Source organism: Sander lucioperca, chromosome 4 (assembly GCF_008315115.2).
Source record: "Sander lucioperca isolate FBNREF2018 chromosome 4, SLUC_FBN_1.2, whole genome shotgun sequence".
NCBI lineage: Eukaryota > Metazoa > Chordata > Actinopteri > Perciformes > Percidae > Sander > Sander lucioperca.
This window is the reverse complement of record NC_050176.1, coordinates 30,974,250-31,115,611: the sequence shown is the minus strand read 5'-3', so window position 1 is coordinate 31,115,611 and position 141,362 is coordinate 30,974,250. Positions and strand designations below refer to the sequence as shown.

The following is a 141,362-nucleotide window of genomic DNA, read 5'->3' as shown; positions in this document are numbered from 1 at the left end:
CAGTAATTTCCCAGAAACAACATGGAACTGTAGCTTGTAGCAAGTATTATTTATAACAGGAGTAAATAGTGCATTTTGGGTAGTATTTTCAGCTGCAGTATAATACACATTTTGGGGCAGTAGCAAGTATAATTGGCAGCAGGATGGTGAATGTGGTATTGACTCAAAATAAACCACAGTGTCTGCGTTTGTGGTAATGAAGGTTAATGTCACCCAGTGCAGCAGTGTGGATCATTGATGTGTTTTTAATAGTTTTTGGTCAACAGTGGAGCTCTGTGGCACAGAGGATAATAAGATAATGATTGACAATAAGACAAATCTAAATATATCCAGCCTTATTAACCTATTTAATATTGTAAGGTTCCTACCAAGTTTACACTAACATGTTTCTCAAACTTCCTCCAACAGAGGACGCAAGCGTTTTGTAAGTGAAGGAGATGGAGGAGCGATCAAGAACTAATCCACAAGAGGAAGAGCAGATTAGGAGGCGGAGGAGGGTTGTCTACAGGTTCTTAACCCCAGGTTTCCGCTCCAGCATGTTTTCCCCTGGATACGGCATGCTGGCAGTCTAAAGTTTCCTCGTTCCTCCCCTGATAATTAATTGTCATTACACAAACCAGCATTGAAGTTCGGTGAAAGTAGACTGAAGAGTTACCCAGGCGTTCAGTTCTAATCATCTTGTTGTTCACTGTTTTAGACATTTTTTTTTGTAAAAAAAAAAAAAATAATTTCTGGGGTTGATGCACCCCTCTTGGCTCAGTCTTTGTACCTGTTTCTCAAGAATAATTTGAGTCAAAGCTGCATAAAGACATGCTGGACAGGCTGGGGTGTGTGGGAGATGAACTTGGATGTTTTGTCTCTTGCTTTGCTTCAGCTGTTGCCATGTCTCCATTTTCTCCATGTAAAGCGCTATAAATGAAAAAAGCTCTTGAAAGACATACAGGATACTGTAAAGTAAGCACTTAGGTTTAGATCCTTGTTGAGCTAAATTACTTTCTATTTTCAGCCACAAATTATTTCAAGGACAACAAGCTTTGTACCTTCTGGTTCAAGTGGTTATATTGATCCTTAATGAACAGAGTTTATTGTTTGTATTTTTTTTTTTTTTTGCATCTTAGGTCTCTGAGGCAAAATGTTCATTTTATAAAGCAAAGCAGTCGAAGCAAGACATTTTTTTGGCACTATTTGGGTGGCTATTTGAAACTTGCATTAGGGCATATATACTTTGGAAGCCCTTTTCTGAAAAAATAAATAAATACAAAAAATAAATTGGGGAAAAAAATGAAATCGCAATATTTTGAGCACTATGCTTGCAATTAATGAATATACAGCTCACATGGTCAGAAATGGATTTTGGACAGGTAACCTTAAAGCAAGACCTTCTGTAGAGAGCAGAAGTAATCTGGAAATTGTCTTTAAACTTGTTTTCCTGTCTAATATGTCTGTGAAATGGCAACCCTGGCTTTTCTTGGAAGACTATATGTTAAGTATATGCATATTCTTTTCTGCCACTGTCTGTAACAGTTTTTCATGTTGACAGAAGTAAAAGATGTGCCTGAGAAATATATTTCATTCATTAAAAAGCAACAAAATGAAGCGTCTGTATTCCTTTTTTTTGTCATGTCAGCAGTATTGATGAAAGAATAACAAGGAGTAAGTGATTGGGCAAGTGTGGTGGTTATGTAGACCAATGACATTTGTTGATCAATCATCAGTTGTGATCATTATTGTATATTTCAACCATGTCTTTCACATGCACCTGTCTCATTTCCCATCTTTCTCTATGACCTATGGTCAACTTAAACTTGTAACCGAAAAAGCGGTTTGAGGCCAAAGCTTGACTTATTTTTTTTTTTCTCCGACTCTTGACCCCATTTATGGTACATTACTGGCTATGTGTCATAGCAGAGCTTTATTATGCTTACTGTGTAAATAAACGGTTTAGGGTAATAATGTTGGTTCATATTTGGAAACTGATATAATTCAAAGGATGTTCTCATTCATGCAAGCAGCTGTACACTGTCAAGAGGTTATTCTTGTATTCCTACAGTTATCTTTGTACTATTGATTTATTTTGGATCAGCAAACTGCTCACTAAACCCTCCCTTACACAAGTAAATCATTTTATACATTTCAATAAAATTACATATTTCCCTCCATGTCATATTTGCATGATTTTTTTTCTTCTTACATATGTCTTTTTTTTTTTTAAACATTAGTTAAATGTGTAATTTAAGGCATTCAGCTGGTCATGCACATTTTTATTCTACAGTAGATTCCACTGTAAATGATATGAAAAAGTAAATTAAATATAAAACATAAGGTATCTAAACATAATAAATGAACAATAGCATCAATAAGTAAATATACCTTACACAGGGGCTAAAGAGTGTGCGTTTACTTTTTGTTTGTCATAATCTTGCGCATGTCAGTTATTTATTTTTATTGACAAAATGCAATATACAAAGATACAGGTAAACAACATTAGCACACAATCAAAAATAATTTATACAAAAATATATGATGATTATAAGCTGAACATAAAAAGGATCAATTACATTACAGCTAGATATTAGGGTAATTTATGACATCACGCGCAGGAGCGGAGTCATGGATGTATGAGCGGACTACACGTCAGTTCGAACGAGTAGTAATCAGGAAGTGGCTAGTAAGCTAGCAACGGATAATGAGCAGCTGAAACTCTAGTATTTTGACAGGTCGGTAACCGTTTGTTCAATGAACATTAAGCTTGCACTGCTAATTGGCCCTGTATTTTATTAGCTGCTGACTAATTAAAGCGACATTATATTGCGACAGTCGGTCGGTTTCGCTAAAAACTAACGTTAACGTTACTAGCGAGTCGCGTGCAGCCTGCAGACAACGTTGCATTGCCGGGGCGTATAGTAGCGAGTCACAGACTGAATGTGCTCTTGGTAAAACAGTTGTCATTGATTGCTAATGTTACTTAAATTGAACACGCTTTAAATGGAAGCTGAATTAAATTATAAAATGGTCGGCGCCGTAACAACACCTTTTCTGCCGTCATACACCAGGTTAACGTTAACCTAACTGTTAGCTAAACCGCCTATTTTAGCCTGAGATGACGTGAACTGTAACGTTACCTACCGTATGCCACAGCAGGCTCCTACAAGACTCACAACAAGAATAATCTGTGATGTATATTATAATTATGGCCATAATTTTCACGGTATAATCTAACGTTTCTTATGATAGTATTTTCCGGTGCTTTGGTTAATGGAAAACTACACTCCTTTGTGAGTTTATTTACACAACGTTAGCTAAAAAACTAATGATGTACAATAAAGCATACCTTCATTTGGTCAAGTTCTGGGAGGCGTTTCTTATATTGCGTCCGCCCCATTATATCAGTGATGGCATACTAAATATTGAAATGTCTATATTGTAGTAATTGAAAAGCACCACACCACAGCTTCCAAAATAAGCATTATGTTGAATCAACACCTCTCTGAAACTGTTTAAAAAAACTGAACATTGACTGTTGTATTAGACTGCATTAGTTTTAGCTTGGTGTACCAAATAAACTGGCAGCTGAGTGTAACTATAGTTCAAACAGAAAAGGTGTAAAACCAGTAATGCCTGTATGCCTGGTGTTTTTGTTAGATCTCTGTAGTCTACACCCTGGCCCTGGTTTGTCCCTGATTAACAACAGGCCAGCTCACAAGACATTCAAGTCAATTTCATGTCAGTTTTATTTATGTATATATTATTTATTTATTTATATAGGTTAAAAGCACAAATGACTTGGTTGTACTGCATAAGAAAGCACTGTTTGAAACAGACCTTCAGTTACCTTTCAGTTTTCATTGACATTGCTACACAGAATTAGACTATTAAATCAAACTCTTTGTTTTCTCCTTTTTCCACTTGTCTCCAGCTTCAGAAGGGCAGGATGGGCAGGCAGAGGAAGAGGGTGGTGACTGGTGAAGCTGCTCCCCTTCCAAGGAAAGATGAGAAGCCCCCTGCATTTCACCGTAAAGAGAAGAAAAAGAAAGTTGATATTGGCAAAGTCTTCATCAACATCTCCATTGGACTTTGCATATTCAGCCTGATATGGTTCTTTTATGCCCTCTACATGCGGTCCAGCCTGGCCAAACGGGTGGCGACCCTACACCCATCACCTCCTGTCCTGGATGCCAATTGCAGCAGTGCCAAGGTCTCCGCAGAGAGGTTCTGGGGCTCATACAGGCCTCAGGTCTACTTTGGCATGAAAACCAGGAGTCCCAGGTCAATTGTGACAGGTAGGCTTACAGAGTCAAGCTGAAGTTGCTCAGTACATTTGTGGCGGAACAGTTAAAGGGAAAATCCAAACCGAAGTAACTATTGTACAGATCAGATTCAATTTGTGAATCTATTTTATATGAACCATGTTTACTTGTTGGCTATGATGACAAAGCAAGTTAAGGAGCATTGTTCACTCAGATTAACAATGAGTTTAAAAGATTAAAACCATGGAAAGAGATTTGTCTAACCTTGTAAACCCTACTGGTTCTGTGCAATACACTGAGCTTTATTTCAAATTCTAGCAGAGATCGTAAAGTTTCTAAAGATACTAAATGCATCATGGTGAATTTTTTGGGAAAATGTATATAAACTGAAGCATAATGAATCTAGAGCATTTTCATTTTATGGAATTGTGCAGCCATAAAATGGTGTCTTGGGTTTGAATATTTTTCTGTGTACACATCATATAGCTTCAATGAATTGGAATAAGGCGATACAAAACATATACAATACTGTCATAGTGTGAAATAAATGATTAATATTTATTAATAATAAATTAAAAAAAAAATTCAATGCAGAAGCTACTAGAGGAGAAATAAAACTGAAGAACTGGATGTTAAGTGTATCACTATATAACCAAAATCCCAAACAATATATAATCTTGTATCACAACACAAGTATTGTGCTGATATAACAATTACAAAAAGTGACATACATAGACAGTTTTAGGGTGGATTTTAGGCTGGATTTCCCTTAAATATTTAATTTGCTTTCACAAAATATTTGCTTTTTTGCATTAATCACATGTTAAATGTTTAATTGCACTAGATCAGGGAAATGGTGGGAAACAAGCCCAGGCACTTGTCAAAATCAAGTAAATTTGGCCACAGTTTCTAGGACTGTTTACCCTGTCGGCCAATTTGGATGAACAATATTGTTTATTAGTTGACAGCACAAAGTGCACTACATTTTCCAATATTGAGTAACAACATTTAATTAAGCACTGCTGTTCTCAAAACCCAGTTGGCCGGTAACATGGTGCATGTAGCCAGTGAGTTTTGGGACTTACCTTTTATGTGAAACTAGTTATTTCCCAAATGACATTGTTGTGCATAATTTGTGCTGTACAATAATACCAAATAACTTAACTTTCATCTACATCCCCAGGTATGATGTGGATGCGGCAGTTTTCCGACACAGATGTAAACCTGAGGCACACTTGTGAGCAAGGGGATGGTTTGCAAGGCTATGGCTGGATGATGCATGACGGGATCACCTTTGGTGTCCAGGAAATCCTAGACAACGATTTCACACTCACTACGGAGTTTGTCAAGAAGATGGGAGGGAGTCACGGAGGAGACTGGACCTGGAGGATCACTGCCAAACAGCAAGTGAGTGCTGACTGTTTATTCAGCCTTATGAACAGATGTTCCCTCATGTGACCCAAATATATGTTCTTTAAAATGTACCAAGCAATTGCAGTTATTTCTTATGTTTAATGATTTCTGTTTTAAGTTTTGATAATTGTAGGCTTTTTTTTCCCTCTTTACCCACCAGAGCTCGGCCCCTCAAGCGCCTGTCATCTCTCTGATGTTTTACGCGGCAGCAGACACCCAGGGCTCACTGGAGGCTCACGTTGAGGATAGAAACCGCCTCGCATCTATCACTGGTTTCTCAGAGGAGCTTGGAAACTTTAAGATCACCTTCCGAAAACCAGTTACTGGGGAATTATCCAGTGCCAAATATGCCAGGTAAATGCATAAATACAGGAGTGAATGGAAAGGTAGGCAGCAGTTTTAAAAGAGAGTGATCAATGACTGCCTGTGCTCAGTTTTATCAGGAGTTTAGATATGCAGCAATTGACAATTAGGAATTGCCTGCAACAATATTAGTTAAATATCTATGCATAAAAAAAGCATGTGGTAATTTAAAGTGTACATAATATAAAGAAGAAAAGCACTATTCCAATGACCCTGACATCTGGAAGTCTGTTGGACCTCTCCTGATTCCCAGCACCAGTCTTTGGATGATACTCAGTAGTAATGTCATGTTTTTGTGTGATTCTACATTACTACTGGGGTAAAAAGGAAATCCAACCGCTAGATGGCAGCAAAAGCAGGATTCTCAGCCTTTGTTTCATCAATTTGTTAATCCAAAAACATTGGAGGAATTAGATTTTCTTAATTCTGAAAGTTTTATGAACATACTGATATACATTATAGCAGGATATATATTACATATAACGTTTGAAAAGCCAAAGAAAAGCAGACCCTTTCCATGAGGGCTTTAGTCTTTTTCTGAAACGGCAATTAATTAGTGAAGGTGTTTATCCACCTTCAGAAAGAACTTTTGTTTCAGTATTTTTGTACTGAGTGGATCAGGACCAATATTTCACAATTTCATGAGGGCCAGAGAAGACCAGCATAGCAAAATAAAAAGGTACAGTATGCACTGATAGAAATTATAAGAATTGTTTGAATTATTAATTAATTGTAGGAAGGTGGGTGAGGAAGTATAAGTGGGAGCTTAAAGTTGATTTTACTCTGACCGGTCACCAGTACAATATAAGACTCTCAGGTTCTAACAGTTTGGGCTTCACAAACATAGCTAGTGCAGTTGAGATCACTTGTATGACTATAAACTACTTAAAAGGTTTGTGTGTCTGCTTTGATTTGACAGATTTTGAAAACACAGGGCAGTTACAGTATTTCCGTTATATATATATTTTGCAGAATTTATTACTACTGGTTCAGAATTTTATGAAATGCCACGAAGTCGCAATTGCACGACTGCCGAGCTGTCCGCTCTCTCTCCACTGTAAGGATGAGCAACTGGAACAGTTAGAGGACGTCAATCACTGGCAAAGTCATGACAACCAAATAAACAACAGCATGAGTACGTCTCCTCAGGCAAAAGGACAATCAGGTACGAAAGCCTCCACTGCTGCATTCCCCTGGGTCACACAGGTCCCTGGGCACTGAATTTGCTGATTTTACTGTTTATCTGACCACAAATGAGACAAGAATTAGCTAGCTCGCTCATCCTGTTGTCCCTCTGCTTCACTCCCCACTACTGGAAGATTACTTCACTGGGAGGAGAGCGGGCGGCAGCTCAAGTCAAGTTTATTTCATCCATAAAAATGGAAATTACAGTGCTCATACCCGCCTTAATGCCCATAAAAAGATAGAGCATAAATACAAATACAATACATAAATACAGTACAGAAATTATAAAATTGTACGTTTAAAGTGCTTGTTGTGCTGTCTGATAGTCTGAGGTATAAAAGAGAGAGCATACCGCTTAGTTCGTGTCACAGGAGGCCTTAGCCTACCACTACGTTCCATACCCCTGCCAGGCAAATTACCATGAAGAGGGTGACCCGGGTTATTTTTGCCAGGCGGTCATCATATACTTTATCCACTGTATTTAACTCTTCCACCATTTTTCCAGCCCTTTTAGTCACTCTATCAATCCTGGCCTTCTCAGTTGCCCCAGCATTCCCACCCCAACTCACCACACAGTAACTCCAAACACTACATATCACTGACATAAAAAACATTCTCACCACATCCGTATTCACCTTAAAGGACTGCAACTTCCTCATACAGTATACACGTGGACTTAATTTTTTCATCAATAAGTCAACATGATCAGACCATGTTAGCCTATCATTAAAAACAATGCCCAAATACTTATACTAGTATGTGTTCACCCTTTCTATCTAATACTGAACCTTTGATTTCCACTGCCTCAGTTGTCATCTTATTTCTCCTGTAATCAATGACTTATTCTTTAGTTTTCTTAACGTTGAGTTCTGGGAAATGAGTGTCGCAATAATCAACAAAAGCTTTTTTTTCATTTTGATAGTGACTATAGTCATCATTTTCAGTTAACCCAATGAGCGCTGTGTCGTCAGCAAATTTAACAACTTGACAGCTTGCCTGCTGTGGACGGTAGTCTGCAGTATAAATGGTAAAAAGAAAGGGTGATAAAACAGTTCCCTGAGGTGAACCTGTGTTTGTCATGATCTTGTCTGACTTAACTTTTGAGTTCAGCTTAACAAATTGAGACCTGTTCTCTAAGAAATTTAGAATGAAATAGATAAATACACCTGGAACCTTCATCATCAAAAGCTTATTTACAATGATGTGTGGTTGTATCGTATTGAACGCTGAGCTAAAATCATAGAATTCTCACACACCGTCCCCCTGCATCCAGGTGAGCATAGACACTGTCCAGTTTACAGACAATAGCATCCTCTACCCCTCTCCCTTTCTGATAAGCAAATTGGCAGGGGTCAAGATTATGCTCCACATGAGGCTCCAGACTATTTAACACGATTTTCTCACATGCATTCATAACTATGGAGGTTAGAGCCACTGGTCTTAGATCATTCATACACGCAACGGTTTTCTTTTTAGGTACTGGTATTATGCAAGATTGTTTCCATAAATCAGGTAACACTCTGACACGGACCTTAAGTTAACAGCTGTAGCAACTCAAATTCAGCCAGCGCAAACCCCAGCGTCAAGGATCACAGCGGGCTGGTAGCCAGCAGCAGGGTCTAACCTGCGTAACGAAAGCAACAGAAAGTTTGCTGATCCGGCAGGGAATCGGGGCAGATCGGGATCAGCAAACTTTCTGATAATCCTAACCCTTTCTCCCCGCTGCTGAAAAAAACGCAGAGTTAACAATAGTTTCTTGTCTTTCCAGCTACAACTATCTTCAGACTGTCTCTCCTGGCTTGGAGAAGCTGACTGACATTGTGAAGCAAAGTCTGAACCGCAGGTTTGTCTACAGGCCTCCTTCTGGTGAGAAGAGGCATTACATAGCTATAGACACCTACAAGCCCCCCTCCCACCAAAACCAACAGAAACCCGCTGACACAAGGAAAGAGATTGACTTTGTCGTTCACCAGGTGACCGTCCAGACGCCATTCCAGATCGAAGTTCTGTTCGAGTCTGGGAGCTTCCATAGCCGTCCCAACCAACTAGTGGGCTCAATCATGACTCAGGAGCTGGAAAAGAGGAAAGCTGAGTTTGACTCTAAGTTTGAGAAGACCTTTGGGCTTGAGAGCAAAGGTTTTAGCCAGGCACACATTAAGTTTGCCAAGGCGGCACTCAGCAACATGTTGGGCGGAATGGGCTACTTTTACGGCCAGTCAGTGGTACAGTCAGTCTACAATGAATACCCGCTCCTGTACCCTGAAGGCGCTTTATTCACTGCTGTACCATCACGGTCTTTCTTTCCTAGAGGATTCCTTTGGGATGAGGGCTTTCACCAGCTGCTGCTGAGCAAATGGGATCCCCAGGTGACAAGGGAGGCTATTGCCCACTGGATAGACCTGATGAATATGGAGGGCTGGATTCCCCGTGAGCAGATCCTGGGAGACGAGGCTCGCAGTAAAGTCCCAGCTGAGTTTGTAGTACAGCGTAACGAGAATGCCAACCCACCTACTCTTTTCTTAGCTCTTCAGGAACTTATCGAACAGCTCTCTTCAAATCCAGAGAAGGCAGCATCTCAACCGACCTTGCCTTTCCTCCGGCGGCTCTTCCCCAGACTGAAAACCTGGTTTGAATGGTACAACACCACCCAGACAGGGCCCCTACCAAATTCTTATCGTTGGCGTGGACGTGACAAGGACACTAATCTTTTCCTCAATCCCAAGACCTTGACTTCTGGGCTGGATGACTACCCTCGGGCCTCACACCCATCAGCTGATGAGCGCCATGTGGATTTACACTGCTGGATGGCCTTGTCCTCAGGCATCATGGCAAGTATAGCCCGCCTTCTAGGGGAGCCGCATCAGGACTATGAACTCTCCCACCAGGTGCTCAGTGACAACAACCTGCTGAATGAGCTCCACTGGTCAGATCAACTTCATGCTTTTAGTGACTACGGCAACCACACCCAGGCAGTGTCCTTGCAGCAGGAGAAGGTCTATGTGCCTCCCGGACAACCTCGTCATCAGTTCCCTGTGGCACGCCTTGTGCGCTCAGTCCGCCGGGCCCCCAAGCTGCAGTATGTTAATGCTTTGGGTTATGTTAGCTTGTTCCCTTTCTTACTGCACATTCTTACAGCTGATTCACCTAAACTAGAACATATCTTCCGTGACATGAGAGACTCAAATAAGCTGTGGACACCCTATGGCCTACGTTCAATCTCTAAGGCTGATCCACTGTATATGAAGCGAAACACAGAACATGATGCCCCCTACTGGAGGGGACCAATATGGATTAACATCAACTACTTGGCAGTCAGAGCCCTCCACCACTACAGCAACACAGAAGGGCCATACCAAGAGAAGGCAGCTGCTCTTTATAAGGAACTCAGGACTAACCTCATCAATAATGTTTATAGACAGTATGTTGAAACAGGGTATATCTGGGAACAGTACAATGACAGCACTGGCAGGGGCCAAGGAAGCCATCCCTTTACCGGCTGGTCTTCCTTGACAGTATTAATGATGGCTGAACAGTACTGATTCTATAGATTTCATCGTTTTCTAAGATATTGGCCTTCATCTATCTGGATGTGATTGAAACAACAATGATCAGGTGTTAAGATATATTAATAGGTCTTGTCTGGTTGATTAAACTCAACAAACTGTAATTACAAGATCCAGCTGAAAAATGGGTATTCATGATCACATTTCCACATTTAACCTTGAATTAAAATACCAGGTTTCACACAAGTATTCTTGGAAGGGCAATTTCAAACAAGTTTAAGTGCAGCTACCCTGTCTTTGCTGTATGTAAAGCCATTAGTCTAGTCCTTCAGTTAATAATTAAGATGCATTTAGGAAACACTTAATGAACTCATATCCTACATGCAACTTCATTGCGTCACACTGCAACGTTTTAATAACGAAAATCAAGATTACTTTATTTTTCGTTAATATGCAGGAAACCCCTTGTTCAGCTCTCTGAGGGATTGTTCATGCTTACACACTATTTGTGTGATGCTGTAAATGAACAACTTTTATCAATCATATCACTTTTAAGTCTCTATCTGGGAAAACATGCGAGGGCCATTATTCTTTATTGTGCCATTTGTCTTTAATCATACAGTATGTCCTAAATTCTCTGTCTTAATGATTGTGGTCATTTTGATATTTAATTGTTTGATTTTAGTCTTATAAAAAGTTCTATACAGTCTTGCTCAACATTTCTAAAATTACTGCTTCTTAAAGCAGCCACCAACCTGTTGGCTGACTGGCAAGAAAATACAACATTGACTGGCATTGGTTTTGTTTTGTTAAAAACAATAAATGGTTTAAATATATATATTTTTTGTCATGCTGTACTTTTTCGGTAATGTTGGTGTAAGCATTTTTTAAATTAAATTTTAGCCTACAATCTCTGCTTGAAATGCAGTAGACCAAAAAATGACCTTCTACCTGACCTGTCCTTACTTTATAATTTGAGCTTGGTTGTTATGACTCAAACCCTAACACACCTTCACACAGGGCGCTTGTAATTGGTGATTATTCTACGGCCACTTGTGATTTGCTGTGGATGAAAGCATCAGCTGACTCAGTAATCTTTCTTTGCAAACACTATTGATAATGTCTTGTCCTTAATTAACATAAAAAAGAAGGCTGTGAACAACATATGCATAAACATTAAAAAAAAAATACAATTCATTAATACAACTGATTGTTCCATGTTACAGTGTTAAAAAATGCTAAAAGATGGATTTGAAACCTTTTCCTAGATGCACACAGGTACAGTGTTTATTTGTGTTGCTGTTCATCTACAGTATCTACCATGAATAGAAAAACTGAGAGACATAATGTAGCTTCTAATAAATGTGGTGAAGCTACCGATCTGTGGCTTCACAGCCTATCTGCTGTTCTGCTAACTGATAGAGGCACTATTTTAGCCATACAATCTTAGTGCACCATGCTAAGCCTTCAACTATACAACTGCACATCTAGTCCATTCAAAGGATTCATAAAAAGTCTAGAGGTTGGAACCCAGTGGTCATGCACACAGACTGAGAGCCTGTATCAGTGCTCCCAGTACCTACGGTTTGTATCTGGTGTCAAAGTATTAATAAGAACATTGCCACTGTATCCCCCGGTGTTACAGTAGATACATGAACAGTAAACGCACATCAGTCAGCATTACAAGGTTTTGAATGTGTGCACATTTTATATCTTGGATTAGTAAAGTTGCTCTTATTGCTGAAAGATAAAATCCCACTTCCAGCTATTGACATAGGTAATGAGATACCCTGTTTTGCATGTAATATAAAGTATTGAAATTACAGGACATTTGTATTCAGTTTACAGTCAGTCAACTCCTCCTATGTTCAGTACAGATGTCAGTCCTTTGTCAGTCAAAACAGACAATAGCTTCAACACACTGTGACCTTAAGTACAGTAGCCCTGTCCTCTTTCCTTTGTTAGATTGCACATTCCAAGGCCTCTAGCTGACGTCAATCTGCTTTTTCACATGGTTTCCATGGAGCGCAGTTGCTGTGAGGGCTTGGTGCTTAATTAGCTAAAATCAAAAGGCATGGAGAGTACATAGATGTCAAATTCTTTTCACTCCTTGATGTGCTGGCATACATTCACACACCGGGGGATAAAGTGGCAATGCTGTTAATACTTGGACACCAGATATAAACCGTAGGTACTGGGAGCACTCATACAGGCTCTCAGTCTGTGTGCATGACCACTGGGTTCCAACCTCTAGACTTTTTATGAATCCTTTGAATGGACTAGATGTGCAGTTGTATAGTTGAAGGCTTAGCATGGTGCACTAAGATTGCATGGCTAAAAATAGTGCCTCTATCAGTTAGCAGAACAGCAGATAGGCTGTGAAGCCACAGATCGGTACCGTCACCACATTTATTAGAAGCTACATTATGTCTCTCAGTTTTTCTATTCATGGTAGATACTGTAGATGAACAGCAACATGAATAAACACTGTACCTGTGTGCATCTAGGAAAAGGTTTCAAATCCATCTTTTAGCATTTTTTAACACTAACATTCATTTGACTGAATCATGAGTTTACATCTAAACAAAACTAGCGTATGATTTATCCATGTGCAATGATTGCCTTCGGGCTCAGTCCTGGGAGACACAAGCTCATCATTTGACCCTTTGACCTATTAACGCAAAACATGCTATCAGGGGATTTGGACACAGATGAGCCATATCCTCTGCTTTTCGCTGTTTCTCTCAGAGGAAATGCATTCCACATCCCCTCCATGCAACTACAGTCGAAATGCATTTATTTCTTTGAAGAGTGCGGACAATCTGTGTGACTAAAGCACTCACTGCGCAATCCATCCCCCTCACCCAAGACCCTTTTTCACAGTGAGATGGGATAATAGCCAAACAGCATCAGAGCTAACTAATGTGACTGCATAATAAACAGATGAGTCAGGGAGTATTCATTTGCATATCATCCCAACCTTATCAGGGCTTCTATATAGTGAATATTTTGTGAATGCCTACTACCAATGAATTTGCTAGTGACTGCAGTGAACATGGAGAGAATGCAGTGTGCAAATGGCTGTTGCTCGGTGTTGAAATAGAATATTTTTATGATGGAAATCATTATACATCTGCAGAGAATTATAAAGTTGTCTAATAGTTGCTGGAAATACCCCCCTTGTAGCACTGACTGCTGTATTGAATGTAATTACTGGGAACTTATGCTAGAGGGAGCTAATTAATAAGGCATTTGTGAGTGTAAAAGAGGCTTTTTGAATACAGCTTAGCTATCATTTTACTTACAATGGAGAGCTACTTAGAATTAAAGCGGTATAAGTGGATAATTATGCTAATGGCTCAATTTGGATTTAAGATATGATGGCAGGCTGTATTTCTAGATGATCACTGCTTCTGCATTACAGTGGCTCTCACACAGGTTTTCTGTGCGTATGTGGGCTTATATGTTCATATCATCTCACTAGAGATGTCAGATGTTTTGTCCTGAGGCCACAGTATTGTGTGTGTGTGTGTGTGTGTGTGTGTGTGTGTGTGTGCTCCTCTGACACAATGCCTCCCATACACATAAACAAGGCCTTTGGGCAAACTGACAATGAACTTCTGCTCCTTGTGACGTATGCATTATCCATTTTCTGTCTTTGTGTATCCCTCAAGCTTCATGGCTATGAACTGTTTAATGTGTCAATTCTTTTCATTAACTCACTGCATGTTAATGTTGTTCGTGGAACTCCGGCTTTGACATCACTGCCCTCCCAGGACAGTGTAACAGTGTTTGTTCTCCCTAACATCAAAACAGCAAGCCATCCTTCCTTTAATTCAGTTGCCATCAGCATCATCATCCACACTCGCCTAATTGCTGTTTATACTTCATGTACATCAAGCTCTCTGTACCCTGCCTTTGCCCCCAGAAGCTTGCTGTTGAGCACCAAACTTGCCTCAGCCAACATAGGTCTATGTATGTTATGTAAGGCCCACTATAAATAGGTTCACCCGGGATCTTTTGTCTTTACCTGATTCGCTCTTAGCCCAACAGTTTTTATTTCTGGAGAGAGCTGTGGAAGCTAGTGCAATGTAGAGCTGGCCGTTTCCATAGTTACTTTTGTTAGCTGCAAGCTCTTAACATTCTTCATCTGTTTTCTTACATGTCTGCTGCTAGCTGTTTGTTTGAATCTTTTTTCATTGCATGTCCCCTTACTGAGTGCATGTTACTCAGTATTAACATTGGGATCCTTCATACATGTTGTGGTGTCAGAAGATAGGGGAAAGGGGCAACAAATAGAAATCAATGTGTGGGTGCAGATGAGTCAGAGACTAGAATATGTAGACGTTAACTTCTGTTGGTCAAAAGTACATGCAATTAGTCCCATGTTGCGTGATAATGATTTTGTGTAGGGGATGTTATTGAGCTTCAGTCTAAAGGGGATTGTTGTTGCATCCGATAAAGCACATAACCTAGATGAATTCATTTTGACACTTTATCTACTGTTATAGCATACCACCAGTTATTAGGGAGTTAAGGCATTCTTTAGTTTGAATCAAACATTTAAAAATAAGGAAATTTACTGTTCTATTTCACGGATTTCTCTTGAACATGTCCAAGCCGTTGTGTAACAGCAGGTACAGTAGCTGGATCAGGCCCAAGAATTTGACTGTCAGAGTGCTGCAAGCATGTATCCAGCAGAGAAGAGGGCAAGGTGGGAGCCATGCGAGTGCAATGTGTGTGGAGGAGTCTGGGGGCATGGTTAAAGAAACACTGGGGCATTCCGCAATCACGATATGAGAGCTGAATATGATTCTCATCCATCCCTGTTGTAGAACCAAAGAGTACAGGCGGCTGGGGACCAAAGTGGGCGAGTGCGAAAGTATTTTTGGATTGCACGGGAAACCTGCCACACAAACAGCAGCAGCATCGGGGCCTGGTACCGGGCTTCCCTAACCCACTCCCACTCTCAGAGGAAGAGCAGGAGAGAGATGTTCCTTCAAAAGAAGAACCACGCTTCCGCTGCTTTTATTTTTCTTATTTGTGCTATTTTTCTTTCAACTGCCCAGTGTTTGAAATATGATGTAGTATATATAACTATGCAGAGCCCAACATGACAGAGAGAGAGAGAGAGAGAGAGAGAGAGATAGATAGAGGGAGAGAAAATAACGAACTTGGCAGCTGAGGCGAGTATCTTGTATTTATAGAAAGTCGTGTTTCCGGCAGAGGTTTCTGTGGTTTTAGCACTCCCAATCCATTTTTGCGGTGTCTTACAGGCCCTATTGTATCCAGGTTTAAATTGAAGATGTTCCCTCATCTAGCGCCTTGGGGGGAGATTTGACTGTGAGACATGTCAGAATGTGATTTGGGGAGACAGATGGATTTCTCCGGCTCTTGTCCAACCCTGGCTTTCTTATGATTGCTCCAAAAAATCTGCTTTAGATCCACAAACTTAAAAAGGCATTCGTCAAAAGTACAACATAGCACTTGAGGCTGAATGTAAATGTGTTTACTGTATGATCTATATGCATTTCATTACTATATGGATGCAGGCAAAGCTGTAGCCTACCTTGTCTTTTTAAAATCTCAGTTTTTCTATTTATTTTTCTTGTAGATCCAGTACAGTATTTCCAGTATAACCTCCTCAGATCACGGTAGGTTTGGAGGGCTTTTTTATTTCAAACAGTAAATGGCAGCCTCTGCATCTCAGTGGATTTCCTGGTATGGATAAGGTTCTTCTATTATTTACTCTCAACAGTGTGGGTTGCATAGTTCGTTGACAAAATGCCAAGGCTTTGAGATTCTAAGGAGCCACTGTACATCAAGTGAGATATATTTCATTTTGAATAAGAATTATTAAGTACTAAATGATTTTTATGCTGTTGAGTAATAATGTGGATGTGACGCCAGAATCAGCACTTGCAACACTTCAATTCTTATGATCTTGAGACAACAGTTAGTCTGGGTTTTAAAGGTCTAAGAAAACCCGAGCTGTACTGTACACTCAATTTAGGATCCCTATTGCAAATCCATAGATGAACAGAAACTGGCTACTGATTTTCAATACTGGGTGAAAGTCCTCCACTTATGATTTGGCTTACACCAGAATTACAATTTGCTTTTCAGAACAAAAGCAATAGTGATAACAATAAAAATAACGAATAATAACTGTGATTTTGCCAGCATTACTGCTGAATGGCCTCTGGTCACCTCTGGTCTCTGGCTGAGACTTGAGGTAATCGTCTCATGAGGATTTGAAAGTCTAAATTCTAACATGGACAGAACCCAAAAAGATGGTATACGATCCATTGCTGTGCCTTTAGCTTATGTCAATAGCTTGACTACTGCACAGTTTTGCAAAATCAACAACAAGCCACAGCTTGTAGATTGCATCCTTACATTTGTATCAGCTTTGTCTGAAGCTGAATTTAGTATATTTTAAAAGGTAATGCTTTTATTTTGTTTATGTATATATATGTTGTTTGTAGTTCTGTTTCAGAAAAGCTCAATACAGCAAGGGACAATTTGTCCTTGAAAGGTTGGAAAGTGTGTCTGTATTACTGGGCTAGATTAGCTTAGCGTTCTTTTTTTCTAATTGTAACTCCAATGGACACTAACGAATAGTATTTAAAGTCAAAATAAGAAAATATAGAATAGACATTACTGTCCACCCTATCCTTCATCTTGCAGGTGGTGCTCTCAGAGGGTAGTCACTCCTCACTGCCTCTTCAACTCTATCAGGCACCCACCTGCAAGCAAAACTCCCACACCCTGTCCAGGAGTGAACCTAAAAAATGACACGGCCAGGGGGTTACATATGCAGTATAAAGAAAAGTATTTACATCTTCCTGGGGCACAAAGCTTTCACGTCAATTATAAAAGCAAAATTAGGCATCACACACACAATCAATACAGCTGGAGTAATGTAATTAACCATTTAATCAACAGAGACTGAAATGTCTTCTGTTTGACAGTTAACATGCAAGTCAGAGTAGGTCTGTAATTGTCAGAATATTTTTTAAGTATGTAGAGACTAAACTACTGTACTTTGAAAAACACAGGATTTATTTGATGTAACATGAACTGTGTTTTTTTGCTGTACAGGAGCATTTCTTTTAGCAATGCTACTGGAATGGCCCTAGGGGTGGCAATGTTGGTCTGTCGCTCCACTACGTTGGTCCAGACTGAGATATTTCAACAACTATTGGATAAATTGCCATTAAATTGTATTCATGGTGCCCAGAAGATGAAAGTGCCACCAGCAGGTCAAAGTTTTCACTTATCCTGTGAAATATCTCAACATCTACTGTATGGATAGCAGGGCTGGGACGATATGCTTTTGTCCCAATTTGATTCTTTTACAATACATGGCTGCCGATTCGATTTGTATTGCGATTTTAATTTATTGTGATTCCAGAAGTATTGTGATTCGATAATATTGAGTATTGCAATTTTCTTTCCCTTCTTTAACAAAAACAAAAGTTGAATAATGTACTTCTAGAGACAATATATAATGAGACATTTCTAAAAACTAATTGTTTTCTAAGAAGAATGCATATCACATGTCAGTCAGTCAGTCTGACATTTATTTAATTTGTAAAGAAGAACATAACATGGCATTTTCTGCTTTCGGTCCGTTTTCCTGGAAACGGATATGATGTAGTCGCCGTCGGCAGTAGCGTATACACAAAAAATATTTAGGTAAATCATTGGTTTAAAAAGAAGAAAAAAATTACGATTCTAGGGAAAAGAATTAATTCTAAAATCGTCACAAAAAAAATCCCGATACATACGATTTTCGATTTTTCCCCCCACCGCTAATGGATAGGCACAGACATTTATGGTTCCTACATGATGGATCCTCTGACTTTTCTTGTAGCGCCATTATGAGGCAGAGATGTGGACTTGAGACTTGGTGACTTGGACTCGAGTCGACTCGAGTCACCGTTTTGATGACGTGCGACTTGACTTGACAAAAAATAAATTACTTGAAACTCGACTTGGACTTGTAAGTTAGTGACTCGAGACTTGACTTGACTTGAGGCATGATGACTCGGATGACTTGTGAGTATTCATAAGTTTGTATCTTATCTGTTAAATATAAAATAATATAATTTGATGCTGTCACGTTTCTGTCTAAGTGTCAAGTATGCTATGCAGCAGCAGCAGTACAAACTGTGAATCATGATTGGACGACTCAAAAAGCTCCCCGGTATGGGATTGTCATGATTGGATGACTGATTGAAACTCCTTGCTATGGCAACACTTAACATCAAAGACCCGTAATGAAGCCTCCTTAGTCGGACCAGACCATCTTTTTTTGCTTTGATTACATTCATTTCACTGAATATCAATAATTTTAATACAGATTATATTCAATGTCATACTTTTTGTTCTAGTGTCTTTTCTCTTTATAAAGACTGGATACTACAGGTAAGAGTGCTTTATCTTGAGTGTAAAAAAAAATTGTCCTTGATTTGGGACTTGACTTGCCTTAATTAAGGACTCGACTTGACTTGATAACCTGTGACTTGACTTGACTTGCCCCAAAAAAATAACTCGAAACTTGCTTGAGACTTGGACTAAATGACTTGAAACTTGAGCAAAGATGACTTGGTCACAACACTGCTAGTTTTTCATTTGTGGTTTAGTGAAATATCTCAACAACAGTAGGATGGATTGCCATGAAATTTGTTACACACATTCTAGTTAAAATTAATAAGACATACTACAAGTTGAGCCAATTTTAGATCAGGACTATATTAAAGCTTTCCACTTGTGCTTTACTCCAACGATCCATTCAGTAGACATGACAAATATCCTTTCATTAAAGCAATGTTTCATCTTCTGTCCTTAGCCAGTAGTACTTTGAACCTCTTTTGAAGTCAATATACTTGTTAGAACATGGAATAATGCTCTACATTCTTTCTCAACCTACCACACTGTTCCCTAAGAAACAGGAGCATTTTGTCTTACAGTGCTCAGATGAGGAAAGGAATAAAATGAAGGCTTTCATTTAACTTTCACAGGTATGGAGTTACCTCTGCGCTATAATGTCAGTAAGTGCTAACATTACATAAATCCATTACTTAGTCCCTGTGCTGTGGCATTTTATGGAGGAGAGAGGTTAGCCACACTGCAGTTATCATAACAGCATCCCGTGATCTGAACTCTGTGTGATCAGATTGGTTTTAATAGACTCTGGATTACTTGGAGGCAGTTCCTCAAAGCTAAACATCTCTGGGCCTAGAATTAGAGTGCACATCTGAGGTGAAAACGATTTGTTCAGTAGAATGTCACTGCTGCCATGAAAGAGCTTATATGCTATTATCACACACTACCTTAAAAAGATGACAGAGATCCTTTGATACATTTCCCACTGCTCCTTAAGTATTAAATGAGATAACATTACATTTTGAGTAGTCTAGTATAAGCAGACTGTGTATTTTGTCTAATAGTCTCTTTGCATTTGTGCTGCAGTAGTCACAATATATTTTATTCCATATAGGCCACAAGCTTTCTTATCTTCAGTTAATCATGTCAATAACAGATCTCTGATACTATTCAAATGGCCAGAGCTCACAGGAGCCTTTTCAGTACAGTTAAAGAAATGATGTGGTTATTAGTTAAATGCTGTCTGTAGTCGTGTGATTTTCTAAAGCTTTGGTCCATTTATCTTATACATTCTTGCTTGTAAACTCTTGACCTCTCATCACATTCAAAATGAGCAAAATGGCTCCTGTCTTTCATACATTAACATCTGAGCAGTACTTTAAGGTTGTAATTGGTCATGGTGGAGCTAATTGTTTCTGGGTTTTTATCCATAAAAATGTAGCATATTTAACATTTACATATTTTGAAGCTGTTATGTAGTGGAGTAAATGGTACAATATTACGCTCAGAAATGTAGTGGAATTTAAGTATAAAGTAGCAAATAGACAATGGAAATACTCAAGTAGAATATTTATTTTTTGGAGCTGTGTGTGTCTTGCATCATTGGTATAACTAAAAACACTAAAATCATTCCATAACAATATAGAATTAATATAAAATCATTGTGTTAGCATTTACTTAGAATTTTTCATAGTCTGATTGGGTTGATTTTATGCTAAAAGAACGCCATTCACATGAATGCAGAACCACAGGAACCATTGAGTATAAAGTGAAAGTAAAGTGTTTGTGTGCTGCTGGTTCATGTGTGGCGGAATGCTGCTGCAGCGTCGCTATCCATGGTCCTGAACTTCCAACCGGTGCCAGAGGTCTGCTACAGACTGCAACGTACTATAAAAGAGTATCGACTTTTTGTAATAGGAAGTGTGACCACGGAGTGCACCCGGCAACAGAAAACAGAAAAAAATGCTTTGGGGGTTGAAATGTCATGTGAACAGTTGGGTTCAACTACTGAACACCTCAGGGGTGTTATCGACTCCCTTCAATGCTTTTAAAGGCCAGGGGTTCGTTTAGACTGGGCTTTGCAGTTATTCGCCCTGATGGTGTAAGCGACCACAATTTCCAGCGACCACAAGAGAGGGAGAGAATTTGTGAAAGTAAATTAAAAAGGTGGACTGCCATGGAAGAGTTCAACTGCTAGAAAACATGTAGGCCATGCAATCTGGCCCAGATATGAGGCGGATAGGGAGGATGTCAGGGGAGAAATGAGTTAAACTGGACTGCAGGGTGGTTTTTGTATTGGTCTTTAAAACGAAGTCATTCATTAATAGTGTTTACTTATAGACATAGACAGCCTGGCAGACTCAGACTTAGGATAATATCTGATTATCTGTTCAGGTTCTCGGAGTTTTAGTCTATTAATCGTCCTTTAGTGTGTTGCTTTACTCTTTTATACACCACATCAACACTATATCCTGAGTATTATATCCCTCAAGTATATCCTGGAATATTATAAGATGATGACATTGTCTTCCACCTTTTTCCCTATTCTTATTCCAGACTCCCTGAGAGTATATATGTCACATTACCCGTTACGTTACCTTCCCGTTACACCCCCTGAACTGGCGGCTGCATGGCTTCTTACCTCCAAAAACTGGAATATCCCTCCTGTGAGTGATCAAGTCAGTCAAACGGCGCTGCTGTCCACTTTTCTACCATGTCTTACCCCTCATACCATGAGAGGACGGTTAAAACTAAATCGGCGGATACCTACGCCGTTTGAGACATTTCACCTCCGTGTTATTCTGAGAGGTAGAGGGTGATACCAAGAGAAACGAGACAGTCTTTACTTTAATATTCGTTTAATTGAAATGATAAGTCTTTACTGTGGAAAGAAATACCATCATTACAACGGTTTACCACTCAACACTGCTGCCACTTGTTGCAACGTCAGACTCCATCTCTCCAGTACAGGAGGAGGGAGGATTAGGGGAGGGAGGACTCCGTCACATCCTCTGTCCATGTATGGGCATGAAGTTTACACGCAGCGGGGAATCCTCTCACTGGAGCTGATGAATGGGGAGGAGGGCCGAGGGAGCTGCCAATGTGTATATAAGGAGAGAGAGGGGAAGTCGCTGATGTGAAATCCACAGCAAGCAAATACCTACCGAGGAGCAGAGACGAAAAGGAATACCTTTAATTGCTTTTTACACCTTTTGACACATACCACTTTGGATCATTTGTTGAAAACCATCAAAAGGGGGAGTTGAAAGAAAACATTCAGCTGCATACTTTGTTTTACATTTTTACCTTTTTTTTACTGGGAGAGACGGACTTCTAAGTGCATCAGTATGTTGAACAATATGGATTTGAATGCGAAAGATTCTTTTTACCCTCAGTTTGAGAATTGCAACAGTTCTTCCCTGGGAATGGAAAACAGCGTGCGGAAAGATAACCAGGAGGTGTATGTCGATGCAGAGCGGGGGGTACCTGCCCAGTTTGGCCACGGTGAGTTCGCATCTTTGCACAGTCGATAAAATGTGCATGCATGGTAATTTAAATGTGTTAAATAGGAGTGGTACCACAGTGATAGATAACTCTCTCAGTGCAGCCGTGTATATCAAGGGATCTTATCAAGGCATTTCTGTGCCAAAATACGCATGAATGTTTATGTAACGCTGATTTTTCTTCCTCGTTTTATTTTGCACTAATTCTGAAATATAAAACACTCGCGATGACAAAGTTTTCTCTCTTGCTAATTCAACAGAAGGAACCCCTGCAACCCTCAAAACCGAAGCCTCCAACTCGGAATTTGCTTTTAACCCTTGCGAGTGTCCAAAAGACACCTACACCCCCTCCTCGCTCGCCTACTCTGGCAGTTTCTATGTTGAGGCATCTCAGGGAGCGCCGTGCAGCACCGAAACACTTCTCAATATGATCACTGAGATTGTGGGTATATCCACACTGCCACTTTCAGAAGTGCAACACAGCGGCAACAGTCGGGGAACTTATCCATCGCCTGCTCCGATGGACAGCAGCAATGGCAATTTTGGAGACCCCGGCGTCAAGAGGCAATCCTACACCTGCTCCGGACCTACCCCCCCTGTATACTCTCCAGATCAGACGTGCCCGAGGTATGCTGATGATCAGGCCGGCGGCCAGGCCCAAGACCCGTCCACTTCCCAGCTGAGCTTCGGCTCCTCCCGAGCTTCAAATCAGAAAAAGGACGAACCAAAGTCAGAGGCCGCTTCTTTCCCTGTCGTGGTCAAGAATGAATTTGAAAGCAGCTGCTACGAGTGGGGAACATTTAACAAATCTGGCTGTTTGGAGACGAGTTTCCAGATAGAAACCTTCCCAATGTCAAGCGATTTCCCCCCTGACCAGCAGATGGACGTTAAGGAACTCTTAGACACATTTCCCCCAATGTGTCCCAACCCAGAGATGGAGTTTAAAGTGGAGGGAGGTATCAAACAGGAACCATGTTTCTCTGATACCTGTTCTCAGAGCTACTCCAGCCCCCTGTACAATAATTACCTCCCACCACCTCCGATGGGCCTCTCCTCTAACTTGAAACCGTTCCCCGAACCTCCACAGCCATCTAACCAGTGTGATTCCTTATACACATCACCAGCTTTACCGAGCACCATAGACTCCATCCTGTACTCTTCCTTGTTGCCAGATTCTTTCGCCCAAAGTTACACCACCCGTGCGACGAAACCCCCCAGGGCCAGGAAGAGCCCAGCCGCCTCTCACGGCCCAGCCAAAGAGAAACCCTTCACCTGCCCCATGGAGAGCTGCGACCGGCGCTTCTCCCGATCGGATGAGCTCAACCGGCACATCCGCATCCACACTGGCCACAAACCTTTCCAGTGCCGCATCTGTTTGCGCAGTTTCAGCCGTAGCGATCACCTTACCACCCACACCAGGACTCACACCGGAGAGAAGCCGTTTTCCTGCGACGTCTGCGGCAAACGGTTCGCCCGGAGCGACGAGAGGAAACGGCACGGACGTGTACACCTGAAACAGAAGGAGAAAATGGAAATAAAGCCACAGGTGACCACCGGTGCCTGGACTTTCACTCTTCCCGAGGGAATTTGAAGACAAAGCTATGTGTCTACACATACAACATTAGGCTCTTTCCGTCTTGGAAGATAAGCCAGCCAACTACAATTATATGTCTGAGTTAGTTTGACTGGCAAGCCAATGCCTGGCACAAGACGTTTTTTTAGGAGCAGAAAGGAAGAGAGAGGTCTGCTTCGGCCTTATTGCCTGCTGCTGATGCTGCTGACTTTATGCAAAGATGCATAAGTTTTAAAAGTCGGTAAACAGATCAACAGTGACTTGTTGCTGTTACTGTCAGTAGAGCCAAACATCTCTGCTGCGGCATTGCATGACTGCTGTTCAGCACCTCTTCATCTGGACAGCTCCAACCTCCATGCCTCTGAGCCTGGATGGATTGCACTTACAGATTATTAATATCTCCATTTAAGATTCTTATTTTCTGCTTTTAGCATTCTTAGAGCAATGGTTTGGACTATGTTTCTTAAAATGCATGTTTATGTCAGTGTTTTCTTTCCTTTAAGCGGAATATCAACCACTGTCAAGGTACTCCTTCACTCCACAGGGAGGATTATTGACATGAATGTAGGCTAACATATTTATGGCTTTGACCATAAAGCTGTCCATCTTTGATCAAAATTAGTGTTTGTTTAACTTCTTATCATTTGGCTGTCAGTGTTTTTTGTCATTGGTCTTTGTGTTGTGTTACAATTGTTTGGATTATTACAATTGTGAAAGATATATCATAAATGGGAAATAAATATATTTGTATTACTGTACTTCTTTGTATTTTTATAGCTAACTGTATATTTTACATTTATCGCATTTGAGCGTCATTTATCGAGGTGAAATGTATTCTAAATCATTAATAACGTCTTGGTTTTCGAGGGCTACTGTTTAGAAACACAATATTTTAAATCTTACAATTTGATATCAGAACATTTTTCGCACTTCATCCCTTTGTTGGTATGATAAGAGTTATTTAATTGAACAGCTGATCTTTTAAAAAGGACCAGTATGTACACTAGTAGGGGTACGGCTTTTCAACAAAAATGATTTTACAGTATGTACAGAAGTATGTTTAATCAAGCTAGAAATGACTAGCAAATCATTTAAACATTGCTTTTGAGTAATCAGGTAGCACACATTGCTGCGAGTTTTTGTGGACTTTACCTTGGACTTTACCATGAAAGGGTTTTGACACCTGGTTTATGTTGCTGGATATACTGTATGCTGAAATGTTCATTTTAGCAAATAATAAAAGTGAAGTGTTGGTGAAATTGTCACCAACGGGGTACTGCAAATAAGTAATTTAACTCGCCTTAAGTTATATTAACTGTTCAAGTAAAGATTTTGTACATACACAGTTTCTACTATACGTTAAATTAATATTGATGTTGTTATTTTTATGAAAAGTTTATGAACAAAATAAACATTTTCTGGAAGCAGCAAGTTTCTTGTGCATGGTTTAGAATAATCAAAATGACTATTTCCCCTTTCTCACTTTGCCCAATCGGTTTCATACGGCATTGAGACCCCTCCAATCAGATCACTCAGATGAGTGTATCCCCTCCCAAAATAGACATTGTAACAGTCCACATGTGGCACTTCACTGTAGCCCTAACATTAGACATCACAGTTCTGCCCTGTGACTCACAAGGCTTTTGACTCAAACACATTAAAGTGAAACCCTATTACTCAATGCTGTGATTCTGAATCCCCTCGACTTCAAAGACCACGTTTCTCATGTTCTAAATGTAGAGATGAACACCATGGGCGCCGTGGTAATCTCTACAGGAAACTTGTTTAACAGGACATTTTCTTGCCATGTCAGTGAGATGATCTGATGCTCTCAATTAATTCATTCCTTTGTTCATTCACTTATCCATTTTTGCAATAAAAGGATATTAATTTCCACTCAATTGCTGAACGTGATTATAGTCTATTATCATGTAGTTTTTTTCTCTCAAAGAATGCTGGTACTGAATTCTCCTCTTGTCAAAACTGACTGTGCATTCTTGTAAATGCAGTTAATGGTGCCTTAATGCCTCTCTACTAGAAGAAAAAGGGTGGTGCAAGCCATTGCTTCTTTTTGTGACAGTTCGGGATTTTTCACGGGCAGTAGTACAATTTTCAACACTTTGAGCATAGCACGAGTAATGTTTAACGTAAGCAAATGTGACTTATAGAGATTTGAGGGAGAAGACGGCACATCTATACTTAAAATGGGATTTCAAAATGTTTTGTGCCCTGTGCATCTTTATAGGATGCCAAGATCTTACAATCTGTCATTGCAAACCATGCAGGCATGTATTGCCAGGGACTCCGCTGTGGTAGGTAGGACATGCATGTGCCCATGACGCTGTCGACTGGCAGAACACTACTTTGCTTGCCCACGGCAGTGCGTAAGTGCCTGCGTTGTCTGTAGCTGACAAACATACTGTACCAGTGTGAAAATGCAAGCTGCCACATGGAGCACTGTGAATAGTATGCACCCATCCTCTCCTGTCCATCACTCATCATCACTTACAATAGCACAGGGCCCAATGGGCATCAACACGCACTCCCTTATCCATGTTGTTTTAGTGGCAAACATTGTACAGTGATGGATAGTTGGGGTTTTGAATTGCAGTGATGTGCAGTCACAGTGACCATTATCTAGACACTTGAAGACTGAAGAGTAATTGAACTCTGGCCAGTGATGGAATTTCTGCATTTGTGCATTTGGAAGCTCAAATTCACATTTGCATACTGTAAATGGTCCTTGATCTATCTACAGCATGTGCGTACGGCTTCAGCTGCATTGTCTTTATCGGATACGTTAACCATGTCATAAACCTTCCTAACTCATGCTCTGCTGCAGACTAAAGACATAAATCGGTTATTTTCCACTGACTGACATTTATGTTTTTTACTCCTGTAGATATGCGTAATTGCTGAAGCCATTAAGTAATTGTGCAGAGAGGGCACATGACCACCACTGAGAACCATGATTTCTCAGAACGCGGACCTCTGCTGTAAATGGTAGCACATCAAGTCCATTAAATCCTTGCCAGGATGTTACTAATGCAAACATGTTAACATTAGGACTGTGGGGGGGGTTTATCCAAGGTTAGTGCCTGTGTGTGACTAACATATTCCATATGAAAACCATAAACAGATGTGATTTCCCTTCTTCATTGTCTCATCAAATTTATCGCTTAATGTAGGATTGCTTCTGGATAAATCAATTGGACTAGTTATCTGCTGTACCAAATGAGTACTTTGGCTCAGGATTAAATAAAAGAAATCCTTAAAAAGGACAGTGAAGGATTAGATGGGCCCATATTCTGAGGATAAGTGTCATTGCAGAATGATATGTACTTACATGTTCATTACTTGTAAGCTTTCTCTTTCCTCTGATTGGCACACAAAGGTTTGTTTTTCTGCATAATCTATTTTTTAATACACAAGTAAATACTGAACCCCAGTATATCTATATTATATAGGCTAATAACTGAAGCATGTCCTCCTCAGTGTCAAGCCCATCCACATCTGTGCTGCCATTAAATATCTGAAGTCTATCTCAAGAACGACAAGTACAGCCCCAGTCGTCTCTGAAGAGTCCAACATCCCTTTTATCCATGCTTGAACTCTAAACAATTCTCCCTCTACAACAATAATCCAATAATGACTTTCAGAATGTATGAAAATGAATTCATTTGCTTATATGAAGGATCAGAGGCAGTTTCAGTGGTTCAAGCTTCAGGTATCAGGTCACTTCAAGTACCTATTAATAATCACAGTCCTACTTGAGACGCTCTATATGGCCACACAGTCTCATTCGCTTGTGGATTGATCTATTGTGGGGTAATCACCACATAATTTTATGCGCACCTTTAAAATGTGCACCAGGGCACGTCATGGTCCTTGGGGTGGGCTCAGTAATCAAGGTGCATAATCGCATGGCGGTAATGGCAATCAGGCTTAGCAGATTAATTCCTCGGATCATACATCAGCCCGTCGGTCCTGTATCTGATCATGAAGAAGGGTGTAGGTGGTCTGGAGAGTGCAGGTGATTAAAAAGAAGAGAACCATTGTGGCGAGAAGGAGCTCGTTATGCAAACATTTTAAAGTGCCTAATTCTGTCCATTGTTTCTGGCTCCCAAATTCTTCATTTGTATTACTGATCAGGCAAAGCACAAGACTGAGAAAAAACCTTTTTCTTTGCTCCTTCATGAACTAAATGTCAACTCTAGGGTCAAGGAGTCCCATCTACCACTTTTGTCCTAGGCACGACATCTCTATGGTAACTACTTCAAGGGACTTGTAGTATATGCTGCATCTAAAGTGAATGGAAAGCGGCAAACATACCCTAGCTAGCTGAATGACTTCATAGCAATTCAATTATTCAGGAAAATATACAGCTGCCCTTGGAACATTCCAGGTTTCAGCCCTTACAATGCTGCAGCAGCCCTGTTGTGTAGCTGTGTGTACATTGTGGCAACCTCTGGTAACCTGGACAGTCAATGGGAATAATGATTTCAGTCCATACAAACAGCTTTCTATGTATGTATTTACTTATTTTCAACCTGTTGGTCTGTATTTTTATATTAACAGATAGACCATAAATCAAATGACTATGTAACGTGAATGTAACGTGAACGGGGGTCTCTTGTAGTGACGAACCCGCAGAGTTATCACCTGATACTGTGGTTCACCTCAGTTCTGTTGAGTTCTTTCAGCTCATTGTTTTGGCGTTACAACTCAGATCTTTAATGTTTTGTTTCACTCTTACCACTCTCAAATCATTCTTTTGGTTTAAGGCAGCTGTTTTAGCAAGAAAAGCTTTAAAAACCCACTGTACACTACCTGCTCAGCACCAAACAGCAGACAGACAAAGTTATCAACTAGCAGCTGAACATAGTGGAGCATTAAGCAGCTAAAGAGACAGATATTTCCATTTGTCATTGGAATATTGAACTTACACATTCAGCAGGTAGCCAGAAACACAATTCCAAATCAATGCTAATGTGGCTGATTATCTGCTGGATGTTTAAATGAACAAGTTTGCCGATATTAACTTAATGAGGTGAAAATATGTGTTGTGTTCACAGTTTGTTTTCGGCACCTACTAAAAAATCAATGTTTTTTTTTTTAGTTTAAAGGAAAAATGCAAATGCCATCAAAACAACCTGTTATTGTCCTTACAACAACACAGATCTGATTAGCTTTTCTCTCCCTCCTTCTATCATGAATAAATGTATATGAATGAATAAATGAATATTTTTTATTCAAGTGTCATACACCTAAAGTTGCCCAGCCCCCATGGTCTTACAAGACACCACTAAGAGAAGTGGTGAGAAAGAGAAAAGAGAAAACAAAGAGAAAGCAAGCCAATACATGGTACTATATACATATGTCAAACACATATCAGATATAAACGTACCAAATTAAACATACAACGCTCTCACACATTGAGTAAGCATTTAACAAAACTGAATTTAAACATGTCTTTTAATCTACATTCATATGTCATATCAAATGGGCTAGGATGTCTGGCATACATTTTCAATAAAAGCTTAACTCAAAGAGCATGATAAAAAGAACAGTAGAATATAAAATGCATTTCACTTTTAACCTCATCCAAATAACAAAGGTGACTCTTTCCGTCCTCCTCTGGGACTGAATGGAAGCATCCAGTTTTCAGAGCCGAAGGCAGAATGCTCAATCTTAACTGAGCACAAATACACCTCTGAGCTCTGACATATTGCTCGGAAATGGTAAGTATGCTTAATAGCACAATAAGCTCTCAGTTTTAGTTTGCTTGGTAGTTCTTCTGACCATTTGCCTTTACAAGTTTTAAATAGCAGAGACATAAAATAACTAATGCTTCAAGGTAACATATATCTGTGGCTCAGTATAGTTTGGATGGCTATGACAGCGGCTAGTAGTGACAATAGGATGAAATGTTAAACATTAACCCTATCAGCTGGTGGCAGAGTACTACAGCTTCCTCTAACAGTGAATGATCATTCAAATCAGTCATGATATATGTCAGAGGTGATGTACACACACACACACACACACACACACACACACACACACACACACACACACACACACACACACACAAAATCCACCAATGCTCTCATCCCTTTTTTGTTTGAACAGTTAACCTGTTAACAATGAAATGGACAGCAGAATAACTTTGATGTTTGTGGAGGAAAATAAGCTTCGGGTGCACAGATATCATCAACTACCATGAGAGAACCATACACAGCTGGTAGCATCCTGGATTGACAGTAATGACTCTGAAGGAAGTTTGTGCTTGTGGGTAAAAAACTATTACTTGTTGCAAATATCTAGAAACCTGCTGTCACATTACCATACAGCCATCATGCAAACTGTCTGGAACAAAAAAAAGTGTAAAATCCACTTATCTATATAACATCACCAAATACACACAACTGTTAACCCCTCTTCCCATAAAATCAATTACCGTATGACCATGTGTCCAGTAGAGCTGTGAGTGATTACTTTAGTGCTTTGACATTTGCAACAGCAGTAATGAGGCATGTCTTTGACAGCTGTGTCACTACCAGCAGCCTATGTCTCGGCTGTTCAGTTCAACGCTGGGAAGGAGGCATACTGTGGCCAAACACTGGCACTCTCTCTAGATAATGATGGCTCACCCATAGAGAAGCAGAGAGAATGTGTCGAAGTCTGAGGAAACTGCGCATGTGTGTGTTTTCACTGAGAGACAGAAGTGAGGCCGATTGAGAGTGTATGTGAAGTGTTTTAGTGTGTGTGTGTGTGTGTGTGTGTGTGTGTGTGTGTGTGTGTGTGTGTGTGTGTGTGTGTGTGTGTGTGTGTGTGTGCGTGTGCGTGTGCGTGTGCGTGTGTGCGCGCGCGTGCATGCATGTCTGTCATTGCCAAGATGGAATCAGAGACTGTGAGAGGAGGCTGGGCTGGGACATAAAGACTAGTAGTATAAAAATGAGTGGGCTGAGCATGCTCAGCTCATACAGTGCACCCTCCCGTCAAGCAGGGCGACAATTTGCATGTGCACACCAGCCTCGACGCCAACTACAGTTATGTATTCTGCATCTAAATGAACCATCAAAATCAAGCATCGCTCTTTGGAGCTCCATGAAATGTATGCAAAATGTAGCTATACTTCAGCATTAGCGGCTTGCTTTCTCTGCCGCAACAGTTGTTTTAATGCCTGCTGAATTCTGGCTGTGAATTGGAGCCATAAGTAAAAAATAACAGAGAACACAGAGCCTCCTTGTGTTCAAGTCAGGTTTATTAGTGACCTGTATCATACACTAGAAGGTTTATTTGTTTATTTGTTTAGGGTATGTTGTTACTTTGGCATCTGGTCCTTTGTCCTAAGTAATGGTGTTTTGTAAGCCCGTGTGGGCTGGGCATATTTTCTTGTATGCATGACACAATAATACAATTATTCATAATTCATTATTCATTCATAAAGATGGAATAAAGGGTTAAGATAATGTGTGCTATTCTGTCTTGTTTTATTCTGTTCTGTGGTATTATATTATATTCTGTTGTGTTCTGTTAGGTGTTCTTTCTGTTCTATTATGTTATGCTCCTTTCTATTATATTCTGTTATATTCAATTCTATGAGTTTGAATCGATTAGGTTTTGCTGTAGATGTATAGATCAAGTTTTTAGTCAAGTCCATCTCAGGGATGACAGGATGACCAGACTCCAGTCTTTTTTTATTTATTCTTTATTTGGCTGATTTATAGCTGTGACAATTTTAAAACAATCATATCATATAGAGTCTGAGCCTTTCTCTTACTGTAAAGTTACAACAGCTGTAATTTTCATCTGTGGGCAGAAGAAGTCAGATCATTTACTAAAGTTAAAGTAGCAATACCAAAATGTATATAATACACCATTACAAGTAAAAGTGGTTTCAATTTCTAATTCTGACTGTTGAAGCCTCATATTAACCTCAGATAAATTCCATTTTCTGTTACTTCATACCTCTACTCCACTAAATTTCAGAGGGACATACTGAACAGAGCTATATGTACTTTTCAGATATCATTAGATTTTATGTTGCATTAATACAGATTAAACTGTCCAGTTGTATATACAGTAGTTAAAATATCCTCCACTTATTCCAGCTACAGCATTAAAATTGAGTATTTTACATTTTTGTATGACTACTTTTACCTAAGTATAAGTTCTGAATACTTTTTTTCTACCACTGCCTGCTTGTTCCTACTTCTTTACCCCCCTCTGGTTAGCAGCATAGCAGAGCTGTGACACAGTTCCCTCCCCTCCTTATTCCTTACTGTTCCCCCCCAGTGGTGCATAATGGCCAGCTCTGCCCCCCCAGTGGCTTTTAGCTGGTGAGAGTGACATCTCTCCCTGTCTGAGTATATAGGAGCCATGCTGGGGTCACACAGGGGCGTATACGATGCAGTATGTTTCCCAAGCCTAAAAGCCCTGGCCATATATCAGACAGAAGCTGTCTCTGATCTCAAACCTGTAGAGTGTTGGAACCCTAAAGAGACACGTTTTGTCCCCCTCCTGTGATTCTTGGCGCTTTAAATGGGGGCTTTCATATGTATGAGTCAGATCAGCAGTACACATTTAAAAATCAAAACACTTTCTGCTCACTGCAGGCCCCAAAGTCTCTTGTCTTGTGTTGTAAGCAATCACCATGTGAATTAACAATGTGATTCAGGTTGTAGTTTTTGTAATTGCTTTTGTAGCTTTGTTATGGCAAGTCATACCTTTGCTCAAAATGGAGAACACAAAGGGACTTAAAATTGTAATTTATAGTGTAGCACACTAGATACGCATATGCAATGCTATAAAATGTGTATGTATTAAGTTACATATGTACAATTTATTTCACAACCCTCCGATTCAGGCATTACGGCATAAATGCATACTTTGTGTCAAAGCTGCAAATCATTTCATTTGGTTGCCCATGAATCATTTTCCTACATCAAGTTTCCTACAAATAATAAATAAATGGATTAATGCAACATTCAGCTTTGAAAAAAAATAGCCGCACAAATGCTTAGTGAGGAAAAAGAAGAGAGAAAAAAAAGAGTCTGCTCTGTTGTTGTTAGTCATCAGTGATCCTGTCACTCAATGTTGTGGCGGCATAGGGTCTGCTTCCTGTTAACAAGATATGTTTACAGCATCAGCATTGGTCTCCCACTGTCTGTGTATTTGTGCATTTATACTCCTTGTCACCCCTCAGGATTGATGACTCCACATGTCCGTTAACTATTAACTAATCAAGAACTGCCATCTTTGGGGAGACTGATAGTGACAGGGCCCCTGGTCCTCCTCAGTACTCTGTGGCTGAGGCAGGCCTTCCTTTGTTATGGAGCCAAAATGGTGCCCAGTGGCAGGATGCTGTGTCTAACCATTAACTAGATTCTTGGCACTCTGGCTTACTACTGAGGTGACAAATCACAATGTCCCCCAGAACCTAGGCTGGAGAAATATTAACCCCATCTCAGCTGGGGCTCTTCCTCTATCCTCCTGCAGATAAATGAAGAGATGCTGATCCTTCCATCACTATCAGTTTCTCCCTCCTCCTACTCATCCACTCTCTGTGTTTGTGTCTCTTCTGGCACCACTGACAGTGGCGTCTTGTGAAGGAGGAAGAGATTGATATGATGAGAGGTAGATGTGCTGCTTCCTGCCTCTGGACGAGCAAAAAGATAATTTATGGACTCATCACTTTGCTGGTTGTGAAAACAGTATTTTTTCGAACAAAGAATAACCCTCAAAGAAATTATCATTATGAACGAATACAGAAGTATGATTGAAGTTGAACAATCACTTAAACAGTCGCAGAGCTCGTACAATCAAGGGCTTTAATTTATGTAGCAGATTCTCTTCATTTGTGATCCCCTAGTGCACCTGTACTGTACACAGCCCTTTTTTAATGTGACCGTGTTTCTGTTCATATGGCCCATTCACTCTGCCCTCGAATGTTGTAGGTCTCCCTGTGTTTAACACCTCTGAAATATATTTCCTCCTTTCTTCCACGAGAAGTTAAAAGGGTGACAAATTTAGCTGTTGCCTCCATCATTAAATTCCGTACTCCTTCATAAAGTCAGCAGACCTCCACAGTGTCTCGGCCCCGCGCTGTAATGGTCGCTCATGGTCCAAATGGACTGAAGAGCTTTCATGCATCCTGAACACTCTACTCCCCTCATTACAGCCCATAGTGGTCTAACATCAAACAGTCTCATTATTTTCATAGAGGAAGGAAGCGCACATGTGTGACGAGTTGTAGCTACAAAGTGACTACTGAGTTCAAATATGCTGCAGAGATTAAAATGTTTCTGTTCTGATGTTGCTTGTAGAATCTGGTGGCATCAATGTGGAATCAGGACCTCTAATATTTTGGCTTCTTCTGCAACAGAACTGCAGAAATCCTGCTTTATGCATGCTGAGCCATAAATCCAAAATGCTGTGATCATGATGAACAAGATTAACATCCAACGTCAGCACCTCTGAATATCCTCTATCATAAATGGCTTTTCACAATCTGATCATTAAAGCGCAGCAAAAATGTTTTGATATCACAGAGACCATCATATCAGCTCTCAGCAGAATTATGCCTATTTATAGTTTAAAGCATTTTACATCATTTGCATAAAAAGCCTCTATTACTAGGCTAATTTAATATTAGCTGACAACAATTTGACAAGGCAAGATCAAAGGTTAAGCTCACACACAATGGCTGTTAACTCTATTAACATGGAAATGAATGCAACAACTCAAAAGCCTGTTGTCATACCTACAGTGAACAGCCTAAATAAGTTGCAGTGAAAAATCACAAGGGCCGTACTTGATAAGACATACTCGTGTTACTATGGCAACATCCATGGCTCAAGCAAAGAATGCAGAGATCTGGATAATCGTTGTCATTCTGATACATGGGGTTTTGCTATAAGGCCTGTGTATTACTATATTGGGACATTAATGCGTTTGCAGTTTCCATTCAGAAATCATTTCAACAATGGCTATACATACACTGAGACGCCTGCACCACAAAAGCCTCTGTCCATCATTATGTCTCAATTTTCAAGATTAATTTACTCCATATTCTCCTTCCTGTAAAGGTTTGAGTTACACATTACAGTAATCTCATCAATGACAATATTGTGGCAGTTTACACAAATAAAGTATCATTTTAGATGTTTTGTGTTACACATTATATATTTGTTAATATAGCCTGCAGAAATTATATCAGTGGGTTGAATGTAAGATGTATAAAATGACGTATAATGCTTTTATTTTTTATATGCATGCACTGTATTAAATGGAGCATTGTTGTAGGTGTGCCAGTATGCATTTTCTGTCTACTGAAGGAAGGACAACTTTGCAAATAAATCACAGAACACATTGTAAACTTTTTGATTTGCTCATGTTTGGTTGTGCATTGCATTTTGACAAATCAATTCAAACCGTCAGCCAATAAAAATCTATTTCTAGTTGTGATATTTTCGTGAAAATGAAAGCTTGCACTGCCTGCAACACTTAGAAAACAATTTAATGGCTGTTGGACCAAACCACACTATTGAAAGACTTTTAAATATACATTTTTATCAGTGGAGAAATTAGATGATTCCTCAAAGGCTGGCGTTGTAGTAATTTCTGCAGAATACATGCCAACTGTAAGTATTAGCAGCGCTGTTTGCTGTTACTTAAATAGTTCTTGAAATGATTTCCAAATTTTTTATATTTGTCCTCTCTCTTCAGAGTGTCGGCACACACTCATTTTCATAGCTGGACTGCTGATGATGATGAACTGTACACTTACAGTTAAGTTGCATTGTTGTGCAATGTGGTAATGATTTGAGGTGATTTATTGATACTGACTGAGCTCCCACAGGCTTGCATCTTGTTCTATTGTGTTACTCTCAGTGTTAACAGACGGCAAAAGCCTATTTGATTTACTGATGTAGCAAGAATTCCTCATCCTTTGAGGAAGCCAGGCTGGCTGTCATTTTGCATTGTGTGAGGTCTCTGATCAGTGTGTGTATAGCTTTGTGAAATTTCTCTCCAATGTTTACAGAAAATTTGATGGCAGTCAGATTCTATATACATATTACACTACAGCTGATCATTTCCGAGCATTATCTGATTTAAGAAATAAGCAGTCACAATCAACAGTCAACAATTACAGCCATTTCTAATATTTGATTTGAATTTGTTTTGATGATTAAAATGTACTGTTGTTATTTCTCTCAGCAAATGTTATAATGTTAATCAGTTCACCATCAGTTACTGGCGCCCCCTGCTGTTCAAAGCTTTAACTGCTTTCGCTCTCTTTTTTTGTTGTTGACATGTTGTTGCTACATTGGCTCATTGATGTGTTTAAGGGTGGTTGATTAAGTCTAACATGACCTACTGAATGATGCTGATCTTAAGGTCAGATTTATTTTTAGAATATAATAACTACCTTGGGGGGTAAGTATTGTCCCTAAACTTTAAAGTTAAGCTGTTCCCTTAAGATGAATTATATCACCACAGTTGCTTCTACATGTTTGTCCCCTCCATTGATTTCACATTTGATGTTGACGTCACTTAAAAGCGTGAGTATTAAATAACTTCAACATAATGTTGAGCAGCATACATAATAATAGTAATAATAAGACTTTTCCTGCAACCTTACAGTCCTTTTCTCCTTTTCACCCCTTTTTTCTTTTAAAACAATCCTCACAGAAAAAATAAAATAAACTCTGGGCAAAACATTTTCATTGTACAAAAATGTCAGACATGTGTTGTGGTTGCTAAGCAAACAGTGACTAATAATATCTACATGGAAGAGGTTTGCATTAGTGCTGCAAGCCAAAGCACAGCATGTCTCAGTCTCTACCAATCTAAAAACAATGAAGGTTCACCACACTGTAATTACCAGACAATGAGTTTGTCAGTCACTTCTCATAAATATGAATAAGGAGGGATGGATAAAGGTGTTCGGTCTAAATTTGCCATGGTTTTTGACGTGAGAACGAGAAAACAGCCTAGCATCGTATTCATCCTATCACAATCTCCTGAGGGAGAGCGTTTTTTAAGCTTTTGTGTGTCAGTCTTTTCCTGTCATGACTGGATGAGAGCGGCATGTAGAGGGCGTAGAGGGGTAGAGATTGATGCATCAGGTTGGGGTTTTTACTTCTGTTTTTCTTAATTATGAAAGGGGTTATATGTTTTAGAAACAGCCTGAAGGTGTCAGCTGTTAACTGTGAAATGCAGGGAAATTTCAACAATATAGCAGACAGTATAGCTACATGAAACAGAAAGATGTACCTGTGATTGTTTTATCATCGAGTAGATATAATTATTATTGGCACACATGAAAAGCACCACTTAATCTGCTGCATATTTGTCACTTAGCATCTATGGAGAGTTCTACATTTACATTTCAAATTACCACTATAAAAGGTTATTTGTCATCAGAGACCATAATCATCAATTCATCTTTATTTATTTAGTCAACTCATCAGGTTGTGGATACATTGCTATACAGTGATTTCAGGACAGTGTTAGGCCCGACATATGGTACAATAAAGCCCCCCCTGGCTGCTCAAAAATGACTAAAAAGCACAGCTGAATGGTTTCATACTGTTATCAGAGTGGTTTGATAACAGCAGGTGTAGTCATAAAAAAACAAAGCACTGTTTAACAAACCTTGCATGCTTAATCATTGTTAATGAAATTATATTAAAATGATTATATTATGTGCAGTATTGACCTTGCATATTAGCTAAATAAAGGTTATTAAGGTAGTCAACACCCCCCCTAACCTGATGAGATTATAAATTGCAAGAATTGGTTTTTACATAAATAAATAAATAAGATTTCTTTCCATTTAATGTGTGTATATACAGTCATGTGAACAAATTAGGACACCCATGCTAAAGTTGACTAAAAAGAGGAATAAAAAAATCATCTTTAGGAAATTGATCTTAATGCCTTAATTAAAAAAATGAGGAAAAATCCAATCTTTAAGGACACCAATTTATTTGTGAATGAATAATGTATCATAAATAAATAAATGTTTTTCCTTAAAATACAGGGGGCATAAGTAAGTACACCCCTATGTTAAATTCCCATAGAGGCAGGCAGATTTTTATTTTTAGGCCAGTTATTTCATGGATCCAGGATACTATGCATCCTGATAAAGTTCCCTTGGCCTTTGGAATTAAAATAGCCCCACACCATCACATACTGTTCACCATACCTAGAGATTGGCATGGTTTTATTTCAGTTAGCCTAATAGCTGGTTTGATTTGCATTGAGAGATGATTTTATGGAAAGTACCCCATTTAACATAGGGGTGTACTTACTTATGCCCCCTGTATTTTAAGGAAGAACATTTATTTATTAACGATACATTATTCATTCACAAAGAAAATTGGTGTCCTTAAAGATTGGATTTTTCCTCATTTTTTTAATTAAGGCATTAAGATCAATTTCCAAAAGATTATTTTTTTTATTCCTCTTTTTAGTCAACTTTAGCATGGGTGTCCTAATTCTTTCACATGACTGTATATATATATATATATATATATATATATATATATATATATATATATATATATATTACTAAGGATTTTCAAAATGCCAAATTTTTTATTCTACAGCAACAATAAAACAACATCAGATTTGTGTATGTGTGTTTCCTGTGCATACACAATGACATTTAAAAAGAATAATTTTAGAGCAAAAACATTTTCTCTCTATAACATCAGCATGCTTCCAACTGCATGACAACAGTACACTATATTTACCGCAGTAAGAAAATCTTTAAAATGAACACTCGTTGGCTATAAAGAACACACTGTATCTTTGATCTCCTGCGGGTTTTACTGAGAGAATTAGTGAGGAAAACTTTGACATTTGGCATGAATAATTTGTCAGGTGCAGGAGTGTGATGAATTATGGACCAGTTGACACCTTAATGTTCTGTGTACTGAAGGAAAAAAGGGTTAGACTTTTTAATTGCAATTTCAAAATTAAGCTAGGCTTTATACATTTTAGACATCACTGAAAAAATAGTAAAAAGTCTTAGTTTAATGAATTTTATCAGATTATTTGGCATCCTGATGTAGAACACCATAACAAAACAGGTTGTTGTCTGTTGTTACAGTTGACAGTTGTATATGTGTCACAAATGTTGAAAACTGTTATTTTGGTAATGATGCAAATCAGGGTTTTTTTATTGCATGTTATTGCATGCCTGGTGATAGCTTTGAGTTTGTTCTGAAACATGATTTTTGTGTCTCTTATAGCAAAATTAATGTCAGTTTACAAAAAAAGGCTTTCTCACAAACAGTTGTATGTTTAAAAGCCAGTACTTAATACATCTGGTGTCCCTCAGTAGAGGGTGTTATGTATTGCACAGTAATATTTATAACATATACCACACTTCATGCCATTTCAATATCACATGTACCAAGAACATTATGGAGACAATGTGGGAAGTGTTAACTAATATTTAAATTCTGATATGTACATGGTGTACTTCTTGTCATTGACCAGTAAGTGGTGCTTGAGTTCATAAATGGGATTTCTAGGGTTCTGCAACTCTCTCTCTCTCTCTCTCTCTCTCTCTCTCTCTCTCTCTCTCTCTCTCTCTCTCTCTCTCTCTCTCTCTCTCTCTCTCTCTCACACACACACACACACACACACACACACACACACACACACATACACTTTCTGGTCATGGCTAAATACATTTCTAAGTTACAGGTAAAATCAAACCTTACACTGTACATTCACTCTGAAGTCTCCAGTTTCATCTTGTTAAAGCTGAAAATGTTACCATATAAAGAAGGTCTAGGGTCTTCCATCTCGAGGTATATTAATTCAGACATTACAGTTTTTCTCAATTGCTAAAACACAATTTCTGAAACCTTGCTCCATTTTCTGAAAACATTAAACACAAAACCTCATCTTCAAGCACTATTTAAAAAACCTCTGACTCCTCTCCCAAAATGAAACTTTTCGCCTCAAAACAGTTTTACCTGTGTTCAAAATCAAACACTGCTCTCAAATCATAAACAAAGTGATCAAAATGATATACACCATCAAGCAGTCAGTAAACAATACACCAAAAAATAGAAAATACATTGTTCAAAACATATAGTTCTCAGGGAGAAGTACATTTTTAATCTCAAAACAAATTTAACATTTTTCCGTCATTGTCTTTAGATGAATGAAAACATGTTCTATCATAGTAGCTCAAAATTGATCAGAAATTACTACTCTGCTTTGCTCTTTGCAATTTGTTTTGTTCTTACTCCTACTTGTACCCCTATTTTTACAGTACTGTACCCTGCATCTCACAAACTTGTCATTTGTCTCTGTGATACTGTAATTCTTGTTCTTTGTTGATATGAACCTGCAACCAGTCAAAATCTATTGAGCAGTCAGTACTGTTACAGTAACAAATGGAAAGCACAATGTTCAGGGCCATACAACTTGTTCATTGTACAGTATACAGCCTACAATGCACTGTACTACAGTATACAATACTAAAAGGGACAAAAACAAAGGAGTAAACATGTGATCAATGTGCTTCTTCTTGTCTTTGGGCTGGGTTGTCCCTCCTGAGGCAACAGGGGAAGAAGCCTCTTGTGTGCTGTATCCAGCCCTGACATGATTCCTCACCTATATCACCACAGGCTATCCATTCTCAGACTTTCTCCTTCCCATCTTCAACATCCTGTTTGTTCTCTGAACTGGCTTATATTGGTTGTGTCACATCATTTGAAACAAGTGAAATCAATTTTGAGTGGTTGTGTTCAATCAATGACATGTGCTCTCTATTTGTATACGACTGTTACCACTTGTGTTTACCAGTATGGTTGACATGTGCATTAGAGTGCAGAATGTGTTTTGAGAATGAGAATGTGTTTAGAGTTTTGCTGAAAAGCTTAAGTGAGATCTGCAAATTGTGTTTTACCATGTGAAATGGTTTAAGGTATTGACAACAGACTGCACAACTAGCTTTAGAACTTTATTCAGCCAATGGGTTTTAGTGTTTTAGCAATTGAGAAAAACTGTAATACATCATAAAAAACTTTAAACACATCCTTTTTGTAAACTATTATCAGAAAGTGTTGCAGAATTCCCCACTCTTGCTCCTGATTTGCTCCTCAAATAAGATATGCTCATCCAAATATTGTATGACACCGTGAGTGGACAACGTCACATGTGTGATGATATGTTTAATAAGAGGAGCCCAATCCGATAAAAGAGACTCAGATTACATGAGATTTAGGATTCACAAACTTAAAATGCATTACTTTCAGTTCAGCATGTTGTTTCATTGTGTAAAAATATTCTTGGATGGTTTACAAAGGCAAATACTAGTTGCTGTAAATACACATATATATTTTTTTCCGCTTGTACAGAAAATATTGGGCTGTGATGCATGGGACCAAAAACATCAGCTGGAGAATGAAGCACTGTGAGCAGATTTGTGGTTGTGTTTCTCTTTTCTTCTCTTTTCCGTCACCAAATAACAACAAGAGTTGTTATGACCCCCACACCAACACCCTGCATACAAAGGCCCAGAGCATTATCAAACTTTGTGATGTCAAGTAACCACAAAGAAATAAAACAGCATGCAAGCTGATCTGACAAGTGTTTTGTAGTTTATGTGACCACATTACATTACATTTTAAGTTGATGTACTCCATGGTAATATCTAGCCCATATTAGCGACACCAATCAATCCAGTCTAATAACACCACTAACCACAGAAACTCCATTTTAGAAATACTAAGGTCAAGAGTCCAAAATTCCCAGTGCAACATCACCTACCCAAAGCCACTTTTTTGCCCTAAAACAGTCAAATGTAATAATCTACTGAAAAAACAAATAACCCAATTATGTTTGATTATAACTGCAATGTGCAAACTCAGGTCATTAAATCCCCAGATTCTCTGACACAATACTGAGGACTTGATCTCAGTACAACACCTCTCTGACAACTGGGGCTGCAACTAATGATTATTTTCATTGTCAACTGTCCTAACCATTATTTTCTTGATCAATCCATTTATTATTTGGTCTACGGTGAGAGCCCTAAAGGATTTTTGACAATCTCTGGTACGTCTGGTTTTATTTTCTATAAAAGCTTGTAAAACATCAACCCTGTTGTCCACATTCAATCTATGAACACCATTTTTTTTCAGGAAAAACTGGGCTATTAGAATATTTGTGCTACAGTGAGGTCACTTGAATGTTAAAAAGGTTGTAGGACCATAAAGACAAATAAATAAATAAAATGGAACATGAATCTCACAGATATGTATTGATATCACACACACAGCAATAAAAGCTAAGCCAATCTCCTGTCCAAATCAGTTTTCATATTAGGAGTCAAACAGTGAAAAAATAAACATTGTAACTTATACAGTGGACAAAATATCTACATTTTTTCAAAATGATGCTTTTGTCCTCATGACATGACATTCACTTATGCCAATACTCTGATATCAATAATAATGTCATATTTATTGATATCACACACACAGCAATGCCACACAAGCATTTGTGTTGTCTAAAACAGTTCCATATATTTGGAGTCATCCCGTGCAAAAATAAACATAATGAACGTTATTTATAACTCATATAAAGGACAAACTATTTACATTTCTTACATACAGTGTATCAATCTTGAATGTAACAGTATGGATTAATTGCACAAAGACCCCGAAAAACCTTCTGTAAGGGCTAGAAAGACACCAAAGACATCAGCAGAACGGGGGGGCGACTGTTAGCTTTTAGCTCCAAAAGACGGTATGTTTCTACTAGTTATTATTATAAAGTTATTAAGTTATGAATCAGAAGTGCCGTTTGGCATTGTATACGACGCGCCTTAAATGGCAGAAAATAGCGATGGACATCACAGTTTCCAGACTTCAAGTGACAATCAGTCCAAAAACCAAAGATACTTACTGTACAAGGATATAAAACCCGGGCCTGGTTTGTTTCAGCTTTACCGACAACAAAAACAGAACATTAGAAGCTTCACAAAGGTACTGTTGATTACGGGGATATTTTGTAATGGACTACATTATATTTATACAGCTGCTAATGTTAAAACAAGACTGTTTAAAATACAAAATAACACATTCCTTTTTTTTTTTTTTTTTTTTTTTTTTTTTTTTACAAATTTAAAGTTTAATCCATAAGTTATAAAACATACCCTGGCTTAATTTACTTCACTTAGGGGTTTTGCGGTTAACATCCCCACTTGGTCTGGTATGACCAGGAGCTTATGGTGGCTAATTTTTGGTAATGTTGGATCGATAGTAAAGGGACATTAATGGTTCAATTTGCTGACTTGAAGACGATTCTTGTGTCCTATTTTTCATCCTTTATAATCGCTCCATGATAATCACTTGTGGCCACAGCGGCTACAGTTTTATAGTCTTGTTTTAAAGTGTTCATTCATTTGTTTAAACTTTACGTGACGACCAGGAACAAAAACAGCTGGGGGTCCATAGATTGCATGACTCCACGTGTTCCCTTTTTGTATCAAGGCGAGAAACATATTGTTTGGATGACTGACAGGATGCTAAACAGGAAAAGCTATGACACATGGAGGGTGTTTCACAATCCCCCAGCCCTTTACTTTTTCTTAATACTTTATTGTGGCAATACATATCGTTAGCCTAGCTCATATTTGAAACATCTCGACAGTTTTTAAACCTTTTATCCTTCACCAAAACAGAAAACACAGTGCATACATAAACACACACACACACACACACACACACACACACACACACACACACACACACACACACACACACACACACACACACACACACACACACATGCACATACCTACATATACACATATACACACAAATACACACATACACATGTACACACAAACACACATCCATATACTGGCACACACAAAATAAAATAAAAGTAGTAAAAGGACGACAAAATCAAAAGTTAGGCTCTGTTGTTTACAGTTTTCTGTTACAGTTTCAGTTTCATATGTAGCCTATTCCTTAAATAATCTTTATTTTGATATTTATAAACGATATGGTTATTCAGATTCAATAATGGGGTTTAACATGTCAAAGATAAGCATAATGTAAGCTATTTGTGTAGAACATATATTGAATACCCCTTTTCCTGCCTTTTAATAAGAGAGATTATGAATGTACTTGATGTCTATTGATTTACAAAGCAAAGCAGCAGCTGACAGGACCAAATAGTTTTAACTGCTTGCAATTCTGAGCTTAAGAAGATGGGAGTGATGTTTTATTTTTTATGATTCGTGTTTTTGCATCTGTTCAAACATTCTCTCTCTCTCTCTCTCTCTCTCTCTCTCTCTCTCTCTCTCTCTCTCTCTCTCTCTCTCTCTCTCTCTCTCTCTCTCTCTCTCCTCCTCCCTTCCTCTCCTCCCTGGTCGTCCTCTGCAGGCCTGCTGCTCTCTGCTGCAGAGAGAGGCTGCGTGACGTCAGCGAAGGCTGGAACGGTTCCTTGGTTGAAGCGGAAAAAATGGGGAGAAGAATGCGAGGTAAGTAAGACGGACATTTCTTTCTTTTTTTAACCCCACTCTTCTAATCACAATTGTGTCGGCGTGTGTTCGTGTGTGTGTATATGTTTTCAATTATCGCTTCATTGACGCCGCTGCTCCTGTGCATGGAGAGTATGCAACGAGTCCAGTCCAGCGATGAGCCAGTGCTGCTGTGAAAACAGGAGGAAATCGGGTACATGCCAGGCTGTCGCCCTTTCCTCCGAGAGGGCACAGCTGCTGCCATCAGCATCGCTGTGCAATAACCAGACTTCAGGCCTGTTAGTGCATTTTAAAGTCATTACGGTGGCGTGCATTGCTTAGGCTACACGATGACACTTGGTGAAGCCGCTCGTCCACACCCACATTATACGCTGCTTGTGATTGATCCATGTGCAGTGCAGATATGAGGATCCATGTGTTTTTTTTTTTAGCGCTAAATGTGACAATGTTTACTGTCACATCGTTAAGCGGTTATCAATCGAGAGCCTGACCGACAGGAGACTTTGACCGGCCTGGATGTGTGGGGGATTGTACTTGCTATTGCTATATTTATTAGAATGAGCTATATTACAAGTCAACGCTAAATGTGTCTGCTTATATAGTGCAAACCTTTTAGCATACACTACATGCATATATTATATTCTTGCAGTCATGTTCACAGACTGGAGGTTTCATGCACATTTCAGGTTTTTAATATTCATCTGAGCACATTTGGATTCAAGAGGAAAGAGTCCAATGAAATCATGACTGTAATATTCACACTCCAATAAAAATATTCCCATGGGACGCCTCAAACTCTCCTGAGCAGCACACACTGCTGAAGTGACAGTTTGGGATTACAGTGCATAAGAAACCTGACTCAGAGTCAGTGGGCCGTGGCCTATTTGCTGCTGTGTTTTGTAGAAATCAGATGTGACAAAAGTTGGAGCAGTCATGCTGAAAAGAGGATGAATAACTATAAGAGTAAAAGCAGGAAATCAACATGTTTGATGGGGTTTTGTGTAAAGTAAGATTAGATTGAACTGTCATGAACTAAACTGTGTTCTATATCTGCACTGCAGCAGTATACATGCACACAGATGCTACGTGCATGTGTGCAGACCCCATGGCTTCTTCATTCACTAGTCCAAGACCGATTTTGTGATAGAAAACCTGTAGTTTTTAGCCGTCATGTAAATGTCACTGCAGGGTTTTTTTCACATGAGGCAGGTTGCAGAATATTTTACTGTATATTGTGCAGTTCTTAGCATTGGATATTCCCATTGGTGTGTGTGTGTGTGTGTGTTCTTGTTTAACTATAGTTGTGGGGTTCAAAAACTGGGAATACAGTATACTTGTGGGGTCCGGACAGCTTTGTGGAACCAAAATGCTGGACCCCACAACTTTAAAGGGCTGTTTGAGGGTTATATTTATTATTTATTATTACTACTATGTGTATACGTGTTTTTTCATTCAGTGTGCATGTGTGCATGACTCTTAGAACGGTGACAGTGAATCCCATATTCAGTAGCCTACCACAGGGGATAGAAATCCTCCGTTGTTGGAAAACGTATGAATGTGTGTTTACAATTTTGTATTTGTGCCATTTTAGGACAGTAAGGAAAGTTTTCTATCTGTCTATGTATCTATCTATCTATCTATCTATCTGGCTGACTGGCTGGCTGACTGACATTTACCTTTCTGGATGTGAGTTTCACAGATCAGACAGGGATGCAGATCTATCTGTCAGGATGTTGTCAGTCAGTTCATGTGTACAAGCTATAGCAACACTCACACTAAAATTCACATATCCCACAGGTATTTCAGTGCAGGTCCTAATGTTAGACACTTACCACCTAGGCTATTTAAAAGAGAATTTCCTACCAATTCCATGAAAACACCAAAACAAACACTGCATGTGTGTCTCTCAAAACTTTCGGACTTCCTTAACCTCTCCAAGCTCATTCGCGCCTGCTGACAAAAGTGTCATAAAAAAGAGCTCAGTATTTTCCGAAAATAGCACAAAGGAATAAACAAAATCAGACTTTGGTTACACAGACAATAACGTTTTCCAAGAGCCAAAGTTGATGTCTTTGAATGTCTTGTTTTGTCTAACCAACAGTCAGAAATACAAAAATATTTAGATATAAATAAACTGAGAAAAGGAGCAAATCCTCACATTATAGAACCAGAGAATGTTTGGGTTTTCCTCCAAAAATTAGTCTTTCTGTCAATATATTTATCGTTTCAGCTCTAAAGAAAAATACAGAATATAACCAGCCTTATCCTTCAAAACAAAAGCACTTTCCCGATAAGTCCGGACTCATTTTCAGTTTTGTGCCTAATTTGAAACTTGTTATTTTATTGTTATCTTGTGTCATGCCGTAAGTGTCCATTCTCTTGTGATCAGACAGTTTCTCCCTTTAGCTAATCATTAATTTATGACTCACTACGTCGCAGTATTCACTTCTATTATAACAAGACTGTGTTTGTGCCCATGCATGCACAGCTGGCTCAGGCATCTTTGGGCTGCTCTGTTATTGTTGTGTAAAATGGTGTTCATCCAACCATCACTTCAAGGAGATCAAGGATCAGGCTCATGATTCTGGCCTTGGGGAATTTAAACTTTTCTGACAGCTTGTGGCGTCCAAAGACAGATTGTGGAAAAATACTGACAGTAATGTGTAAATTGCACTAATGCAATATTTATTGACTCTTCCATTTTTGTTTTGTTTTAAATGTTTTAACACCATATTCCTTATGTGTTTTTTTGTATTTTAGGAAATGCTCTCTCATTTGAATTATTTCCTCAGACAGTGTGCCATATGTAAGTAAAGTTGAAAAAGGAAATATGTAATCAGCACTGATTCTCTCACTCCTCTAGCAGCAACTTGAATATCATGCCAACACAGGCTCAGGATTAATGAGTATAAGAGGACCTAAGAGACAGTTGAAATGCAGCCACAAATCACAGAGGCCATTTTATGCATCATTTCCCACACACGTCCTTTACAGAAGCTATGTCCCCAGTCTTGTTTAGACTAGCACAGGGGGCTTAACATACGTACATAAGAAGCTTGCTTGTGTTTTAAGAAGATAAGAGATACTGAGTATCTTATCCAGCTCTGACTGATTGTAGCACTCCTTGCTGGTGGTGATACATGTCTAAGCATATACGAGAGGGCTATCTGCATAGCCAGCAGTAGCTTAGAGTAAATCCACTAAATGCAAGGTAAACAGTCAGTATGACTTATTAATGGATCTTATTACCTGTCGTGGAAACTGTACGATCAATTAGTTTTTTATATTCCTTCCATTAACAAGCTGGTATTCATCTAATCTCCCTTCCTTGTCTGTGGAAATAAGCAAGCAGAATATTAACAAAGCTACCCCCATGCTTTATACATTTTCAACAATGGACTAGGATGTAACGGTATGAAAATTTAACCTCACGGTTATAGTGACTCAAATTATCATGGTTTTCAGTATTATCGCGATGTTTTTGAAAGTGTGTTCAATATGTTCAGAAAGCACTAATAGGCCTACACAAGCTGAAATAATTTCAAAAAGTGTAACAGTGTTTATTATATTACAAAAATGTAGTCAATAGGCTTGTAAAAACTATTGAAAACTGGCTACTGAAACACCGGCCCGCTGTAGGGTGTCTGGTAAGAACCAGAGATGTCTGACTTTGAGATCCAGGAAGATTTATTTACAACTCCAACATGAAGTTAACTCTGAAGTTGTATTTGACGTTACATGTAAAGTTGGCTGTGGTTCTGAAATATAAACAAATAATAATGGACATTAATAAGCATCTGACTTACTATAAACATTATTTACCAAAACTAAATGTTATAGCCACCAGCATATAACAAGAAACAATACTAAGAATTACATTCATTTCTCTGTAATAATTAACATAAATGTAACATATTGCTCAGTAACACAAACTGAGAATAAGCCACATCTATTACAACACACATATCCATAACGGACTAAACAGTGTAATACACCTTTAATAGCTAAGCACGTGGCTCCACAGCGCTAGTCTGTTTACTGGCGATTGCACCTTGCTAGCAAATTGCCCTAACACAACCTGAATATCCACACATGGCTGCACAAGTAATATTAAACAATCTGCACATCTATCAGCTATGCAATAAGAAACACAGCAACAGCAATATTATCAAGGCGATAATATATCTCTCTCTCTCCAAATAAATGTCACGTCGTAACACGGGCAAAACGTAATCCACATTGTAGCAGTACACTTATTGAAATATGAATAAACACAGCTAAAACGTTTACACAGATAACGAGGCAGTAAAACCCATGACAGTTTAGCAAGCTACAGAATAGTTTTAACTTACGTTCTGGGCTACACACACATCACTTCAACAAGTCCGAAAACGGGTAAGGAATGATAAAGAAAAAAGTCTGTTTACAGCCGCTGTTCTGTCCCCTTCTCCTGTCTGAGCTTGGGTGATTGGCAGGAGATCAAAGCGATGACTCTCGTCAGTGATTGGTCAATAATCTCAGGAGAGAGAGCAAGTGTTACTATGGCCTTTTTTACAAGGCTGATGACCTGAGCGCTGTCATCTCCTCCTTTTGCCATGATTCCAACGGATGAAGCTGGGAACACGCGGTTTCCACACCGTGGTAATCCACCATGATAATAATGATATTTTAAATGAAAACAGTTATTGTCATCTTCAACATTTTTACCGTGGTTTACCGTTATACCGGTAATCGTTACATCCCTACAATGGACCCATACTGTACGTGTTCATGCCTGCCGACATACATAGTGATTTCAGAAGGAACCCGCGCCGATAATGTGTTTAACAACATCCTCCTGGCATGCATTGTTGATGAATGTATACTGGAGGATAATTGTTTCTGTGAACAGCCGTTTGGATCAATAGTAGACAGCGGTGAGCCGGGGAATCAGTCTGTCCATCATCTCACATTTGTGAAAGTCAGTCCATGTCATTCACTATCCCTTCCTCATCCAGACCCGAGCTTCCATTCGGTGTCACTGCAGTGAGACTGCAGTGAGAGCCTTAGCTTTGTGTTTGTCTTCAGTCTCACATGTGGCAACTGAATGTTAATACTGCTGGTCTCTTGCATAAGTGTTGGCCAAATGACAGATAGCTACTATACGTTAGTAATTAATAACTTTCATCAACAGTTACAAAGTTTTCTTTTTTTCTGGAAAAAAGTAGGGGGTGCATTATACTGTGGGGTTAGACAATTATGTTATCATAAGATCCGTTTTACATTTTCAATAGAGGGACAGGCTGTTACTTTAAACCTTCAGTAACTGATTTTATTTGACCACTTTGACGTGACATATCCTCACTTTTTAAGTTGATATGGGGAACTTGTAAAATAATAGTTGCTTATTTACACATCCAGTAGTAACAGAGCAACATTATCATTCATGTGGAGTCCTATTTGTGTCCACCTGATGAATGTAAGTCCACTTTACTCTCTTTTAGCTCTGGTTTTGGTCTCCACTAACTCCTGAGTAAAATATCTGGTTCCTTAGCAGCTAAATGCTGCATCATGGGTTGTTTGTAGGCTTAATGTTGCAAGTTCAGTCGGTTTCAACTCATCCATCTGCGTTGTGTCGGCTAAGATTAGAAAGGCAAAAAGATGTCCAATAAGCATAGGGGTTACCTTTTAGCTCATGTTAAGTCCTAAAGAGTGAAAATGAGGGGAAAGCATCTCCAAATAGTGTAACAGAATCTTATGTTTGAAAATGGGAAGCTTACAGGATAACCTGAGACGAGTCAAAGAACAACTTGAGCTTGACAGCATTGTGTGAGAAACGTTATTTCAATCAGGAGAGACTTCATTTAAAGGACAATTCCGGCACAAAACGGACCTAGGGGTTAATAACAGATGTGTACCCACTCGATCGTTCTCTGGGACATGATTTCATGCTAATCAAATGTGTTTGTAGCTTGAAACAAGCTAGCGCGGACCGCAGATTAGCTTACAACGCTAGTATTCGGGGCACAGGGAAAGTAAAAACAAATCGCTATTTATACCACTAAAAAGGCTCAAAATATCACCACACTTAAACGGTAGCATAATGAGGGTCCCTAAATGTTAACCGAAGCATTGAGAACTTTGTAAGTGTACAGACAGTTTATTAAAAAGATTATAAAGACAAGTCGCGTTCTCGTATACAAGCGGTTGCCGTCTTGGGAGCTACTGTCTTTCTAAACTATCTTTTTACTTTTTACGGTGATGAAGGGATTAAGGGAGCCTGAAGATCTGGATGGATGTGATGTGACGCGGGGCTTCTGTATGATGTATATTGCTGACATGAGATGCGCCGGATGTCCCTCCCCTTCCGCTATCTCCTCTATCTATTTTGCAATAGAAACAAGCCAGAGCGTTTTTTCCAGAATAGATAAGCGGTGTAGTTAGACCTATCTCAAGTCTCGAACAAGGTTAGGTTCTTACCAGAGCTGTTAGTCAGGTCAAAGCTTTGTAAATGACCACAAAGTTGAATCCACTGGTTAATTCCGATTTTTAGATGGTTAAATGGTAGATATGAAATTATTTTTGTTGGTTATTTTGTGTTCATTGATTGTGATTCTGTATAGGTGTTAAGTATGTTATATTTGCCTGTCTTCAAGGTGTTGCAAAAAAAAGGGGGTTGTCATGGTAACACTGTCACGTGAGATTAAATGTTTTGGTCTGGTCTTCTTCAAACGGAAAACCAATGTGTGCCGAGTTCTTTTCCATATAAGTGGTTAGGTTTGCCCTTTGCTGTCAGGTGAGGAGCCACAGGTCGTGAGATTGTCCTGTCATAGGAGTCCCATGGCTTTTCTCAGGACTAACACACTTTGACGTGCACATGTAGGAGCCTAGAAGGCATTAGGGGCTTTCATTAAACCTCTCATTCAGCTTCTAAAGGAGTCTGTATATTGTAATGCAGCCTTTCCGGGGGAACATGTCAAAGGGTTCTCATCCATGTCGGCTGCAGTCACAAAGCTTGCAGTCTTTAGCACGCATTTTACACTGATGCTATCATACTGTATGATAATGCAGAGGGTTCAGCAATGTGAACTATTTTGCTTTATTTACTTGGATATTTAGTATCATCATTGCATTGACTGTGAATATAATAATGTGGGAGTGGGAGGAGCACATTATACACATGACAAACACAGCTCCATTGTTGAGGTGTAGGCTGATGCTCGTGTCACACCTCTCATACAGTCTTGGCACTTCCAGTATGTACAGTAGCTTTCTGCTAACTGCTAGCTTGAGTTCAGTGCCGCAGCATCTCTAGGTGAAGAGGAGTGGCATGACTGCTATGATACACTTTGACTCACTCTGTTCCCCCCACACCTCCAAGCAAAACAAATCTTGATCATGGAGCACAGGCACACAGGAATACATCTCAGCTGACTGTGACATGGAGCTCCTGGCCTCAGAAGCTGAGTGACATTTGCTTTTAACTGGCGACTTGTATTATTTATGAATGAATTTAGACCAAGTTTAATAGTTGGTGTTCATCCTTTCGAGCTGAAAATTTAACAGTCACTTAGTGTAGCTTGAGGGCCAGCTGATGTTTTATGCACATGGTGCAGAGTTTAAGAATTCAGTTGCAATGTCTTCACACATATAATGTAAGGAGTTTGAATTAAAGGGATACTTTATTCAATATATATATTCAACTAACTTTGTATCATCATAATGTTGGTAATATGTGTAAATGAACCATGTTAAACTTACATCCATCTTACCAATGCCCAGATCTCCCTACTTACAGGCAAGCAGAACAACCATCAAGTGATATGCTTGACGCAAAACTTGTCACTTAGGGTTTGATCGAGAGAGAGAGAGAGAGAGAGCTGCCCCTCTCTCTCTTCCTCAAACTCAGACCGAACTCAGATTAAACTGTAAAACTAGGCAGCGCTGATCAAATATAAACCAAGATTATGTTACTGCATTGCCTATTTCAAGCCTAAAATGATTTCATAAACATATTTTAGTGTACTGTTTAACTGTTATACAAAATCGTTTGTTAGCAGCTGGCCGCCATTCTGTGTCAATACAGTAGAGCTTGACGTGCCGCAGTATGTCACCAACAAGCGGGAGCATTTATTTGTCCGATGCAGCGCAGTGGATTCTGGTAGCTGTAGGTTTTCTACCTTTTGAGCGAAAGGGAATATCACAGCTTCTTCTCTCTGGTCATGTAGCACCGATTTAAAAATGTCTTCGCCATTCTACTGCATAGAAAGTCCAGTTTTATGAAAAGATCCTCTTTCCAGCGGTAATATACTTCTTTAAATTATGCATTAATGTAACTGGGGATATTGTGCATCTATGCCTCTGGTAATGCCAGCTTATCATGGTGTTGTTAAAGCTATAGTGCATAGTTTCTGCTGCCCCCATGAGGAATTCTAAGTAATGACAACAAAACTGTAGACGCGTCAACGTGATACAAGCCTTTCGTGACTGTGCACCGCCCTTACGCACTAAAGCTTTAAAGCCTTGTTTTTCAAATGTAAGCACAGTTTAGTCAGACACCCACATCAAGGAATTGATAATTTATAGAAAATGGGTATACAGTTAGATTTAGCACAAAAGGCTCTGCTCTTTGAAGGAGCTCTCAAAGAATCCGAGCAGCTACGAGGATTCTGCTACACTAGTTAAGTCAACAATAGCAAAAATATAGCACGTAAGGAAGTTGGGGACCCTAATTCAGGCGTGACTTTAGTGCTGGGCCTGAACTAACACAATGCTTCCATTTAGTAAGAGTTATGTCATTAGTTCCTCAGGCCTCTTGCATAGGTGACAGTGTTGGTCTAGTTTAAGTAATGCAAAAATAATCTGGAACATTTCCAGTAATCATCTCCTTCTCCTCAATAACCAGTGGTCTGTGAAAACCCCCCAAAAAAATCAGTATTTACAAAGATTTGAGAAACAAACAGACGCACAACACAAGCCAAACAGAAGCATGCAAACTGAAATTTCATGGTTGTTTGACCTACATATTCATTTTTTACTTGTGCTAACAGCTGTGCAGAGCATTGGCACCCAGCTTAATTTGAGTTCGAAAACCTGCTTAGATCTAATAAATCAAGAATTTATAACAAAATGCCAAATTGTTAAATACAGTATTCAAGCCTGTACTTCCACTTTTTTTTTTTTTTTACCATGGGTGGTGTGAGAATAAACTTTAAAGAAAGCTGTAAAAGTAGAAAGAGACTTAAAAAGAGAATATTCCTTGGGTAGGCTGAGTCAGAGAGGGATCACCGCTGAGATGGTTGTGCTTGCAGTGAGTGTTGGGATAAAATATTAACATATCTGTTAGCATGGATGTGCAAAGCTTGTGGGTTGAAACTTGTGTTAGCCACTTCTACTCTTAAGCAGATAAAATGCTGCTGTGCTGGACAGAGCAGCACAGCAGGTACAATCAGGGTGTTTGTATGCAGAGCGTCCCATACCTCCTCATTAAAACGGCTTAAATACTGCTGTGCACACAAACTGTTAGCCAGTGACCACATAGCTGTAGTGCTTAAAATTAAAAGATGCAGTAATATAGGGTGAGGATGAGTATATCTGTAATAATTTCTGATAAAAAAGCATCCTATTCCGCCAGAGAGTTAATACCTGCCTCACTGTTAACGTTTCCAGCTGTGTCACAACACTCTGATACTGAAGGCTGAGGCAGGTCCTAAACACAAAAATCATATTAAGTACACTTACACCATACTATTAAGTATATGGAAGCAACATATTTATGTCTCCAAACTATGACTGAGTGCTTATTCGTTCTTGATTAGGGCTGAGCAATGGCTGTAATCAAATGGAAAATGGACTGCATTTATATAGTGCTTTTTATACTACAGTGCTTTACAATGTGCCTCTCATTCACTCAAGCACACACCATTGGCATTGGAACTGCCATGCAAACTGCTGGCCTAGCCGTCAGCAGCAATTGGTGATCAGTGTCTTTCTCATCTCCAGTTTCAAAATATATATCAAAATATGGAAAACAAAAAGAATCACGTATAAAAAAAACAAAATGATGAAACGGATTGACCTCATTTTGCTACTTTCAAATGACAATTTGCTTGCAAAGTTTGTTTAGTCAACAGGATTTTATAAAATGATAGCATGATATGATCATCCCAATACGATTCCACTGAAAGTTAAGGTACCCTGGAATATTTCATGTTAAAAAGTTTTTACTCACCGAAATGTCTCCTTAAGGCCTAATAAACGTGTGGAATACATTTTCTTCCCTGATATTTGCAGAAATATTTCGAAGAATTTTAAACCTTCATTCTTTACATTCATGTTTGCTTGCTAGAAGTTTTCTTCTTCCTTCCACGCTTCCACAGTTCATAACATGTTACTGTAACCAACTGATGATCAATGGAAAAGCGTGAAACCGTGCAGCACATGTTGGACCGTCCTCACCCAGAAAACGACCGTATAGGTCCATTGTGCAAGCTGCTCTTAACGACCCATCTTTACGTTTGCTATTAGGCGGCGGCCTCTCTTGGCAGTAGTAATTATCACGGGAGCAAACAAGGAAGTATAAGAGTGCCAAATTCAAAGTAAGGAGGGAGGTTGGGCTGGTGGTTGGTTTCAAACAAACACAGGACTTTCACTCCGGAGACCATTGTTCTGTGTCCCGTGTGAAACAAAAAGTCAACGGTCATTTTTTGAAATTAACCGACTTTTACGGACCTTAGTCCGTGACGCAGGTTTTACAACATTAAAAAGATCTTTAAAACGGCGGCCATTACTTTAAATCGAACAGTCACATAATTAAAACAGCTGCTGCGGTCACGTTTTATCGCCACGTCATGTTTAAAACGGCCACCGTGCTGCAGTAAATAGAACGCCATATATGTTGTTTTGGGAGTGATTGGAAATCGACCTTTTCTAATGTTTAGGTATGAGAATGTGTTGCACATGTGCGTCCTCGTGGATATCCACAAGATACTAACAAAATAGGCACCCATTCATAAAAACACTGCTCCACACTGCTTCTAGTTGTGGAAAACTCCACGGGGTGCCTTTAATAAACAATGATTGTATTATTGCCCTACTCTTGAACAGAAAAATACAAACTGTCTCCTGTTGGTAAGCTCACATAATTTCAAACATTTTTACAGGGGCTATGTGCTCTTGGCCATCCATTACTTCTTTACAATTTGTAAAACTCCTGCAGTATTACTATATACTATATAGTAGTACTATAAAGCCTTCCCTATTACTGTGAAACACTTTCACTGTCTCTGTCTCTCTCATTCTTGTAGCTTCACCTCTCTTGCTCTTTATCACCATTTTTCTATACCTTTATTCTCTCTGTCCATTTGAGAATACCCACCTGGGACTCTGTCCCCGACTTTAGTTCAGAAACCTTTATCTGTGCAATAGAAATGGACAGTGTGTGTTGACAATCTGAAGTTCCACCTCCATTTTTAAACATCCCTTGACTTCAGGTTACTGCCCTGATGTAAAACAGCAATATATAAAGAACCCTTTAGTCATCCCCTTGCTGTTAAAAACAAAAACCATAGTCAAATTGACGCCTGTGTTCTGTTTTATGTAGGTCTATCTATGCCTTGACTTAAATGGCTTGTTTGACCGTCTGGAAGCTTGCGTTTGACAGACAATGAAAATGACATTGTTTCTCTTTCTCAGCAGAGAGAGCTTTAGGAGCCTTTAAAAAAAGTAGCTTTCCATTAAAGGTCTGTACATTAGGGTTACTCAAGCCTCAACAGAACTCAACAAAAATAAAACAACCAATTAGGGTGATATTTTTGATGGCCTGTCATGTCTGTCAAGTATGTGGTCTGTAGCAGTAACAGTATCTGGATCTTTAATGACTATATTCCCCATATTCCAATAATGTGTATTCCCATCAGCCAACTAAACACAGTACATATACAAGTGCACTGCCTAACAGTGCATACATGTTCAAAGCAAAGATAAACCTTGTAATTAGCATCAATACTAATACAGTATTTTCTTAATGCTCATATTAATCATCTATATGTTTTTAAACACTGTGCCTCTTAATCCTAAATTCTGGGATATTTTGCCATAGTACCAGGTGGCTGCTCTCAATTATTATGACAGAGCTGTTCTGTGCTGCATGTTTTTTATCCCAAAATAGTGCCCGACACAAAATGTGGCCTTGGGATTGTGGCAGATGTGCTTTTGATCAGTGCACAAGTGACAAAGAAGCACTGAGAGTTTCCTGTTTCCAAGCCCCCTGCCTTTACTTAAAGGACCTTTGTATACGGCATCTGGTCCCACAGCTTCTCAGTTGGCAGTTAGAAGGTAGAGAGCACTGTATACTAGATACAGATGGGACAGCTGGTTTGGTAAGGCTGATGGTTTTTGGTTGTTACTGATTTTTACAGAAAAGAAGTATATTGGTTTGAAATTTAACGTTTGCATTCTATACGTCTTACATGGTATATTGTTTGTCTCATTTTATGGATGATTTGTTTTATTGTTGATTCTGTAATTGCCTCAGATATTTGTGATTTGCCTCCTCTCTTGATTGGTTGTTGAAGCCTGTAAGTAAGCATAACAATGTTGTTGGTTTATAGTAGATATAGTAGAGCTGAAACGATTACCCGATGGACAGAAACAAATCTGCGACTATTTTGATAATCGACTAATCGCTTGAGTTATTTTTCAAGCAAAACGTTAGGTGACACATTCTCGGGTTCCAGCTTTTCGAATGGCAGGATTTTCTGCTTCTCTTTGTCATTTATAAATGTAAACTGAATACCTTTGAAGATGTCACTTTGAACTATTCCCAGGCTATCTCATGTGTTCCCATGCATCAAACAATTGTTGTTTGTTACTACAGAACACCGTTCATTGCAGTTTACAGGGTCCTCTGATGGTGAGGACCACTCAGAATATGGTTCCTATAATATAAACAGACAATATGGGGGGGGGAACACAAAAGAGCTGCTGCTGATGCATCTGTCAGTGTAAAACCACTCTAACCACTGGTTGCATTGCAAATGGTGCTTTTTGTAAAAAAAAATTTAAATATTCAAAATTAATACAGAAAATGTAAACTTCACTCTTTGGTACTGGTATCAGTGAGGAAAGCTGAAGGGCATGGCTAACGGCGTGTCTTATGTTACACACACACATCCACTATTCACTAATCACAATAAATGAATAAAGACAGTCCTCTGGGACGTCTCAGCTGAGCTCTATTGGCAGGATGTGACATGAGGCTACCAAAGCCTCACTTCCCTTCCATTTCCTGCCCGGTTAAATACCTCACTTCGTAATTTCAAGCAGATGAGAAATGCCTGCTGTCTGCAGTGTAGTGACTGGGTCTGTGAAATCCTCCTCTTTTAATAAGTGGGCACAGCTTGCCAGTACACTCCCTGTTCCAGCCTCACCAGACTTCTAATAACAGTCTCAGTGACTTCTGGGGATTTCCAGTGTATAAGCCCTCTGTAAAGACTAGCCTGCATCTGTGATTTGTGATCACACCGCCAATGTCAGTGCCTACTGCTTCTTTCATTAAAAGATGCTGTAGAAAGTTAAGCGAGAGAGAGTCTGTTTTGGCTCAAGTGTCAGTCTCGGATTGGTGTACAACACCGTCTCTACCCAGGTGTAAGAGTCCAAATGGACCATGTTGAAATACAGACTGTGCCCACTCTACTTGATATGCTGACCATTTGGGTGGTTGTACAGCAATCCAAGTTCAAGGCTTTAATATTCTTGGTTCTTAAACCAGCACCCTTTGGGTTGCTGATTTAAAAAAAAACAATCAGCAATACTTGAGGGTCAAGAAATTTGATTCATTGGGCTAAGCAACATTAAACATGGTGTAGGAGTAGTTCAGCAGATCTTTAGGGTTCTATGGACAAACTATTAATGCTATAAATAATCAAGGCAACATGACATGATATGACGCTTTTACATAATAACATATTATATGACAGCAGCCCATTCAAGATGGTTCTTATCCAAATAATAAAAAAGAAACTGCATTTAACAGTAGCATTTTTTTTTAAGTAAAATAGAAAGCCTCTGTCCAATATAACGTGATAAAACATGTTGTAATTGACATTAACCAAAAGCTGTTTATGCTTTCAGTAGTAAAACTTTACCAGAGAAATACCCAGCTGAATTTATACCCGTTAGTTGTTGTTTGAAAGAGTCTTGACTTGAGGATCTCTTAAGCCAGATTCTTATGATTATGCAATGTGAAGACAAGACCTATTTTTTTGTTGTTGTTCCCATTTTCATAGTCAAAAGCAAACCAGGTTTTTACCAGTATCAGACTCCAGTCATGAATGCAAGGTTCATTGTTTTTATTCCGAAATTATTCCTGGAAAGTGGTTGAAGAGCATGCTGCGTTTGTCCTTTTTTATAAGGTGGCATTTAAGGCTTACAAGAAACTGCAGATGCAAAGGCAGGAGAAAGAGAACACAACTCAGATAACAGATGGTGGACAGTTTGTTTTAGTTACCAGATGCCCTTGTAAAGAAATTGGAGTATTGTCCAGCTGACCTCATAGACTTCAGACTAGAAGATGGTGTTGGCGCTAACAAGCACTCTCACTAATGGAGCCATTTCCTTTCCCCCACTCTCCCTCCAGTCTTCCTCTGAGTATTTCAGGGTACAAGTGCAGGAGTTTGCTTTAACCCTTATAGACACTTATAGATCAAGATTTCTACTTAGAGAGTTCAGACACAGCAGGCTACTGGAGTGGTAAATATAAATGATATCTATAATCATATGTATAATCACATTTTACAAAGATGTCTAAGAAAGCTAATATCATGCTATTAACTTCATGAACGATTATTTCATACAAATGTGTGATTTTTTTCCCCTTGTTTACAATTGACTTATGGTTCACTGCCTGCTTTCCACTTTTTCTGCTCAAATGAAAGACGAAAAGCAAAATGCTTAAAGGCATACTATGCAGGTTGTCTCATTGGAACTGCAGCTCGCGCGGCTGTAGTTCCAATGAGACAACCTGTAGGGGGACCGAAGAGGGAAAAGTTACATAGTATGCCTTTAAATCACAAGTTGTAGGAGTCCATAAAAGTTAAAGTAGCAGGATTAACTTGGTCCTATTGCAGGAAAATGCTGGATATATTTATCAAATATGGTTCTGGAGTACACAGTTTTTCCCCAGTTTATTGTTTTGAAGTTGCACTAAAATACAATAGAATAAAATAAGATATAACTTTATTTATCCCAAGGGAAATTGTGGGAATGGCCTTTGTCATCAAGTTTCTGTCATTTATTTAGCTTGATTATGTCCATTTGTTCATTTGATTCTCTTTCTCATCTGATGTTATCCCAAAACTCACTGTATAAAGCACTTTAACTCACTTGTAATTTCTTTGCTCTGTTTCTAGGACCTCAGGCAGGGGAACAATGATAGATGAAGTAAAAAGACCAGTTGAATGTTGTCACTATGTGTGCTCATGTGACTGAGCTGGGCTCTTCCATAGGACATGGGATCTCTCTTCCTCCTACTGACTTGCCGTTGTCACCTTGTTGCCATGTTTTCACCATGAGAGGATCTGTCACATGCTTGACCTCTGTGCCCTCATACTGGCGCTACCGTTGTGCCGCATGAGCGCCCCCTCTCCTCCGGCAGTTACTGCACGGAATGGCCTCTCTGGACCTGCCATACCGCTGTCCTCGCTGCGGGGAGCACAAGCGCTTCCGAAGCCTGTCGTCCTTACGTGCCCACCTGGAGTACAACCACACGTACGAGACCCTTTACGTCCTCTCCAAATCCAACAGTGTATGTGACGCTGCTGCTCTGCTGCCGCTAGTGGCTGAGGGAGCTATCCTCGCACCTGCCAACAACAACGACCCTTTTGAGCCGCTGCGGCCGTCAGCTTTAAAGGAGCGGCGCTTCCCTTGTCGTGAGCTTCCTTGTGCGGATGACCTGAGTTTGACCCCGGCTAACTCCAACACTGCAGCCCGGTATATTCCCAATGTGGAGTTTCCCCTGGGGGAGATTTTTATGAAAAAAGCCATGACATCCGCAGACCCGGGTCCCCATGGAAACCCCAGCACAGCTGTAGCAGTGGCAGCTAATGTAGCGGCGAGTGCAGTAGAGGCGGCCTATGAAGAGGGCCTGGCCAGGCTGAAGGCTAGGGCGTTTGAACGGCTGGAGCTGGATGAAAGGCTGGAGAAGCTGTCTGAAGAGGTCAATATGATAATTATGGTTATCAAAATTAACTTTTTTTGTCAAATGTGTTCACATAAACACATTCAAGTGACTCAATATACTTGCGTAAAACAGAGAACAAATTTACATGATACAGATACAAACATGCCGCTAATATGTAAAGCTAACAAGCTAAGCAAACAAGCAAAATAATAAATATATAGCTATTAGGTATACAGTTAGAGCTGTACACACTCTATGTATATTTAGTGTTAAGATTGTTACTATGTTCAAATAATGATTTTACTGGAGAAATGTTTTTAAATAAATGTTTTGAATTTGAACATTTCTCACTTCAGCACCCCCTAGTGGTTGTATCAAACAATACATTCCAATTCATGACCCAAGGATCCAGCAGGGCACGTTAAGAATAAATAGGATAAATGGATAAGATAAAAAAACATATTTTCACAGGGCTTTTCCACAAACGAAAGATGCTGTAATCACATGAAATATTTTAAACACAAGAAGAATGTAGAAAATATAAACTCAACAGAGGAAACTTTTCCGTGACACAGGAGAAATAGTTTAAGTGCATGCCTAATTCCAGTGAAGTAGGCTACTGGTGATTGAAAATCATCTTTCTTGTACATGAATGATTGGAGTGCTGTTGAGCAACACAGTGCTCAGTCCTGCTACTAATGACTGAAAGCTGTATTTCAACAAATTATAATGCAGAAGGAAAGTCTATTGTAAACTATGGAAATCACCTGCAATCCCTCAGATCTTCACATTTTGAATTTCAGATATTCGTATTTTCAACACTGTTCTACTTCGGAACTTAACCCCTGAAATGGGTGTGTTGCTTAGATAGCACTCCAAGATCATAACACTCTTGGGTAGGTGGGTAATTGCACAGTCCAGAGGCCCTGAAGAAAAATACTCTCTGTCATTAGGTTAGATATTAAATTAGTCTCAGTCTGTTCTCGGTCTGCTTTGAGAACTTTGAGCTCAGCAGCAGAAAGAAAATGAATTAACTTGTTGCATTTCATACAATGTGGGGATTATGGCGGGACATTAGGCAGCTCAAGTGTCTCTTGTCTTGTAGGTGGAGCAGAAAATAGCGGCCCGCGTAGGTCGTCTTCAGTCAGAGCTGGAGAGGAAGAGCTCGGAGCTGGAGCGGGCCAAACTGGAGAGCGAACGGCTGAGCCAGGAGAAGCAAGACCTGGAGGACAAGGCCTCGGAGCTCTCTCGGCAGGTGGACGTCTCTGTGGAAATGCTAGCCAACCTCAAACAGGATCTAGTGAACAAGGAGCAGGAGCTCAATCACAAACAACAGTAAGTGATATATCTATTCTTTGGAATGAGTGTCGACTTAGCGCTACAGCGAGCCTGTTGGTGTGCTTTCCTAATACCTAAAGGAAATCAAGAAATGTATTCTCATTGGAGTTGAAATTTTGATAATGGATTAATATTTCATTTAGTTCACTGGTTGCAGTTTCTAAAATGTAAATATTTGCTGGTTTTCTTTGTCTACTGTGATAGTAAGTACCTTTAGGTTTTGGTCGGACAAAACAAGCAATTTGAAGACATCACCTTAATCATTGATGAAAATAATCCTTAGTTGTAGCCCTAGTTTTCGTTGTGTGTCCAAAACAAGTCATACTCTCACATGCTGCTGTTTAGATGACGGTGACAGTTTGTCGGTCGATTGGTCTATCCATCTCTCATGTTAATACAAAGGTTATAGTCCACATTTATGGTGGAATGAAATGTAGCAGGAAAGAAGTAAAACATGAACACACTCGGATGCCAATTTCTTCACCTTTGACTTCTCTATAGATGGCTCCAAACTATTCTCCTCGTTCTTCCTTTCATAAAATGCATTGTCATGCATACAAACCCTCGTACACTCCTCTCCTTCACCTCTACCCCTCAGTTTATGATGTAATTGTCAGTAGCATCCAGCCACCAGATGTGGTCAGAATCTGTCCCGCTGCTGTCTCCATACACCATGGCCCTCCAGGGTTGGTTAGCTGTTCATGCTGAATGGAGATTTGGACAGGAGCAGCTGGGTCGGCAGCAGAGACTCAGGCCAGTCCTTCCATGAAGCTGCCATGTTGCTTCATGCACTTAAAAGTACGGCTGCTGTAAATAGAACGAGTGCTTGGATATAAATCATCAGTGTGCTAATGCAAGTTATTGCTGGCTCTGAATCTGATGAACATGATTTGGAGCTCTCCCACAGCATGGCACAAAGAGTGAGTAAGACTGGGCTTTATTTTTTTGATTTTCAGAGCTTTTATTGAAATGAATCCTGGAGTAATTTATTGTGTGCTCCAAACATTGATGCTATTTTTAGTTTGACAGGCTAGAGGCAGCGCATAAAATATATTGTGCTTACTCAGTCTATGTTAAAATGGAAGGTAATAAATGAAAAAATGCATCCTCTACGATTATATTTTACAAACTGGTTTGCCTTTTTCCTCTCACTATTTTTTTTTTTTTAAAGATGCATTGAATTTCCATAAAAGTATTTGACCAGTCAAAGAGTCACAGTCACAGTATTCATTATAATGACAAGTGTTTACAAAAGGGACTTATGAGGCACAATAACAATCTAATGGGAAAAGAAGGCTCTGGAAACAGAAGAATGTGACAGGTTATTTATATTATTTATGTTTAGGTTATTTTGTGTTCATTCTTAGTTGGGTGAGCAGGTGTTTGAAACATAGTTTCTGTCTACTTGTATAGATTATGGTGTAGCACTTTCCTAGCTGCTGCATCCACAAACACAAGCCCTTTGCTTGTTTGCACCTATTTGCTTTGTTAAAGTGATCAACAAGTGTTGACAAGTGTTTTTCAAGGCTCATATTAAAGTCATCTGGTATCTGTACTGTGTCTGTCTGACAGGACAGCCAGCCTCGTCTTTCTATCTTCCTCTGGGTTTTTTATCACCTCTTCTGTTTCTTAATCAGGCCTGAATGTCATCAGTAGGTCGGGGACAGAAAGGCGCTTTACAAGGCGTCTAATCTCATCACAAACACACAACTGCACATCTCACTGCACTGTATGGATGTGTGTGATTCCTTGTAAGTGAATGTAATGAATGGCACAAAAGTGATGTACATTTAAAGGCCTTTGGGTATTAATACTGAAGCATTATTATGTGTCATGTGAGTCTGCAATTAACAATCATTTTCATTACCCACCATAATGTGTTGATTATTTTCGATTAATAGTTTCATCTTTAAAATGTCAGAGAATATACCTAATCATGATTTCCCATAGCACAAATGGCAAAGTTTAATAAAATTATCACAAGGTCCACTTACTTGGTTTTTCCCTAACTTTCAGCCACATCTCATATCCTTCATCAGTGGATAAAATTGCAGTTATCATGCAGATGGTTTAGTTGTTTTCATGTAACCTAAGTATGGAGATTTGGTCATGTGAAAACAATTGGTCGTAATGTATATGGGGTAGGATCATAATGTCCTCTTTGATTTTTCTTTGGTTGTCCACCGACTTTAACCCCTTCCCAGTTGATTTTTCTGTTCTGGTCTGGTGTTCACAGAAACTTCATGTTAGTTTCCAGTGTTCATTCAGTCTCTTGTCCAGATTCCTTGCTGCTTCACCGATGTAGTGTTCTTCACAGTCTTCTGTAAAAACTTCTCTACAGTTGTTTTTCCTCTGACGGAGTTGTTGAAGGCTAATGCAAAGTTTTGTGGTCTGATGAGTGTCAGCAAGCCTTTGAGAACATCAAGTCTTTGTTGTGTTTGTCTCCTGTGTTAATAGCGCCGCGGTTTGATAAACCTTTCATGATCCAAGTAGATGCAAGTCAGTTTGGGGCGGGTGCTGTTTTGCTGCAGGAGGATGGTCAGGGACTGGCGAGGCCAGTTAGCTTCTTTTCGAAAAAATTCAACCGTTATCAGCTGAATTATTCAGTGATAGAGAAAGAAGCGCTGGCACTTGTTTGGTCTTTGCAGCATTTCGAGGTGTACGTTGGTGGGAGGCCCCTTGTTGTGTACACGGATCACAATCTGCTGACATTTTTGCAGTCACTTAAATGTCCCAATCAGAGACTCATGAGGTGGTCGTTGTTTTTGCAAGCCTACGCGCTTGAGATTAGACATATTAAAGGAGTGGACAATGTAATATGTGATGCGTTGTCACGTGCCTCTCTGCTCTAAGTTGGTATTGCCATCTTTTGTTGTCTTGTACCCTGTTTGTTTTTTTTTGTGCCTGTTTTCTTACTTTGCTTCCCAGGTACCGAGGTTTGCTAAAGATGGGACAGGGGTGAGCAGTCGTCCTGGCGCAATTTGGAGGTCGACAGTTCCTTTCTGCTTGGTATATGTTTTCTGCCGTGTATTATATTTTGGTGATTTGGTAACAGTTGCCTTTTCTGGATAATGTTTGGTTGTGACAGCTGGATGGGTTAGTTGGTTTTGCCGGTGGCTCCTTTGGGCCACCGGCTTTATGGGGGGGAGTGTGACCGCCCCTGTGTGATCCATTGGGGCCACTCTGTGGGAGTGATACCTCTCTGGTCTTAACCATCTTTGTCTTGAGTTGATGGCAGATCTGGTGCATCTGGGAGCTGTGAGCTAGTGGGGATAAAGCTCCACCTGGTCAGACTACATGTGTCTCTCTTCACTGCAATCCAGACATCAACGATGGCCTGATCACCCCGCCCGCCACATCTTGTTTTAGGTTTATTTAAGTTACAGAGACACACCTTGCACATTACAAAAGATATGTTTAGTTTATTCTTTTGTTAAATAAATCACTTTTGATCATGTACGATGCCTCGTTCCCTCTTTTGTCATGGCCCTTGAGCCATGTTGTGACAAAATGGTCAAGAGCTATCAATCTGTCAATCCTTTCCGTGTCCGGGCTGGGTGAGGTTTCCCGTGTTGAGTCAAATTAACCAGCAGCAAAAATGTTATTATAAATAACCTAAAAGATTAATTGATTATCAAAATTGTTGTTGATGAACTAATCGATTACTTGACTAACTGTTTTAGCACTAGAGTCGTCCACTGTGTTTCAGTGCTCCTGAGATAATATGAATTTAGCTAATGCTGCTGTATAACAATACATATGTACATTTGCAGTTGGCCGACTTGGTCCCTCCAGGTCACAGCTAATTCACAAAAGTGTCTCTTTGTGTCAACATGACAAAACTATTGTATATTTTTCTATCCCACAGTCTTATAACAGAGACAATAGTAATAATTGTAATGGCAGCTGACTTGGCTGATCTCGTGATAGTAAGATACAAAACAGTGTTTTATCGGGTCAAATAAGCAGAAGACAAGTGTGCTTTTCTTCTATTTAGTCCCGCCTCTCTGTTGTAAAGGGTACTGTGGTCATGCATACCAAACGTGGCAGCATCACACTGGGAAGGTCATATTCCTAAAATCCCCACCTGGGCTGTGTGACAACACACACACACAAACACACACACACACACACACACACACACACACACACACACACACACACACACACACACACACACACACACACACACACACACACACACACACACACACACACACACACACACACACACGTTTTCGGTCTCTGTCTCTTTGAGGAGAAGCTGGCAGTCAAACAGTGAGCTCATTCAGACTTTAAAATACAGAGTAAGTCTGAGGTGGAAAAAGAGCATCACGGTCGGTGAATGTTCAGCTGGGTTGATGACTAAGCAGAAGTTGACAGACACAGAGCAGCTTATTGACTTAAACATGGCTGCCCAACAACCTTATACACACAGCTGATTCTTTAAAAAAAAAAAAAAAACTTGAATAGCCGTGAGTGACTTTGGAGAGTCTGTGAAACTCCTTCAAGGAGATATGCATCATGTTGTATGTACATCAGTGGTATCAAATGTTTAACATGCGAGTCACCTCACTGTGAGTTGCCATGCAACCAGAGGAAACTCCCACGAACTGCCTTCTGCTGCTCGCAGCGCTATTCATAAAAATATGAAATGGCCTAATAATTTATTCTGCTCTCAGAAACACTGTAAATAATTATGAAAAGCATACAAAACGTCTCACGTAAACTTGTTCGATTCAGCTTGGTCCTCATTATAATCTCAGCGTGCAGTTTAGTTTACATTCATTCACAAACAACAATACACGCACAAAAACAAACTGCATGCTCATAACGTAACAGTCACTGAAAACATAATGATAAACATCACACTACACTGCAGCAGTCAAAAACTAAATGAATAACAGAGTCCCTCAAGCACGCCTGTTAAGTGGTTTGATAGCAGCTGGAATAAATGGTAGCAGCTGTGATCAGCAGAAACTGGAGCCTGAGGAGAAATGAAAAATGGTGGGACGATTATCTTCATCATTTCAGTGTGCTACAGACTCATTTAAAGTAGAAAAACAGCCTCATTTAGTGTCTGTCACAGACATATGTTGAATACTGTGGTAATCTTTCCAGCTATTAGTGATTGCTTGATGACATACAGCAAGGTTTATTTAATTGTTATGAAATGATTGCAATCGCTAATATGCCATTTGTCTTGTTATTGTTACAGTAGATCAATTTGAAGAGCTATTTCTAATTAAATTTCTTGATCTTCAGTTTGTGATCCGTTTCATACATGGAAGTGATGGCTGGCCTCACTGAGTGCTCCTGCAGGATGACATAATACTGTATGCTCCAGTGGCAGCCAGATTATCAGACAGCCACTCTTCTTTTAATACTTGATTGTTTCTGTTCTTGCTGGAAAAGTTTGTATGTGACGTACAGGCGGGTTGATTTAGTCATTATTTAGACCTGCGCAATGTTTGCAATCCAATAGTCCAGCCCTGAAACAAGTTAGAGCTAAAACATTTATCGATTTATCAATTAGTCAATCCTCAAAGAAATATTCAGCAACTGTTTTTCAAGTAAAAATGGCGAACATTTTTGTGTCCCAGCTTCTCAATTATGATGATTTGCAAGCAATTTGAAGACATCATTAAGGAGGCACAAAACAGCAATGATTGTTTATTTATTTACTGGTTAATTTAACAGCGGCAGTGCACATTCTTACTTTTTAATTACTTTTTAATCACCTTACATTTGCAATACCTCTTTCAATCTGTCTGTCTGTCTGTATGTCTCTGTCTACAATAAATAGTGAACATTGCTGTAAATGCGACACACATGGACAAAAGGCTGTAGTCCCTGGACAGATGTTACAAAGTCACCCTAAAAAAGAATAGAAAGAAGATTACGAGATTAATATTACTAAGTTATTGAGATCATTTATAAGCATGTAGAGCAATAATAGAGTAATAAATATAAGAAAAGAATTAAAGACAGAGGCTGGACCAAACCCAATTAAGTGAGAAAATAATTGGCAAAGTAATAGACCATATAAATAATTGTTGGTTGCAGCCCTATGACCAACGATTCCTTTGTGAAGCTTATAATGTTCCATTGTGTTTGAAAGGTGATTATTATGGTCATTTTTTCTAGCTGTACATTTTGGCATGGTTGTGTCGGATTGTGTTATATCGTGATTGGTCTTATACAACCCTCATGTGCTTTACAAACAGGGGAGTGACTAAATGTTGCTGTATTGCAGTTGTTTGTATTAGATTGTGCAGGTGTTCATAGTCTCTGTATTGAAGGAGGAGGATAGCAGTACAGAGAAAACTCCTGTCAGGTTATTGTATCATATTTAGCACCCACATAGCATGCACAGTTGCAGTAGGCCTCAACCTTGAGGCTTCATTTATTCCTACAGCCATCTATGACAAAGTAAGAGTGCCCCGAAAGAAAGGCTGTAACGGCTCCAAAGAGCATGGAGTCTAGCAATTTGCTGTCACAGTGCCTCCTCTCAAAAAACAAGCTAGAGCAGCAATTTTGAATGCAAAGTGAAGCTGTCAGGGCAGAGAGAGAACTCGCCCTAATTAGTGTCTGAGAGAGAGGAGCATGTTGTATTAGATCGGCAAGACTTCTGAAGGCTCTCTAATGAAAAGAATCCAGACTAAGATTGTAATCGTGAAGAATGTTGACTTGAAAATTAGTAGGACACCTAATCTAGGGTCTTTGTTTTAATATAAATATTAAAGTGCAATTTTTCTCGAGTAATATTTGTCCACACAAACCCCGGAGGAACAGATGTCATGTAAGCCAATAAATTGTTCAGATTATAGGAAAAGATGGCAGCGCTGCCGCCAAACAGAAATGCATGCCCAGAATGCATTGTACATCATTTATAATGTGGAATATGTTTATTAATTGTAAATCTACTTGACATGCACTTTGTACTAGCTGCATTGTTACATACTTAAGATCAGCTGGACAATGAGACCAGCCAAATTACACTCTGTGTCAAACAAATGTACGTACATAGACATTCAGATTTCCAGCGGCGATGTAAAGTGTTGTATAACAAGATAGGGTTCTGCATGATATTAGATAACCCAGATTGTAGTGTATGGATGATCCAGTGGATGTTAGCACTCAGATAGAGCAGGATTTATGATTGGATGGCTGCTCATGTCTACCATTAGATGGAAGAAACTGACGTGTGTCCTTGAGATTGGATGAAAGGTTTTGAACCACGACGGAAAAAGGAAAATAGGAAGGATGCTCCAACCAGTCAATCAGTGACACATCTGTCTTCTTCCCCGTTTTGTTAAAGGAACACGGTGACTTATTGGGACTTTAGCTTATTCAACGTAACCCCCAGAGTTAGATAAGTCCATACATACCCTTCTCATCTCCGTGCACGTTGTAGCTCTTTCCGACGGCTCCACCGGTAGCTTAGCCTAGCACGGATCCTGAAGGTAATTGGTTCCAACTAGCCTACTGCTCCGAATAAGTGACAAAATAACGCCAACATTTTCCTATTTACATGTTGTGATTTGTACACAGTGTGTACAAATAACAAGGTCACATGAGACACAGCCATCTTCTAACCGTATATAAACTGGGAACTATAGTCTCAGAAAAGCGAAGCATTTCTACTCTCTGTCCGGTGCTTCTCGGGTGCAAGCATATCACTCCGCCCAAGTAGCAGAAGTAGCAGTGCTTCGCCTTTCTGAGAATATAGTTCCCAGTTTATATACGGTTAGAAGATGTCTGTGTCTCATGTGACCTTGTTATTTGTACACACTGTGATTATACAAATCACAACATGTAAATAGGAACATGTATGGCGTTACTTCTTCTGTGGAAAGGTCTGGCTCAACGGATGTGCATTGCTGGGATGAAGCCTGAAATCTGGTGCAGCTCCCTCCCCTTCTGCTATCTACTTTGCACATGATTTTGCAAGGGCACCGTCACACCACCTGTGGGTTAGCAGAGATTGGTTTAAAGAAATACAAACAAGCCGGAGCATTTTTCCCCCTATCCTAGAATGTTAACGCGGCATAGCCAGACCATAATCCAGCGCTGATACAGGACTGTGAAGGTCTGGCTATGCAAGACTACTGGAAAGCTGATATTGAGGCAATGCTGTCATGATTTTTTTCTCTCCTTTTTTGAGCTGTCAAGCTGTCATAAAGCTGAATGAGTGTTGCTGGTGTGTATAGATTAAAATGTCTGTATGCCTTACAAAAGTCTACACTAGGGCTGATATGTTAGCCAATTTATCTATTAGTCAATGGTCAAAAAATTATTTTGTTTTGCCCAAATTTCTCTGGGTACAGCTTCTCAAATGTGAAAATTTGTTGCCTTTCTCAGTTTTATATCACTGTAAAATGAATATCCCTGACTTTTGGCTAGTTGGTCGGACAAATAATCAATTTTAAGACGTCACATTGGGCTCTGGGAATTTATGATGGACAAATTACTAATAGATTAATCAAGCAAACCATCAGCAGATTAATTGATAAATGAAAATGATAGTTAGCTGCAGCCCTACTACCCATTTCCTTAAGAAGCCTCATCTTGACCCCACAGTGTTGTCCAATTTTATACCAGTCTCTCACAGGGTTTCCTGCAGCACTTTGCAGCTAAGGGTTAGGGTTAGGGCCGCCGCCTAAGCAACACACGCCTGCCGCCTTAACTACGTCGTCAAAAATAAACACACAGTTGACAACCCGCAGGTGGAGGCGGTGGAGACAGGCTCGGACATAAACGCCACGGGCTGCTGTGGACTTGTCAGTCTCGCAAGCGGTTTCAGGAAAGTGGCTGCATATGTACGACAATGCACAGAACATTAACCGCTACAAGCCTACAGCTGTCCGGGGGCACAGAGTACGGAAAATGTGTCAGATCCTCTCGGATGCAAATTTTTATTTTTTGCAGGATGGTAGGGGAAGACTCATCCCTGATTGGCTCGCCCTGACATCTTTACCCTAACCATAACCAATCCCACCCCTCTTTCCTAAACATAACCCTAGCCTAAACCTAACCAACCCAACCAGAGCGGGCAACGAGTACTAGCCATTCAGGGATGAGTTCCCTAATGAATATTCATGAGTCTTCCCCTATCATCCTGCAAAAAAAAATGTCGCCTCCCTGACAGGTGAACTGAGACTCTGTTTCCTGCTTGTCGGTCAATGGTTAATGATTGGTTAACATTTCATTTCATTATTCTATCTTTTGGAAGGCTGGCTGCCAAAAATCGGCACATACTAGATAATTAATTAGCCTGAGGTAAACGATAGCTATCACTAAACAGAAGTGACGTGGTGGCTGGCGTCTGGTGTGTGCGCTAGTGTGTGTGTGCGTGTGTCGGCCCGCCCCCCGCAAAGCTCCGACATGCAGACAGCAGAGCAACAGAAGAAAGTAGCTGCACCTTCGCCAAAATGAAGACTGAAAAACAGAACTATTTTGGTACAAACATTTACTCGCCATGTGGCTGATAGCTACATAGATATAGATAGATATAATTTATTAATTATTAGGGCTGTCAATCGATTAAAAAAATGAATCTAATTAATTACAGACTCTGTGATTAATTAATCGAAATTAATCGCATACATAATTAACGGTGCCTGAACCGATACTTTTTAAGAAAGTAAAAAAAGAAAAGAAAACAAAGGGTACTAAACAACAGTTGGTGACATTAAAGAACGGCTTGTTTATTGCTAAGGCCATATGGTCAAAATTAAATGATTTAATAATAATGTATAACAATAACAATAACTTATTTCACTAGTAAATTGCTGTTGAACGACAAAAACAACCACCAAGGACATTTACAATAACTTCAAATACACCACAAAGCTGTAGTTTACCAGTTTCATTGAACGCACCGTCTGTGTTGTTTTTCCGACGGCAGCTCGGGAGCTGCAGATTGTTACATCCCGCTGTTGAGTCGAGTCACAGTCCTCTACAGTAAAACACAGTCAAACTTTACACCGTTCAGCGTTAGCTGTCAGCATTGTAACCGTGTTTAATCCAGCTACTAGCTAGCGGTAGGCTAACGTTAGCTGCTGTCGAGTATAGTGTTAACTAGCTAGCGGTAGGCTAACGTTAGCTGCTGTTGAGTATAGTGTTAACTAGCGTCACGTGCAGCGGTGTTTGTGTTGCCGTCTGTTTCAGAGCAGCAGAGAGAAGAGCAGACATATCAGTGGCACCCGATTTCGGAAGCCAGGGTTGGCAGGAAGAAGATTTTTACAAGTAAATGTTCCAGTTAATGATCCAGGCAGCACATTCTCGTCTCCCTCCTTCATTTTACAGTCGAATGGTGGCTAGAACGGCTCTGGGTCAAACTTCAATATGGAATGGGTTAATCTGCGTTATTTTTTTTAACGCGTTATTCTCAGATTAATTAATCGAAATTAACGCGTTATTTTGACAGCCCTATTAATTATATATTATTATTTAAATTTAATATTTAGTGTTTAATAAATATATTATAATATATATTGTTAAATGTAGTACAGAGTCAGTAGTCCATCGCACAAACAAGGTATAAACTGTGGGGTGATCAGGCTTTTGCAGTTGTTGCCCCGAGACTCTGGAACAAGTTACCCCCTGATATTTGCACAATTACAGATGTAGCTCTTTTTAGATCCAAACTCAACACCTATTTGTTTAGAATGGCTTTTAAAGTGCCCATATTATTAAAAAATCACTTTTTCTGGGATTTGGGGTGTTCTTTTGTGTCTCTGGTGCTTCCACACACATACAAACTTTGAAAAAAATCCAACCATGCTATTTAGAGTGAGATACGGTTTCTGAATGTGTCCTGCCTTCAGTCTCTGGGTGAGCTGTTCAAAATCGGCACGGCTTTCTATGTCACAAGCCGAAACGAGCAGGCTAACCGCAACCATTAGCTTGTAGCGTTAGCATGCTAACGCTAGCATGCTAACACTAGCATGCTACCTCGTTCTCAATAGCACTGCTACAACACACACAAGTTCACCATAATCTACAAAAGAACTACTTACATGTGCGCCCTCATTTAGAAGTCTCCCAGCTAATCCTGCCTTGTAACTGACCGAAGTTGTAGAAACAGCCTTTCTTTTACTGTCTATGGAGCTAGCTTGCTGACATGATCTACATCTGAGCTACTGCGCATGTGCAAGTGCAATCAAAGATAGTACAGAAGAAGAAGAAGAAAAGAGGTCTCACTCTGTAGCTAAAACAGAGACCAGGTGAAAAGAGGAGCTGCAGCAGTGAGAGAGAGCACTGCAGTACAACAAAAATATGGTGTTTTTTGAAAATTAAACCATGTAAACCTATTCTGGTACAACCTTAAAAAACAATTATGAACCTGAAAATGAGCATAATATGGCTGCTTTAATACGTAGTGGTGGTGTGACAATTTCCCTCTTCTCCTCCTGTTTCTATGTAACCTTTTCTGATTTTACTGTTTTCTATGTTTCATTCTTTTTATTGTATGATATGTTATTTTATTCTTGATTTGTGATGTAAAGCACTTTGGATACCTGCTGATTGCTGTAAATTGCTATATAAATAAATGTTGATTGATTTCCATACATATGTCTGTTTTTCCCCAATTTAGTTCCAGTTGCACTTCTGTTTATCAGAAAATGATTGCAATTACAAAACCAAAACACATTCATTATTGCAAACAAGCATTCTCTGTCTTATAGCTGAATTTCAGGTGGCCTTTTCTTTCATAATGATATAATAATCCATTTCTGTCAGTGCTCCACATCATCACCTTGCTGTTGTATCTCTGGGGGACTCATCCATGTGTGATTTGTAACGGGAGTTTAGATTTTGAGCGTAATGGTCGAGCCACAATAAAATATTTACTTTCCCCTGATTGACGAGAGCTAAAACATGGATTAGTGGTTTCTTGGGAAACCAGTCATGTTTTTTTTCCGTCTATGAGAGGCTTTATAACAATCCATTTTAGCCTGCGTCTCTTTCATCATCTCTTTTCTCTCACCCTTTCATCCTTGTCCATCTCACATCTCCTTTTCATGTAGCCATACTCTCGACACATCTCCTCATGCTGCCTTTCTCTTTGTGTGTTTGTGTGTAATGCATACAAATGTGTGACATTATGACATAATGATGACACAATAGAGATCTGCCCCACTCACCAAAAAAAAAAAATCACTATTTGATTCAGGTGTCAGAACACAAAACACAAGCAGCTGTCCTTTGTTAGAGCAGAGAAAGCTTGTATTCATGCAACAGCCTCGTCTTCCACATGCAGGCCTTTCAGTCAATCATCTCTGCTGCTCTTTAATATTAATGAGGCATAATTTTGAATTAATGGCCAGAGATGATGACAACTGTGAAAGGAAGCTGACCAGTGGTTGTAATTAACATTTAAACAGAATCTTTCAGAAGACCATGCCTTATTAATCATGCCTGTCATAGCTGGATGTCTTTGCTATACTAGACTATTTGTTATGGCTGTTAAGTGTTAGGGAAATGAAACATTGTCGGCTTAGCTTTCCATTATTCCTCTGAGCATATTCAGTAGCATAGGACATTTATTATGGTCTTCAAAGTCAATTTTAATTTATTTGATAACAAAAACTTATATTTTTGTTAACAAGCTGTCAAGGCCTAAATTTAGCAAGAAAGGAGCTTTTTCTATTTCCAAGAGCGTAAAGGGACAAGAAGGCCTCAGATTTTAAATGGATATCAGGCAACAATCCCCTTATTCTAGTATCATGGGGGGAAGGCAGCAGAGATTAAGAGCAGTCTTTGCTGTTTGGGCACTGACAGGGAATGTGTGGTAAAGCTTAAATGTAGCGCTATGGCCTTATTCTTTGTAATCAGTGGTATTGATTGTATCTTAACTGCTGTGTGTTAGTGTTCGTGTTAGGATTTAGTGAGGCACATTGTTGCATCAGAGCTTAGCTCTTGTATTTAATTCAATAGGGACAGATCAATCCAAAGTGTATAGCAATATGAAGATGAGAGATACAGGATCCCCCAGAGACTTGACGCAGGTGGTGATGGAGTAAAGCCAGCGGGTGGATGATGGATGCATCATGCACATCCGGGAGGTGATAGTGATGATAGGAAGGTGGTGGGTTGTGCAATAGTAGGTCTTTATAAACGATTTAACCAATATTTGATTGCTGTATTTACATACCAGGCACACAGTTCCTAGCCACGTAAATCCTTTCTGTCAATAATCATGAAACTTTGTCTGTAAAGTTCTAAAATAAATCTAATTACAATGAAAGATTTCTTGGTCTTATGAGCTCACTTTACACAATTTAATTCATTTGAGCCCTTCATCATAATACAGTGTGGTAAGATCAGTGGATATTAAATCAAATAAATCATATCTGATAGGAATTAATGGTCAAACGCTGCATCCTCTGTAGTTTATTCTGTGCACTCCCTCGTTTCCAGTCTTTATGCTATGCTAAGCTAAGCTAAGCGGCTGCTTGCTCCAGCTACAAATTTACTTACAGATATGAGAGTGGTATCCATCTTCTCATCTAACTCTCGGCAAGTTAGCAAATAAGCGTTGTTTTGGAAAATATAATTTCTGTGTCGTTGATTCTGGACATCATCACAGCAAAGTGCATGTGTGCATTATAAAGTCAGTATCTGGATGCTCAGTGTAGGTGTGTGTGTGTGAGATGGAAACAAAGATAAAGAAGAGACACAACGCTCTGGCACCGTCAGCAAACTGTAAACAAGGATCACAAAAATGTGGTTTCCTCTCACCCACGAACATGAATCGGTGTTAGGAGCACTGTGTGGATCCAGCATGGAACCACCGGCCGAGTCATTGTCTCTGAATTACGCCCCAGACTTAACAACCTGCATGTTCATCACCCAGAAAAGATGGCGGTCTTCCTTTCCAGGTCCCACAGTGTCTGGGTGAACACGCGGGCATGTTTGCCACCTTGGGGCGTTCTTTCTGAGGTGTTGGAGTGAGTCACGCTGAGAGCGAGGCGCGTGTGTATGTACATCTGAGTGTGTGTTGAAATTAGGATTGACAACAGGAAGCAGCCACATCTCGTTTCTCTCCCCTCCTTTGTCAAACCTCCTGTGCTTTCTGCTTCCACATGACTGCAGATTTCTGATGTCTGTTGCTTTGGCCTCTGCAGTGTTTTTTCCTCACAGTCTTGTTCCCTCCTCTTCATGTTTTTTTTTTAACAGCTTCAATCCTCTGTTTTTTATCTCCTCTTTATTTCTGGACTTACCCCTTTCTCCTTGCATGTCTCTCATGATCCAGCAGAGATATCATTTTCTGCTTCTCTCCCCCTCTGCCCACCTTCCAACATCTTTCTCAGTCTTTCGATCAAATTCCTGATTCCCTTGCTTCTTCTCTATAAAGATTTCCATGCTTAGTGAGGTTCTTTCAGCTGAGTGGTTAAGCTGCCAGGTGGTCTGATGCATCCGTACATTTCTTCCTTACACACACTAGAGAGAGAGGGAAATCTTTCCTGTGTTGCCTCCAACACGTTCCTCCTCATGGGATTGGTGCATCTGTCTCCAGTAACAAAAAAAATCTAATATTGTTAAATAATTAACTAAGACTAATTATAAATGCATTACAATTTGAATGCCATAACACAATGTATGGTACATACACACCTTGCTTATCCATAGCAGTTTTAAGATGGCTGTATATCATTATACTGTACTGCAGGCTGAACTAAAAACAGTGCTCAGTCATTGTTGTTCTCCATTTAATAACTTGAATTATGAGAGCAGAACTTTTGCTATATGCTGCTTAACCATACACCACATTAGGTACAGCTCCAATCATCGAATTAAAATAAATGATACTTTTCAGTGCGTTTTTTTGATGTGCATAACAGTATCACAAGTCTCATCACTACAGTAATTCTCTAAAATGTACCAAAAAGTTGTTGCGTGTCAGTTTTGATTTTGGCTTTAAGTTTTGAGCAAATTCTACATGTAGATCTAATTATTTATGGAAGCTGATCTTGTGTTTATATTGCACACACCAAGGAAATTCAATACATTTACATATTTTATTAGAAGAAAACAGCATATAAACAGTGAAACACAAATTGCAAGGATAGAAACGTATTTCATAGAAATTAAAGAAAAAGAAATGCATGAGAGGTAAAGATGTAACTTTAAAGTGCGGAGTGCTTAAAGCTGCACTCATATATGTTTATATTAACAATGGATTGAATATGACAAATAATGGATTGAATCGCTGATAGTGATTAACCCACAGAGATTTATCACCCAACTCTGCAGCTCCCCTCAGTTCTATGAAGCATTCAAGCATCTTGCAGCTCATTGTTTTGGTTCACCCTTACTGCCCTCAGCAGCAGTTTTCAGCGATAAAGCTCTGTAGACTACCTGCACAGCATGAAACAGCAGGTGAATATAGTGGAGCATAAGGGAGAGTGAATATTGGAGTTAATCCACCATCGTTTCAGAAAAAGGCTTCTATCTGAATGCTATTGTTGCTCTGTGTCTGCTGGATGTGTAAATATGCTACTGTTATATGTATAATGTGTCTCAATCTCTCAAATGAATGCTGCTTTAAAGTTCAGTCACAGTGAATGGAGAACATAACATTTTTAACCAGGATATAAAGGTAAGCCAAAGTTGGGTAAAACATAGGTTTTCTGGAAGTTTGTTCTAGCTTTAGTACCCTTAATTGATGAAGCCCATTATGTCCCTTCATGTGGTTGAAACCAGACCTTGGCTGTCTGTATCTTCAGTTTGTCCCTGAGAGAGAATCAGAATCTGACTCAGAATCAGATCAGATCAGATCAGATCAGAGATCCCTGTTGGCACAATCTTTCTCTTGTGTTGGCTGGATGTTTAAATTCTCCCCTTTCCTTTTCTAGAAGCAGAGAGGAGAGTTTATAGTTTGACAAGGATGAGGTGGTTGAAAGAGCTTGGAGCTGAGACTGTTGTCTCACACACAAACGCACACATTCTTCATGCTTTCTCTGTAAATAGCCACAATGAGAAATGTCATCTCCAGCAGTGGAGGCAGTGTACAGTAAAAGGCCTCTTTCAATCACTTTACACCCAATTGCATAGGGCCCAATGAGCCCAAAGTAGATATAAATCATGTTATCTCCCATTATGAGCAATTACCAAGAGACAAACTCTAAAAAGGATTGATCACAGAGGAAAAGAAGAGAAGTTATGGCCACTTAATTTTGATATTGTTTACAGATTCACTGATTGCTTACTCACAGATTTGATAGTGCTTTCATTTTTCCCCTGAAGTCAAACACCTAGACTTCTTTTGGAGTCATATTGTTTTTTATCATTTTTGCCTGAGGATAAGAAAAGTTAACTGTGCCAGACAGCAAACTATTTTTATTTTTTATTTTTTTATCTCAGCTTGCCCCAATTGTAGAAAATTCACTGTGAGTGTTGTTACTGTTTTTCGATAGATTCTTGATTGTATAATGGTCAGTAGTAATGGATGTTTGCCATCAGTTGGATGTAAAAGTATCCATTTTTTTTTATTCCGATGAGTGGCTTGGCTTATTTTATGAGCATGGACCGATTTAAACTGGAGGGACAGAGGTTTTGTGTCCTCATTTCCTGTCTGCAGTGATGGTCTGAAGCTTTTAATGGTTCCTTTGGCTTTGTCAAGGTCAGATGTCTGAATTGTCTTGTTGAGCTCTTCTGACTGCATTGCTTATAGGCTGAGTCTGTTTATAAGGACACAACAGAGATAAACAAAGAAAAAAACAGCCTGGAGGATGTCTGCCGCTTCTGGGAATTGCATAAGTCCCATATGGAGACAGTTCCACATTTACAGTACAGGCATGAAAAGAGAAAATGAAGTTCTGTAGAAGGGGGATGTGGGATGTTGGGTTGGGTGGTGGCAAGATATTCATATGAAATGGTTTGCAGAAAATAATCAACAACAGCCTGTATTAAGGAAAAATGCAAAACATTTGCTCGTTCCAGCTTCTCAAATGTAACTAGAAAATGCATTTCCTGCAGAAAATGTGTGGGAATGCTGAATAGCTGAATTGCTAAAGCTAAACTGGATGAATAGCTTAAATCAGTAAGAAGAAGTTGAAGTAGTGAGAATAGTTGAAAAAGTGGAAATCGGTAGAATGAGTATGAATTTCATTAAAAAGTTGAATAACACCACTAATGTATAAAATAATTTATATGTTATATAATATTTTATCTGAAATTATGAATCAGTATGGAAAACTTACAAATGCTGTGAGAAACATTGATGAAAATGCAGAAATATGGAACAAATTGTTTGTTCTAAACTGCTGAAAAACTTGGAAGTTGGAAGCTGAACTGCACATAAGTTAAGAGCTAAAATACATTTTAGAAAAGCTGGAAGCTAAACTGTAATACTGTCAAAAGTGGAAGTTTCAATGAATTGACTAAAAAGACTTATTATCAGCCATATCCATTGCATAGAACAAACAAGCAGAAAGAGAGAGAGAGGAAAAAGAGAGGAAAGATACAAGGAGAGGAAAAAGAGAAAAGGAAGCAACTTTCAATATATATCAGTGGTAACACACCTTTGGAGTGAATATGGGTTAAGTGTGTCACGGACATATTGATTGATATACCTCAGTGGGATTTGAACCCTGCTCTCCTACATGACAGGCATGTGTCATATCCACTACACCATCACCAACCATGGTTAGAAGATGGTCCTTCAGCTCTAATGTGGGAGTGTATATATGTGTGGCTGTGTGTGTATGTGTGTGTGTGTGTGTGTGTGTGCGTGTGTGTGTGCGTGTGTGTGTGTGTGTGTGTGTGTGTGTGTGTGTGTGTGTCTGCGTATGTGTGTGTATGTGTTTGTGTGTGTATGTGTGAAAATTGTCAGAGTTGGAAGCTAAACTGCATTACCTAAATAAGTGAAGAGCTAAAATACATTGTTAGAAAAGCTGGAGCTAAACTGTAATACTGCCAAAGATGAAAGTTGAAATGAATTGCCTGAAAAGGCTGAAAGACTGCTGATGCTGTCTGTGAAAGTGTTGTCATGGTGACGAGTGTTTGTAAACATCCTTTGATCAGTTAACGACGTGTCACCTGCTGTTAAACTGCACCACACCTGCTAATGCTAATGAGTGAGAGACAGTGTGAGAGAACCCTTCAAACAAGCCTTAATAAATCCACAACAGTACATGCTATTGAAACAACGACTTCACCGTTAGAGACACACGACCTTTGTGAACGTATTCATGTAAAATTTATGTTGATAAACTTAAAAATGTGGGCATATCAGCGATTTAAAAAAGTGGTTCGCTCTGCGTTTCGCTGGGAAATGTGGAGGACGTTTAATATGGCCGTGAATGGAGGGAGATGTGGAACTCTTGTCATTTGGAAGCTCATCGAGCCAAAAGTTTAAGGCATATCGCAAAAATGATGTTTTGATGTATAAATTGTGTATGACAAGTAGATATTGTGGGCGTGAGAGCAATTTATAGAGAAGGGACAAAGATATTTTTTAAGGCTCAGCACTCTAGTGTATGACATCATCCACTCTGGCAGACGCCACACACACTCATTAGAAACGCAGAAAAATCCTGAAATGCTCACTAAACTTAAACAGCGTTTTCACAAAAACTGTAAAAGATATCAAACTGAAAAGCCATAGCTGAATTGCTGAATATTTTGTGAATGTTTTAAAGTGCCCATATTATGAAAAAATCACTTTTTCTGGGATTTGGGGTGTTATGTTGTGTCTCTGGTGCTTCCACACACATACAAACTTTGAAAAAAATCCACCCATGCTGTTTAGAGTGAGATACGGTTTCTGAATGTGTCCTGCCTTCAGTCTCTGGGTGAGCTGTTCAAAATCGGCACGGCTTGTGACGTCACAAGCCGAAACGAGCAGGCTAACCGCAACCATTAGCTCGTAGCGTTAGCATGCTAACGCTAGCATGCTAACGCTAGCATGCTACCTCGTTCTCAGTAGCAAAGCACTGCTACAACACACACAAGTTCACCATAATCTACAAAAGAACTACTTACATGTGCGCCCTCATTTAGAAGTCTCCCAGCTAATCCTGCCTTGTAACTGACCGAAGTTGTAGAAACAGCCTTTCTTTTACTGTCTATGGAGCTAGCTAGCTGACATGATCTACATCTGAGCTACTGGGCATGTGCAGTGCAATCAAAGATAGTACAGAAGAAGAAGAAGAAAAGAGGTCTCACTCTGTAGCTAAAACAGAGACCAGCTGAAAAGAGGATCTGCAGCAGTGAGAGAGAGCACTGCAGTACAACAAAAATATGGTGTTTTTTGAAAATTAAACCATGTAAACCTATTCTGGTACAACCTTAAAATACAATTATGAACCTGAAAATGAGCATAATATGGCTGCTTTAAAGTTTGTTTGGCGTCTGTAGGTAAAAGTATGAAGGAGCTGAAAATTTTGGGAGCGGAAGAAGATTTTAAGGATTTGAAGCATGCTCTCATTGACTTCAATGTTAAAAAAAAAGTCATAAAAAGCTTAATATTTTAAAAAGTATAAATAGTAGAAAAGAAGTTGAAGAAGTCCCATCATTAGCTGAAAGAGCTGAACATTTTAAAAGTTGAATTTTAATAGCTGAACGTATGCAGAAGTTACGGAGAGCCAAAAAACGTACGGAATAATAATAAGAAGTTTATAAAGAACCGAATAACAATAGTTGGAATGCTGCTGAACAGCATTCCCACTGATAATTGGCTGTTTGTCTTGTAGTATATTGTGCCAATTGAATCTATAGGTTTTAGACTGTTGGTTGGACCAAACAAACACAGCTCTGAGATAATGATGGGCAATTTTCATGAACATTTTAATGATTGTGATTTTACTGATTAGATGATTCATCAATTAATCCAAAAGTGAACAACAGACTCATTCATAATGAAAATTATTATCAGTTCCAGCCCTTATGAAGGCATAGTAACAGTAATGAGTTATAATTTTACTGTATCAAATGTCAAAGTGAAAGTGTGGTTGCTCATAGTGATGAACCTACAGAGAATTATCACCCAAATCTACAGCTCTCCTCGGCTTTACAGAGCTTTATAGCAAGTTTCAACTCATTGTTTAGCTGTCCAGCTTCACTCTGACTGCTCTCATGGCGTTGTTTTCAGCCACAGCAGGCAAAGCTCTGATAAACCCACTGTGCACTACCCGCTCAGCACCAAACGGCAGAGAGACACAGTTAGCAACTAGCTGGTAAACATAGTGGAGCATTTAGCAGCTACTGTAAGGAGACAGATATTTCCCTAAGGATTTGGTAGAAACCAAACACAGAGCTAAAAGCTAAAACTATTGGACTTACATCCACCAGGTGGACACAAACAAAACTCCAAATGAATGATAATGGTCGTTGTAACGGCTGGATGTGTAAATAAGCAACTGTTTGCAAACAAACAACTTGTTTTGGCTGCCTCCAAGTGGCCAAAATAAAATCAGTTATTGCAGGTTGAAAGGATGAACAGAGCTATATGAGTACAGACTTGGCATTACTCATTACTCAGGCAAAGTTTATCTGCATGTCTTTAAATGTATGTTTTTTCATTGTGTCACTAAGGTAAACAATAACATTTTCCATTGACATTTTTTTGTTTAAATTTGTTATTCGTGGCTGATTTGGACATATACCAAGTCAAGGCCAGTTCCTACCGATGCAGACACTGCTCATTGGCACTGGACATAAGGGACCGCTTATGTAATTCATAATCCAAGCTTAAATTTATTGAGTTAATATGATCTGACTAATCCCTTCTGAAGAAAATCAGATTTTTTATCACCAGACCATCAACACACACGGTCATACAGTGATTTTTTCAGATGACACTGAACAAAATCACTGCAGGGAATGCAAGAAATACTGTATACAGTATGCCGATCAGGCTGCAGACTATTACTAATACTGTCTGAATTTTTGTTTGCCTCTGTATCTAAGTAGCACACTGTCCCTTAAAATGACAGGAATTTGGCCCTGCTGTGCCTGCGGCGGTATAAATATCCAGCTGCTCTCTCACCCTCTATTCCTCTTTTTTCTCTGCCTCCCTTTGTGTTTGTATTATCTCTGTCACCAACCCTCGGTGTGTATAGTCTCCATGCAAAAAGGGCAGAACAGCAACTCATGTGAATACGAGGGAGGTTTTTTTAAAAAAAAAAGGGTCCTGCAGCAACCATTTAAGCTGAATATGTACGTTAAGTTTTCACCACAGGCGAGGTTCAGCAGATATGTAATTTGCCACCTGATGAGACAGATTTACAAAATAAGCTTTAAGAGTGCATACCCCCGAATTTAAAGACTGTCCATTGCCAATCCACTCTCTGCCCTCAGGGAAGTCGCCCAGATTGATCAGTTCCTTCAGGAGACAGCGGCACGTGAAGCCAATGCCAAGGTGCGGCTACAGCAGTTCATCGAGGAGCTGCTGGACCGAGCAGACCGCGCCGAAAAACAGCTGCAGATCATCAGCAGCTGTGGCACCACGCCGAACGGCAGCCTGGGGCGCTGCAGCCTGCAGGCCTCAAAGGGCAATGGACGCCAGGTGAGGATATCCTAACTTGTATCTTCTGTTGCATCTATGAGTTGCTGCTCAGAACACACTACACAATGCATTGTGAGATATTGTGTTTCTTGTGTTTTCAGATTAGACTTGACTGTATTGATGATATTTAAGACATTTCCTGTTTTCAGACTGTCTGAGCAACATAAATAATACAATGTACACATATACAATACATAATATATAACATACAAATAGTTTTAAAAATGCTGAATTGATCCTGAAGTGATACAAAAACTGTTTCAGATTTAATTTTGTGATACATTTTAAAGGGATAGTTTGGATATTTTGAAGTGGGGTTGTATGAGGTACATATCCATAGACAGTGTATAGATGGCACACCCCCAGTTTGGAGAAGCAGACAGGAGAACCACTACCAACACGGAAGCTAAGCAATGTACTGCTGCGGACAGGGGCTGCAGAAAAACTTATTTTAGCCACCTAAAAAAAAAGCCCACCTATAAAAAAAAGAAAAAGCAATATCAGTTTAAGTGTATGCTATATTTAGAATATCTTCACTGCTTTAACTTGCCATCAGACAGCCTTTCCAACAGGGAACTGAAGCTATTATATCCATCTATGCTCTCTTCGAAGCCACCAGACTCCTTTGACAAAAACAGTAATTTTGCCTTGCAGAACACAGGAGATGCTGGTCTACCACTGCCTTGATTGGTTAGTTCGTTTGTTAGTTTTGTCAGTTCCTAATCTTTTTAAAATACCAAAGTCACACAATAACACAAACAAACTAACCGATCCAGGCAGCGGTAGACCAGCAACTCCCGTGTTCTCTTTTTGTCAAAGAAGGCTGGTGGCTTTGAGGAGAGCATACTGTAGATAACGGCCTCAGTTCCCCGTCAGAAAGAGCTGTCTGACGGCAAGGTATATAATATATTATAATATATATATTTTAATATAATATAATATAATGTATTATAATATATATATTATAATATATAAAAATAACTCAAAATTAATTTCAGAATCTAGGTTTCTCTCATTTAGTTATTCACATTTCCAACGTTACATTTACAAAGTTTGATAAACTGGCTGAACACATTACCTGGCCAAAAGTATGTGGACACCAAACACCTTTTATATGTGTTTTTGCAGGAATTTTGCTCCCATTCAGTCACAAAAGCTTTAGTGAGATTGGCGTGTTGATGTTGTTTGATGAGATCTGGCTTGCCATTTCCGTTGCATCCCAAAGGTGTCGACGGGGTTGAGATCAGTGCTCTGTGCAGGCCAGTCAAGTACCCCAAAATTGGAAATCCATGTCTCTATGGACCTGGCTTTGTGCACAAGATGTCATGTTAAAACAGTATGAACACGTAAAGAAGCATGTTATTGTCTAAACTATTACTGTATGTTGTAGCTTTACATGTAAGATTTACCTTAATTAGAACTATAGCCCAAACCCTGAAAAACAGCCCCAGACCAAGATTATATAAAAATATGTTGATTGGAGTATCTACATACTTTTGGCCATATAGTGTTTGTATCTACAGCATTTTTGTATTGTAATCAAAGTGATGCTCATACACCATGGATTGGTCTTATGGTTGTAGCAAAGTGAAATTAGAGGCTTGAGAGCACACTCGCATAAAAAGCTTCCTCAGGCTCCGGAAACTGGAGATCAGCCCATGTGCCCCCCCCCCCCTTATTTTGCCTTTTTACACAATGATAAAAAATGCAAAAGCAGACACATTCTGTTCTTTAAAAAAATATTCAAACAATCATCCAACACCTCTTACAAAAGGGGTGACCTGTTTCAGTGCACAAATCTGTGTGCTGCCATGGAAACCAGTTCTCGTTCTTACTTGACGTTCCAACATGATTTTGAATCACATGTAATGTGGTACAGACCTGCCTGGGAAAACATTAGCTATTTCTTTTTTGGCTCATTATTGGAGAGATTCTAAGTAAAAAATCTTCTCTTCAGATCACTAGCCATTAGTGCAAAAATATTGTCCACATCACTTGATATAGCCATACAGTACAAGGAATAATGTGATACCTCTTTATAATGCTGTTAAGTAACCTGCTGCAAAGACATCTGAAATCGTTAAATGACATTTTTCTAGCAAACAAGAATTAGTTGGTCATATTGAATATGATGAAATGAAATATACTGTTTTTTCTAAGCCATTTCACCTGTGATTGAACCGAAACACTGCTACCCAAATTTAGATATCCTCTCTTTGGATTTAAACATCAGTCTGTTTCATGCGGGACTGTGAATAATCAACATGACAAGTACAAGTGTGGAGTCACAGACTGGTTGGCACCTTGTTACACTGTCAAGGGAAGCCCGGTCACTCTCACAACCTCACTTTCCGTCTCTCTGTCACGACATCAGCAAGTTCACCCTTATCTCCTAGGAGACAGGTTTTTAGGAGCCACAGAGGAATTTTAGGACTGACAGTGAGAGATCAGATGGATGGCTTGTTTTCTGCTCACTCTAGCTCAACTCGAGCTGAATCTAATGCATGTCTTTACAGGAAGTGCAAGATGACGAGAGATTTAATTCAATTGTAGTGTTTCATAAACGTTTGGCCTTTTAACAGAGAAGACAGGAGGAATAGAGAAAGACTTGAGTTTAAGAACAGATTGGAGTTTTACCCTCTGCTGAATGGATTTTGTTCCATCCATTTCTTGGAGTTTTGTCCCTGTTCTGCTTTCACTGCCGGCTGGCCAGGAATGAGAGCCACGGATGGTGTTTGCCTGTTTCCTCCATGGTCCATTTTCACTGGCACTAGGCCAGAAACAAGCTGTGTGAGTAGAAGCAGAGAGAGAGAGAGAGAGAGAGAGAGTCTATGTTTGTGCACATTTTCCCTCTGTGGCACGTCGCCAGTCTGGTACACAGAGTTCCACCTGCCACTACTTCACACACACACACACACACACACACACACACACACACACACACACACACACATACACACATACACACACGTACAAAACGCTACAGGCTGCATACTTCAATGCACAGGCAGCTTTGAGTGGTGTATGAAAGAGTGACTAGGAGGATTTTGCTCTCAGGCAAATAGAGAGAGTGAGAGTCCGACTGCACACCCAACCACCATCAAATACACTTAAAGATCTACAACCAAATATTTTAGGTTGTAGGAAAGACATTGAGCCGTTGAGGGTTTTTGTGTTGCTCGAGTGAAGGGTCGGTCGGTCAGGTAATCTGTCCATTCAACACTTTGTTCAAGAGCAAGATATCTTGTCTACTCCTGGCCAGAGTGCCAGGACGTTTGTCATGGATATTCATGATCCCCAGTGGATGATTCCTAATGGTTTTGGTGACCTCCTGTAGCATCACTACATGAAAAGGTTTTCACTTTCACAAAATAAATATGAAAATCCAATGTACGGTAAGTTTGGCATTACATTTATTGAGCTCCGTCACTGGATTTCCATTAAATTTGCTGTAGGAATTCTTGGTCCCTCTGAGCTGTTGTAGTGCCAAACCTTTATTTTGAAGGATGAGAAATATCACAATAAAATAGATATGTCATTTATCCATTACAGTAATGCTCAAGAGCCCTTTCCATTTTCTTCTTTTATTTTGTCACCCTCAGGAGAAAATCATCCCAATAATCATAACAAGCTTCTTCTTGCCTAATTTATCATTTGTGACTGATCATCATTTATTCTTATTGTGTTGGGAAAGGGTTTGTCCATTGATGTCCTTGATTTATGCCTGATGCTGTCACCAGCCGTAATGTCGCTCAAATCTGTAAGCTGAAGCGAGATCAAACCGTACTACTAAACCATACCGAAAATGTCTTTAATTTGAAGAACACTTGTGTTGCTTGTTTCAGTTTTGATTATTTTAACTGTCACATAAAGAGAAGCTTCCCATGATAACAACAAAATAGGCTACTTTTTGGATTTTATTTACTATTTGATTTTAATATCTTTTCAGTGGGAATTATTTTTCAATTTGTGAATTTTTGACACAATTTTCACAATCACAATTATCTAAAAGTTTCATGTAGATTGTGGAAAAATAATGGTACAGCCAAAGTATCTAGGCTGCTATCAACTCTTCAATAGCCTACTTAGGAACACATTTGAGCCGGACATGTCTAAGGAAGTTTAGGGGTACGGAGTAATTTTATAACACTTTTCTTTCTGCATGTCTGTGTTTTTCCAGAGAAACTCCAGCAACTCTGGGAGCACAAGAGGCATGTACCAAGTGTCAGAACGACGTTCGTCCCCCAGCACAGGGTAAGTTAGCACACTGCTCCTTTTCCACATTTCTACATGATTTCCCACCTCTGAAATGTAATGCATCCCGACCACCACTGTGCCAGAAGGAGGTTTAATGGTACAAGTGTAGACCCTCACTAGGAATCATTTTATTTTTCAGGGAGACATCCTGTCTGGATTGATAGAAGTAGTCTGGGGGAAAGAGCTGGAGATTTTGTGGCTCTTGGCTCCCAATTGAATTTGCCTCCTCTTTCTTACCTTGTGAGAGTTGATGTAGTGAAACACAGTCTCTCAGCTGTGTGGAAATATAACAGAACCCCTGGAGCCGCAGAGCTTTTAACCACCATCTACTGTGTTCGCTGCCTCTGGCCTTTGGGGTACAACTTGTCAGTCCTGTGTATAAATGTTTGCAAGCATGGCACTTGCAGTTACAGTAACTCAGAAAAAACAATGAAGATAGTGGAAGTGACATGGTTACAACCTGTTACAACCCGCTTTATATTAATTTGTCTTTTCCACATTATTTGAAATTGAAAATACAGAGATTACTGTATACTGTACACATAGAAGGTTTCTGTGACATTTGTAGACCAATGAGTGTGCTCAGAAGGCTGGTTAACACTATGGCTCCTCTACAGAAATAGAGCTCAACAGTGTTGTTCCGGAAGTAAAAATCCCATTGATTTTCTCCATAAGGATTTTAATCATCAGCCATGAAGTCTAAACCATCCGAGGTAGACTGATCACAAGCTACGTGTTTGTGAAACGAAAGTTTCTGCTCTTGTAGAAGCTAGAAGTCTTTGTGAAATCAACCTTGTTTTAAAAAAACATGTTTTATCTGTGATCTTATGGAGAAAAACTACACTACCCACAATCCTAAGCATGACAACAACGTCTCTGATTGGTCCAACTCACTGTTACTGTAGAAACGTTTGCCGTACCCGCGAGCTTCTGCCATTGAAGTCTATGATAGTTTCTGTACACAGACTTGTACCTTTGCCTTTTTTGCCGTTTTCAAAATGTTTTTTTGCGCCAAATCAAATGTTTTATGCTCACTATTCATCTCGTAGCTGGTTGGCTTGGTTCCAGACTTAAAACTCTCTATATAAGCAATTTTTTAAACGTCAATGAAACAATTGAATGGGGAAAAACACTTCCGGAACCAGAGCCGTTAATAAAGTACTAATCTATTTGTCGATCGACGGGAAAATAGTCGTCAACTATTTTTAGAATAATTGATAATAATTGTTAAAGTTATTAATCAAGAAAAATTGCCAAACATTTGCTGGTTCCAACAGCTTCTGAAATTTGAGGATTTGCTGTTTTTTTTATTATTGTAAATTAAATATATTTGGGTTATAGACTCGTGGATGGACTAAACAAGCGAAAGGAAGATGTTGCCCTGGGCTCTAAGGAAATATTTCACTATTTTGTGTTTTGTGTGTTGTTTCACACTCACACTTCCATATAAAGATATTCATATGTAGTATATTGTTGAACACTGTGATGTGTAATGGAATAGATGCCGTTTTCAGTCAGACTCATTCAGTAAAGGCCGTGAGGTGCAGGTTGGACGTCTCTCTACATGAGGTGTGACTGAAGTATTTCTGTGTCCCTGCTGGATATTTCCGACACACGGCTGTGACATGAGACTCTGACAAACACAACTATCATTCCCAGCTGGTGTGTGAATGTATTTCCTAACATGACGTCACGTAGAACCTGTCAGGCCTTCCCCATTGAATCATCGGTGGCATGACACACGCACACACACACACACACACACACACACACACACACACACACACACACACACACACACACACAGAGTAAGACAACAACCACTCTCTTAGCCTTCTGTCTTCTGGTTAATAATATCTCCTCCTTTATCTAGGATGAAGGTCATAATCTCAAGTGTGCAACAGCTTTAGTGATTTATTTATATTGACCTCACAGTCATGAGTCTACATGTGTCGATTTTACAATAACATGCCTCAAACAGTTTTCTCTTTTTTACATTTTATCTCTTTAATGATCACATATTTCCTGTATTATATATGTCACATATGATAGTAATAAAGTTAAGATATGCACAGATTTTATCAAGGTATATGATAATTTTCTCTAAAAAATGTCTAAATCAGTTTTGTTTAGGCTCCTGAGCTCCCATTCAAGTTAGCATAGAAAACCTGTCTAAAAGCTTATAATGTAAATGTGATTCTTCTTTATCAGAATCAAGACATAACTTTTTAAATGTGTAAAGCTACCTTTTCATTTTGATTTGCACATTAGGGGACAACACGAGCAGTGAGGTGACACAGGGGGGAGTGTTGTTTCTTCCACTGATTATTGAGTTGGTTTACTCTCTGATGCTTCTTTGCATTCTGAATACACCCTCCGAAATCATTAATTAGCAATTGGTAATCATGAGCTTCTCATGATTTGGATCAATTCATATCATTACGTCTTGCTATTGATTTAATGTTGACAAAACATTCAAACAATTTTCATCAGGTTACTGCTTTACAACCAGCTCATTAAACTATAATGCATCACAGTTTTGTCATTGACCCAGTTTAGATAGTTGAAACCATAAACAGGCCACACTATTTTGGTTTTACATAATCTAAATTCATATTTGTGGCATGACATGCATCTCATCTTCTGTGCATCCTTTTCCCCTGCGATTGCTGCTAAGTGCTACCTGCAGTATCATCTGTGATTCTCTTTCATATTTATTCCTAAAATGATGCATGCAGACGCTTCCACTCTTCTTATTATGCTGAGAGAAAGAGGAGGGAGCACTGAGAAGGCAGAATCGAGAAAAAGAAAGAAAAATGTCCTACTTTTTGAGAGGCTGATTTTTGTAACTGCTCATTACTTGTATTGGCTGGGAGGTTATTTTAAGTACTGTAGCAAGTACGTACAAAAGCTGACCTCATTCTACTATAAATCCTCTGAAATGCAGCTGTTCCTTATCAGTCATACAGTACCTATTTGTGGTTCACTTTAGGTTTCAGAAGTGCATCCACTACTGTCAAATTAAACACCAATACTGCTGTTGTCCTCAGTGGACCTTTAAGGATGTTCAGATGAGAGTGCTATCATCCTCTCTTTTAACGCTATGCAAGAAAGCAAATAAGCTAATTTCCTAAAATGCTGAACTGTTCCTTTAGTCTTTTCTTGATAGTAATATTGATGTTTTTATTATGTTCTGTTGTTGATTGTCATTATTGTGATTATTCAGAATACAGTATGGCGTGTTATTGGATATTAGTTGGACCATCTGTGTTTTTGAGTATTCTATTTAAAAAATATTAATAATTCAGTCATTATTTATAGTACACTACCTTCTCTTTTCCTGCAGAGCATCAGGGCGGATCAAGTCTGTCTCACAGGGCTCTGGAGGTTACGACAGTGACAGCGTGGAGATGCATCCCATGGAGGACTGTCCCGAGGCTCAGTTCTATCAAATGCAGTGCCGGCTGGGTGAGGGGGGTTACGAGCGCTCCCCTGGGTGTGGCGGTGGTGGATCGCGGAACTGGGGTCTTCGTAAACAGGCTATCCAGAACTGGCAGCGGCGACCTTACAGGAACAGCACTGAGGGCGAGGAAGGAGACGTATCAGACGTGGGCTCCAGGACCACCGAGTCTGAGGTGGAGATGTGGGAACAAGAGAGGAGAGCTGTGGCTGAAGTCCAGCAGTCTGCCCCTCCATATTCTCACCACGGCAGGGCAGGATATCGCCCTAACACAGGTAACGGCCCTTTGGGAAGTTCTTCAGACCCGTTATTTTTAGAAATGTACACACTGTCACACACTTTCTCCAATCTCACATCCAGACACATGGGAGCCAGGATTCACGGAATAAAAGCCTTAAAATGACTCCCATAAGAGCAGTGACTGATGTGGATCTAGGTTAGGTTGAGATGCAGTCGCTGTAATGCTTCTGGCGCTGTGTCCCTGACCAAAGCTCCTTCTACAAACTGAGTGTGGATCATGAGCATATATGGTAAACATGGAGGAAAGAGGCCCCATATCTCCTTCAGTGTGTAGACACAACAATGTAAACACTTCTAAGGACAAAGGATGTAGTGTGCTTTACAGCCCTCTGATTTTGGCCTATATTAATGAACTTGACTTGACCTAACTTGATTTGCTACAAAGCCAATAAGTAAAATTGTCAGCTATTAAAAAAGGCCAGCTAGTCAGCACTTTGCTGATAATGAGACAAATAATCAAAATTATACTGTAGGTGTCCCAATTGCAGATGCATCAATGAGAAAACTGAAAAAAGTATTTAATATGTGCAGCACTGCATTGACAAATAAGAAGCTGATATTAACCGAATGCATTTGATTTGAATAATCAGTTCAGGGTGTATAAATCCTGCTAATTGGCATACAACCTAATATGATCCATCTTGGCTTCAGTGCTTACAATGTGATTTTACCAGCTCAGGTTCTCTTTTCATAAAATGTTTACACTATTTTGTTTACTACCAGCATGTCTGTTATAGATGATGAGTAAACCAAGTCATACATTGCTGTTCTTGTTATACAATTTCTTTGTGTGTCTGTGACTTTGGTAGAACATATTGGTATTTGCGAGAGCGCTGTTTGCCTGTTGTGTCATCTCCGTTCCTCCTCTCATTCTAAGCTTTGCTTCTACGAGTGAGCCGCCAAGTCAGACAGCCAATCATGCCCGCGCATTTCTTCAGATCCACCACAGATTGTGCATCTCTCTGTTAACTCTCTCCTGCGCTGCCAAAATCCTTTAATTCACTGCTGCTGCCCTCCATTATTCTTCACCTGCTGTCCGGTTCCTTCTAAATACCAGGTGGACTGAGGCAGTCTGGGAAACTGAGCCAGAGCCCGATGACAAATTGTTATGAACTGCTATGACTGCCGCATTAACTGAAAGGTTTTTCTCACGCAACACTCAAGTTCTCAAGTCATGTAACTGGCATTCCTCTGCTCTGACGTAGTTCTCCTTATTGGGAGAGTCTCTGCCAGGTTTTTATCAGATGGTATGTATCTACAAGCGCAGTTTTTTTCTCAGTATGTAACGCACAGCTCGGCTTTTTTAGTGCATTTGGCAGTCTTGAGCGTAGGTGGTGTGTGTGAGAGAGAAAGAAAGAAAGAGAGAAAGAGTAAGAGAGAGTGAGAGTGTAAGTAATGGTTCATAGCCCTGATGGTTTCAAGCAAACGCCTTCCAAGGCCAAAGATTAAATGATTCATCTAGGAGCAATCTTGCTGAGAGGAATAAGACGGGCTTGGATTGGACACATGGTATCAGCCAATAGATAGCAATAGAGAGAATGCAAAGATGGAAAGAAGAAAAAAAAATTATGTAACCTCATTTAGTGTCTTGTTGAAGGTTGGCGCCACCGTGTGACAGAATATCTTTTAAACGTTGTTTGTGGTATTTAAGTGTATTTGTCTTTAGAAAATTGGTCTATAACAGAAGTAAACATAAATCCATCTCTCAAGCTTCGAGTGAAAGAGTTAAATTAATTAGTTTTTTTTAATGCGTCTGTAAGTTTACATACTTAATCATAATCAAGCTTATTTATGTTGCAGTTGTTCTTATCAGTATCAAAATCAACGATTACAAAGTGCTTTACAAAAAGCAAATATATAACAATAAGAAATAAATTTGTTAATAATTTAAGTGAAATAGTAAGAACAAAATCAGGAAATTGACTAATAAAATACTAGATATTTACATATACATACTGTATAAACAAATGAAGCCCCCAGCCAAAAGGTTCCTGCCTGAGGATCTCAGACTAATACATAACTAAGAGATTTAATCTGGGGCCAGGCCATGGAATGCTAAAAGTAATGAAAAATCTATTCTAAAACACACTGGCATCCAGGATTAGAACATTTAATAAAGAGTAATACAAGATGTTCTCTTTTCTTAGTTTTGTCAAGAGTCTGACAGCTGGGCAAATTGTTTTCTGATTTATTCCAGTTAAAAGACTGTTGCAGTAGTTCAAACATAAGGAAATGAAAACATGTATGATGTATTCGGTATTATTTCAACATATGTTTTATTTGTACCTAATTTATTTATTTATATTTTATACGGCAGTTGCAATTTTAATCTCGTACTTCTACAATGACAATGAAGATATTCTATACTATTCTATGCTAATAAAACTCAAAAGTTAACAAAATGTAGTGGTTTTTATGAGACGATAGAGACAAGATTGGATGACTTTGCCTATATGAAATTCATAATTGAGGGTGGAATTTTACACCTAGCCTTCTGAAAGATCTAACGAAGACTGGGTTTGTAAAAAAAAAAAAATTAAAATCCTTGATAGCTTTGAAGTCCAAATTCAGCACAGGGTTCTAATGATCCAAAATAGTCCCTGTGTTTTAACATGGGGCGGACCACTCTCACATTGTGTTAAAGGGGTTACAATACTCTGGCTTTTTCTTCCCACAGGTCGATCTGATGGAGTCTACAACAAGCCATGCCGCCATGAAAAGAGCCCGTCTAAATCCAACGAGGTGATCAGTCCAGAAATCCTGAAGATGCGTGCAGCTCTCTTCTGTATCTTCACCTACCTGGATACTAAAACCCTGCTGAGAGCCGCTGAGGTCTGCCGTGACTGGAAGTTTGTGGCTCGTCACCCAGCTGTGTGGACCAGAGTGCTGCTAGAGAACGCTCGCATTTCCTCCAAGGTGCATAGTTAGCATATACTGTATGCAGTCTATAAGTCAGTAGCATTATCAAAGCAGTAGCATGTAGCTGTATTGTCTTTGCTGTTTATTACAATCACTGATCTCCATGTTTCTACCTTAGTTCCTGAGCACATTGTCTCAGTGGTGCACTCAGACGCATTCCCTCATCCTGCAAAACCTCAAACCAAGACAGCGGGGCAAGAAGGAAACCAAGGACGAGTACCTTAAAACCACACGGTGAGAGTCAGATATACATCTGTACACAGTTTCCAAACAAATGCCTATTCACTTTGGGCTACTTATTATTACTGCATTGTGTATTATTTTGGCTTTGATAAGCACATTGCTTTGCAAACTATTTAAGTGAGTAACATTCTAAATGAATGCTTAAACAGTGATTGATTAGAGGAAGCCAACATAAGTGATTGAATGCTGATGTTTTTGTGCTGTTTGATTATGATCAGCATGTAAAATCGCAGTTTTCATTTCCTGAAAGAAGACGAAGTAGAAGTTTGATTTGAGCGGGAAAAGTGAAGTTGTTTAAACGTTTCCTCTGAGGAGAGTATAGTGCAGCTCCAATCTGCTCTGACAATGCGTAGATGCGAACACTGGAGGAACAATTTGTTATAAATGGTTGGAGTGCTGTCTGAATGACAGGAGAATTACTTCCTCTGCTCTGTCTCTGTCGGTCTGTCTTTTTCTGTTGACCTTCCCTCACATTTCCGTCTAAGTGGCTGTCTGGAGGAAGGTCTGGAGGCGTTGTTAAAGGCCACAGGAAGTAACCTGCTGATACTGAAGATTTCACACTGCCCCAACCTGCTGACCGATCGCTCCCTCTGGCTGGCCAGCTGCTACTGCCGAGCTCTGCAGGCTGTGACCTACAGGTAGACCATGAACACCCAGGTCCCATCTCTGCACAAACAGTACAGTTTAACCCCAGTGACTTTGCTTTAATGAGTCCATAGGACTGCACTCAGGTTTGTGCTGTAGTAAGTGCCACGTGTGTAATATATAAACACAAAGTGCCAACATGTCTTGTGTTCCAGAAGTGCCACAGATCCAGTTGGCCAGGAGGTGATCTGGGCCCTCGGAGCAGGTTGTAGAGATATCATCTCCCTACAGGTGGCGCCGCTACACCCATGGTAATAGACAGAGAAATATACTAACTTTTAAATGATAACCAATATTCTCTCTAATAATATCTGTTATGATATCAGTGCTTATTAAATGAATGAACATGGACTGTATTTTGTCTCTTTTAGCCAACAACCTGCCCGTTTCAGTAACCGATGCCTGCAGACGATCGGAAGATGTTGGCCGCACCTCCGTGCTCTTGGTGTGGGCGGGGCTGGATGTGGCATTCAGGGGCTGGCCTCTCTCTGTAAATATGGCTTTATAGAACTACTAAAATTTTTTGTTTAATTCCTCTCAGTGATTTTATCTACAGCGTGAAAAATACATTATTCATAATATTTATAAAGTATTCAAATACTGTCACACTGTTTTTTAAATTGTGACCACAATCATATATGCAGAAGCAGTAAGGGGACAGAATTAACATTTGTGTATTGTCATATCAGGATGTAAACTACATTTAACCAGTGTCTTGTTCGTACTTCCGTTTTAGAAAAGGAAATCTATTCCCATATTGTTTATAACAATGTGCATTTTAAACACCATTGGTTAAGATCTTTAAAAAAAAAAAAAGGCTTGCATGCACTATTGTAACATTTACTGTTTTCTATTATCTTGACACTCCCTAATCTTCCCCATCTCTGTATTTCCTCATCAACCCCCCACCACCGCCAGCGAGGAACTGCATGCGCCTGCAGGTGCTGGAGTTGGATCATGTGAGTGAGATCAACCAGGAGGTGGCAGCAGAGGTTTGCAGAGAGGGCTTGAAAGGTCTTGAGATGCTGGTGCTCACCTCCACACCAGTCACCCCCAAAGCCCTGCTCCACTTCAACAGTGAGTTTGAATACTGCTGTACTGATTTACTGTCTAAACCTCCTATTGTGAATATACAACATTTACAGTTAATGTAATGTTGTCTGATTTAGTACTTTATTACTGGTCACACAACACTGTGCTGCAAGTGTGCATTAAATGTACTGAACAGTGTAATCTCTCAATATATCACACAAATAATGCTATATTTTTTCTGACATGGTATTATATATGGATATAGGTATTATTAAAGCTTTAGTGCGTAACTTTTTTTATATTAATGAACGTCCGTTACATTCAAGCCATTGCCAAATGACTTGATACAAAGCTAATTAAGACTATCAGCTTCACAAAACTTTGTATTTTGTACTTGTACTTTGTAACTCTGTATTTCTCAGTATGGCTATGTTCAGAAGATTGTGTTGTCCGGCGACTTTCGCGCGCAGAAACTCGAGTGAAGATAATGACCTCTTCTGAAGAGTCCATCATGTTTTTTTACTCCTCCCTGTCCTCCTTGAATACTAGCAACTGCGTGGAGGAGGGGTGGGGGCGCAATTACGGAAGGCTTGTGTCACGTGGATGCAACAACAGTGGTGTTGTCATTACTTAGAATTCCTCATGGGTGCGACAGAAACTACGCACTATAGCTTTAACATCAGGCAATACAAATATTTTGGGTGCTGTTTAAGGTCATGCTACTAAAACAGTATAGGTTACGGTTACATTCAGGCAGATCCATATAACTGTTAAGGTTGTTTAAAAATGGATAACTCTGAAAAAAGAGAAAATGAAAAATACTGTGTATTTACAAATTTTCAAAATTTCAAATTTATTATGAGAACACCCTGTTGAGGCCGGAAATAACAAACAACCACCAAAAGCATTCATCTGCCTAAATCCTCCTTCCACTCATGCAGGTGTTTGCCGCAACCTGAAGTCTGTCGTGGTTCAGATTGGTATAGAAGACTACTTTGAGGATCCCAACAGCCCTGAAGCTAGAAAACTGTTTGATGAGATGGTTAACAAGCTTCAGGTACCAGCACACTTTCACCCACTACTCATACATGTGCACATACAAGTTTCCATGAGGAAGAAAAAGCCTTTCTTCTAACTGCACAATGGCGATCAGTTTTTGGATGATCTGTTGTAAACGGAAGCCATAGAAGCAAGCCAGAAATGTTTTTCAGGCTCATTTTTTTTTCACCTGTTTTCACAGATGAAAATGAATAAATAAATAAATAAACTCTCAGGGCTTCAGTAGTTGTAAGCACATACATACATAATAGTTTCTGTGCACATCCATCAAGTGCAGTGTTGACTTTGTAAAGGTAATGGCTAACAGGGTGGTGAGCTGTGTTAACAGACGTCTGCACTCTGTTAAGCAGGTTTTTTCTTTTCTAAATGTAGGTTCTTTTTTCTGCCACTGTCTTTTGAGTTTTGCACCACAGTATGCACATGACTAACAGCTTGGCCAATACTTGTTTAAAGGATAAGATGCATCTATTTTTTATCACAACTAAACATTGTATAAAACCATGACTCAATCCTTGAAGTCCCAGTGCTGGTTGGTTGTGGATGCGCTGGTGCTAACTCACTCGAGCAGAGGCTTAATGTGAGAGGCTTGGGTCATTCTTATAGCTGACCACACAATAACAGAGATATAGAAGCTGTAAAATCCCAGGTTTTATTTATGTTTTGTTTTTATGAGTCAGTTTACAGTGTGTTCCTCTTGGATATCACACCCAAGATGGTGGGGTTGCTCTCAGCAGTTAGGTAACCTCTCCAAAAGCTGCAAACAGCTATGATTTATTTTTATCCGTCGCTCTTTAAGTTTGCTGTGAACAGGAAACCAAAGTTCTCCGCTTGTATTTAATCATCCATTTTTTGAAGGGAGTTCTGTAGAGGCGATGCTTACAGTCATCTTTAACCTGCTGCACTGCAATGCTTCACAGTTATTGTACACAGTTACTGCTAATGGAAAAAAAAAAAGACGAGAGGGGGAAAAAGGAGCATTTTTGGCTTTGAGAAAACTTAATTCTGATATCCCTTCCTCCTTTTTCTTTCAGGCTCTGAAGAAGAGACCCGGCTTCTCCAAAATCCTACACGTAAAAGCAGACAGTCTCTGCTAACATCTTTTGTGCAGATTTTTCAAGTCTTGTAGAGGGGCCATCTTGGCTCCAGTCAATCAAAAAGACCCAGCTGTTTTGAGCCCGCTCCACTGGGTTTGAGTACGTCTGCAGAAAAAACAGATGATCGCCACGGTGAACCAGGACCAAGGCTCAAAGTGCATACTCCACAAGTACAAACTTCAAACAGAAAAAAACTCATTCACTATTCCAGTAAGGGGAAATCAATATCTCCTTAATGTTTCATTATGATTGAAATCAGTCGGGAGGCTTATTTGGACAAACAATGGCAGTATATATATATATATATATATATACATATAACAAGAAGGGCCTGTTTTAAAGCTTACAGACTCAAATAAGACTACATAACTGTCAGATTCCTCTTCCTCGTTTTCTGCTTTCACCGTACAAATGGATTGTGTCGTCGTACAGAGCCAAATCTCTTTCTTGAAACACCCGGAGCCAGGTGACAGCACTGTATTTAACTGTCTGCATCTCCACAATGCTTGACATATACTCAAGACTACCTTCAACACCCAACAGCTCGTGGGCAGGAACACATTATAAAGCGTACATACTTTCCACAGGAAGTACATGGAATTGTGGCAGGAGTAAGATAGTACAGAGAAATTGATTTCCCCAAGCGATCTTGAGTTCTTAAGAGTCTTGAGAAAGGAGCTTTATGTTTGTGTGTGTGTCGAGGATTCAACAAATGGTTTTCCAGCCTGCCTGCACCGCACTGTACTGTGTGTTGAAACTGTACAACTTTCAACACTTTCTGCCTTCACCCAGGACAGAAACATGCTGCGCCAGCTCCAGGCACAGTGGAGAGAGCAAGGACAGCCTCGCTGTAACACACAGACCTTGACAGTCTTCTTAGCCAATTGCATGGCAGTGATGCATTTACCCTCTTCTACCATCTTCTCTGCTTCCCGTATGTGAACAGCGTCATATCACAAACCTGGACTCAGTGTTTCTTTGATAGTTGTAGTATCTCTGAGAGAGCAGGACGCAGTATCAGATGCTGCTCATTGACAAGGCTGGAAAGATGATCCATAATGCATTTCTCTCAAAAACTGGTGCCATTTGTAACAGTGTGTGTCCTCATTCCAGTGAGCGTTTTCTCCAATGTGCCATTAATGAGGGAAGAGGGACCATGTACTGTAAGGCAGATGTTTAACCTCTTCAAATCAAATGTAACTTGTTGGAGTTTGATTTGAGTGTAAGCAGCTCTTACTGAGCATAAGGGTGTTGTGTTTCATATGGAACATGGTCTCCAGGTGTATACAGGTGTTTAAGTGTTTATATATGATGTGACTTTCATACTTTACCATACTAATAACAGTGCCATTCCTATTAATAGTGCTCATCATGGCCGAGGCCCTGATCAATCCTGATTTATATTTTTTAGCTGACATCCTCTGGCTCCCTCTGCTGGTTTTTTCCAAGGATTTACACAGCCAACAGCCAGCTGGTGTGATATAACACGTTGTACTCTTTGTAGCAAGGAACATGTATCACCTTTACTATTTTGCAGAACTCAAAACAAAGAGCTCAAGTCCTCGGTATCACCTTCAAATTAGGGATTTGATTTGATTCAGTCCATGGCTACAATTAAGTTAAGCCTACATTGCAATTCTCAAGAAGTATGGGTAGCAATACTTACAGTGGTGTACACTCCTCTGTGCTGCAGATAACTTAAAGGGGGTTATTTTACACATCAAGATTAGTTTATTATTCACAAGGCGTACTACTCAGTCTGTAAAAAAAAACAGTTGTATAATGTCTTCTAGCTCTGGAGGAGTCAAGTCTGAGAAAATAACCCTCATAATGCTTATCTCGGCTTGGAAACTACAAATTTATAGCACAGAAAGCTGCATTACAAGCTGGGGGGGGGGCATAAAGTTTGAAAAATGTGAAAAGATGTGTTTACAAGGCATAGAGGGTCCAAAGAAAAGACTATTTATGGGAATTTTTGGAGCTTGACCCTTACTAGGGACCAAAAGTCAGGATTTTTCTGACTTTGTGCATTCATTTTTTTTAATCATTCTCTTGCGAGTCCACAGACATTATAAAAGTGCAATACTAAATCACCGGAGCTCCTATTAGCCGCCTAATATCACTTCACTTTAAAGAAATTGTGCACACAGTTTTGAAACAGGTTGTAAAATGATTTACACATCTGGTGGAACATCAGGTCTCTTTCCTTGCGACACGTTTACCACAGGTTGCTTAACAAATTGTTCATTTAACCTTGCACACCACATTTGTCTTTACAACACACGTTTGTGAGCGGAGTGTGCAACAGAGCACAGTGACAGTTTCCAGGAAGGCTGAGCAGGCGCCTGTCACAGGGGGCTCTTAAAAATTCAAAAAGTCACTTGACGAGGAGAGCTGTGAGCTGATGTTTTTTGGGGTTCTCTGCTTTATTGTCAAAAACATGTTTGTGAGGACTTGTGTAGCTGCCTATTGTAGTAATGATGTTCCAGGTGAATGTGTGAGAACGGTTGTCGGTGTCCATTCCTTCATGTTCTTCCAGTACTGCATATTATTATCCTACACTGGTACTGATTCGTTCGAGGGAAGTCGGTTTGTGGGAAAGGTGTAAAACTTGGCTGACACGATAGAGAAAACACAAAGCACTTGTTTATTTTAAGTTTTAGACAATCCTGCCTTCGCTATCAGCTACTCTGTACATAATGTTTGTAAAAAAAACTAAAACAAGAAGAAAAAAAGGACCAACCTTTGATGTTATATAATATTAAGGTCATACTTATGAGTGGAAAAAGTTGACGTTTACAGGTCTTCATTCTGTAAGCATTTTTGCCCCAAAGTTGAATGAAAGATAAACATAGAGAATTATATTATGTATACTAGTAGTGTTGAAATGCAGTTGTGTATTAGATACTTTATATTAAATGTGCATCAGAGTCATATAGAGATGGAAATTATATAAGAGGATAAAGATGATAATTCAGCTATTTATTTCTATAAAAAAAGAGCGATGTGTATAATGTTGGCATGTTTGTGTTCAAGCATCAATCATTAAGTTGCCTTCTTAACTGTTCTGCTACTGTGACAAGAAAATTATTAGATGTTTAAAGAGCTTTGATTGCCTGCAGGTTAATAACGTTTCTCTTTATTTGATCCAGTCTGTTGTTGCACTAGTGAGAAAAAAAAGAAGATATTTCAGATGTTTATTATAAGAGTGTTGTTTTTAATGTTCAGCTATTTCTCAGTATTTGACAAAATATGATGCACTTTTTTTCCTGAACACTTTTATCGGCCCGTCGGTCATTGGTTTAGTCAGAAACGACGCTGGTTTCTGTCAGCGGGATGCCTGGCGGCGCTTGCTGTTGTGGTATGAAACCGATCGTTTGCTTACATGTTCGGTTTCATGGGAGGAAGATTTTGGAAATACAGCAATTACATATGAACTTGACTGAACAGAAGTACAGTTTCTCTTACACCATCTCTCATATCTCATCAGTTGGGAAGTTAAAGATTGAAACTGATTCAACTACATTCAAGTGCTTTTTCGGTTCATTGCCAATATGACCTTATGCTCACCTTTGTATTTGTTACTATCTTTGTTTTCGTTTTTAATTATACTGTAGATTTCACACTCATACCAACCCTACATTTGCTCCATCGTGAAAATGGACCTGCTAAACATGTAAACTGCAGATTAGAGGTGCCAAGAATAATTTTTGGCTTACATCTCCATTCTCTGCCTCTCCAAATATAAGCAGAATCATTTCTAATCTATTTATTTTGATTCAGAAACTGAAGCATCACTTATAAACCAAGGTGCTTCCTCATGTTTATTTTATCATTTCATAATTTAAATCAAGTCGTATTACTCTTCTGTTGCAGTTCCATATCATGTATACTGTGTAATTTAAAAAACAGTGTCTGAGTGCTCATGTACCTCTCTGTACATATCTTATGTATGAATGATTGTACTCTGCCCATTCATCTGAATAGTATTGTACACATTACCTCAACACTTATCTGGGCAATTAAGTGTGCAGTTTGTCTTTGTAATTTTTTTCATTTCTGACTGTCATCGACAGGTATGCCAATTGACCCATGAACTTCATCCATGTTGCTATAACGACAAAATAGATTCTGTCGCTAAAAAAAAAACATTCCCAAAAGATGATCAGCCTTCTGCGATGACTGCAATAGATGGAAATGTTTTACTACTCATTTTTCTCATTTGTTGTCATCAATAAAAAATTGCTTTAAATTGTATTTGTTCATACTTTCAGCTATTTTTTAAAAGTAATGTTTAAAAGTACTGTAGATGGTGCAAATTCATTCTTGAGCTAACTATCACTAACACCAGTTCACAGTGAGGTATGTGGACTATACAGAACCACGACATTGTGTCTTGAAAGAGATGTATTGTGTTGAATTTCATAAATGCAATCTGAAAAAACTTCTGCAATCACGACATAATGCTGAGGTTCAAGAGGGGCAAAAACATTGCATATAGAGAAAGGAAGCCTTTACACGCTGACGTTGAATGACGTAAAGCTGTGAATGCTTTAAGCATCACAAAAGAAATGAAATTCACCTCCACTGTATTTGGGTGGCAGTGGAAATCTCAAAAAAGATGTATCCTACAGTTGGAACCATAGACTACATACACACACACACACACACACACACACACACACACACACACACACACACACACACACACACACACACACACACAGAGAGAGCGGGAAAAGCAGGTGAAGCAAATTTAGTTAACGATGGCTTGGTACCATCAGGTGCTCCAGAAGGTCGTTTTTAATGTAATCAATTACACCTGTTCTTTTCCTGCTTTGATAAACCGTCTGCTGTTTAAAAAGGTATATTGCGTCTTCTCAGCAGTTTTAACTGCAGGTTATTCATTGCTGAAAAAGAAAAGAAGAAAGAAAATAAAGCACACATACTTAAAAAGCATACTAAGCACAAATAGTATGAGCCTGAATATATATATATATATATATATATATATATATACTCAGCAAAAAAAGAAACGTCCTCTCACTTTCAACTGCTTTTATTTTCAGCCAACTTAACATGTGTAAAACTTTGTATGAACATAACAAAATTAAACTACTAAGAACTAAACTGAACAACATTTCACAGACATGTGACTAACAGAAATTGAAAAATGTGTCCCTGAACAAATGGTCAAAATCAAAAGTTGCAGAATGTTACAGGGAAGACATCCTCCTCTCTCATGTGGTACCCTTCCTGCAGGCTCATCCTGACATGACCCTCCAGCATGATAATGCCACCAGCCATACCGCTCGTTCTGTGCGCGATTTCCTGCAAGACAGGAATGTTAGTGTTCTGCCATGGCCAGCGAAGAGCCTGGATCTCAATCCCATTGAGCACGTCTGGGACCTGTTGGATCGAAGGGTGAGGGCAAGAACCATGCCCCCCAGAAATGTCCAGGAACTTGCAGGTGCCTTGGTGGAAGAGTGGGGTAACATCTCACAGCAAGAACTGGCAACCTAGTGCAGTCCATGAGGAGGAGATGCACTGCAGTACTTAATGCAGCTGGTGGCCACACCAGATACTAACTGTGACTTTTGACCATCCTTTGTTTAGGGACATATTTTTCCAATTCTGTTAGTCACATGTCTGTGAAACATTGTTCAGTTTAGTTCTTAGTAGTAGTTTTACGCATGTTAAGTTGGCTGAAAATAAAAGCAGTTGAAAGTGAGAGGACGTTTTTTTTTTTGCTGAGTTTATATATATATATATATATATATATATATATATATATATATATATATATATCATTATAAGCATATTGGTTAACTGAAATTGCAAAAAGACATTTTTCCACTCTCTCTACTTATAGAGCTCTGCAGATAGCTTTGAGTTTATTTGGCCAGATTTTTTAATATCTGCCCAAATAAATAAATGTCTGTCAATAAATGATTATTACATTACATTACATGTCATTTAGCTGACGCTTTTATCCAAAGCGACTTACAATTAAGTGCTTTCAACTGTGAAGGTTCAAACTCCAGACAACAAGTAGTAAGTGCAAATACAGTAGCTTTAAATAGGCAAAGCTACAAAGAGACAAATGAAAGAAAAGTTTTTTTTTTTATCCGAGGTGTAGTCGGAAGAGATGTGTTTTTAGCCTTCGGCGGAAGATGTGTAGGCTTTCGGCCATCCTGATATCGATGGGGAGCTCGTTCCACCATTTGGGAGTCAGGACAGTGATCAGTCGCGATTTCGTTGAGTGATTAGTTCTCCCTCGCTGTGACGGGGCAGCAAGCAGTTTGGCTGATGCAGAAAGAAGTGGGCGGGTTGGGGTGTATGGTTTGACCATGTCCTGGATGTAAGCTGGGGCTGATCCGTTCGTGGCCCTGTACGTAAGTACTAGTGTCTTGAAGCGGATGCGGGATGATTATCTGGGATTTTACTTAGTTTAATTAGCAACACTGTCCTGTTTGTTTTTTGTTTTTTTCAGGTTCACTGAGAGGAAGCCTCTCTTTTGCAGGAACACCCTGATCTCACGCAGCTCCACTGCAGCGGTTGGGGTTAAAGGTCCCATGGCATGAAAATTTCTCTTTATGAGGTTTTTTAACATTAATATGCGTTCCCCCAGCCTGCCTATGGTCCCCCAGTGGCTAGAAATGGCGATAGGTGTAAACCGAGCCCTGGGTATCCTGCTCTGCCTTTGAGAAAATAAAAGCTCAGATGGGCCAATCTGGAATCTTGCTCCTTAGGTTACCTCCTCTTTCTCTGCTTTGCCTGCCCAGAGAATTTCGTCCGCTAAGCGCCGGACTCAATGACAGCGCCTCTGCAAAATAGCCTCGGGAAGGACCTTGGTTTGGTGGAACGTGTATGTTCAAAAGTTGTTTTAGTCGTGTAACAGAAAACTCAGATTGGACAGATAGTCTAGCTAGCTGTCTGGATTTACCCTGCAGATATCTGAGAAACAGTTAACCATAGTACTTTGTATAAATACACTGTATAAGCAGCAATATGAACATAGTAGGCAATGCAGGTATAGTATAAAAATATATAGTAGACATTATACATATAATGCCACTATAATGAAAATGCCGCTCAGTTAAAGATTGTTAGGCAACTACCTGGTAAAGAATACAAACACAGATATTTTTAGCAAAAATGAGTGTAGACAAACGCAGAAGTAAAAGAAGTGTACATGTTGGACTTACATTTATAAGGAAACATGACCCAACATGGTTGCTAATGTTGCTCTGTGTCTGCAGTCGTATGTTTATGTTAACCATAACAACTTTATATATCAGCACTATGAGTTTGTCTCAAGTTAATTTCACCAAAAGAGCTTTCCCTAAATTGCACACAGTGATAAATAAAGTTATTGATTGTTAACTCTGTCCAATGAGGTACGCTATGCTCATGTCTTTACTCAAAGCTCATAGGAGAAACTCTGTGAAGCGTTGTTGTGGCAATTTTTTGATAATGTGCCATGAAATGTAACATGAGTTTTGATTGGCTATGAGGTGAAAGTGTTGGCTGGCTCTCCTGTGTCTGTGCCCTTGAGGTGTTAGAAGCAGATGAAGCTCATGTTACATCTTACAGTGGATTACCAAAGTTTTGGCCACAACAAGGCTCCAGAGAGCACCAAAAGCATAATAGACTTGGTCAATAGAAAAGTAAAAAGGGAGAAGCCTTCCGTTTTGATAACTATATATTATAACTATATTATATAATATAACTATATTGATAAATGTATTTGTAAATTCGACTATTTCTTTTAATATTGTCTGTCTGTGAAAATTCTTAGTCATCCAGGTCACGGTAGCCTATGCAAGTGTGGACTTAGCACTTTTAGATAACGTTATAGTCCATAGGTATTAATTCATCTATTTTACATTCATATATTTATGCATTTAGAAATCCCTACTTATCTTATCTGATATATTTAATGCCCCACTTGTTTTATTGTCCAGTTTATACTGTTTTGATGAATTGCTTTATAATCATTTTCAGAACTCTACTGATAAAGGAATACTGATTTTCCAAGCTCGTTAGGATGAGGTTACCAAGCCTAATGAAAAAGGTGAGCCATACTGCATACTAATTCTAGACAGTATAATACTTCTACATACTTGGACATCAACAGGAAATGATACAATGTGTGTTTGACGTCAATCAAACTGCCAACTGAACTTCCCAAATAGACTGCAAAATGTTTTTCATATGATTTAAGACTTTTGTTTTCCAGCTGTACATCGACAGCCCACTCATAAACCGATGTTATTTAGTATGCGCACTGTGTGGTTTGAGAATACTTAATTTTGTGAACTTTTTGCTGTGAACACACTGCATACTCAGAGTCAATATGTAGTGAAGACTCCTTTTTGTTTGACTGATGGCTGTAATGTGGCTGCACATGAAGTTGCCCTAAATATTACTGGCGCAATGCACTAACCGGGAGAGAGAGAGAGAGAGAGAGAGAGAGAGAGAGAGAGAGAGAGAGAGAGAGAGAGAGAGAGAGAGAGAGAGAACGTGTGTGTACGTGTGTGTGTACACTACAAACATTGTAAACACAAAATTGAAGAGTCTGTTTCATAGCACTGGTTGTCTTTAATTGTGTTGGCACCAACACAAAGAAATGGCATGTTAAATTTTGGATGCATGTCATTCTCACACTGGAACTTTGGGCTTTCTGTTCCTTTTCATCCACTAAGTTTCCATCTGATGATCCTTGATATTTAAACTGTAGCTGGCAACAAGTCGACATCCAGAAAATGCATCAATTCGGTGTCCTTGGCAATGGCTGGTTTTGAATAATTTGGTCATTAGAATAAACTTCAGCTGTTTCCCATGAGGGCACATTTTCTCATTTCTTAAATTATTGGTACAGCAACTTTATTTTGTATGGCACATTTCAGCAACAAGGCAATTCAAAATGCTTTACATAAAAAAGAGCAATTAAAAACAATTTAAAATAATTCATTAAAGAGAATAGAAAATATAAAAAGCTAAAATAGAATAAGACAGATATAAAATACAAGAATAAAAGTTACAGTGCAATGTAAGAAAAGAAGGCAGAGTCACAAAGAAAAGTCTTCAGCCATGATTTAAAAGCACAGAGTTGCAGTGGACCTGCAATTTTCTGGGAATTTGTTTCATGGCCCTTAAAAACTCAACGGTGCTTCTTAATGTTTAGTTCTGACTCTGGGGATAGAAAGCAGATGGTTCATAATGTAGCAGCAGATCAGAAATGTATTTTGGCCCTAACCCATTCAGGGCTTTATATAAAACAACATCTTGAAATCAATTATTTGAGAGAAAGGAAGCCAGTGTAAAGAACTGGAGTGATGTGATCCACTTTCTTGGTCTTAGTGAGGACTCAAGCAGCAGCGTTCTGAATCAACTGCAGCTGTCTAATTGATTTTTTATGGAGACCTGTAAAGATGCTGTTATAAGATAAAAGCATGGACAAGTTTTTCCAAATTCTGCTGAGACATAAGTCTTTTAACCCTTGATATATTCTTAAGATGTAAGTAGGCTGACTTTGTAATTGTATTAATATGGCCTTCTAAAATTCAGGTCTGAGTCCATTACTACACCAAGATTTCTGGTTTTGTCTGTTGTTTTTAACATTGCCGATTGGAGCTGGGCTCTGACTTTCAATCTTAACCTCTCTGGCTCCAAAAACAAATTCGCTAAGATTTCTCTTCGTTTAATGTAAGTTCTGCCACATCCAATCGTTGATTTCTTCAAAACATTTTGTTGTTTTTCATAACCTCAGCAGGTGGAAGCATGTAGATGTTAAACAGAAGAGGCCCCAGAATGAAGCCTTGGGGAACTCTGCATGTCATATTTGTCTGCTTATGTGTAATTACCTATATTTTTAAGTAGGATTTAAACCAGTTTAGTACTGTGCCAGAAAGTCCAATCCAGTTTTCCAATTGGTCTAGTAATATGTTGTGGAGACTGAAATTTTGCCAGTAAGTGGATGTCATTGAATACCTCAGAGCCGTCTCAGTGCTGTGGTGTGGTCGAAACTCTGACTGAAAACAGTTGTTTTAATGACAAGAAGCTGTTAAGCTGTTGAAAAACTGCTTTATCAATAATTTTACAAATGGAAGGTGAAAAGCTCATTAGTGACTTGTCTAGATTGTTATTTTAGTGGCTTGATGACGTCAGTTTTCAGGGCTGGGAGAGAAGTGTTTAGAATCTGTAGAAGATCTGAGGCCAAACAGTTTAATTAAAAAAAAAAAAGCCTGTCAGGATATCAAAGCAATAGGAGGAGGATTTCAGATGTTGTATAATGTCCTCCAGGTTTTTATAGTTGATCGCATAAAATTGTGTCATGGTATTTAAATTAGTTTCACAGGGACAACACATATCCTGTACCTGATATGGAGGCACTGACTGCTTGTCTAAATTTCAGGTTTTTTTCAGTGAAAAAGGAGGCAAATTTATTACATGCCATGGTGGATAGAAGTTCAGATGCAATTGACACAGGAGGGTTTGTAAGCCTGTCGACAGTAGCAAACAAGGCACATGAATTATTATTGCTTTTTGGCGATAATGTCAAAGAAGAAGGGCCATCCTGCATTTCTCAGTTCCAAATTATAAATGCAAAGTCTCTCTTTATAGATGTCAAAATGAACCTGGAGATTTGTTTTTCCACCACCTTCGTTCAACTTTTCAACATTCTGTTCTTATCAGTGTGATATTTCTCCATTGAAATATTTTTGCCAGAGACAGCTTTTACCTTAGTGGGAGCAATGGCATCAATAACATTTGTAATTTTAGAATTGAAATAATCTACAAGCTCAGTGACTGAGACCCCAGGGAGGGTGGGGGTGGAGGAGAAAAGCTGAAAGAATGTTTCACTGGTGTTTTTTAAGTGATATACCGTTTTCTGATTGCCTCTGTACACAGAGATAGTGCTGTCAAAGAAAACAAAGGAATAATCACAGAAAGCAACATTAGTCAGCCAACATGACCTTGGAAATGTTCAGACCAGAGGAGATAATCAAGTCCAGAGTGTGCCCCTTGTTGTGTGTGGGCTCCGTCACATGCTGAGTCAGAACATAGTTATCAAGAACAGTTCCCTCTGTCCTGGGGTTTGTCAACATGAATGTTTAAAATCACGAGCAATACCTACACAGTCAAAGTCAATACAGATTATAGACAGCAGTTCAGTAAAGCCATCTAAAAAGGTTGCACAGTATTTAGGTCGCATGTAGATATTTAGGAACATAGCTCGAGAGGAGGAACTCAGCTGAAGAGCCACATATTCTGAAGGAGCAAAATTTCCATAAGATATCTGCTTGCACTGGAGTGAGTCATTAAACTAAATGGCGACTCCAGCTCCTTTCTTATTCACTCGAGTCTCATTTATAAAACTGAAGTTGGGAGGCACTGAATTGAACAGAATGTTTAATTAAGCTGTAGTGTTTGTGTGTTAATAGCATGATCTGCTCCGTTTTTTGCGACAAGCTGTGGCTGACGAGGAATGGATGCTAAACTTAGCTGTTGAGTGCTTCCTGTTTCTTAGCGGTTTTGCCATTCTTTTTCTATTACCTATCAGGGCTTGTCCTGGAAAGAGTCATGAGGGCCACTAGGCGTGCAGCCTGGACCTGGCACGAATCAATCACAGCTTGCCGCATTTTGTACACATGCAACCAGGGGGGGGGGACTGATTACACAAGGGCCCATAAAGATGCTACAATGAATAGCTGTGGATGCGGGGAGGGGCCCATAGAGAATGCCTTTCTACAGGGCCGAATTTTGTGCTACGTTCCTGCAAGCAACTTATTAGGCTGAGGAGACAGAGAATGTTTCCGTTATGGAGGGGGAAGAGGTGACTGGCATTTTACCTTTGGTGATTGTGTCGAAACTGCGGCAGGGGGGGATGAAAAATGGTATTAGGGCGGGGGTTAGTTTGGTTCCAGCAGTAACCAGCTCATTTATCTGGTCAGTGAACTTCAACAGGGGGAGAGGGAAAAGGGGGGAAATGGTGAGTGGGGAACGGTGACATGGATGGGGTATGGGGGTCGGTGAAGGAGATGGATCCTCAAAGGCGTTGGTGTTGGTGAGGGGGGTAGAGGGGGGTTGAGATTCCTCGTCTCGGCTCTGACGTCTCCCATGATCAAAGGCTCCATGGACGTGGAGCGGTTTGTCATGCTACTTGAAAATAAGTAGGGAGGAAATACAAGATTTCAAAACTAAGGTCCCAGTTTTCTGTTGCTAATTAAAAGTCCCACATCTTTTCAGCCTCTGATGGTGTTTGCCACTGAAGAAGAGGATCAACACTGTTGTCCAACAGAAGTGAGGACTGGGTTGAGTTTATTTCTAACACCATCCATTATACATTATAGCATTGTAGCTTTTCTTTCTATGTGCACTCCCTTTCTGCCTTGCTCTCATGAAGGGTGATTGTATGGAAACAGCTCTTGCCTGAGGTTTTACTTTTCTGGAAAATATTCACTGGGACAGAAGTGGATGAAGAGGAGATATCTGATGGCTACCACTAGTGTGTTTAATATTTGAATGAATTAAGAAGACTTAACTGGTCTTGTTAGATGATGATAGAACTTTTATTTTGTTAAAACTTTCTCAATTTTTATTTAGCATTTTCATTATTTTTGAAATAAGTACGTACAGAAGGCACTTACAAAAACAATTTAAATTACAGATGCTGTTGTTATAAACATTAAATTAATGATTAAAAAAACATGACAGAATGATAAAGACAAGAAATGACAGCACCATTGGCAACCTTTGAACAGTAAATCTTAGATAAAAATGTAGCATGATTTGAATCTACAGTACAATAAAAACAAACGTATTAATGTAATAATGCCCGAGTTATGCTTTTAAGTGTAACTTAATCATCAAGATAAAAAGCTTAAAACTCAACAGTTTTGTATTTCTTTTTTCACTAGTCAGAGGTTCGTTTTATTTTACATATTAGGCTTTGTGGTTTCAGCTCTGTGCAAGTCCTGGTACATCTCTATTAGACGAGTGGCCTCTCTCTGTCCTGACAGCAAAGCACCATGGGTAGTGGAATAGTATTTTCTGTGGGTGGCCTCTCCAGCAAACAGGACCTGTAGAGGCTGAGGAAGGAGGAGGGGAGCAAAGGTTTAAAGATTTGAGAGAAGAAAACCAGATTCAGAACAAGAGCCGTCTGTGTCATTCATCCTGACATATTTTTGGCTGCTTGAGCAACATGATTTTTCATTTCCGTCACAGATTCCCTTGTTATTGCTCTACATGTAAGAGGTTGTGGTAATTTTCCTGAGGCCTTTAGATTTCAGTTTGACAGGGTGAAGGACTGCAGCGGAGAGGTCATGCCATTCCTTCAACAGTGTCAAGTGAGCGCACACAAATCCCCCCCGGCCCTTCTCCCCTTCAGCCAGAACACATCAGGTTTCATGATGTAGACTGCTGGCCAGAAAACAGCCTTCATTACCCCCCTGATACCAGCTGTATTTGCTCTGCATGTGCTGCGATGTGACATGGCAGTGATGACACGGCCGCATTACAGATGCTTTCAGAGTGCGTGCAGGGAGTGTAAACAACAGTGAAGATACTGCTGTAAAGGTACTTAACTGCTAAAATTTTCTACAACATCCAGAGTGCAATGAATATTTAGTTGGGTTTAAATGGAGCATTGGAATGAAAATTCCTCTGAGAATCAACAACTAGTTAGAAACTCACCACAACTAGCTAAACTCAAATAACGTCTCAGAAATTTGCCTTAATTTTCCCTTAAATTAGTAACACATTGCGTAGTTCTTTACAGAAAACCTTATTAAATTATTAGGAAATTACAGACCTTTAATTTTTTTTTTTTATTGTAATATTTTTATATATTTTTACTTTGTTTCATAATTTATTTCAGAGACTGTTCCCCAATGCAAGAGAAAAATGTACCCTTTTCATCTTAATTTGAATTATTAATTGCACTATACACCATACAGTGTGGTGGACAAAATAGCAGAAACGTGCAACAAAATAATGCTGTAGCAACACTAACCACAATCATCATTAATGTGAGTCTAATACCTTTCTGACACAATCTAACAGTAAAACCTTTACAAGGGTAATTATTTTCAGGGCTACTGAATTGCATTAAATGGTAGTGTTTTTATTATTTTGTCCACCCCCTGTGTTGTCTGATGGTGGTCTTACCGGAGCCTTGGTGCTGTTGGCATAAGGCAGCGGCATGGCCAGCCTCTCACAGTCCCCACCGCTGGATCCCACCCTGGTGAAGGAGTAGGAGCCTCGGATGAAAGGGTTACTGCCCCACGAGGAGCGCAGGACACGCCAGGGCTTAGGAATGTTGGGGTTCCCTGTGGACAGATGGACAGAGAGGGAGTCAGTACAGATAGTAGCGGCAGAAACTTAATGACGGTCATGGACAGTCTGGTGTCGACAAAATTCACTGCATTACAGAATCAAACCAGTTCCCACTAAGAATGTGGCGGCTTTGAGTTAAGGCCTTTTACTGGGACGTCCAATCTGCCAACTCTAATCAACTCGTGACCCTCTGTGAGCAGAAAGGCACCAGCGAGTCTATATGTAATTAAATCAACAGCTGAGGGGATTAAACCACCATGACCTTAATGAGGAATGCATGGTGTGCGTGGTGTTATGTGCAAGTGTGTGTGTGTGTGTGTGTGTGTGTGTGTGTGTGTGTGTGTGTGTGTGTGCATGTGTGCGCGCAGTTTCTCTGTGCGATTTACAGTCTGCAATCTATAGGAAGTCCACTGACCTCATCATGAAATGATAGTCACCGTCGCTGCACTCACACTGTGACCTATTTCTGAGGCAATCCCTTTACCAGAGAGGTTGCCTCTACCGCGGAAAAAATGAGTCCTTCCTACAGTATCGGCACATTCCTCATCTATTCCTAAACAATGAGTCAACCTGTAGTCATGCAATGAAGCACCTTGAAGCAGGAAAAAAGCCTCTGTTGCGCAAAAATGTGATGCGTTTTAGGTAACGAGTAGTAGCAACATTGGATAAGCCTCAGAGAAAAAGCACCCATGTGTGACACCTTTGTGTGTGTTTGTGTTTCTTCATCTTATCTAACATATGACCAATCCTTCTGCTCAGTGTTGCTTTTGTGGCAGTGACACCGGACAAGTTAGCCACTGCTCACTGGACACAAAAACTGGACACAAAAACAGACTGCTCTATTATCTGTCATCCTTTTGTCATGGAACTTACATCACAGCTGAAGCTTATGTCATTTCCTTTTATATGTAATGCAATGACCCAACCAAGTCACGTCAAGTTTGTATGAGTCACTGAGCTCAGCCACAGCCTTCCAATGCTATTGTGTTAGTTTAAGATTATTCATTCTTTGTGAGAGAGTTTGAAGACGGAAGTTGATCTCTCTCTGTCATACAAATCTACAGAAGTCAGACTTATAAAAGAATCTTTTATAAAGAATATTTTTGAAATCGTCCTCGGTTAAATAATGATTGAATAAAACAGTTACAGTGGGAATAAATGAGACACAAAGGAATTATTCCTGTGTGGATATCAACCTAGAAAACACAAAAGAAAAGCTGTATGATGGGTAACATGTGCCCAAAATACAAAGCTCTGTTTCCTTGTGTATGGGCGTGCTGACCTGTGAAGCGCCTCAGCAGCTCAGTGCAGGTCTCTGCCACTGTTTCGTCATCGCAGCGCTCCATGTACAGCGCCTCCTGCCCGCAGATCCAGCCGCTCAGCATGTAGCCGTAGCGCTCGGGCGGGTAGAGGACATCAAAGCTGCAGATCTTCTTATACCACAGCTCTTCAGGGTAGGCCAGCTGTTCTAGCTGAGCCTCATCCTCCCACACAAACTGGATGCTGTTGCACTCCGGGCTCCAGAAGGGCTCTTCGAACTCTAAGAATATCTTATCGGTGGTGCTGATGCCCAGCTTCTCGACGGCGAGCACTTTGTCCTCAGGCAGAGAGGGGGAGAACATGGCCTCGTGGTTCTGCTTCAGGACACCCAGAGAAGCTGTTACGATCACATGGTCGGCCGTGATCCACTCCTCGTCCTCGCACTCCACGTAAATGGGGTGACCCAGGATGAGAGGGTCTTGGCGAGGTTGGCAGCCGTGGTTGTTTTCATTGTGATTGTTGTCCTGGTGGGTGTCGCTGCTCTTGGTGATCACCTCCTGATGCTGGGCTGAGTGGTTCCAGTGGATGCAGCGGACCGGTTTGCTAAGGCTGACGGTGCGAGAGGGGATGTCCTGGGCTAGGAGCTCCACAACCTTCATGAAACCTTCAGGAATGACATAATGTGCACCGGGGATCTCTGTCCACTCGCCGAACTCACTCAGAGACACCTCATCCATACTGGGAGAGCTGCTTTCACAACTCTCCACCTGAAACAGGAAAAATGAAGCTATAGCATAAGTTCAGTCAGGAAGACTATCCTTGTGCATGCTTAGGCCTGTAGTTGTGTTTCTCATGCATCCTGCCTTTCACTCCTCTGTCAATCATGACATCAGCTGTTCTCATCAGCTGGTCACAGCAGTTGATCTCATCTATCCAATAGCACAGCAACACACCTACATTGTTGGCCTATCATACTGCCGCTGCCTCTGTTTGAATATGATTCTCTCTCTGCCTTTAGTACATTTATGCGGCTGTTGTGCGTGCGGTAAATTCACGGCTGTTGCGCTAAAACAGGTTCTCTCTGTTGCTGTCAGCTGTCATTTCAGTGCAAATTGTCACAAATGCGAAAGTGCCCCTTCACCTCCATCACCGCCAGTCTCATCAGAATCATCAGCCACCACCGCCACCAGTGTCTGGACTCCAAAGGGTGGGGGGGGGATTATCTTCTTGCTACTGCTCAGGGCAGATGCCCCTCTTAATTATCACAGATCACCTGTTATATTAAACATTTAATTATATTTCCACCACATTACCTGCTGCCTAATTACCTGAACCCCACCCAAAGACAACATTTTCATCTTTTTGCAAACGCGCTCCTGGTATTTTGAATCAACTCCAGTAAATCCCATTGAATTCATACTGTAGGTATGTCAACAATTCATCTCTACAGCTACAGCTCTGAACAAATCAGCATGATTTCACTGCTTTAAAAATGTTTTATTCAGAGCACACATACTGGTGCCGTGTTATTGAAAAGCAAAAATATGTTACTGCTTCTGCCTCATTAAATCGTGAGCTAGCATGGTAGCAGTTAGCTAATAGCTAATGTGTCACCGTAGGTTCTCTGCTGCAGTTCCCTACGTGCTCTGTTTCCTGATTCTTTGTGTGTGGGCAGGAGCACTCAAATGAATATAGCACTAATGTAGCACTTGCATGAATATATTAATGAAATGGCTGTTGATATAAGAGACAAAGCTTCAATTAAGGTGGGTGGCCTCATGCGGACAATAATCACGAGGGGGGGGGGGGGCAGTTTTAGCTCTTAGATGTTTTTTATGACCTCTGTCAGACCAAAAAACAAAAGAAACAATAACCTTCAATGTTGATTTCCTCTAACAATTACTTTAATTTTCACTTTACATCATGAGTTTACAATGAGTTATATAATTTAGTGCCAAGACGACATGATTAATTAATTAGCTGTTCATCATAGATTAGTCATTAAAAGCAATGCTTTGACATTTTAGGAGCTTTTTCGCTTTCTGGCTCTGAGCAGTTGGCATAAAACCAGCAGAGACTCCAGAAAATACCCGCTCCCGGCCAAGAAATAGTCCAACACATAACCCACCTTAAAACAGAATTGTTGTTTTTCCAATTATGTTTTGTATGGATTAAATAAGCCAGATATAACATGTTATCAGTGAGGCTGGTAGGCAGATATTTGTTGCCGTCGGACAGAGCCAGGCTAGCTGTTTCCCCCTGTTTTAAGTTTTTGTGCTAAGCTAATAGGCTGCTGACTGTAGGTTTATATTAGTTAATGTCATAAGTTGTTTATCAAGCAAACATGTCAAACAGTAGCTGGTGGCATCTTCTCAAATGTGACGATTTTCTGCTTTTCTCTGTTTGATATAATTGAAAATTAAATGTTTTCCTTTTGGGCTGTTGGAAAAAAAAAAAACTCGCATCACCATGGGATCTGGGAATTTGTGTCAGCCATTTTTCACTATTTTCTAACTAAACGGTTAATAAAGAAAATAGTCATCATTAGTTGCTCCTAGAGTAAAAGCTGTAAAAAAGAAAAGATATGAGTAAACCACAGGTCTCAACTGTGTGGTAGGAAAATGAACAGCTCTGCTTGAAATTACAAACCCTGAGCCTGATTATTTGTCATTGGATATCTACATGGATTATAGGTTAGGAGGAAGTAAATAATAAATAAAAGCTCATAATTGCTATGTAATTGGAAACCTAATGTTTATAATCAATAGTATAAGTCTAATTAACTCTTGGCATATTAGTGCCAGCCAGCAGGCATACAGGTTAGACCAATATCTGCTTTCTCATTCCAAGGGATTTGTGGGTTTGTATACTAACTACACACAGACACACAGACACACAGACACACAGACACACACACACCTTGAGGTACTGTTGAAGCATTGACAGTTTGAGCTTCTTGGTGCTCTCGGAATCATCAGGATCCAACATGATCTTTTTGCGCACCACGTCTCGTGTAAAGACGCCGACGCTGTTCTGGCTCTCAGCACAAACTGGCTTCCCATTCTGGAAAAACTCCTGAGTCAGCTCGTACACCTAAAGGGTGGTGAGATGGAGAGTAATCAGGAGGAAGAAGAATGAGGAAGGATGTCAAGAAAGCAGAGGGAAGAAAAAAAACCCACTAGTTTAGTTCAGTTCAGGGCAGATCGGGTCAGTACTTGATTGTTTCAAATGGTGAACTGCAGCATGATGGAGAAACCCCACAGGCAGCACAAATCACAAAGCTCTTTAAAAAGAAATGCAGTCGAGTATTTTTGGGCTGTTGGTCAGTGCTTTATTATATTGGTTTGTGTCTTGTATTGTTTTGTCTGTATTTTCTTGTTGAGTCCTGAATCTTGTGTTTTTAATTCACGCACCTATTGTTGAGTTTGTGTTTTGAATGATCTAGCTTAGGCTATAAATGCTGTGGTGTGTGGCATTGGTTTATGCTACATACATGTCCCTATACAAAATAAACATTGAATAAATAAATAAATTAAAGAAACAATCTGAATTTGTCAACTTGGGCTTTGGGGAAATTTTGACGGGTGTTTTTGTTATTCTGACGTTTTATTGACCAAATGATTAATCGGGGAAAAGAAATATTTAAACAGATTTATAGAAAAGGAAAGTAAGTAAAGTAAGCTTTGTAATTCTAGTCAAGTCAACTTTATTAATATACCCCAAAGTAGCAAATTAATTTCAAAGAGCTTTACAATATAGACAACATACACATAAAGCATGATGAAGATTTTAAATGGCTGAAAGAAAACTGGAGCAAGGTAGACAAGATGACTAAACAGGGCTAATTAATGTCGACAAGGCAAGAACCTATCTAGTCTTTAGGATGTTGAAACTGTTTGTAAAGGTGTTAGGGTTTGGGTTGTGAACGTTCATGAAGAAGATTTATCACAAGGACACAGCATGGGTGGATCATTTTGGACCTAAGATCATGTTCCATACTTCCTCTCTGTAAATGCTTTTCCAGACGTGACCTACTTAAACTATAATAATCATTCTCTAACGGGCTGCCAGAGAGCACAGAGCAGAAAACTGGACCAACGAAAATGGCCATTCCTTATTAAAGTCAGCATATTTTACTTCACCTCAAGATGGCTGAAGATAGTATTTAATAGTGTTATGATGAATGTTAGCAGTGGCTTGTATTTCCCCTTCAAGTTTGTTCAAATCATCTTAATGTACACTGTCTGACAACCTCTTATATATTCTACATTATCAGCCTTTATTGAAGCTGCAGGATGTTTATACTGTACGGATAGACATTTTCTAACTCAGGTCTCCATGTTTTTATGCACTGTTCTATCAAGTGGAAATATTCTAGATATCTTTGTGTATCATTTCATACACATTTCCCCCAATTCAGCCCAACATATTTACACTTTATATCAGTGGTAACTTCAGATGAGAATAAAGCTTCAACAATATTTAGGATGCATAGCATCCGTTTTTTAGGAGGTTACTACTGGTTACTATGCGACATAATTGAACTTACATAAACATATTTTGATGTGAGGCAGTATCTCTGTGCTCTTGTCCATGCATGCATTCATTCACGTGTGTCTCTGTGTGCATGTGTCCCCTCACCTCGTTGTACAGGTCACTGAACTCTTCCACCAGGTCCTTGGGGATCCTCTTCCCGATGTTGGTCTGGTAGTGAGCCACACCATTCTTGGTGTACAGGCTGATGCGTCCCACGCTCCTCTCTCCATCTGTGGTGTGCTCCAGCAGCCCGTTGTCCTCTGCCAGGTGGTACACTGGGTTCCCATTGGCACCATGGATCCAGGTGGCTCCAAGCTCCAAAGTTGCTTTTCCTATGAAAAAAGAAGAAGAAAAGAAACACAGATCAGTGTGAGTTTGAAAAAAAAAAATGGATCTCTTTGAAATCTGCATTGCCGCAGTCTGCTTTGTTAAGGCACAATCACACTTGAGTGTTAGATAATTGGACAGTTAAAGAAGGAGGTCAACTCAATGAACCTACTGCACTAAGCCCACTTGAATACCATTCATTTAATACTTTGCTGATGGCATATTTTTAATATTCATTTATATAATAAAAAATGGGCCAGTTATGGAAAAATATTTCTATGATTACATAAGCACATAAACAGGCATTTATATAACAGACACAATTATCCTCAATTATCCGTGTGCCTCACATACAAGTTTACATTTAACAGTGCAGTATGTATTATGTTTTACACGTGACCTCTTTTATGTGCATACAGTATCCGCGCAACTGGTTTGTTCTTGCCAGTTGAAAGAATTTGTCAGGCATCTTTATTATTTGTATTACTATTATTTACCTTGGAACTAGACATGCACCCAAGTGCATTAATTCCGTTTATTTAGGGAAACTAAGCGTGAATGTCTGGCTGGCTGATTGGACAGTATTCTAAGTTAATATGAACAGTACTTACTAATCAAAGTTAATTTTAAATATGAAAGAGGCAGATTAGAAAATACTGTTCCTGCAGCTTGTATCAGAAGATTCTTTGTTCTTGTATCAGGAGGCAAATAGTGCTTTGTGTGAATCTAGCTGAGAAAAATGTGAAATTGATGCTTGGAAGAAACACTTGTTCTCAAGTGTGCAATTTGTCTTGTGCACACAGGGAAACGCAAAAACAATATCCGTTGAGCTACCCAGCTACTGAACAGTTCACTTCTCTGCATTACAGTGGTATGTAAAAACACTTACATTGTTACTAAGAAACTATGGGAAATGATTACTATAAACCCACATACTGATGGTCTTAAAGAAATAGTTTGACCACTCTCAAGCCTGTACGCTAAATATGCAGCTACAGCCAGGAGTGAGTTAGCAACTTAGCATAGTCTGGCTCTGTCCAAAGATAACAAAATCTGTCCTTCAGCACCTCTAAACCTCACTGATTAACACGTTATATCTTGTTATTTGAATACAAAAAACAAACTGTAATTGACATGTTGTGGCTCAGCAGGGAGTTATCAATTAGTAAACAGTAACTTCCTGGAAGTTTAACCTCTGCAAAAAAGCTTTCAATATGTCGAGCTATTACTTAAAGTTCCCCTGATGTTGCTGTTTGTTACCCCTTTATTGTGCTTTTTCATTAGTACTTTCTTGATGAATTTTTGGACAACTGAGCTAAAATAATGCTCATAGCTAAAGAGGAAAGTCTATTAAACCCATGAAATTGCTGTATGTTTTGAAAAATGAAAAGGCAGAGGTATTGTACAGAATAAGTGTGTTGCACAAATCACAGTTACATTGTGTAGGTGTTATTCATAAACAAGTGTAGCACAAAGTTTGAGGTACATTACATGTCATTTAGCTGACGCTTCTATCCAAAGCGGCTTACAATTGCTATATATCAGAGGTTGTACGCCTCTGGAGCAAATAGGGGTTAAGTGTCTTGCTCAGGGACACATTGGTTGATGTATCGCAGTGCGTCCTCTTACCAAGCTGAACACTGTGAACTCTCCCGCCGATGTGGTCTGATGCCTCTAGGACAGTGACATCCGTGAAGCCGTTTTTCAGTAGGATCTTAGTTGCAGCAAGGCCGGCCAAGCCAGCACCAATCACTACTATTCGAGGCTGCCGATGAGTGCGTAGGTCGCTACTAAGAGGATCATCAGTGCTATCTGAGGAAATTTCACAACTTTGCATGCCGTCCAAGATCCTCTTCGATGGAGTCTGTTGGCAAAATAAAGAAAAGGACCCAAGTTAAAAATGGCCCCATTATGACACGAAGTGAGCAGGCGACAGGCGCTCATACAAAAGAATATTGAGTGTAAGAAATCTAACTCAACATATTTTTGAGTTGATATGTTCTACAAATGACACATTACATACCTTGAAAAAATGATAACATAACATACTGTGAAGTAACTCATGAATGCACACACTGCTGGTTGGGTGGCTCATGTTACCTTCTGCACTCCTGTAACATGTCCCTGCCTGTTGGGTATTTTTCAGCTACTGATCCCAGCTTCTGGGCATAATATATTATTTTGTGTGAATGTGATAATGTCTTGTGTCAAGATATCCGATCCACCATTTGCATACAAGTTATTATCTTGTTCAAAGATAATATCCATATCATATCCATATTTTGTAAACAAAAGACAATGCATTGTGCAAACAAATGATTACCCTGGCAGAGGTGGAAAGAGGACTAGAATATTGTACTCAAGTAAAAGTACTGTTACTGTAAATACATTTTACTTAAGGAAAAATAAAAGTACTTAAGTAAAAATGTAAATGTAGGTCAGTTAAAATGTACTGAGTAAACGTTACTGCGTTACATTTAAAAGGGGAGGGGTTATGATGAGATCCTTTTAAAATTAAAAAAAACATCTTTAGGCAATAAAAAGATTGCATTAAATGTCAACTTATATACAAGTTGAAAATAAATTCCATTTTTATAGAAACACTTTGCAGCCTGCACATACAACTGTTTATTAAGTTTAAATATACAACCACCTTCCTCACTAAAAATAACCAGAAAAGATGACTTAAAAAGAGCTATGGACACCTTGGCTACATACATTAAATAGCCTGAAACTACTTTCAGAATTAGCCAAAATAAACATCACCAAAGCATACAACGTGGACATGTATAAACAATATAAACTCCACAGCGGCTGCAGGTGTTCCGTCATTCATTAAGATAGATACAACCTTTTTTTTTTTTTTAACTATGCTGAGGTACAAAATAAATGATAATTATAACTACACCCCATGTGATTCTTAACCCTCTGGGGTCTAAAGGTTTTTTTCAGACACACAGATGATTTTGGCATGCCCTAATATTGTTGTCAATTTGAACAAATGTAAGCAGTATTTTAAGAACCTTGGTGTTTTTGTTCAGCTACAATAATAGGCTATCATACATAGCATACATTTTCAGAAAGCTTAGTGGCCAGGGGGCTGGACATTTCCCCAAACTGTCAATAAAATAAATCATATTCCCGACATCAAAATACTGATTGAAATTTAGAAAGAATGTAGATCGCAGACGTCATCGTCAAGGTCGGATGACGTCATTGCATAATAATTAGTGTATTCACCGCTGGTAGAGAGGAGAGGCTGTTTTGTTTTTGCAAGAATTTTCCACATAACATATGTAGGGTAGGAATTTGGCGTAAACAGCATTACTAATCTTGAAAAATATTCACAGTTCACAAAATGAATGGCGATATTTACCATATATTTGCTTATTGGAATTCTTCCTTATATGACCCACATTTACAGCTGCATGCGCTGTAACCAATCTGCTACCAAAGCGCTCCACAACCCTGTTTTTCTGTCAGAGAACAGACTAAACACAAATAAGAAATGATTTATTATTGCACATCTCAAATGTTACTGAAATTGTTCAATGACACAAACATTCAGAGTGAAGAATACACAAGCAACCTTGTTTTTCCTGTACACAAGGCTGATTGCTGTGAATGTATGGACAGCTGTGTGTGAGAATAACACAGTGGGAGTCTATTCAGAAGATGTTCCAAGCCAGTGGAGAAATTTACTAACAATAGTAAGCGGTCGTTTTTTATGTACACTGCTATAACTATTATCTAAGAGCCTTTAATATGAAATGGGTCTGTTTTTCCAGCAACAACACCAAGTCCTCTGAAGTAAGACGGTGATACCCTGTTGTTACACAATATACACACATTCCCCGCTTTGTTACCACAGCAACACAGGACACAGGACAGTGCATATGGCACTATGTGCAAAATACACACTTATGTTTCCAACAGGTTGAGATCACACAGCAGAAAGGATTCAGTGGATTTGAATATTATACATATATGAAATCATTCATCTTCCTCTGATTGGCATGTACATGTATGTGCACTAACATACACATTACTTTGACAGAGGATAGTTTCCATCTCCGCTTATTTTTAACCTTGATTTAACTTTGACTTTTGGTAAACTGTGTCATAAGCAAGTTGTCAATTTTGACAACTCAGCTGGAGAAGTCACAAGAGCTGACAAAGAGAGTCAGAGAGGAAACCAAAATCCAGAGTTGCAAGAAAACATGTCTGGGGATAACATAAGTTGAAGTAGGAACCAGTCAAACTAAAGGGACATATACAGGGACTTCCGTAAATCTCTATAACCTGTTTCAAAGTCTACCAGAGTCTTGAATGATCTCTGACCTCAAACACAGATGTGAGTTAAACCTGCTAATCTGGACAGGTCAACACACAGGTCATCTAATCTGACTTCATGACTGTCGTCCTGAATGTGGGTAAGACATGGCACAGATTTAATGGCAGGTGTTTCTGTTAGAAGTAGCAATATGACAATATATATTGAAAAACAATATAAATCTGTCTGATGTAGCCAATCGAGCAGAATTTCTTTGTGGCAATATCGGATTTCTACATGATTTGGTTTCTTGATTTGCCATATATCTAATCCAGAAAATGTACTATATCAGTATATCGTAACATACAAAGATATGTAACTAGAAGGGCACTTGGAGAGCACAGACCTCTGCCAAGGCCATGCCCTACCTCACAATGTTATGGGGAAAATTATTTGTGTATCGGCCTCATGATCTGAATTCGCTCCAAAATATGACTTCTTTCTTGACCCATGCTACACCCTTCCACCAAGTGTCATGAAAACCGTTTTTTCCATAATCCTGCTGACAAACTAAGAAAACCGAACCGAAAACACTACCTCCTTGGCAGAGATAACAATAGATTAATGTATCCATATTGCACAATCCTAAAAGACTTCAGTCTGCACTTGTTGTACTCAACATATACTGCTAGACCTCACACTGAACTGTATCCGCCAAATAAAGCCATGTTTCAATTCCAGTTCTGTCTCTTTCTCTAAAAACTTATCTTACCTTAGCCATGAATACTAAATATTAAAAAACACAGTTCAACAACATTGTTAATCATCAGTTGGATTCCCAGAATCATAGTTTCCAAATCACTGTCAAGGACACTTATGATGAAAGATCATGTTTGTGAAGTCCAAATTAGGAAATGTCCTGTGAGTAATAGAGAAAACCATCATGTAATTACAGTAAGGTAAAAAATGCAAATAGGGTGTGAAATATATGCACTACCCCAGGAGGCAGCTGTTCATTTCACACAGAGGTTTCCCTTTTCGAAACACATTTTTCCTCATAAATCATTTTAGCAGTTATTTGGGACTATTTGAATCAGTGGCACATCAACTTCCTTGACAGAAAAAGAGAGAAGTCCTGCTATTATGTAAAGATGTGTATCTGATATCTGAAAATTAAGATATGTAAGCTTGAGTTTCCTGCTCATCTGTCTACTTTCATACAGTGCACTTGAGTGAGCGTATATGTGGATAAAGGGCTAATCATCTTGTCTGATCGTGACATTTTAGTAAAGAGACACTTCAACAAACATGCAGGCACAGTTACAGACACGGGCAAATATCTTAATAGTTTTGGTCAAAATTCCAGCAACAAGGGTCATCATTTAAACCCATTGTAATGTGTTTGCAATGGGTTCTTTACATAGTGTTACTGCTGTTTTGACCTTTTCACTACAGTATATCCCTTCTCTATGCACCTTGGGAGTAGGTGAGGTTGTACAAAAAATCCCAACTCTACTTCCAGAAATGGGATGACCAAGCAGTTTTAGGCTTTTACTGTTCACTAAAAAACTCAAATAAGGCCAGAAAATTGTGTTTATAGACAGACTGTATAAAAGAAGTGTACGTAGCCTCCGGGTCTAAAAAGTGAAGCCAATTGGAAGTGCCTCAAACCTGCCTTCTTTCAAAGATTTTTTTGGGGAGGTTTTTCCACCTTTAATTGATAGGACAGGTGAGAAAGGGGGAAGACATGCAGGAAATCGTCACAGGTCAGTCTTGAACCCTGGACCTCTGTGGTGAGGCATAAGCCTCTCAGTATATGTGTGCCTGCTCTACCCACTGAACCAACCCGGCCACACAAACCTGCCTTCTTTCTAATGGCCAGCAAGGGGTGACTCCACTGTTTGCAAAAAGAGGTGGTTAGTCAGATAGCTAGTTTTAGGTCTTCTTCAATGCTACATGATGTTCATTTAATAAATTAAGGTCCCATTTAGAGTAAAAGACGTTGGGCATTGTCCGTATTTTCGTCTAAGAACTTTCACCCTTTCACTGTGATTTCAGTTCATGAAAGTTAATTGTAATATTTTAGTTGCCTAAACATGTCCTGTTCAGCTTTTAGTTGTACTAAAAGACATTGAGGAGTCAGCTGTTCATTTTTACCAGTAAGTACATTTTGTTTTAAGTATGTTTTTCACTAGCCCAAATTAGAATCCAAATCAATATCACAGTTAACGTGAATTACGGATGCACCTTGCTAACCAAGCTAGCTAGTTAGCGTTAGCTCCACCCTCTCATCCAAATATGGTCACTTCTGGCTCCAAAAAACAAGATGGTGATCTCAAGGCTTCAAACCGGTACCAATGGGTGACATCACAGTGGCTACATCCACTTCTTTTATACGGTCTATGATTGTGTCACTTTACTGTAATACAGGAAACATTTAAACTGTAACATCTTATCATCCTTTCATGAGAAAACTCTCTATTATAGCTTCAATGATTCAGTGTTCACTCAGAATGAATCTGTTAATGTTGGGCTTGACCTTTAAAATAAAGCACATTTCAGTGAAAAATTCACCTGATTCTAAAAATTCGTAGGCAGCAACACTGATTTTAAATGGCAGATCTAATTCATAGACAGCCTTGATTACTTTACACACTGGCCCCTCTGACAGATTGTGCATCCCGCCCTGGTTGCTTGTAATTATTCCACGGCTGGTTAATACACTCGCCACATGCCACTTCGCCACGCTTTACACCACTGCACACAGATTAATGTGTGGGCTGGCCTTGGGTAGATAGGCGGCTCATGGTGGTGGTGAAGTGAGGAGGGAGGGGGCTACCACTGACCTAGAAATGACAATCAACAATACAGTGCATCTGCCGGTGGCCTTTTTAAAATCTTAAATGAGTGTGTCTGACTTCCCATCTTTCATCTTTAGAGCTTTCCTCTCTCTTTAATTGTGGACATTGCAGCTGGGTCCAGACTCACATCTGCATTGTCTTTATCAGTCCCATGTAGGCTTGGGCTGCTGTAAAAAATGTCAAACCGTTTGAATATTAAGCCAGATTTTTGCCACTAGGTGTCACACTTGACTCAGCCGTGTCTAACTGAGACCATAGACCTTATAGTCAAGTAAGTCAAGTCAAGTAGAACTTTATTTGTTCCCAGAGGGGCAAATGGCTTAGTAAAGGGGCCGGAAGTTGCAATTCTACTGTTTGGCCACTATCTTCAATTTGCTTTAAGCCCGGCCGGTGCACTTTCTGGGCGGCCTGGTAAATTGCTGTCAGACACTAGCGGCTACGCTAGTTTGTTGGTTTATAAACAAACATAACATTATGTTAATCCTGTTGTCGTATTGCTTATTACCAGTGTTAGGCAACACTACTTGGAAAGTTAGTAAGCTAAGCTATTGGTTATTCTACATTAAATAGAGTTTTACTAACGTTAGCCCCCAACTAAAATGCCGTCAGCACAGGTTGCTAATGTAGACTACTTTTTATTTTGCCAGAAGGTGTCATAGTGACAAATGTTGGCCTACACTGGACCGGACCAGACACCGGACAGATCATCCCAACTCTAGTCCCATGTGAGTATTACCATGGTAATTACACATCTCTACATCAAAGAAAAACAATGCAGTGTAGTCTGAGGGCTTCGTGCCAAAGGCCAGACATTCCACACTTCTCTCTCAGCTCTGATTTTCCCAAGCTGGGATGATTGAGTGGAAGCACCACACACACACACACACACACACACACACACACACACACACACAAACACACACACACACACACACACACACACACACACACACACACACACACACACACACACTCACACTCACACAGACACCTCACAGCTGTGCTACACACCACACTGGATGGTCCCCTGGTGCAGATAAAGAGTGCCCTGAGACTATTGTAGTATTCCTAAAGATACACACAACAGGCTCAAGGCATTCAATTACACAATGATGGCAGGAAAAGTATCACCACAGAGATATAGAGAACATAAACAATTTTTTTAACTATATATAGTTCTGTCATGAAAAACACATCCTTGAAAGCCTTGAGAAATAAAATGTGGTTACCACTCTAATAAGCCTCTGTTATAAAGAGTTTATAAATTGTAACTAATTTATTGAGAGCCAAAAAAGCATTTGCTAATGCTTTATATATCTGTTATGAGCCAGTGATAAGGGCAACTTTTGGATTGCCAGGTTGTACAAAATCTGGTTGGACGGTTTGATCACTTACTTAAGCCAAAATCTATTTTTTATTATCAAATGTTAACATTTATACCTGCAGACCTGATGGATTGTAAATCTTTTTGACTTACTAACATTTATAAGTGCACGCTTGTTAGAAAGTGAAAAAGCAATGACATACTGAGGGTAGGCAAGTAAGCAGCTCTTTACCTAACCTGACCTTTCTTAATGTTTTATTAGTAGATTATAACTGACCTATAAAACATTAGAAATGTAATTTATTAACCATTAATACAGCCATTAGTTACAATTAATGGTAACAAATAAACCCTTTATAAAATGTGGCTTATTTGAAAGTGGTAGGCTACCAAAAATGCAAATAATGAAATGAGAACTTTTAACAGATATGAAAAATCTGACTGAAGACAGAAAGAAGGTCTAAGTGTTTGATGTCATCCTATATAGTGCGTGGCTGGACAACTCATATGGGAAAATCCTTTACTGCCACGTAACTGTGATGTGGCAAAAAAAAAGTGGCAGCAGTTTGAAACAAAGCGAACAACTTCACTGAGTTACTCTGATTAATTGTCTGCGAAAGACAACATGTGATGGAGACGCAGCAAATCCGAAACACATTTTAATGCGGACAAATAAAGCGAAAAACACAAATCCACCTTATTCCAGCCAGAGCAGACTAAGAACACACTACGATACATCAATGTAACTAACATTTAATGTGATCGGTGTGGTCACACAGTTTCGTGCAGCGTGTCTTATCAACACGAACAACTGTGGGATATTATTATTCAGTATAATGTTGCCTATCTGATCGTTACGGTCGCTTACAGCGCCGACAACTACAGTAGAAATAAGCTGTTCTCACTGTATTTCCAGCGATCTGTACGAATACATGTATACAGCCTGTTCTTTTTGGTCAACATTTAAATCCCTGCACTGACCATCACCCACCGCCCCGCTGTTAAAAAATAAATCTGTTATGTGGTTTTAGTAGAGCAGCTGGTTACCTGGCTCTCTTGGTCTTCAGCTTTAAAACCTCAGAGTGCTCCGCTTTCCTTTGTGCCCGTTTTTCCCTCAGACCGGCACCGCTTTGTATTTATGCCTGGAAACCAGAAGCAGCCAGTTTTCCCGTGGCCGCTGCCTCCTCATTGATTAAATATGAGCAGTAATGACGACAAAGACCAGCCCCCACTCAGCAAAAGCCTGCTGTCACGGAGCTGCCTGCTGCTGCGTAATACCGTTTGTTGTTCTTAGCATGCAGGATGTGCGTGTGTGTGTGTGATCCTGCATGCTAAGAAAATCATTTTAATCTAAGCGAGAATTTTTTTTTGAAATTAATACACAGGCCTAAATAAAAATGTGAATACTATAATATCACAGTAATAATAATTACAATAACAATAATAAAAAACAATAAATCTAATGATAATATGAATAATTATAATAATAGCCTAGTTATATGATGCTGGTCTTTTTTTCACTCAAAAAAAAGTTAGGCTAATTTATATTGACATTTTTATGCATTATGGCACATGTGTGTTTCAGGTGGGAAAAGAGAGACAAAAAACAGCCTGCAATAATACATGGGAAATACCATTTCCAATATGGTCAAATGTGGTTTATCAAGTCAAATATTATTTCACATGTGATATGTTAAAGAGTAACTTACCCCCCCACTGAAAATCTGCTGTTTGTTGTTGTTTTGGTTTAACATAACTGGTTGTAGTCGACACTTTGGGATCACTGTTTGGGGACAAGCACACTTCTGACAACGCCTGGGTGTGGTCCTGGACATGCCACAAGTTATGACATGTGGTTTAGGTTAGGGATGCACCAATCCAACACCGATATTGGGCTGATACTGAATCAAATAGCTGGATCGGATATCTGTATATCTATATGATAATGGGGCTGATCAATTCAATTCTATGTTTATATAGACTCTACTATAGGCCTATAGTCTGCATTATATTATGGAATTGTTTCAACATTAAAAGTACTCATTAGGCAGCAATTTCAGAGTGTTGTATTGCATTATTTGCTATTACTGATGATTTACTGTGTAAGCAGCATTTCAATGTTGCAACTGGTCAAGGTTGATGTAATTTTAACTACTTCATACGCTGTTGGGTAGTTTAATCTATAAAAAAGGCATGATATTTTTTAAGCTGATCATTTATTTTGGATGTAAAATATTGATGTTGAAAGCAACGAGTAAAAATCGCTGTCAAATAAATGCAGTGGAATAAAATGTACAATATTTCCCTCTGAAATGTTGTGGAGTAGAAGTATAAAGTAACTTCTTAAGTAAATATAGGCTACTTTATGTTACTTTACACCACCGGTGATTATAATACATTATGCTGCTGAGGTGGGACCAATTGATTTTGATGATTCATGATGCTGATGAACAGTCTAATATACAGTAGTTAATAAAAAGGCTACACTACAAGCTTAAACTAAATATAAGTAAAGATCATATGTTTAAGAGACATCATGTCACAAAGCGAGTCTACAAGGGTAAAATTAAATGGAGAGGTTGACTGTGTGTCACACTAAAGTACACTCAAAAACACAACAAAACACATTATTCAAACATATATAATTTATTTAGTAAATCAATGGTCTTTAAAACAATTTTCAAGTTAGTGGTGTCAAGTGTAATTTACAATGTACCACATGGTAATCCTAAAATGCATCAATAATTAAATTACCAAAATAATAAACAAGAAAAAAGGCATACCCAGCCTCAACTCCACCTCCACCCTGCAAACACACAAAACAAATATCCTAATAAGAATAAACAATATATCAATCAGCAAAGATAACAATCAGAACTGTTTAGATGGTAATTGGAAAGTGTTTATAGTGTCTTCTCAATGACAAGATACAAATTGATGATGGTGCCTGTGGTGGATTTGTTTCACGTTGTTGAGCAGGAAATCTCTCGGAAAGCAGGCACTGTTTGTTTTGGTGGGTTGACCCTTTAACTTCTCCAAAAGGCCACCACCAGCTGTTTTGTCTACAGGTCCAAACCCATAAATCAACAGAAAGATGATTCGGTGGTGTCGTGCACCTCCCGGATGTAATCAGCGTTTGTCTATGTATGGGCTAATAATCGCTTCATCTTGTAGGTTGCCTCCCTTCCTGTTGTGTGCTTTGTCTGTGCTTTGTTAAAAGAGGAAGTTTGTCAGACAATCATCTGATCATTTGAATAATCAGCAGAAAATGTTACAAGCCGCAATAGAAAACTAATGATCTTTACACAAATCATATCACTAAAGGCAAACAATAGTTGCGATATGAAAATAAAAGACTATGTCATGCATCCCATGCAGCTTTATGACCAATTCATCTGTTTGTTTGAAGATACAGCCTATTGTCATTGCTTTACAGCAAATTAAAGAAGAATAGCACTGGCCACTGTATCAAGTAAAGCAATTGAGGACACTGAGGGTATGTCTTTAAATTTGTTTAAGGCAGAACATTTAAAGCTGCTATAATCAATTTATTTGTATAACAACATATCAAATGACAATGTGAAAATAGTGTGACAATGTGAAAGGGGTCACTCGTAGTGATGAACCGACCGAGAATTATATAATCAAAATCTGCAGCTCCCCTCAGCTTTATGGAGCTTCATATTGAGTTTGAGCTCATTGTTTAGCTGTCTGGTTCTGCAACGTCACTGTTATGGTTAATTCTCACCGCTCTCAGTTTGGAAACTGTGGCTCTTTAAGAGAGGGCCGCAGTTTTCATTTTTCAACTGGAGTAGGGTGCTGATCATTGTTCAGTTGGCTTAGTATTTTCGGCACAAATCCATGGTGCGAACTATGGGCGAGCTAGGGGGAGCTTTAATAAGACATGGGCTCCCCTGAAAACGTTATTTGTGAAATTTTGCGGGTCTCTAAAAATATGAACAGTGTGTCATTTTGACGTGCAATTTCAGTTTTCTTTAATGTGATCATCGTGGATTATTATGTGTAAAATTGCAAAAATATCATTCATTCATGCATGACAGCGATTTAAACCCAATTCACTTCAATAAAGATAACTATACATGCTATTCTTGTCATGAGCATCAAGGCGTGGCGGCTTCAAGAAGAAGCTGAAGAAATAATGTCCTCTCTGGCTGAAGATGGTGGTGGTAACAGCTTGTCAGAGGCCAGTCACGATCCTAACCCCTCTTGCTCCTCTCTCCCATTAAATTGGAACAGCCAGCAGTGGAGAGACTGGAAGAGCCCATATATATGGCTGTTTGTTAACCCTTGTGTCGTCTTTAACCCTTGAGAGAGATTATCTATTGATGGAATAGCTGACAGTATAACGCCTTTGCATCTTGAGCAAAGTCACACTTGGCCATTGGCTGCATCCTTTGGTTTTATTCAGAATAGATGCAAGTAACAGCTGCATGTTTTTCACTTCACCTTTTCACAATTTAAAAGTTCTTGTTGTTTATTTTCCGACTGGAGGCAATTCCAAGTGCAACTCCCAATACACTTTTGTTTGCAGAGTAAAGTTGAAGCTCAAACGGGACATGTTAGAGACCGTTTCCCTGGCAGGGAGATCACAAACTAAAATCTAAGTGTTGCTCCTCCAAAAGGCCTCAGGCAATACTGTAACTACAGTCTGCACACATTGTGGACACACAGCACTTTGTTCAAATGCTAACACTGGCAAAACGGGTAAGAATGGAAGCTTGGGGTGTGTCGCTTAGGCCTAATTGAACGGAGGAATTATGGTTGCCTGGTAGCCTGAGTAACTGTTGTTGTTCATGTGAAATTTTAAAGATAGCCTGATGCTTTGTTTATAGACTATTTGTGGGTGGCTGTTTGCTGTTTGACCTATCAATTCCTGTCGATAAAGTATAATAGGGTAAATCCTGTATAGTGCATTCACTTGTAGCTGTTATGTATCTTTGTAAGTCATTAAAAGTGGGCTTCCCCAAAGGCCATGGTATAGTTCGAACACTGCACAAATTGCTTTTTCCTGTCAGATTGTTGGGTTAACATACTGGTTACTACTATCTTCAGATAGTAAGGTGCCTTGCTTAAGAGCACCTTGGCAGGTGCTAGCAGCTCCAGCCAGTCCACCTCCATACTTCGGTCCATACGGGGACTTGAACCAGCGACCCTCCAGTTCCAAACCCAACTCCCTACGGACTGAGCTACTGCCACCCCAAAATGTATGAACATAAAACACAAGCACTTAAATACTTATCTAGTAGGCAATTTGAGGGGGGATCCAATCCCCCTTGTCTGCCTGACTCATTGATCCTCTGTCTGACTGAGGTTTGTGCAAGTTAAGACTCTATGGCCCCGACCATGGCTCTGAAATATCAGTAGTCTAACTGTGCTGTGTATTGATAAATCAATGGTGCTGTCCATTGTACTAAGGTAGCAGACAGATTTTTATATATATATATATATATATATATATATATATATATATATAAAGCCCCAAACTGATTTTCAGAAAAAGCAGTGTACATAATATGTGCATTAGTATATAAGACACTTGACTGGATATAATTAGAATATTTGTATTAATAGTATTGTTGTTTTGACATGGGATGGAGCCATACTGTGCTCACTGAAGCAAAAATTGTAAGGGTGCAGTAAGAAACCCTGCAGGTATCTACAACACTGATTGAACAATCAGTCAGTCTTTTATTGACAGGATTATGCAATCACAAGACAATAATGTCCTTTCTATGTATTGGTCCACTCGAATCACATGTTCCTTTGCTATCTTAATTACTTTACAGGGTGTCCCGACCAGGGTTAAGTGATTAGCACGTGAATATGCATGTGTTTGCGGCATAATTAAAGTGCAGAGGAATGCTGGCGTGGGATTGGTGAAGCAGTTGGATCATGAGAAAGGCCTCTCTGTTTGTTGGTCCAGCAAGGCACAGAGACCTCACATTGTGAGTCTGGCCAGCGTTGGGTTACTGTATTGTCCATCGTTTTCCCACCTCCCTTTCGCTCTCCTGCACAGCCACACACCAGAGCGGGGGAAGAAAGTGGCTTTTCATTGACGGGTCAGTTGGAGCTTGCACAGGAACTCATTGAAGAGGGGAGTCAGTCAGCTGGCTACAACAGCCTTTCATGATCCTGAGCCATTCCCCAGCAACAAGCATCCTGAATGAATGCTACAGACAGAGTGACTCATTACCTCCACCACCACCATGGAGCAGCAAGGAAGGAAAGGACCAATCAGAGTGCAGTCATTAATGGCAGGTTTATTGTTATAGTGTAACTCACATTGGTCAGACTTCAAGGTCCTCTATGAGTGGGAAAGAACATCCACTACAGAGCTTAAGGGAGTCCGCTGCAGAGTTCAGTGCAGGACATTTTGGACAGCAAACATTCTTACTTGTGTAAGAGCAATGCATGATGTCTGGAGCAAATAAAAATCTACAATCTACGACTTCAACATTCTACACTTGACACCTGTTCATCAAAAGGCTAACATCAGGGCCACAGCCAGGACTTTAGAAATCTTTAGGTAATGATTCCAAGTCCGCCTTAATTAGTCTATATCAACAACGTTTCATTTCCGGGATTGTTCAGGTGCCGATGGAAAATCCACCAGATGTCCCTCATTTTGGCTGGATATCTGTCACCTTCCGGCTTTCTTTGTGTTGGCATTTTTGTGTTGGCATTTTAAACTCTGATCAATTTGGACAATGGTTAACTGCTCCTCAGATCTCTGCAGGGTAAATCAAGACAGCTAGCTAGACTATCTGTCCAATCTGAGTTTTCTGTTGCACGACTAAAACAACCTTACCTAACACCAAAACAAGTTCCTTCCTGAGGCTATTTTGCAGAGGCACCATTGCTCTGTTTCTCTCCCATCCCGGAATGCATGTGGACTAGCCCGACCTTCCTCTAAAGTGCTGTGGAAGACAGTCTGGCAATGCGAGATTAGCCTTAATTAATGTTGCTTTTATGACATGTAGCTAGCTAGCTAGCTACGTAGGCTAATGTTAGCTCCATGAGTTGGTTCAGTCGGCAGCTGAATTTTTAAAGTTTCCAGCTAACTTGTATGATGAGGACTAACCAATGTGTTTGGCAAACATAACACTGTAACATTGGCAAAGGTTGCTGGAGTGCAAACTTCCTCAAATCCAATAAAAACAGGATACAGCTGCTAACATCTGCCTTAACCATGGTAGCATCCAGGACCAGCTACTGTCTATTCCCCCTCTCCCCCAGAAACCAAAAAGGAACTCTCTAAAATTATTAAATTATTTGGATTTTTGGATCTATTTATTCAACTTTATTTTCTGTCTTCTATTTCATTTGTGAAGGTCTAAATGCTACTGTAGTTCAAAGGCCTCTCCACACTGCCAGGAGAAAAGGTCTAGTTGGAAAATACTGAATGCTTTCATGAATGTTACAAATGTAAAAAGAATGTCTTATTGATAACCTTTAATGCTTTTTGTGACAAAGATAGATGTTTCGAAGATAGATGTTTCACTTGATGGAAACCATATCTGAGTTGAATGTTAGAATTTCATCACCAACAAGGACGTAAGGCAAAGGTGAGTATTTAAATGTAAACGTGTTTGAACAGAGCAAGAAAACACATAATTTCCAGGCACCATTTTTTCCTCTTTTCAGTACTCTTTTCTCGTACTCTATTTCACTCCCTCACCATCACACCACTGGTTGCGCAACAGGTCTTGGCTAGAGGTCGGAGTTTTCTGTTGTTGTAGTGTAACAAGGAGCCCTGTCACAAAGAGTTTTGGCCAAATCCTTCCCCCCTCACTATAACTGATGCCCACCTCCTCCTCCTCCTCCTGCTCCTCCTCCTCCTCCTCCTGCTCCTCCTCCTCCTACTCTCAAGTCTCTCTCGATCACCCATGTTAACAAGTAAGCTGCCTTTCTCACAGAATGGCACAAAGGACAAAGAAGCTTATCTTAAATAAGTAGGACTGAGTAGTGGTAACAATGCAGTTATTTCAAACATTCTCCTTGTTCCTTTATATTCCGTTGTTTTTTTAAAGAGGCAAAAAAAGGTTAATATAGGGATCATTTGACTTGTGGTTATTAGTACACAATTTAATTATCTGTGCTGCTACTGTGCAGAATCAAAAAAGAAAAAGATGAATAACAGCCATACATTTGGAACTAATGCAATTTAAATTAGTAATGTGTTAGTGTGTGTGTTTTTGATTATTAAACATAGAGTTATTAACACTTTAGGGAGAGAAAGAGAGAACAAGCGCAGGAGACGGTTATTGATTAAATCTCCAATATGATTTACTTTTAGCATGTCTGTGACCATCTACTGAAAGAATATGCATGTTGTCAAAAAATTAAGATGTGTCCACAAGATGCACTATAATCCAAACATTGACTGGGCCAAGATTATCTGTATGAGTCAATACTTTGGACACACTCACTTGATGTTCTGACTAAATTTAGCTTAACAGCTTTCCCATCTAATCAATATAATTTAAGGCAAACTAAAGCCAAGCAAAGACACAAACCCTATTTTTAATATTAGATTAAATCACATCATACTGTACTGCTATGGTTTTGGAGACATTACTGCACCTTCTCAAAGAATTTAAGGTATTTAAGGATTTTCATTTAAATTGATTTTTGTTAAGTCACTATGTATCGCCGAGTAAGGTAGCAATATGAAAGCCCTTGCATTTGTGTTATTACAAACTGGTGTCTGTGGTGACATTTTATGGAAAAAATCACAAGCGGTGCACAGTTAGTGACAGGTTTAATTACCCAGCAGTGTTTGGTCCACCAGAGAGGGTAGGCAGAGCTAACAAAACAGACTCGCTCTTCTTCTGGATAATTCTATGATTTAAATCAAGTTATTTAGTTATTGATATAGCTCAATATCACAAATTACAAATCTCCTTCAAGGGGCTTTAACCTCATTTGACTTTCTTTGGGCCAAAAGCAAATCCTTTCAGGCAAAAATGTATTACTTTGCTCATTACATTGTTACAGATTTTTGCCTTTATCTTATTTATTTTTAACTTGTCTTTAAATTGTTTATTTAGGTTCCTCTGTAAAAATTGGTGGTGTTTTGACCTCTCTGTTACATTTTTGCACTTGTTTTCATGCACAACTACATTCAATCAATAACACATTGTCATCACTCAAACTTGCTCACTTTGTCAGTGACCAAATCCATTGTGATCCGTTGTTGTCTAGATGTTTGTTTTACTCAGTATATAACATTTCTTGGTCCATTACCACCTCTCTGTCTGAATCAGCGGAACGGGCTGCAATCTTCCTCGTACAACTAACGCTGTTTGGTTTGATGGAGAAATAAATAAAATAAACTTCACTTTTGGTGATTACTATTATTCATTTCAATCTCATCCACTAATTCTTCAATTACCTGCGGAAAGTATGAGTTAGGACTTCAAATAGGCAATAGGATCATAGACTGTAAAAATAGTGGACATAGCTTCCGTAGCATCACCCATTAGTTTGTGGACTGCCGTTTTGAAGCCTTGAGTTTGGCAACACAAGCGTCACCATCTTGGTTTTTTGCGACTAGATGTGAAGATTTTTGAAAAGAGGCTGATGCAAGCCAGTGTTGTTTATGGTTGCAATGGCGCTGCGCTAAGCTATCCGCTAAAGCTAAAGTTGCCGATTTTCAACCCCTCTGAAGTGAGTCATCCAGTCCAGTGGAGATTTACCAGACAGGGAAACGCCGACCTCCGGTACTGGCACCGTTCATCTGCATGTACAGAAGAACAGAAAATCGGCAAACTTTCCCTTAACTTACCAGCTAACGCTAACGGTAGATAGCTAGCTTTGGTTGGCGTATCGCTGAACAAGACATTTTTAGGCAAACAAATTAACTTTGATGAAGTGAAAACACACAGTGAGAGTGTCAAAGTTTAAAACAAAAACATGGACAACACCCAAGATGAAGATGATGTTGAAGATGAATGTTTTAAAGCTTTTTTTTTTTTTTTTTTTTTTAAAAAGCTACATTGTGTAAGAATTTCTCCCATCTAGTGGTGAAATTGTATATGACAACAAACTGAATATTACTTTCTAGCCCTTCCTCCTCCAAACCCGAAATTAGCTCTCTCCATCATTTACACGCAACTGTTCTAGCCACTCCAATATTAACTTTGGTCTTGTTGCTTTGCCTGTCGCGTTGTCGTTTTAATTCTCTTTTTCAAGACATTACACAATGTAGGTTTAAAGAAGGTAGGAAGCAGACAGAGATAGTCATGAAGAGGGAGAGGCAGGGTAATTAATACAGCTTCCTGCCTTATCTTTGGCCTAAAGAACAAAAACATGACGCATGACAATGACATTATTGTTCAGGCCTTTTGCTGTGTCTCATCCGGTGGTCCTACAGTGAGGACAGGAATGGGAGGTGAGTGATAACCCTCTGACCTGACCTGTGCAGATGGAGATTATTTTGGAAGTCCAGGAAAGGGATGAGAGACCAACGCCTTGATGCAGTCATTCTATGACCTGCAGCTATTAATGCTTCTTGCAATCACCAGTTACTGGTGCAAACAACAGCTCTGAACCTTTACACATCTTACCCAGACAGAAGAAGTAAGATGTTACAAATGAGAGATCAGTAAAATGTAAATGTGCTCTTTCTTTAAAGCAGCATTAATTCATTTTTTGGCCTTTTGAGGGCAGCGCAGTCTCGCTTGCCAGACCTATCTCCACAGCGTAACAATCTGCAAACACAACAATGACATATCACCTAATAAAGTTGATTTGGTGAACATATTAGCAAACAGTTTTTTATTTACTCATCCTGCCGATAGAGCAACATAAAATTAATTTGCAGTTGTGTTTCTGGACACCTGATGAATAAAAAATATCTGGCTCTTTAGCTACTAAATGCTCCACTTTGTTAACCAGCTAGTTGCTAACTATGTTAAGTGCTGAGCAGTGTACAGTGGGTTTATCTTTTTGCCTGCTGCGACTAAAAACAATGCTGATGAACCAAAACCGTAAAGAACACCTAAAACAACAGGCTGAAAGACAATAATACTAACCCTCTGTCACTACGAGCGACGGCTTTTATTACACCATCTTATCCATTGTTCTAGAGGAATCACATTGTGCAGTTATTCATTGTAATACACTCTCAATCACAAATTAATATACTATGACACAATGCAAAGAATTGTTGCTTCTAAAGCAAATGTACGTGTTTTGCATGTGGAAACACTCCTCTATATTTTGCTCAATGTGGGGTCAGTGAACACACTTTTGTTTCCATCTTGCCTGTGTTTAGATACGCCGCCTCGTCACAGACTAGCTGCTATATGTGTCTCACTGGGAGAGCTGCAGGAGTTATGTGACCGTGGACCTCTCCTGTTACAAAACATACACTGCAGCCGCACAACCTTGCTGATTCTAAATGTCAGACAGTCTGCAGGAGGTGCTGACTCTCTCACATACATGGAAACTGTTCTTCTAATTTCCAATCCAGTATGGCAGGCTTGTAAACATTGAACACTGTCCATGGCTGATCTGTAACTACAGCAGCAGGAGTTGATTTGTATTGAAAAGAACGTTGACTCCTACGGGCCTCTGTGTTAAAGCTAGGCAATAACGCCAATAATCTTGTTAAAGTGATAAGAAACGTTGACATGTTGAATCTCTAAAAGCTCATAACTCAAACAGCTAAGGTTGCTGAATCCCCACTCCATCAGCGACCTACGTCTGGCAAACGACCTCAACAACTTTTACCATCTCCTGTGACTCCATTCTCCAGCACCAGCCCTCCAGTCCCACCCTCCCCTACCTCAGCACGGCCCGGGGCTGTTCATCACTGCCCAGCCCAGAGGCCCCCTCTTCCCCCCTCCACAACAATGACCTGAATCGGCTGTACCTGAAGTTCTTCTAGCCCTACTTCATGAAGGCTGTCTCAAAGCTCTTCTTCCTGCCCCGAGGACCGAGGATCGAAGAGGGATCTCTGAGGAGCTATGAGCGAGGATACACGAGAGCAGCCTTCCTGGAAGCCGTGCAGCTGAAAGCTGTTGCCCATACAGCTAACTAATCATGTGACACTTCAGAGGAAAGGACATCTCATCCATCTAAAAACACATTTCCTCATTTCCTCTCTCCTCCCATGATTTCCTCCATCTCCCCAATGCTGCCTCGGTGGGACGGACTAAGACGCGAATAAGGGAGGCAAGTGGAGAAGCCAGGGATGCAATTCAGAGGAAGTGAGAGGCCCCTAAACTCTCTCAGCTGCGAGTGCCTGCCTCCACCTGCAGGTGGATAACAGACTTCCTGCCTGACAGGAAGCAGCATGTGAAGTTTTGAAAACATGTCTCTGACTCAAAGTCCATCAGCAGCACTGGTTCCCCTCAAGGCTGTGTCTTTTCCCCTCTGCTCTTCTCCCTGTACACCAACAGCTGCACCTCCAGTCACCAGTCCATCAAACTCCTGAAGTTCGCGGACGACACCACCCTCATTGCGCCTACAGGTAGGAGATTGACCATCTTGTGACCTAGTGCAGTCAGAACAACTTGGAGCTAAATGCTCTAAAGACAGCGGAGATGCTAATGGATTTCATGAAGAATTGTGGCGAGTTCAGCACACAAAAGAAGACCAGAAACCTGACACATTTGGAGCTTTTGACATTTCAAAACCAACTCTTTATCACTCAGCAGGCCTGAAGTGAGTAATGTACTGTTTATTTGTCCCAGTAATAACTCTAGCAGCAGTGTTCCGACTGAGCTACACTGTCTCAATGCTTTTTTGGAGGACAAAAATGCACTAGTCCTGTACTTGTAACATAATCATGATGTTTGTAATTCGTTAAGGAGTAGATATCATTTTCAGGAGACTCCCAGTTGCTTTAAATGCCCTCTACAGGCCAGCTCAACTTAGGCCCACAAGGCATAATCCATACGAATCAACCTATACAGCTTACTTTCATTAAATAGAAAAATATACAAATACATAACAGACATAAAAACAGTCAAACCAAACATATGGAACTGATTTTGTGAATATAGTGATGAAATAGGCTACCTAATACATGAGTTTGTTTGCATGCAGAAAACAAAAGTTTTATAATAAATCTTCTATGCATAACTTTTTTCCGACTCTTTAAATGACATATGGTGGGAAATACACTACATAACACTAACTTGAGTGCGAGTGTTTTTATAAACACACAGGACACCTATCAGCACACATCTGAGATAGAGACACCTACAGTAATCAGGCCTTATGTAGCATTACTGACTATTCATCTTCAGGTCTTAATCCTCATCTGTTTCACATCAATTAACTATATTATGTATGTTTCATAGTGTGCCACCACCTTCACATTGTCCTACTTTGAAATTCGAAGCACAGATCTAAATGTAATGTAAAATGATCGCCAGTAGAGGGCAGCAAATAGTGCAATAATGTGTCTTCGTATGAATGCACCACTCAAACATTACACATTGTCACTTAATGTCTCTCTCTTGCTGGAACAGTGCAAACATAATGTTGACATACAGTACAGTATAGGTCTGTAAAACATCTCTAACTTCAGGAAATGAAACAAAGAGAACACGTTTTAGCTTTGACAGCTTGTTCAGTTGAGCCAACAGCTGCTTGCAGTATACAAAAACCTTAAAATGCCTGAGAAACAAGAGGATGTCACTGAATTTTACATATATAGTGTTG

General features: G+C 39.5%; 5 protein-coding genes across 6 annotated transcripts in view; 4 read left to right on the top strand and 1 right to left on the bottom strand.

The window, feature by feature from the left end:
* The window catches only part of pdcd4a (programmed cell death 4a), an 18,975-nt gene extending 17,382 nt beyond the window's left edge, over nt 1–1,593 (top strand). The window contains exon 12 of the mRNA XM_031276770.2: nt 409–1,593. Within this exon, the coding sequence (XP_031132630.1) occupies nt 409–460 (52 nt within the window). The 3' untranslated portion in view covers nt 461–1,593. The remainder of the gene's footprint in view (nt 1–408) is intronic.
* Nucleotides 1,594–2,598: 1,005 nt separating this feature from the next.
* On the top strand, nt 2,599–11,547 carry mogs (mannosyl-oligosaccharide glucosidase). The gene is made up of 5 exons (XM_031276769.2): nt 2,599–2,717; nt 3,917–4,280; nt 5,431–5,654; nt 5,821–6,014; nt 8,977–11,547. Exons 2-5 carry the CDS (start codon nt 3,932–3,934, stop codon nt 10,745–10,747), a joined length of 2,538 nt encoding a protein of 845 aa, XP_031132629.1. The 5' UTR covers nt 2,599–2,717; nt 3,917–3,931; the 3' UTR covers nt 10,748–11,547.
* A 10,523-nt stretch (nt 11,548–22,070) lies between these two features.
* On the top strand, nt 22,071–24,939 carry LOC116034392 (early growth response protein 1-B). Its single transcript, XM_031277088.2, has 2 exons — nt 22,071–22,609; nt 22,869–24,939. The coding sequence occupies exons 1-2, from the start codon at nt 22,453–22,455 to the stop codon at nt 24,197–24,199; spliced, it is 1,488 nt and encodes a 495-aa protein (XP_031132948.1). The 5' UTR covers nt 22,071–22,452; the 3' UTR covers nt 24,200–24,939.
* A 19,660-nt stretch (nt 24,940–44,599) lies between these two features.
* On the top strand, nt 44,600–102,997 carry fbxo41 (F-box protein 41). The gene is made up of 14 exons (XM_031276756.2): nt 44,600–44,714; nt 60,104–60,909; nt 61,979–62,208; nt 83,524–83,731; nt 87,912–87,985; nt 91,335–91,723; nt 94,426–94,664; nt 94,786–94,901; nt 95,396–95,548; nt 95,711–95,806; nt 95,927–96,045; nt 96,474–96,632; nt 97,529–97,644; nt 98,678–102,997. Exons 2-14 carry the CDS (start codon nt 60,361–60,363, stop codon nt 98,738–98,740), a joined length of 2,511 nt encoding a protein of 836 aa, XP_031132616.1. The 5' UTR covers nt 44,600–44,714; nt 60,104–60,360; the 3' UTR covers nt 98,741–102,997.
* An 8,637-nt stretch (nt 102,998–111,634) lies between these two features.
* smox (spermine oxidase) lies at nt 111,635–128,918 on the bottom strand. Of its 2 annotated transcripts, XM_031276757.2 has the most exons (8): nt 128,712–128,852; nt 122,583–122,697; nt 120,836–121,070; nt 118,985–119,211; nt 117,263–117,436; nt 114,366–115,110; nt 112,916–113,076; nt 111,635–111,837 (listed from the first exon to the last, which is right to left on the bottom strand). In XM_031276757.2, exons 2-8 carry the CDS (start codon nt 122,583–122,585, stop codon nt 111,685–111,687), a joined length of 1,698 nt encoding a protein of 565 aa, XP_031132617.1. In that variant the 5' UTR covers nt 122,586–122,697; nt 128,712–128,852; the 3' UTR covers nt 111,635–111,684. The 2 variants fall into 2 exon arrangements, with proteins under 2 accessions (XP_031132617.1, XP_031132618.1); XM_031276758.2 differs by lacking the exon at nt 122,583–122,697 and having other exon boundaries at nt 128,712–128,918.
* Between the last annotated feature and the right edge of the window lie 12,444 nt (nt 128,919–141,362).

What these genes read in the sequence shown, in the direction of transcription:
- mogs (XM_031276769.2), top strand. Translation starts at nt 3,932, where the DNA reads ATGGGCAGGCAGAGGAAGAGGGTGGTGACTGGTGAAGCTGCTCCCCTT. An exon ending in TCCCAGGTCAATTGTGACAG is followed by an intron (nt 4,281 to 5,430) that starts GTAGGCTTACAG and finishes CTACATCCCCAG; the next exon opens with GTATGATGTGGATGCGGCAG. An exon ending in TCCAGTGCCAAATATGCCAG is followed by an intron (nt 6,015 to 8,976) that starts GTAAATGCATAA and finishes TTGTCTTTCCAG; the next exon opens with CTACAACTATCTTCAGACTG.
- LOC116034392 (XM_031277088.2), top strand. Translation starts at nt 22,453, where the DNA reads ATGTTGAACAATATGGATTTGAATGCGAAAGATTCTTTTTACCCTCAG. An exon ending in ACCTGCCCAGTTTGGCCACG is followed by an intron (nt 22,610 to 22,868) that starts GTGAGTTCGCAT and finishes CTAATTCAACAG; the next exon opens with AAGGAACCCCTGCAACCCTC.
- fbxo41 (XM_031276756.2), top strand. Translation starts at nt 60,361, where the DNA reads ATGGCCTCTCTGGACCTGCCATACCGCTGTCCTCGCTGCGGGGAGCAC. An exon ending in TGGAGAAGCTGTCTGAAGAG is followed by an intron (nt 60,910 to 61,978) that starts GTCAATATGATA and finishes CTTGTCTTGTAG; the next exon opens with GTGGAGCAGAAAATAGCGGC. An exon ending in ACGCTCGCATTTCCTCCAAG is followed by an intron (nt 94,665 to 94,785) that starts GTGCATAGTTAG and finishes TTTCTACCTTAG; the next exon opens with TTCCTGAGCACATTGTCTCA.
- smox (XM_031276757.2), bottom strand. An exon ending in GCTGCTGAGGCGCTTCACAG is followed by an intron (nt 113,077 to 114,365) that starts GTCAGCACGCCC and finishes ATCTGTCCACAG; the next exon opens with GGAACCCCAACATTCCTAAG. An exon ending in CCAACAGCACCAAGGCTCCG is followed by an intron (nt 111,838 to 112,915) that starts GTAAGACCACCA and finishes CTCCTTCCTCAG; the next exon opens with CCTCTACAGGTCCTGTTTGC.